Raw genomic sequence first — 144,179 nt, 5'->3', positions numbered from 1 at the left:
CTCAACAATTATGAACCCATTTGCCAAGTTAATAGGTCTCCGTCAAGGGGACAGACCCATTGAGAACTATGTCATGGACTTTATTGAACTGGCACCGTCACACCGTCAACGTCACGCCTTCGCTGATCGCCCAGAGCAACGTCACGCCTTCGCTGATCGCCCAGAGCAACGGCACGCCTTCGCTGATCGCCCAGAGCAACGGCACGCCTTCGCTGATCGCCCAGAGCTGATCGCCCAGAGCAACGGCACGCCTTCGCTGATCGCCCAGAGCAACGGCACGCCTTCGCTGATCGCCCAGAGCAACGGCACGTCTCCGCTGATCGCCCAGAGCAACGTCACGCCTTCGCTGATCGCCCAGAGCAACGTCACGCCTTCGCTGATCGCCCAGAGCAACGGCACGCCTTCGCTGATCGCCCAGAGCAACGGCACGCCTTCGCTGATCGCCCAGAGCAACGGCACGCCTTCGCTGATCGCCCAGAGCAACGGCACGCCTTCGCTGATCGCCCAGAGCAACGGCACGCCTTCGCTGATCGCCCAGAGCAACGGCACGCCTTCGCTGATCGCCCAGAGCAACGGCACGCCTTCGCTGATCGCCCAGAGCAACGGCACGCCTTCGCTGATCGCCCAGAGCAACGGCACGCCTTCGCTGATCGCCCAGAGCAACGGCACGCCTTCGCTGATCGCCCAGAGCAACGGCACGCCTTCGCTGATCGCCCAGAGCAACGGCACGCCTTCGCTGATCGCCCAGAGCAACGGCACGCCTTCGCTGATCGCCCAGAGCAACGGCACGCCTTCGCTGATCGCCCAGAGCAACGGCACGCCTTCGCTGATCGCCCAGAGCAACGGCACGCCTTCGCTGATCGCCCAGAGTCACGTCAGGTCTCTAGATCAGTCCGGGAGTGGAGAAGGTTGCGTTCCAGTGTGACTGATCCACCGCTGATTTCAGCACGAGCGGCTGGCATTCCTAAACCTCCGCCGGCTGCTACACTCTCAAGCCAGTCTGCCGCTTCGCTCTCAAGCCAGTCTGCCGCTTCGCTCTCAAGCCTGTCTGCCGCTTCGCTCTCAAGCCAGTCTGCCGCTTCGCTCTCAAGCCAGTCTGCCGCTTCGCTCTCAAGCCAGTCTGCCGCTTCGCTCTCAAGCCAGTCTGCCGCTTCGCTCTCAAGCCAGTCTGCCGCTTCGCTCTCAAGCCAGTCTGCCGCTTCGCTCTCAAGCCAGTCTGCCGCTTCGCTCTCAAGCCAGTCTGCCGCTTCGCTCTCAAGCCAGTCTGCCGCTTCGCTCTCAAGCCTGTCTGCCGCTTCGCTCTCAAGCCTGTCTGCCGCTTCGCTCTCAAGCCTGCCGGTTGCTACGCTCTCAAGCCTGCCGCCCCAAAAAATCTATTTCAGCGCTATTTAAAAACTCGGATGACGAAGACGAAGATTTAAACCATTATTTTATTAAGTCAAGCAAATTCATGGGGAACGTACATGGACAAACAAGCTAAGAACACCTAGGGCCCTATTTTAACGATCTAAACGCAAAGTGTAAAGCGCACGGCGCAGGTGCACTCAGGGCGTGTCCAAATCCACTTTTGCTATTTTAACGACGGAAAAACGGTCCGTGCGCCGGGGCGCATTTTTGAAATGGGTTGTCCCTATTCTCTTAATGAGTAATGGGTGTAACGTTCAATAAACCAATCAGAGTGTTATCTCCCATTCCCTTTAAGAGCGAGATGCGCTCGCGCCATGGCGGATTGCTATTTACATGGCGGAATTTGTTGGCGGAAAAGCTGAACGCTTTTCAAGCGAAGAAACCGATCTGCTCGTGCGCGAAGTTAAACGTTTAGTTAGAAGGTAAACGAAGTTACATTTTTATGTTTATGTAGCCTACACAATAATATTCTTTTACACTGTAATCCTTTTGTTTTTAATATTTGGCATGTTTGTGTGATGCGCATCCCTGTGTGTAATAAGCAAAGTCGACGCGCTCTAACAAAAAAATATTGCGCCATTGACTTTAGACTTTAGACCAGGTTTGAGTTGGTCTATGGCGCAGTCTATTTTCAGCTCCTTAAAATAGCAATGCGCCTGAACACACCTCTTTTTTTAGACCAGCACGCCCATGGGCGCACTAACTGGCGCAAATGCATTTACTAATTTAAGGACGTGGCGCTGAACGGGAAAACACGAACGGCGCCGGACGCAAACTAGCAAACACACTTGCGCTGCGCCTTGCGTCGCATTGCGCCGGGTGTATTATAGAAACAAGAATCCAACACAAAAGAACTGTGTATCTATGACTGTGCCATGAAATGCACAGCTTCAAGTGTAATAGTTAGAAAAGTTTGAAGTGTAATAGCTGTATAACAGAAAAACAGCAAGACTCACTTTTCATGTTGAGGCGTTGTCTTGTGATCCCACATCATAGACAGACCAGAAAGATGACCTAAAAGAAATATCATTTGTTTAGTCTTAAGCAGTGTCATGTCAAAGAACTAGAAGAAGCCGTTTAATTCTCTTTATGATGTATTCGATAATGTTTTCATTAACTCCTGTGAACATGTTTGACCACATTCTGAGAGTAGTCTTTACAAACTGTACAAACATACAAAAACAAAGAAACAAAATGTAAACAACATCATCGACTAGTGGAAAAATGTCATTTAAAAAAAAAAAACTTTCACAATAGACCAGGAGAGAGGATTTCTGTATTCTTTATAGCTAATTGTTTTTTTCCTATATGCCTTACACAAGTTCATAGTAAATTAGTCTCTTGAATGTACTTTTATGAAAATATAATACCTGTATAAAGATTGTTTGATTTTATATATAGGACATGTAACTTTATGGTTCTTAATGTGTTTGCAGCATAGCCCCTCTAACAAATTTGACGGAAGAGCACAAATGTACAAAGACTTCTAGCACATACAATAGCTTTATTTGAGACAGAGAAGATGGTGGTAATAGGCGAAAACATACTATAATCTTTCACTTCAAGCGGGATGTTGAAAGAAATGATTCTGCAGACATTAAACAACTTAGGAAAATCTTATTTGACAAACCAGCATTTCAAACTAAAGTTCAGTCGTGTATTTAAAAGGTTTCATCACACATGCTTTCCCATGTGAGGAAAAGCACTTACACTGGTTTGTCTTCACCTAAAACAAAAACACATCCCAACCAATACAATGTGAATAGGGTCATCTGCTATCTGAACAAGATGACTAAATTTAGTGGAGTAATAAAAACGTCATTTACGTCATTTTAACATCAAACGTCATTTTACCAGAGTGTGAAATGCTGTTGAACAATCTCAAACTTTAATGAATATCCAGCTTTCAGGGCGTTGCTTAGTGTAAGTGTTAGTGTACTTAAGTGTAAAACAGCAAGACTTACTTTTTGTGTTGATGCTTCATGTGATCCCATATCTTAGAAAGCTGGAAAGTTGCACTAAAAGAAACATCAATTTAATCAAACACTCTCAAGCAGAAAGATTATCACTTCTAAAACTAGGAGTGTAATAAAAATTTGCAAAACTACATTTACAAATTTTTACAACTGCTCACGAATGTTTCTGTATTTTTATTATAACTATACTTTTCAATGTGTGCTGTACCCTGTATTAGTGATTTCCTCTTTTTTGGTGTTTTGGAAACACATAATTCTATATAAAGATTACGTTTGAAAATTATCTATAGCTTTTGCAAAAGTGTGGAACTTTGCGTCACAGAGGTGTGACATAGCCCTGATAAAATATGTCCATGTGTAAAAATACACACATAGATTTTAGCACAACTATTTACACACACAGAAAAAATATCTAACTGTATATTGTCACTTTCATTGAACATTCCGTTACCTGTTTATTTGAGGGTCAAAGAAAATGGAAATAGCTGAAACATACTAAGCTACTTTCTTTATTTTGTGCTGGATGTTGAAGTTAAAAAAGGGTTAGTAAAAAACAAACAAACTAAACTTTAAAAGCAACATGAAACCATAATATCCCTATTGAAAATGTTGTATAATTGAGTTATATAATTACATGTTGATGCATACTCTCAGTTTGAAAATGACTTCCATAGTATTTTCTTTTAGTATAAAGACTGGATCACCCAACACAAAGTTTTGTTCCCGACCTCAAAAAGATCACACCTAGATTAGTTTTCTTGAGCCTTGCAAGTTTGTACTATATGCTTAAAACTTAATGATCAACATGATTCCCTTGTGGTTGTTAAACACAGGTAAATAATTTTAAATGTAGTTTTGTCAAAAGAAAAAAGGTTCATCCATACATTTAAAAAAGTTTTCTAAGTGGGAATTATATATTTGTCACAAACAAATTCAAACAGTTTTTACTCGTGTGAGAAACCACTCGGCTACATTAGTTATAAAAATGCTTTTAAAAGAAATTAAAGAATAAAATAAAAGTAAAAAGTTTAAAGAAAATAATGTCAACATGTCTTGCTTTTGTGGCAAACAAATGTGTAAATATTTAAACGTTTAAAATTGTGTCTTATTTTACTGTATTTGTATGTATTTGTTCTTTTGCAACACACACACACACACACACACACACACACACACACACACACACACACACACACACACACTAACTATTAAAACTAAAACACTTCAAATGTATCAAAAGTAAAGACACATTCAGATCTGAAGAAGACTTCAGATGCCTCAACCCCTGTGGAGATATGACCCCAACCCCCTGCGAGGACCCCCAAACTCTGGATCAACATGCAAAATTTTTCTATATATCCTAATTATTTGTTAACATATTCTCATAACTTCAGTGAGCACATTGTTTAAATTAATAAATTGTTAGCTAACTGTATATACATTTCTGAAATTGCACAACTTGCACACTCTGATACCAGATTATTGAAACGTTGACATGCACACCCTGTAAAGCTGCTTTGAAACAATGCATATTGTGAAATGCACTATACAAATAAATGTGAACTGAATTGAATAATGTTATGTAGACTAAATCAGCATAAGATGTTTTTGTGTGAGACCCCAGCGAATCACCAGAAAGGTTTTGATGAAGACATCTAAGCAATGTCGTAAAACCATTAACACAAACACAGAGGATTGACTCAGAATCACCTTTACTGTGAGTTAAATAAATGTTTTTCATTCTTTTGTCTTTTTAACATAGATCATATCGGTGAGTTTGGAAACACAGATACAGATGCTCCAGAAAGAACATCTCCCAAACAACACCTATTCTGGGGTGTGTGGTTAATGAGGACTCTGGCTTGATGAATATTTCTGATTCTTTGTCTTAGGAAACTATCATTAATCTATAGTTTTGGTTAGGGATGAGCGAGTACAGCATTATCTGTATCTGTATCTGTTAACCATATGAATTATCTGTATCTGTACTCGGAGTGGGTGGGGCCTAACCCGGAAGTGGGCGGGGCTGGTCTTGAAATGGGCAGGGCTTTAACCGGTATGTTATTTTGAGCATGCAATTGATATGGGTTGATCAGAAATTCTTAGATTTATTGCTGATTAGAAAAAATATTTACAGGACAGCATCAGGATTGAGCTTCAGATCAATGGTTTTGATCACGATAGCAAACAAACTATATTACAGAACAAGTTTTGCAACAATGAAAACAAAACAATGCAGTGCAATTATGAAGTAAAATGTAATGAACAAAACTTTCTTTTTTAACTTTAAATTTTTTAATGATCAGTGTGATTTTTTTTTTTTTTTGGTTCCACACCAGGTGTGTGTGTGTGAGAGAGTAAGAGGGAGAACGAGAGAGATAGAGAGAGAGAGCGGGCCTCCTAGTGATGTGAAATATGAGCGGGAGTTTACACAGGGTGATTATTTTGACTTTATTTTGTATTTGAGCTGCGTGTCTTGGACGCGGCGTCCGTCGAAAATAGGCGAGGTGCCTATCTTTAGCGAAGCGCTGCGTCGAGCCGCTTCTGGGATGCTTCTCAAACGCGCCGCGTCGCGGCTGGTGTAAACACAAGCATTGACTAGAGTGGCCGTGTATCAGCTCCGGTAGCCGCGTCGCAGCCGTAACGCGCCGCACACGCGTGCAGTGTAAACAAGGCTTCACTGTGAGTGAGCAGAGCGATACACAGCAACAAAATACATCTGTATGTGTGTAGGGGAGTGGCGCTGTGACTAGCCTATCACAGAACGCTGACACAATCAGCTACCCAATGATGATTTTCTTTCAATCCGAGCACAGATATTGACTCGTATTACTCCAGGGTTTCCACGGGGTCTTAAAAAGTCTAAAATTCTGAACTTTAAATTTAAGGCCTTAAAAAGTCTTAAAAACGGCCAGATTTTCATCAGAGGTCTTAAATTTCATTTAGTCACGTCTTAAATTTTTTTACCCATTTCCAGAAACGCTACCTGCTGAAAGTTATTACAAAGTAGCAAAAAAGTAGCGAGTCGTAGTTCTTTCTGGGGTATATTGGTGTTGGTATACGCGGTGATAAAACTACAAATCCCGTGATAAATGCAATACCTGCCCGCGAAATACGTCTGCGTCTCCTCAGAGTTTGTTAAAGTTCGGCTACGTGTGGAAAATGGGAAAGTGTAATTTCAACGAGACATGGCTAGATCACAGCGATTTCTGCTGTTGGTTAACAAGCGGTACCCAGCTCCAGGTACGAGGCTCACTGCAAACTTTGAAAAAATAAAAATAAAAAAATCAGTTAGAGAGTCTGGGTGTGATGCGGTGTAAAGGCGCTGGAGTCACACGCTAGAGCGGAGAAACACAAGCTAGCCGCAAAATCCCTTCAGCGGACTCGGCCAATTAGCCTCACCACTGCCGTCGTCCTCAATGCCTGGTCCCTCCGGTCTCCAGCGCAATATCATCACAGCTCCGTCGAACAACCTTTGGGGTACTTTTGGAGCGACTGACACATCGAAAGCAGAGGTGATTTGTATACTACACACGGTGACTAAACAAACACCACTCATTTAATAGCAACAGTGAGATTAGCGATCTCTTCCAAGTGATGTTCCCTGATTCAGTAATCGCGAAGTCGTTCTCTTGCGGGCCCAACAAGATCGCTTACGGCGAGATTTGGATTGGGGGAGTTTATAAAGAGGGAATTGATTCGTACTCTTACCGGGCCGTATGTCGTAACGTTCAGTGAAAGCCAAAATCAGACCAACAGGACCATTGTTCTGGAACAATGAAATAGTTTAGTCGATGTACCTGGGCTCACAGTTCATGGGACAGTGCGGGACACACACACACACATACACATACACACATACATATATCAGATAATCCATGTTAGATAGATACTCTAATTATCCCGAGGTAAGTATCTATCTATCTAAAATAGATTATCTGGTGTGTGTGTGTGTGTGTGTGTGCTACATTGGTTGTTACATGGGTTGGAGTAGCCTGTTCAATCTTTATTAGGCTATTAATATGCTGTTTTGTAATGTAAATAAATAATGAGATGAAATCTATTCTATTTGAGGGCAAGTTTGTTTTAGCCTATTTTCATTTTGGGCCTAAGGTTTTTAAGGCATTTGGCACATTGATGTGTGTGGAAGGTTACTAATGAGATTGCTTTATCTGTAAATTAAATAAATGCTTTTTCAATGACTGAATTCATTGAAATAAAATGATTTTTTCAGAATTTCTTTGATTTTAATATTTTTTGGTAATGCGTCGTGTAGGTCTTAAATTTCAGTCTTTATGGTCTTAAAATGTCTTAAAAAGGTCTTAAATTTGACTTACTGAAACCTGCATAAACCCTGTACTCGTATAATACTCGTACTCGGCAGAAGTGCTTTATCCGTACCAGATACTCGTTTCAGCCGAGTATCCGGCTCATCTCTAGTTTTGGTATTACTGATCATCCTATGGTGCCAACACACACACACACACACACACACACACACACACACACACACACACAGTTGTTCTATAAAAGAACATGCCCAGTCATGTAATTTTAAATAAATATAGCCGGTGTGGTGTAGGGGTAATACATCCTTAATGTCTTGACTCAGATATTCTGACTCAATTAACATATACCCCATTGACCAAAAAGCACTGATTTTAACAGTGAGGTGTGAAATTTGCTAGGGTGACTTCCACCCCACAATCAAAGGAAAAACATGGCAACCATCAGTTACCAACAGACTGAAAGGCGCCGGATACCCAGGATTCACCAAAATGTCATAAAAATGCCGATCTGGGGTAAGATACAACCTCCATAAATTTACCCATATATCTAACTATAAATCAAACTCACCCTATATCTCATTGACACTCTTGACCTGCCAATCAGGGGACAACAGCCATAAATTCAGCCATAAAAAACAACCATTGACAACCACTGACCTGCCAATCAAGGCTCACAGCCCTCATAAAACATATTTGACATCCACTGTCCAGTCAGCTTGACTGACAACACACAGACATTTGGGTCATAAATCAGGGCCATAAATCATCATTCTGACACAGTGTATATGATACTCTACTCAAAGTGCTTTACATAAAAAAAAAAAAAAAAAATAGAACATAAGGAATAGAAATAACAGTAAAAACAGAGAATTTTGCTATCTGGATGGAAGAGCTAGGAAGTCTCAGGGAGTTTGTTGTTGTTGTTGTCACTTTCTTCCTAATTCTCCCAGCTCTTTCAACCAGCCACAGCAACAGCCACAATAAACATGTGCGTGAGTTTCAGATTAATTTACAGGTTTAAAGGTGCTAAAGAGGTTCTTTTTGTCGACTGAGTTTTTGTAGAAAGTTGTGTTGAGTGTAGAAAGTTGCTGGAGCGTGCAGCCGCGCTCGTCTCTCACATGGAACGTCACGGCAGTGATTGACAAGCCAGAGGGCCAATCGTTTACACGATGAACGCGTAAACGATTGGCTGATGTTTTTAAGGCCCTACCTCGTGCACAGATGACGTATATTAATGTTATTACTTTCAGTGCACCTAATAGTCTTTTATCAGTTAGTAAAGACAGTTTCAAGTAATATTGCAAAAATGTATAAAACAAAACATCCTCTTTACCACCTTTAAATATAAATACTAGGTTTACATATGACTCATAAAGCCCTGACATTCGGTTCTATTTATTTAATGAATCATAATGCGATCGTATTATTCAACACACTATTATTATGTTTGAGATATCAACTACTGGTCGATGACCATAATGTTTGTATAAACTGTAGATAACAACTGGTAAAATGTACACCTAGATCATAAAAACCGTAATGATACCTAAGCTTCAATATTTTCTTCATGTCATCTTTTGTTCTCCTCCCATCCGTTCTCTGATTGGCATTTCGCAAGGATTCCTGGGTAAAGTGTGCGGAGCCTGCATCTATGCGGGCTTCGCGAAAGACCGCTTCAAGGGTACAAAGGGGGCGCTGCTGAGCACACTTCAGAGCATTAAAATGCTGAATGGGACGGCCTACGGACTCGTAGACTCGGCGAGCACGCGCAATTTAAGTCCACGAGACCGAAAGTCCACATGAAGTGCGCCATTTGGGACAGGGCCTACGTGGTGTGTGTGTGTGTGTGTGTGTTGTGGTGCAGGTGTGTGCACAATCAGTCCCAGAAATGAGGGCCAATGGGAAACATAGTCCGAATGATGGTAAGTTCAATATTCAGGTGAAGGCTCCCTCCGGTGGTGCGGAGGAGGAAGTGTGGGAGCCTCATTTGTGACAATATGAGTTTTGGTTTTGCCATTTTGTTTAAAAATTACATTTAAAAAATAAACAAATATACATGCAAATAACAAAACATGTAAATAACATGCATTCAAAATATATGTATTGACTTTAAGACAAATGGATTAATTATATGATGCTTTTTGAAGATTAAAACTCCCGTCCGTATTCTTTGTAACTGCACATGAACAAAAGAACAAACTACAATTGTTTTTCTTTGTTGCTCAGAAGTTTAAAATGTTAATGACTTGAATATCTGTAAGAGTTGTTGCACAACAGCATGAACACGCTTCCTGCCGCGCTGAGAATGCAGTTCTCACAGTTGTATTCTGAGTGTTTCCAGTACAAGCTCGGCTGCAAATGTGTGTACATGTGTGAGTGGCTGGAGACGGGCAGCTGGGTGCTGTGTGGCACGGGTTTAAAGATGGGCGTGTGTGTGCCGAAGTGTTAAAGTGTGTGAGCCTGATGCGGTTGGCCTGATACGAATGTGACCATCATACATCATAGGACTGTGAGTGAGAGAAAGAGCAAAAACAGTATCACAGGATCTGCCGTGTGCTGCACAGTTCAGCGTGGGTACCAGAGGCAGCCCAGAAACCCACACAGGCTTCTGGCCATTTTGAAAATATTGCAGTAGTTGATGGTGCCAGCTTCAAAACCTACCATCTACTATCCTTTGATCATTTTCTGTTTTACAAAAAAGCAAAATGACTATTCATAATAAACACATTCCAATAGGGTCCTCGCACCATCCGTGATATAAATTCAAAAACGTGTGTGTACAATGTGTTTATTTAATATCACTGTTAACACATCTATGCTACATTGATTGCACATGGAGTTAAATGTACAGGCATGCTCTTATTTTTATGATGCTCTTTATGAAATTTGTATTCCTGATTTTTTTTTTTACTTCATTTACAGGACAGTTAGTAAGCATTTTCTGCTTTCAAAAAAAAATAGTATAATTAATTCCATTAAATTAAATATACTATTCATTATGTGTGTAATGGTACATGATGGTTCGAAACGTACCTCTGTATTGAAGTCACAGTTCCATACGGATTTTTTTTTAAATATTGAACAGTGGTTTATTGAACAAATTGTGTCTCTCTCTTAAAATAAATTCAATTATAATGAATATTTTCTTAAGGATAAAAAATCTACCTCAGCTAATGCTGTAAAAAAATAAATAAAAAAATATCAGTTTTAGATATAATAATCAACACTCAAATAAAAAAAAAAAAAACATGTTAACTGCACATAAAACAAAAAAATATAATAATAAAAATTATTTTCCAAATTATTTTTCTACTCCAGGCCAGAGTTTTTAAATATACTAATTTATGCAGTTGCTGTCATAAATTGCTTTCATGACAAATTTAAGCACATTTAAATAATTAAGACATTACTAACAGGTAAATATAATGAATATATAAGCTAATATAGTGCATGTGTATGTTAAATTGGTGTGGTCTGACTGAGGCATCATTGATTGGGTGAGAACAGTTCAAACTTACTGGTTGTTGAAATCAGCAGGTGTGGCTCATCATACTTCAAGGAAAATGCCATTAAAAACACACTCTTGTGTACCATTAAGAGTTTTTTACGTGCATTTTTGTGGCAAGCCAAACAAGTAAAAAACTGTGCTTTTCACAAGTTTTTACACCGTTGGGTGTAAACGCAAATCAGCTATAGCGTAATTCTGAACCTTTGGGCTTGCCATATGAAACAGGCTTTAGATACACAGTCGCTGCCGCCCTGCTGTGCTCTTATACACGCAGTCGTATCCGTGTCTCAGAGCGGGTCACAGTAAATGCTGCTGCTCCATACGAAAAAAAAACGCAACTGGTGTCGCGTCAGTTAATCTTTTTCCGTAAGTTGATTATGGAGGGCGGTCTGGCGGAAGCTAAATTATTTTACTTCATAATAAAGCTGTAACGATTCCTAGATTAAATTCGATTACTCGTTTTTCAGAAATCCTCCATTTCAATTTGTCCATGTCGAGTAACTAGCAAAATACCAGAAGTGGTGCTCTCCATGGACGGATCCATGAAACACATTATTAAACTGTTTTCTAAGGCTGCACGATATTAAAAAATCATAATAAAGCATAAAGCTATTGTGAATTTGCAAAGGCTATGACTGTATGTGCTGCAGATTTAATATAATTATCTACATGCGTGTAGGTTATCTATGTGTGTCTCAGAGCGGCTCGTTCACAGTAAATGCAGCTTCACATGAACTGATATCATTCAGATGAGTGGTGCGTCTCAAACTCCATCTCTGCACATGCTGTGAGTTTGGATTGCTTTTAACGTTCATCTGGAAACGCAATGTGTGACATTTAATGATTTGTAAGGTAAGTCATCAATAAACCTTAGCAAACGCAGGATAATAAATTATACAGTATGTTTCTATGTTTAAAGGATTAGTCCACTTTTAAATAAACTTTTGCTGATAATTTACTCTCCCCCATGTCATCCAAGATGTTCATGTCTTTCTTTCTTCAGTGGAAAAGAAATTAAGGTTTTTGAGGAAAACATTCCAGGATTATTATTCTTATAGTGGACTTCAATGGCCTCCAAACGGTTGAATGCGGAAAGCGGAAGTATGTTCAAGGCGATATTTTGTGTTTATAAAACATATACAGTTGTATTTTCAAGAAAATGAATGATGGTTTCTCTAGATCAGACTCTTATTCCTCGTCTGGTATCATTTAAAGCTCTTTGAAGCTGCACTGAAACTGTAACTTTGACCTTCAACCGTCTGGAGGCCATTGTAGTCCACTATAAGGAGAAAAATCCTGGAATGTTTTCATCAAAAACCTTCATTTCTTTTCCACTGAAGAAAGAAAGACATGAACATCTTCACAAAAATTCACAAATCCCATCAATTTTATTTGTTTGCTGTGCTCCAAATCTTTAGAATCCATATGTTTGCAAGGAACAGATCCATATTTAGCCCTTTATCCGGCGATCTTTGTCTTCATGCTCAGCCCGCACTCGTTATGATTCAAATTTGAAAGTTGTGCCCGTCCTCGAGAAGCGTTACGACAGGAGAAGGTTTACGGCACTGCAACTTCAACTCAACATCATTTGCACTACTTTTACTACCACTTTTGACATTTTCTCAATAAATTATTGTGATTTACGCTTGTTTGTTATTCTTTTATTTGTTTTAGTTTAAGAAATGGTTACGGGTAGGTTTGGGGGTAGGTGTAGGATTAGCGGCTCAAAATATAATTTTTAATGCTATATTGTTACTAAAATAGTCATGTTCCTACACATTTCTGTCCATTATGTTTTATTCTTTTAATATTCTGTATAAAAATGGTATGTTTAGGTTCGGGTGGGGTTTAGCACGGTGGCCAGTGTTTCCCATACATTGACTAGACTCTGGCGGCCCGCCACATTCTAATTTGTCCCGCCACAGTCTCAGAATGAAACGGAAATTAGGTTTGTCGCGATATATAAATTACCGTCTGATAATTGCGCTCTTTTATATGGCAAAAGTGGGAGACAGAGCAAAATAAGTAGACTAGCACCAATTAAGTTTTCGTGCACTATATTCAAAGTCATCTGAAGCCATTCCATGCCTTCATGTGAGGGACAGAAGAAATATACATCGATAAGTTCATGGTCAGAAACTCCTCTTCCCTCCTCTAACGTTACAGCTGTCAATCATTCAGCATTTAAACAGCGCGTCGCGTTCGGTAACGACAGTCAGCACGGTAAAACTCTCCAATATGATATATTCCCATTATAATACTTGAGATGTAGATAAAGAGCTGTAGATTTGCATAAAATGACTTTATCTTGCTGGAGTTTATTGCTGTTTCTGAACGATGTCATCATTCTGGCTACAGGATGTCTGTTAGATCGCACAACACAAGGACTATGAATTCGTGTCACACGCACAATAACTGGAATTTAAAAATGAAAGAAACATAAGATTAATAAACTGTTAGATGCAGTCAGATGTACACAGGGATTCTCTTTGTACCGTGAACTTTTCAATGCGCAGCACAACTGCGCGCTCTGACTCGATATTGCTTCAAGCGCATCATTCTGCACCCGGGATGCGCATTAGCGTTTTGCTGCTGTTTTGAAGCGTTTCAAATTATCATGGTTTTGCACACTGAAAGATTATTAATAGCCTATTTTGTTCTGTCGTATCTATAGCTTGTTGCCCCATTAAAAAGCTGCACAATACATTTAAAATAAGAGTCTTTTAATGTTACATTAATATAAATACATTTAATTATTTACATATAAATCTAATATAAATCGTTTTTTCATTTCAGAATACAAATAGTAATTTTTAGCTATTTTACAAATAGTTTTTTTAATAACATTTGGATTTATAAAATTACTGTGCAAAGCTTTTAGGCTAAAATATTTTTTGCTGCTGAATTATATACTCGCCTAGTTTACTTATTTATTTATTGGTCAGCTTATGAATATTTTTATTCATTTGTTATTTTTCTCTATAATGAGATGGTGTGTTTAGTGCATTCTGGATTGGTTAACAAATCAAAGATACAGGCTCCCACTAATAAATTAATTCAACAAAGGTAACCTCTTTTGCTACAAATTTTTTTAATGGTTTAAATGTGTACTCTACATGTTTGACCACTTATGAACTATCATTTAGCCTACTATATGTTGTGTACATGACTAATGTGCCCCACCATCACCAATAAATAAATTACTTTTAGAGCACAAAATTGTTTACAAGAGAACAAATTTCTTTATTGATCTAGTCACGTAATTTTGCTCTCAGAATACACCAGATTTATGCATTAAAATGTACAAAATTTTCCTCCGGGGGCATGCCCCCGGACCCCCCTAGAGGAACCGATGTCCACCCACCAGTCTCACAAAATCCTGTGGGAAACACTGGTGGACCAGTAGTGCACAGCACAACGAAATTAAAAAAGCAAGCATAAGTTCACAACACGACACAGCGAAAATCACCACGACACAGCGAAATCAAATCACGACACAGCGGAAACCACCACGACACAGCGGAAATCACCACGACACAGCGGAAATCACCACGACACAGCGAAATCACCACGACACAGTGAAAATCACCACGACACAGCGAAATCAAATCACGACACAGCGGAAACCACCACGACACAGCGAAAATCACCACGACACAGCGGAAACCACCACGACACAGCGGAAACCACCACGACACAGCGGAAACCACCACGACACAGCGGAAACCACCACGACACAGCGGAAATCACCACGACACAGCGGAAATCACCACGACACAGCGGAAATCAAATCACGACACAGCGGAAACCACCACGACACAGCGGAAATCACCACGACACAGCGGAAATCACCACGACACAGCGAAATCACCACGACACAGCGAAAATCACCACGACACAGCGAAATCAAATCACGACACAGCGGAAACCACCACGACACAGCGAAAATCACCACGACACAGCGGAAACCACCACGACACAGCGGAAATCACCACGACACAGCGGAAACCACCACGACACAGCGGAAATCACCACGACACAGCGGAAATCACCACGACACAGCGAAATCACCACGACACAGCGGAAATCACCACGACACAGCGGAAATCACCACGACACAGCGGAAATCACCACGACACAGCGAAATCACGACACAGCGGAAATCACCACGACACAGCGGAAATCAAATCACGACACAGCGGAAATCACCACGACACAGCGGAAACCACCACGACACAGCGGAAATCACCACGACACAGCGGAAATCACCACGACACAGCGGAAATCACCACGACACAGCGAAAATCACCACGACACAGCGAAATCACCACGACACAGTGAAAATCACCACGACACAGCGGAAACCACCACGACACAGCGAAATCACCACGACACAGCGAAATCACCACGACACAGCTGTAGCGTATGCACACGTATCAGGATAATCAATAAACTTTGGAGTTTTCAGAACGCTTTTAACCTGATGAACTTTGTTTCTTAATCACTAAATCGGATCCAAACAGTCTGCTAAAGATGAGCCACTTGACACCTTTGTTGCCCTCCGAGGAAACACAGCAGGCCCAATTTCCTTGCTCTTAGGACTTCAAAGGGGCCCCTCATGTGGACTACGGGCCAGATCCACATTCCAGCACCCACACACACTGGCACACACAAAAACACACACACAGACACACATACAGAAACACACAAACATACACTTTTAACTGTATATATATATAAACTACCACTATGCTGAAATATATATTTCATATATTTTAGGGCCTATGCATGTTTCCTAGTGTTTAAATGAGTGTATTTGTGCTAGTGTGCATTTTAAACTATATAATTTTGTCTGTAAACCATAACTTCTTGTCTATGCCTTTCTGATCTGTCGAGTTTGATCTCTCCGTAAAGCTCCGGACTCGAGCTATTTACTGAGGTGGGTCACATGGCTGACATATGCATTTTTCTATGTGTTTAATGATACTGTGAAGAAAGCACTCGATCTCGAAATCCGGTCTGATGGCCAAATTCATCTAGGAGACCAAACCAAGGAACTTTGCCCGCCAAATAGTGCTGCGCATCTATTGGCCGCTAAAATTCAGGAGGTGTGTTAGTTTGGGTTTCCATAAAAACAACGACACACACCTTTTCTTTGTTCTCCCGGTGACCTCCCGATCGTCTCGTGCACGTCTCTCCGGACGCCTCAGGTGACCGCGCTTCTCAACCACGCGCGCAGCTCGGGAGGACCACTTCCTCTCTCTCTCTCTCTCTTCGGTTAAGTTACTTAAGTTTAAACCTCTTTTGAAAACCCCGCCGGAGAAACCCTCTCGGAAAGGACCAAGCCAAGCGCGTTGAAACTGCTACTCACGGACTCGAACCAATAAGCAAGTATTATCATTTATCTGAATTTGTCTAAACTGATTTCTGTGCTGGCTCTCCCAAAAAAGTTTAACTGTGTAATTTGCCATTCTTCGATCATCTTTCTTTCCATGTCTTTTCTTCATTTTCACTCTTGTGTATATGTGTATATAATTTAGACGTATAATCTCTGTATTCATAGTTTGCATATATTAAAACGTTATTCATGCTCGATTGTTCTGTTTGTTCTTTCAGCTGAAAACCAAGTCACTTTAACGTTTTTCGATCGCTTTATGCTTTGATGTTATAATAGCAGGTTATTTTCATGGCCAGATAATAACTCTGTTTATAATATTCTGTGAGGGACTTAGTTTGCTGGACAAACGAACAGTTTCTCTAAATAATTATTAGACCAGAACTAATCATATATGTAATTGATTATAATTCGTTGTAATTGATTCACGATATATGTTTAATTCCCCGTTGGGTCGGTATATGAATCATAATTTATTCATTACCTTATGAATTATTATATTCATATTCCATCCATAAATTGATTAATAACCGCTACATTGTTACACAGCGAAATCACCACGACACAGCGAAATCACCACGACACAGCGAAAATCACCAACATTAGCATTTAATTTAATTTATATGACTAAATTAAATGATTCAGGATTGCTCTAAACAATTCAATTATATTTTTACAATATACCCTTCAACAAAATATTATGTTCAGTAACCCAAAAGAAATATAATTAGACCTTCAGTTTGACTCAAAGCACTGAATGATTCAGAATTGCTCTAAACCAGCACTTCTCAAAGTCCGGACTCCGGTCCGGATCCGGACCCGGAGGGAATTCAATCCGGTCCCGCCTCCATTTCGTATTTCAACAGCAGTAATTGTGTGTAAGGGATTAAAAATCTGGATTTCCTACTTTGATAAACGCATGTCAAAATCATTTGTTTAGTGTTGTATGCCTTTTTGGAGATGGTCCGAAATTAAAGCGAAGGCGAGATATTTAAAGTTTTCCTCCGTGATTCAGTTGCCATGACATCCAGTGAGCATACTTTTGATGTAATTGGACACGGGTCGCGCGACGCAGCGTTTGACTGGGTGTGGAGCAGTGGTTCTCAACCTGCGGCCCGTCACAATGCGGCCTGCGATATGCCGACCACAATAATAATAATAATTTATTTTTGTTTTAAAATTTAAATTAAAGTGAATTAAATAAATATAAATGAGCTATAATGCTTTATTTGTCATATAAAATCATTTTGGTGAGCATTTATTATTTTCAGACATCAGGCAATGTAGGCTAATGACGCAATCACTCAGTTAACGAAACAAACAGTGCGCGCTTAGGAAGAATTCAAACAGTAGCCATTAATTTTATACATTTAAGCCTCAAAATGGTCAAATTTGTTATTAAAGGAGAAAAGCTAAATGTGGAAGATAAAATGAAGGAACACATGCAAACAAGAAGAGTCGCAGAATCAGCAGCAAAGGTAAGAAGAATGGAAGAATCAGTTTGCTGTTAGGCCTAATGAGCGAGATGGGCAGCCTTCCTGTTTGCTTTGTAGGTTTTGCTTGTCAAGTACTTTACTACAATTTCAGAAGACTGAACTGTGAATTCGATGTGTTTGTTTGATGTAGGCCTATTTTAAATCAGTAAAAATAACCGCATCAGCGCACCTTGGCTGGAATGAGCCCAACTCTGCGCGCGCTCGCGGATCCGATCATGCTGCGCGAGGGATTGCGACATGACAGAAAGCTTGATATCGTCAGAGATTGTAATTAGCCTACAGTGCGCTCAATGTTGTTTGTAAAAAGAGCTGAGTAACATTTGCTTATTAAGGCGTTTATGTGATTGTTTGGTGACTATTGCGATGCTGTTGAAGAGAGTCATACTGTGTGCAACATATTGGTATAATAATAGTATTATCTGCTAATACCATAACATTAAATCTGATTGGTTTGCATTGGTGACGTCATATGTAAATTATATGCGGACCGTGAGACTTGCAATTGGACCACTGTGCGGCCCACTGGGAAAAGAAGTTTGAGAACCACTGCTCTAAACAATTCACTTTCCCTTTCAAAATCAACTGTATATCAACAATCAGAGTTGAAAATTCACAAATCCATTAAATGATTCGTTCAAACAAAGTTCATGAATCAAACGACTCAGTTGATCAAAGTTCATGAATCAAGTGATTCAGTTCAAAGAGTTGTTGAACTCTTTCGATCAGTTTCTCCTTTTTTGAAGCAAAAATATCAAACGAGTTTGACGGATAAAAGTCTTTTGTGTCCAAAAACAAGGGAAAAATGGAATTCTCCTACCAGTTGATGAATTCAAAGCACAGTTGAAAGTGGGAAAAGGTCCGTGGGTAGCTCGCCATTGCGCACATTTAATCACGTCCGATGCACAGACGATTCCTCTCCAAAAGGAATAATTATGGCACAAAACAGGAAACTCTCGCAGATCACGCAGAAAGAAACATAGAAATAAAAAAAACAGCCTTGCATAAACAAGGCAGAACAACAATTATTATGAAATTCAAACATTCATCAACAACAAATATCATGTAACTTACACACTTCAAATAACACATTAACTCATTTCAACACTTATTGAACTCATTGAGACTTAAACGCCATACTTTGACACTTCGTTAACTCATTAATATTTTTGCATGTGCGTTAGCTTTAGCCCATGTGCTATTACTACTGCGCACGCTGTACTCGCGCGGCCTATATATAGTCACTTCTCATGTCAATGTACTTATTAAATTAGCGACTTTTCTCATATAATATGATATAACATAAAATATGACTCACCAAGGTGATAACTTCAGATATATTCAAAGTATTTATTTTATTCGATCTATTTTCTCACAGCTGCTTCTCTGACTCACGCTGGCAGTGCAGCAGCGCCGGCGCAGCCTGTGGGCGGGACTTATGGGAGTGCTGCTATCACTGGCTCTTAGGAGAGTCAGTCACAGAAATGAGAGCCGCTATTGGACAAAGCAGCTTTCCTTCTGGAACTTTCCTCTCTTCTTCATTTTCTTAGCTTACAACTTTATCTTTAAATCATTTTTAATCTTTTAACTGGTAACCTGCCCTTTACAGTATTCAAAATATGATGTCTAATAGAGAAGATTTAATGCTAGAAATCCACCAAAGTTTATTTAGATTGTGGAGGCTTCAGATAGATGTGAGATTCTGCTGGGTACCTGCTCATGTAAATATTAAAGGGAATGAGGAAGCAGACAAAATAGCAAAGAAATCAACCAGGATAAATGATATTATAAATATTCCATTTGGCAAAGGAGAAGCTAAATCAATAATTAAAAGAGAAATGATGAAGAAATGGCAGGACATATGGGACATGGATAATAGTGGAAGAAAATATTATAGTATACAGAAATGTATTAACGCACAAGGTATTAACAGAAGGAAACGAAGGGAGGAGTCTGTTTTAACCAGACTGAGGTTTGACCATACAGGGTTAAATAAAACATTGTTTTTATTAGGTAAATGTAAATCAGATGAAATCACAGAAAATGCAGAACATATACTATTACATTGCAGAAAATATAGGGAAGAGAGGAATAGATTAAAGCAAAAGATAATTCAGATTGGAAGGAAATGGAACCTTGAAGGTGTATTGGGAACAACAGGAGAAGGGGTTAACAAAACGCAGGATGCTGTTGTGGAATACTTAAAGGATATATGGTTGTATGATAGGATTTAATTTTATTTTTACTTGTTAATTTGTTTTTTTTTTTTTAATTATTTTGTAAAGTAGATTCATATCCATGCTACATACTCCGATACAGTAGGTGGCGGTATGCACCTGATAAGCCATGGTTGCAATCTGCCATAAAACTAAGAAGAAGAAGAACTGGTAACCTGATTACCCGGGTTACACCTGTCTGTGAAACCAGGCCCGAATGTCTAAAAGGGATGTTAATATTGTTGGATTATTTACACAGGTCTCAGTTCTGGATGGATCTTCTAAATGACTTGAAAGAGAAACAACTCTTTAACGGCAGTCATGAGCATATATGCTTGGTGCGTTTTGTGTTTTTAAGTGTGCTGCAGATGGACCTTGATGAATGCATAGAAATGTGGAACACTCACACCATTAGGGCAGTTAAACAGTCTCGCTGTCCTTCTGGTGAACCAGATGCAATGTATGCTCTTCCACACAGGTTGGTATATGACTATATTAAATGTTAAACTTACTTGCATTTTACAATGGAATTGTTAAAATGATAGTTGACACAAAACCTCAAAATCTGCCATCATGTACTCACCCTAATGTTGTTCAAAAGCCATGAGGCTTGCTTTCTTCCATGTAACACAAAATAGAAATAATATACATATTGTTAGTCTCACTCACTATTTACTTTCATTCAATGCTCTTTCGTAAAGTTAAAGTGAAAAGAGATTGGGGCTAATGTTCTATTCCACAGAAGAAAGTCATTCAACTTTGGATTGACATGAGGTTTAGTACAGTGTTATTTTGAGCCAAAAATAAAATTCAGAATTTAATACAATTTAACCTTTTATTGCTCTCAATACTGTGCCTTGAATTTTCACACCAAACAATATAATGGTAGACACATTTTCCTCTTTTTCTCAAAGGTTTAATGGGAGAGAATGCGGATTTCGTGCCTCACAGGAAGACTTGGACCAAGTAAGGAGGTTAGTAGATATGGGAAGAAGGAGGCGAGAACGGGCGAACGTTCAAACAAACTTTAATGTAAAATAAACAAAGAACACAACCTTGCGGACGTCTGCCGGCCACACAAACATAATAAAACATAAAATAAAGTCCAGGCCTGGTCCTCTCTCGTCCTTCATTGTAGTCGCTCCTCCTTTTATGCCTCCGGAGCTCCTCCGTGAGAGACTCGAGGCCGGCACGCCTCGCAGGTGACGCTCATTATCACTCGCGTCACCGGCCTCGCGCCGTTCCCTCACGGCTCTCGCCCGCCCTGCTCGTCACAGACCACTTTTTCAATGAAGCGACTATTAGTACTTGTGGAGATGAACAGCTTCAGGCAAACTTTGAAGAACTACATGCTCAAAGAAATCTGACTGCACCTCATACTTGCGAAACTGGTGTGGAGAACTATATAACTTTAAAGAACATGGCCCGCATTCAAACTCTGGTTAGTTCAGAAACGTTTGTTATTTGGAACAAACTGTTAAAGGGATCGATATCCCTTAACATTTACATTTCTCTGCTCAGTGCAATCCAAAACCAGGTGAGTTTTGGATACCAAAGTCCATTGCATTTTTGAACTCTTCATAGTTTTTGGACTTTGGCAGTTTGATTGTGTTGGCACAGGTGCTGGCAATGGGAAATTTAGAAACTCAGTCGGGGCTGAGGCAGAATTGTTGAATCCAGTCCTGTAGCAAACATCAGGATGTCCTGGAGGAAGACTCCAGTTTCTTGCTCTGAAAAAAAGAAAAGAAAAATGGAATATTATGAAATATGTACACAACAACAATAAAAAGTGATGTTCAATCCTTTACCTCCAGTGTCAAGCAGATAGTCTCTCCAGTATCCTAGAATCCTTGTTTCTTCTTGTCGCCTGGTGCTACCATCTTCACTGAGCTGAGCCTTGAAGACAGCCTCCAATGATTCAGGTGTAACGTCTGGACCAATCAGCCACACAATTATTCATTGTATTTAATGAATTACCCATAAACTCACTCTCCCTATCAAAGTTCTCTGAACTCATCCCCCTAAAACTGTAACCAGCATCCCAATGTTGCTAGCACACAGGCCAACCTAGGTGTCCTGTTACAGTTATATGGTACTTTTATGATCCAGAAGAATTCTGGAGAGACTAGTGACTCATTCTTCCTGAGAAGGACAAATAAACTCTCTTAATCCTATGTATTCTCTATATAACCACTTGGGAAATGTATAAACATGTATCCAAGTTTCCCATCTCATGACTTTCCTTTTATAGGCTTTATTCTATGTATTAATTCTCTCTTTTGAACTATTTTGGTATTAATGTTCCATAGTTGCAAATGTATAGTTAACTGAGATCACATTGGCAGCATGCTTGGTATCTACGGACTCCAACTTTCATTTCCTATTTGGTAATTTATGTCACATGTTACTAACTCTGTGACACATTAGTATTATAAGAATCTAGAAGGTTATTCTCTCATTCATCCAATCCAGTGTCTTATGCTAATATCTTGCTACAGAACAAAGACTCGTAAAACTTCCCTCTGAAAGGGGAACTCCTTATTGGCTCAGACACCTCAAGAGGGTGTGACATCTTCACCCCTTATATTCACTGATCACAAGGAACCCCCTCTCTTCCTGCTCTTCCTCCTCTTCTTCTCTTTCACTGACAAATGCTGACGTCAAGATGATGCTTTAAGAAGCTAGAAGCTTCTAAGGAACCCCAAGCTTGTGCCGGGCCTCGGCCTAGACCTTCCATTCACCAAAGATCCTCTGAATCCAACTGGTTCTCTTTCATCAAGACAATATCAGCAAAGATTCAACGGGAGCCTCCACAAATTGCATCAGGACACTTTAATTCAACTTGGAGAGACATGCAAGTATCAAACTTAGTCTCATTATCGGATACATTGAGTATCCTTACCCCTTTTAAAGAAGGGCCGGTTAAAATTAAAACTGCTTGTTTGCTCAAGGCTGTTGATCTGCTGAATGTCCAACAATGCTGTAACCTCTTGCTTCCTGTACTCTGCGTTAGCTCTCTCTCTCTCTTGGTAAACTGTATGCATGTATGTGTGTGAATGTTAGAGTAGTTTAAGTGTTTAGTCTAGTTAATAAAGTCTTGTTCATGTCACACGTAAGGTTGTCCGTGTTTTGCGCTCATATACGGGAGTCCCTATTCATGTCGGTCCTGACTACAGGCTTTTAGTAGAATAAGATTGTTATTTCCCATAACCTGGAAATGAACATTTCTTAGTTAATAAACAATTAACACTGTGTGTTCATTGAACAACAGGTTAATTGATTGTAATATTAATTTTATTACATTAAGTTAATTTTATTAACTGATTAAAATATTAATAATTAATTATAACTAGTTATGATTAATTATTCCTATTTATTTTTGAGCTAATTTGCTACAAATGGCGGAGAATGCGGGCATGAATAAACAAAGGTTATGAGCTTAAACCACTGTCAATTTAAAAGTGTGCATTTGATAATTCCAGTCAGAATATGTCAGACGATGCGCATTTTGGTCACTAATTGCTGGCTTGTTAGATGCTGATAAAGTGATGGCTTGAATTGACATCTCTACTGTAACTGAAAGAGTCTACTCTTGACACATTTTAGCATATGTTCAAATGGTATCAGTGTAAAGTTAATCTGATTTTAGCGAAGAAATCCTAATCTCAGTATTAGAGCGTAAGCCTGTGTTGACGAAGGAATCTCAGCTCAGCGGCATGTAAACTGTACCAGAATTGATTATTCTGCTTTGGTTGGAGAAATACCAATTGCAGTATTGCTTAACCTGTTTCTGATGAATGAATCTCAGTACAGTGTTATATAAATGTAGATTTGGGTAATGCTCCCCTGTTATAGTTAAGATTGATGTCATTCATCTAAACTTTGCCTGCACCTACAAGCATAGCTACCTTTTGACCAAAACTGTGTTTCACTCGCTGAAAGGAATATCAGTATTCATGCACAAGACGGACTTAACTATATATGCTTAAACAAGCTTTGACTTACAGCAAACTGTGTAATTACCCTTTAAACAAGTACAAGACGTTGTTTAAAGTAGAGAGAAGAGTTTACATGAGTAAAATTTGCAAATGCCAAAACATATTTGCATTTTACTGAATGTAATATCAAGTTTTTGAAAATCTGAAAGTATAAGCGTCACATTTTAACTCTATACGTAACTTGTTTGAAATGAGCAGACAGTCTCAATAAACTGTTTGAATTGCCCAAATGTGCATTGGTTCCCATGACAACGACTTGTCACAGGAAGTGCTAACTCATCACCCTGTGATGCCATATTGTAAACAAACCAGGCTAGGTGGCTAAGCTAACCTCACCTAGCAGCCCTGCACCTCAGGCTAAGCTAACTAATAGCTTCTACAGTTAGTGGTTAGCATCATTTACGTGAAGCCTTTAACTATAGCTTGTGTGTATGCAGTGTGAACTGATCTAAACCAATTTCCCTTAACCACATTCCTGGTTTTCTGATTTCTTTCTTTCCTTACCTTTAATTCTTCTCAGCTAATTTCACCTGCACTTAGGTGCATTTCTCCCTGAACACTGTTCAGCTAAATCTGCAGTTACTAGGGTGATTAAATCTAAATTTAATTACATGTAAACTGTTTAACTAAAGAAGAATTCTAGGATTTATTGAGATATTTCTATAACACGTTGACTAAACTTCTGGGAGGGACACACACATGGTGTGGTCCTGAACACGCTGCAGCTGTGACCAACTATAGAGTGATTTCCAAAGCTAATCTAATTGTTAATCACTAGTGCTATTGACTATTCCCAATACCAGGTCATTCTGCTGTTTTAATCACTTCTTTAAATATTTTATTGATTTTAATTATAATAGCAGTCAGCTATTTGTTTTTACTAGTATTTCTTTCATCTATGTGATTTATTTACATTTTCCTGTTTAGTCTTGTGTGGTTTAATTTCCCAATATAACCACAAGCAACTAGACATACTCTTCTTCTTGATTTTGTTTATTTACAACAGTTGCTTCAATTTTATGAGCCAGTTACAAAGGAATCCGAATGATTGCTATGGCATAATTTTGAGCACCACTAATAAGCACAATCTAATAGGAAAGCTCTCCTCTTCCTCTCTCTTTCTCTTTTCCATTTGTTCGGAGGTCAAGCCTGTTGTGAGCCATCAGTAAGAAATACTAAGAAATAATCTGACCACAAGAACCATCTTAAGTCATTTATTAAAGCTAGCTGTATTTTATACACCTGGCTGCTCACTGTGCCTTTAGCCCTAAATTCTGTTTGATCTTACAGTAGTCTCTTGCCCTTACTCTCACCACAAGCGTGCCTAAATGTTGCAGATGCTCAGCCTAACTGCCCAGATGGCAGACCAAAAGGACTGGCTATGTGTCGTGAGGAACACCCTCCTAACCAGTGCTGCTGAGCAATTACGGCACCAGAGCCAAAAGCAACTGGACAAAGATGGAAGAGAAGTAAAGGCAGACGACTCAAACCAGAGGTGTGATCACAATGATCTGACTGAAGTCAACTTCTTCCTGGCCCACATCCTCGCTGTTTTGAAACAGGAGGTGAACAACCTCAAACTCCAGATCACAGAGACTCACAAGGAGCTGATGCATGCTAAAAGCCACATAGACCAGCTAGAGATGGAGGCTTGGGACAGACGCAAGGACCCTGACAAAATAGAGACACAGAAGAAAAGAGAACTGAGACTCTCTTACCTGCAGCAAACAGAACCATTGCAGGAGAAACGGCTCACTTCACCGCATGGAGTCAGCAGAAGAACCTCCCCCAGCCAAGCACAGAGGTACAGAGGGGGAGGCCAAAGCCTTCTGCTTGACACCTTATCAGCCATTTTCCTGAAATCCTCTGCAGCTGCAGAAGGAGAAGGATTAATTCAGACAGACCCAGGTACCAGACCTACCACAGGGAGAAGCCAGGGATGGGAGCATCCTCTCCCTGCAGACACAGCAGGATCTCCAACAGCAGGCAGCCCAAGGACGACTGGACACGCCTGCATCGGACCTGCAGGAGCTTCTAACGCTAGTAAGATAGCTCCTTGAACAGTTCTTACCTGAGGAGTACTCAGCAGTACAAGCTTCTGACCACTCACACAACACCAGCTCAGAGACCTGAGCTTGTCTACTGTCTACATCAACCGCAATGGAACGACCACCACTCCAGGAGACACATACAACCAGAGCCCATCACAGCCTGCCAGCCTTGTGTGCCAGTGGTGTGTCTGATCTTTCTACACCTTCAACGTCGCTCGCTGGTGTCCATAGAAAGAACAACAACGACCGAAAGGGGGATGTAACGTCTGGACCAATCAGCCACACAATTATTCATTGTATTTAATGAATTACCCATAAACTCACTCTCCCTATCAAAGTTCTCTGAACTCATCCCCCTAAAACTGTAACCAGCATCCCAATGTTGCTAGCACACAGGCCAACCTAGGTGTCCTGTTACAGTTATATGGTACTTTTATGATCCAGAAGAATTCTGGAGAGACTAGTGACTCATTCTTCCTGAGAAGGACAAATAAACTCTCTTAATCCTATGTATTCTCTATATAACCACTTGGGAAATGTATAAACATGTATCCAAGTTTCCCATCTCATGACTTTCCTTTTATAGGCTTTATTCTATGTATTAATTCTCTCTTTTGAACTATTTTGGTATTAATGTTCCATAGTTGCAAATGTATAGTTAACTGAGATCACATTGGCAGCATGCTTGGTATCTACGGACTCCAACTTTCATTTCCTATTTGGTAATTTATGTCACATGTTACTAACTCTGTGACACATTAGTATTATAAGAATCTAGAAGGTTATTCTCTCATTCATCCAATCCAGTGTCTTATGCTAATATCTTGCTACAGAACAAAGACTCGTAAAACTTCCCTCTGAAAGGGGAACTCCTTATTGGCTCAGACACCTCAAGAGGGTGTGACATCTTCACCCCTTATATTCACTGATCACAAGGAACCCCCTCTCTTCCTGCTCTTCCTCCTCTTCTTTTCTTTTACTGACAAATGCTGACGTCAAGATGATGCTTTAAGAAGCTAGAAGCTTCTAAGGAACCCCAAGCTTGTGCCGGGCCTCGGCCTAGACCTTCCATTCACCAAAGATCCTCTGAATCCAACTGGTTCTCTTTCATCAGGACAATATCAGCAAAGATTCAACGGGAGCCTCCACAAATTGCATCAGGACACTTTAATTCAACTTGGAGAGACATGCAAGTATCAAACTTAGTCTCATTATCGGATACATTGAGTATCCTTACCCCTTTTAAAGAAGGGCCGGTTAAAATTAAAACTGATGGTTTGCTCAAGGCTGTTGATCTGCTGAATGTCCAACAATGCTGTAACCTCTTGCTTCCTGTACTCTGCTTTCTCTCTCTCTCTTGGTAAACTGTATGCATGTATGTGTGTGAATGTTAGAGTAGTTTAAGTGTTTAGTCTAGTTAATAAAGTCTTGTTCATGTCACACGTAAGGTTGTCCGTGTTTTGCGCTCATATACGGGAGTCCCTATTCATGTCGGTCCTGACTACAGGCTTTTAGTAGAATAAGATTGTTATTTCCCATAACCTGGAAATGAACATTTCTTAGTTAATAAACAATTAACACTGTGTGTTCATTGAACAACAGGTTAATTGATTGTAATATTAATTTTATTACATTAAGTTAATTTTATTAACTGATTAAAATATTAATAATTAATTATAACTAGTTATGATTAATTATTCCTATTTATTTTTGAGCTAATTTGCTACACAGGTTTTAGTTTCTCAACACAATTAATAATAATAATAATAATAATAAATTTTATTTGTATTGCGCCTTTCTAACACTCAAGGCGCAATTGTTCCAGGGCATGGATGACATCCAAGGTGGAAAGCCCATTCCTAAATCTGGAAGCCAAACAAGATCAGAAAGTAATGATAATTACATGGAACATAATTAAATGCAACAATTAATATGCAAATTAGACATCAACTTACCTTTGTATGGAGTACTGGTTCCTGTATAATATGTATTGTATGAAATCCTTCACAATGTTGTCTTTGCCTTCTACACTTCGTGGGTAATCAAAACAGCCAGCAGTCTGCAGCAAGCTGGCATACTTGTCAATGAGCATGTGTAATTCATTCAATGAAGCTGCACTGGATATCTGGTAAATAGGATACATAAAAACGTTCAAAAGGGACAAATTAAATTCTAATTTTTCATTTGTTCTAACAAAGTAACTGCATGGTACGAACATAAATTATAAACTTACTTTGTCCAAAAAAAGGCAGAGAGAGATTAGAAGGTCTGAAAAATAACAACAATAAATTAATTTAAACTACTCCTAACCTCCAAAGAATGCCCTGTTAACTATGCTAAAATAATACCTGTCTGATGTGCTTCTTGCCTTTGGTGTGCTTGCTTCATCTGGATCATCGCACATCTGCATAAAAAAACACAAGCCACATGTTAAAATGAGTTACAATTAAATGTTATATTTATGTTAGGAGACATGCAATTAATGCACCCACCAAAGTGTCACTCTCATAATGTGGACTGTGTGAGGTAGATTTTACTTGCACTTCACTGTCTTCGCTGGAAGAATCTCCACTACAGTCTTCAAACCAATATGAACGTATTTTATACATATGTCTTTGTAAGATTTACTTTAAATTAAAGGCTGATTAATCTTGACCTGTGCAGACGAACAGTGTTATTCTTTGGTAAGCCTTTCCAAGTGCCTCTTTGTACAGCTGTAGTTTGAATGGGGTGTTTGTTCCTGGAATGTTTTTCACCTCTGAACCGTCTGGGTACAGCAAAACACAGGGACCCTCTTCCATGTCCTGATTAAAATCTTTGACTTTCTTTTCAGCAGCTGTTAACAGTGGCTCAGATGACCAACTAGGCTGAACTTCAAGAGGCAGGGTCTTCCCTCTCATAGGCTTTTGAACACCATTATGTCTCCACATAACTCCAACATGAATCTAGACATGAAAAGATTACATAAAAAATGTGTCACAAACTGAAAATTAAAATAGGCTTTAACAGGGGTCATGTGGCTATTTAACAAATATTTATTAAAAACTTTATTTTATGAAAATAATACTGAAAGATTAAATGAATAATCATGTTTTGAAACTAGTTGATACCTAGCAACAGCACTGAATCCCATAGGAAACATATGAAATTAGAAATTTTACGTTTTTACCACATGCACTGCAAAAAGCAGGACAGCTTTCCAGTGTAGCGCCACAAAATGGACAATACATTGGGATCTGTAAAAAATCACTAACTTCAGGGAAGAACCAGAAACTGCATTCAGACTAACAATATTCTTCTGGAATAAAATTTAACAACACAAAATTGCAGTGACTTACTTCTTGGCATGTAGACAGTATTATATCATATGGTAATGCACAGGACAAATATAGTTGTGTTAAAGTGATTAACAGCGCTAAAATTAAACATACAATTTGATATTTTTTCTACATGATGCAAAAACTTGTGAAAATGAGATCCAGGCAGTAGCTAAAGTTGATGAAAAATTTATTCATTACAATTAAATTTAGCCTCACACGCAAACTTTAATCGATAATGAAAATACTTAATAAAACCAAAAGGTAAAATAACCATCATAAAGTATTAGTCAATAGTTAATAATAAAATTTAGAGTATTGTATCTAATAGATGAAGATCGAAAAGAGCAATAATTAAGACATTTGCAGATAAGAGACAAGAAGTAGAAGCCAAGGAGAGCAAAGGAGGGAAAAAAAGCTGAATTATCAATGACTTAGTCAGCTTTATACCATGAGCATATAGGGAAATTTACATCCCACACAAATTGATGTTTTTGTTCTAAAAGAAAAGGTTAATTTCACCCATTACGTCATCTACTGGTCCAGTGTCAAAAATAGTTGTTTTATCCCCTTTGGGGAATTTTGCAAATCTTACCCTTTTAAATGTCATCAGGAAAAATAACAGACATATTTTGAGCAGATTCAAATTCAAATGGTTAATTCTGCTGGCGTCCAATGTCTAACCACAAACGTGTCGGCGTGACCTATCACACTGGAGCACTTGAAGAACAATTGAACAATCATACTCTTAAATATAAAATAACCATAAGGGTACAATAACAAGTAAATACTTGAAAATATGATAAGAATTAATATATAAAGTATTAGTACATAAATATATGAAAGCAAAATTAAAACTGATAAATCATAAGTCATAAATGATTCAAAATGAATATTAATAAAAATGCATGAATATGAATATTGACCTTTTCGGATCCATCACTACATATTCACAGTCTCTTCGTATCCTCGTTAAAAGCATCCAGACCCATGAAAACGCATACGAGCAATTGCCCGTTTCCGGAAACTAACTGCCCCCTAGTGGTCGGGAGCATTTCCGTTGTGTTGTGGCTCGTTTCCGTTGTGTTGTGGCGATTTCGTTGTGTTGTGGTGATTTCGTTGTGTTGTGGCTCGTTTCCGTTGTGTTGTGGCGATTTCGTTGTGTTTCGTAAGAGCAATGACAGCAGCGGCCCTGTGCGAGCACAATCGAACCAGACGGTAATGTAGATGGAGAGATGGACGGAGAGCGCGGCTTGCTTGCGTGACGTCACTGGAACGACAAAGATTTTGCAATATCTAAAGAATAGATATTCATAAAACATTCATAAGATAACATATCACCATTTGAGTTGAATAGATCAGCAACAAAAATTATGTTCTTATTAAACCATTTATCAAAAAAAGACTGACCAATTTATAATTTACAATGGTTCTTTTTACGGCACAAATCGAGTACAAACGAACGATGCCAGTTTTGGAGTGATTTAGATGACATAGTGTTTTTCATTATTATTTTTAAAAAAGGTAATCACTTACATGGATTCTTTTAACGGCCCTAACCAGCACAAACGAGCGACACCGGTTTGGAGCAATTTGAATGACATGAGGTGCAGAGTTAAATAACTGTTCATAAAACATTTTTGCGTTATATTTAAGAAGAGATCTTAGTTATAATTTTTAACGGCACAAATCGAGCACAGACCAACGATGCGGGTTTTGTGCGATTTAGACGAAGTGGGGTGGAGAGTGACATCACAGCTCCCAAATGATGATTTATTAACAAAGTTCGGGAGGAGCAAGTTCAGATAATTAACCTAATTAGTACAGGTGGAGAGCATTCAGTTAATCAACTTGACCAACGTCACGAGGTATAAATTCAGCAGACTTCATCTGAGAGTTTATCAGCATCCCTCCTCCACCCCATCTCCTCACTTCTAGTTCTATCTACTTTCACCACACCGGGGGGAGTACTCTGGGTTCGGGACAATATTCTGAGCTCGGAGCCCTCTCCCTGGAGAGCACACCAAATACACATAACTTTACTCTAATTATATGGAAATGTGAACTCGTGAAATTATATTTGTTATATCTGTGCAAGGAAAACAGTTAAAGTGTGTGTTTTTCTGTTATTATCATCTTGTTATTTCTGACTTTTAATGCATTTTAAGTCTTGCTGTCTGGTTGAAAGAGCTGGGAGAATGAGATGAAGGAAGCATTTGAGATTAGGTTAAAATTTGGTAAATTTGGAAAAGGGGACAAAGCATGATGTTTGGGCTATCTGACTCTGTGGGACGTGGAAGGGCTTTCTAAGGGGAATTGAAATCACTTGCAAAGGCAACATGATTAACACATTCTGGAAATCAAAACACGTTGGTTGGGGCACTTTCTAAAGGGGAAATTTGAACTGCGTTGCATTGAGAAGATATCTCCGGAAGGGGGATTGGGGCTGTGTGGCGCAGTTTGAGGTGTCTTGGCAAAAGGGGAGATTGAAACTGTGTGTATCAGTTTGAAGAGCCTTAACAGGTAGAGCTAGACTCTGGGAGAAGTAAATGTGAGGAAGATCCTTTTAGATCCACTCTGACAGACAACAAAAAACTCCCTGAAACTTCATAGCTCTTCCATCCAGATATTCTCAGTTTTTACTGTTATTTCTACTTCTTATGTGTTCCATTTTTATTATGTATTTGGTTCTTCTTTATGTAAAGCACTTTGAATTACCATTGTGCATGAAATGTGCTGCTATACAAATAAAATTGCCTTGCTTTGCCTTTTAACGACACAAATCGAGCACAAACAAATGGCTGCGGTTTGAAGCGATTTGAACGATATAGGGTGGAGAATGACGTCACACGACCAAAAAAATAATGCTCAATATCTAAAACACCAAACTAGCACAAATGTTCGTTTATGTGGCACAAATCAGCACAAACGCATGGCATAGATTTGGGGATTATTCCATTTTATGGGGTGCCAACTTCACAGAGGTTGCAGAAAACATCAGCAAATCATCAGTTTGTCGCTCTGTGCGAATGGTGTACCTGTCAGTTTAGGACCGTTCTACTTCCTCCAGTTTTGGATTTCCAGCTCCAGCTTTCTCATTTTCAACTTCTTATATTGGATGTCTATATCCAAAACATCTATTTGTTTGAGGAGGTAGCGCTTATACACGCTCTTTACATTCTCTTCATTCTGTAGAAAACAAATTTGATTATTTCCTGAAATGCTTTTGACAGTTTGTTGTAATTACTTAATCCTTACTTTGTCTCCTGCAGTCCCAGTCTGAGTGGGTTCTGGAAGGATCTCGGTGTCCTGCAGCCAATCATTTTTGGAAAATAGTCAAGTCAAGTCAAGTCAAATTTATTTATATAGCGCTTTTTACAATTGGTAATTGTTCAAAGCAGCTTTACATATTAGAAGCACAGAAAAAGGGAAGTGGTTAAAAATAAGCTGTACAACCAAGCGTGGTAATATGTAACATATACAAGATGGAGCTACATTAAGCCAATGTCGGCTGACTCCCAGGGGTGGAAAAAAAACCCTAGGAGAAAAACCCAGCGTGCCAGCACTGGGAAAAAAGTCCTAGGAGGGAAAAAACCCCTTGGAAGATATATATAATATATGTAAATGGATATGGAGATCAAAATCTGAATTATACATTTTTATTATAGAGATTAAAAATAGATTATATATAAATATATGTAAGCGGATACGGGGATTAAAAATCTGAATTATAGATGCAGCCAGAATTGGGTCTGTAGGCCCATTGTCTCCTGGGCTACGTTGTAGTCAGGTCCAGACACAGGTTCTCCATCTGATCTGGATACGGCCTGAATCCAGCACCCGGCAAACCTCAGGATAAGCAGAGAGACAGATATTAGCGGAGATGCCATTCTTATTCTGATGTACAGGTATATCTAGTGTTATAGGAAATGTTCTCGGTTCCGGCCGACCTAATTATTGCAGCGTAACAATTCTTTAACGGATTTGAAAAATGTTAATGTATTGATAATGTGTTATGTGTATGCAAGAGCAAAGAGATGTGTTTTTAGTCTAGATTTAAACTGACAGAGTGTGTCTGCTTCCCGAACAATGCTAGGAAGATTGTTCCAGAGTTTAGGTGCTAAATAGGAAAAGGATCTGCCGCCTTCAATTGATTTTGATATTCTGGGTATTATCAACTGGCCTGAATTCTGAGATCGCAATAAACGTGAAGGACTATAATGCATTAAGAGCTCACTTAGGTACTGGGGAGCTAAACCATTTAGAGCTTTATAAGTAAGTAGCAAGATTTTTAAATCTATACGATGTTTAATAGGGAGCCAATGTAATGTTGACAGAACTGGGCTAATATGGTCATACTTTCTGGTTCTAGTAAGAACTCTAGCTGCCGCATTTTGGACCAACTGTAGTTTGTTTAAAAGCCGAGCAGAACAACCACCAGAGCGTTACAATAATCTAGTCTTGAGGTCATGAATGCATGAACCAACTGTTCCGCATTTGTCATTGAGAGCATATGCCGTAATTTAGATATATTTTTTAGATGGAAGAAGGCGGTTTTACAGATACTAGAAACATGACTTTCAAATGAAAGATTGGTATCAAAGAGCACACCCAGGTTCCTAACTGAGGACGAAGATTTAATGGAGCACCCATCAAGTGTTAGAGAGTATTCAAGGTTTTTTCGTGAGGAAGTTTTTGGTCCAAAGATTAGGATATCAGTTTTTTCTGAATTTAATAAGAAATTTCTTGTCATCCAGTTTTTAATGTCAGCTATGCATTCTGTTAGTTTTGGGAATTTGTAGGTTTCGTCAGGGCGCGAAGAAATATAGAGCTGAGTATCGTCAGCGTAGCAGTGAAAACTAACACCATGCTTCCTAATTATCTCTCCTAAGGGCAGCATGTACAGAGTGAAACGCAACGGTCCTAATACTGAGCCTTGTGGTACCCCATATTTAACCTGTGATCGATACGACATCTCTTCATTAACTACCACAGACTGATAACGGTCAGATAAGTACGATTTGAACCATGCCAAAGCAATTCCACTAATGCCAATATTTTCAAGTCTTTTTAGAAGAATGTTGTGATCGATAGTGTCAAAAGCAGCACTGAGATCTAATAACACTAATAGAGAAATACAGCCACGATCGGATGATAAGAGTAGATCGTTTGTAACTCTAACGAGAGCAGTCTCAGTACTATGGTTTGGTCTAAATCCTGACTGGAAATCCTCACAGATTCCATTTCTTTCTAAAAAGGAACACAGTTGTGTTGAAACTGCTTTTTCTAGTATCTTTGACAGAAAAGGTAGATTCGAGATTGGCCTGTAGTTTACTAAATCTCTCGGATCTAGTTGAGGTTTTTTAATAAGAGGTTTAATAATAGCCTGCTTAAAGGTTTTTGGCACGTATCCTAGTGTTAAGGATGAATTAATTATATCAAGAAGTGGACCTACGACCTCTGGAAGCATTTCTTTCAGTAGTTTAGTCGGCATTGGGTCTAACATACATGATGTTGATTTTGATGATTTGATAAGTTTAGATAATTCTTCCTCTCCTATAGCGGCGAATGATTCTAGTTTTACCTCAGGGACACTACAGTGCACTGTCTGAAGCGAAACTGTAGACGGTTGCATGTTTATAATTTTCTCTCTAATATTATCAATCTTGCAAGTAAAGAAGTTCATAAAGTCATTACTGCTGTGCTCTTTGGAAACGTCAGCAGTTGAATCTCTGTTTCTAGTTAATTTAGCCACTGTGTCAAATAAATACCTAGGATTATGTTTGTTTTCTATTAAGAGATTTGAAAAATAAGTAGATCTAGCATTTCTTATGGCTGTTCTGTACTCAATCATTTTTTCTTTCCACGAAAGGCGAAAAACTTCTAGTTTTGTTTTCTTCCAACTACGTTCAGCTTTTCTAACAGCTCGTTTTAGAGCCCGAGTGTGCTCATCATACCACGGCGTTGGATTAGTTTCCTTAATCTTCTTTAGACGTAAAGGAGCGACTGCATCTAATGTGCTGTAAAAGAGAGAGCCAATAGTTTCTGTTGCAGCATCGAGTTCTTCTAAGTTGTCAGGTATACTAAGGCGATGAAACTGCTCGGGGAGATTATTTATAAAGCAATCTTTAGTGGTAGACGTGATGGTTCTACAATATGTAGAATTTCAACAGCATCAATATCTATTCCATGCGACAGTATTAGATCTAGGGTATGATTACGACAATGAGTGGGTCCTGACACGTGTTTTCTAACTCCAATAGAGTTTAAAATGTCTGCAAATGCCAATCCAAATGCGTCTTTATTATTATCTACATGGATATTAAAATCACCAACAACAAGGACTTTATCCGCAGCCAGTACTAACTCTGATAGAAACTCAGCAAATTCTTTGATAAAGTCAGTATGGTGCCCTGGTGGCCTGTATACAGTAGCCAGCACAAATGTCAACTTACATAGTGTTACATAAAGCACCATCACTTCAAAGGAATTATATTTGAAATTCTTTTGAGTGATTCTGAATATATTACTATAAATTACAGCAACACCTCCCCCTTTGCCTTTCTGTCGAGGATTGTGTTGATAGTCATAACCTTGAGGACTAGATTCATTTAAAGTAATGTAATCGTCTGGTTTTAGCCAGGTTTCTGTCAAACACAGCAAGTCTAGTTTATTGTCTGTGATAATTTCATTTACAATAAGTGCTTTTGAAGAAATAGATCTAATATTCAGTAACCCAAGCTTTATCATTTGTTTATCTGATTTATCTGTGATTTTCATTTTTTGAACATCAATTAAATTTTTACCCTTAAAAGGTTTCGGAAGTTTTTTGTATTTACTAGTTCGAGGTACAGACACAGTCTCTATGTGATAATATCTAGGTGAAAGTGTTTCTATGTGCTGTGAATTATCTGAGTTCTGTGACGTGAGGCGGCTAGCAGACGGTCGGTTTAGCCAGTTTGTCTGCGTCCTGATCTGGGCCCTGGTTTGTCATGTTTCAGCTCTAAGACTATTTGCCAAATTTCTAGATAGAAGAGCAGCACCATCCCGGGAGGGATGAATACCATCTCTTTTCAACAGATCAGGTCTGCCCCAAAAGCTTTTCCAATTGTCTATGAAACCTATATTATTCTGCGCACACCACTTAGACAGCCAGCCATTGAGTGATGATAACCTGCTAACTATCTCATCACTCCGACGAACAGGAAGAGGGCCAGAACAAATTACTTTTGCTGACATTGAATTTGCGAGTTCACACACCTCTTTAATGTTAATTTTAGTGATCTCCGACTGGCGAAGTCGAACATCATTTGTGCCGACGTGGATAATGATTTTAGAATATTTACGTTTAGCATTAGCCAGCACTTTTAAATTTGCTTTGATGTCAGGTGCTCTGGCTCCCGGCAAACATGTGACTATGGTGGCTGGTGTCTCTATTTTCACGTTCCGTGTAATAGAATCGCCAATTACTAGGGCACTTTCAACAGGATTCTCAGTGGGTGCGTCACTGAGTGGGGAGAACCTGTTTGATGTTCTAATCGGAACGGAAGAGTGGTGTTTGTTCTTGCCATTATGCCGCCTCACAGTCACCCAGTTAGCCTGCTGCGTGGCTTCTACAACCGGAACCGAATGTGCAGTGTTTACTAGGCTAGTCGCATCCAAAGCAGTATCTAAGGCCCTTTCATTCTCACTATCCTCAATTAAAGTTTGGATGCGTGTCTCTAATTCTGAGATTCTCTCTGTCAGCCTGACAATAACCCTGCATTTATCACATGTGTAAGTCTCACTGCTGACAGAAAGAGCTAAGCTGTACATGTTGCATTTAATACACATGATAATCGTCGGACATGACTGACCGTGTGTTTGATGAACGCCGTCCGAAAAACTGCAACGCACACGGGACTCGCTGGCTGGATGTCTCGGTCGCTTGCCGGTGCCTGGGGCGAGGGTGATGTGCGGGACGCTGTGCCTCACGGTGGATCGATGAATGCCGGGCAGCAACGTCTCCACAGCTTCCCGATCTGGCGAGGACAGATCAGAATAACATACATCGGATAAATCCACCATTCAATCGACAAGGAAGGTTGGTTTAGAGGAAAAAATAGACGGTAGCTAGCAGGCTAGCGGGCTATGGCTAACACTAGGTGATTACGCTGGTGGATTGCTAGTAATAAATTGTTCCGTTTAGTAATACTATGCAATAGGTTAAGTAATCTAGTGAAAATAAAAAAGTTATATTATGTGAATAGGAATAAAGAGAAGGATTTAGGATAAACTCCACGAAGCTCAGAGTGTAGATCAGACAGCAGACAGGCAGCAGCGTTGAGGAGCGTTGAACCGGAAATCCGTTCAACAGTCTGTCAACAGTCTGTCAAAACTAGTAGCCATATAGACAATATAAAAAAAAATCAGAAATCTTTGTGAGATATCACTGAACATTTATTTAACAACAGCAAAAGTTCATTTATTTAAACACAAAAAATATAGATGAAAAATAAGCTTATGTAAAATGAGACTAATCTGATATTATTTTCATCTCTTTAATGCTTCAGTAACTATCAGAAGACACTGACCAGGTTTATAATCCAGATTGGGTTCGTTCTGTGTTACAATGTGTCCCGCTATACTATACAGTTACGATACAACTGGCGTAATCAACTTTTATTAATTTCTGCTGAGAAACCATGGAAAAAGATGAATAAAGACTGAGAGGAAGAACCTGAACATCCAGAAAACATTATTTCAAGACATTTACAGCATCTCGTCTATTTATCTCGTCTGTTCACTGTCAAACACACAATTATTTACTTTTGAATTTCTAAAAAAAAAAAAAAATTATTTTATATGAAAAAAATAATTGTCTTTTAATGACAATATTTTAGTTTGTCATGTATATTTTTTAATTAAATCAGATAACAGTTTTAGCTGTCATATGGGGCATGTTGTCACATTTCACTTCCCTTCTTTTGGAGTAAATAAAGAAGAAAGTATACACTGTATTAATGAAACAAAGCCACATATTTGTACCACACATGTGTGAAATTAATGTGGAACAAAATAAATTCCCTGAACCCTCAGTAGATTTACACAAACTGAGAAAGTCAAAAAGTGTTAGGTTGTGCCCCGCCGCTCAGAGATCATGCTAAAAATTGTGATTCAGTTCCTCTAAGTGCGTGAACAGGAAAGAGACAGTCGATCAGTCAATTTGGACGGCATTAGTTCGTTCCCACCAATGCAATAATTGATTCAATAATGTTATGCGGACAGACTGGTGAAATACAGTGCCAGGCTTTGATCAAACTTCATTAAAGCTGTTTTGATCCTCCATTTGAATCTGGAGCGTTTCTTCACAGCAGCTGCTCTTGGTAAAAGACCTGAGAGTCGATCACCGAACTGATGGAGGCTTTAAGATTCACAACTAGAGACCAGAAGATCCTCAATCAAGTTCCTACATGAACTCCTCAGATTCTGGGATAGATCCAGACCAGAGCAAAGCATGCTGGGAACTGCCCAGTTTCAGTTCCTTCACTACACCAATAATGATGAAGTCAACTTCAGTTTGACGTGTTTAAGTGGATTTACTCCATTAAATCAGGACAGAATGTGCAGTAATTGTGTGCTTTAACACTAGAAGTCCCAGAGATTTGTAACCCTCCTTTAGCCAAGTGGATGCTAACTGGCTAGTCTTTTGGCTATCATTAGCATCAATTCATGTGTAAATATGGTCATTACCTGAGCAATCTGCAGGGGGGTTGGGGGTGTGTGTGTGAATGGTTGCTGGTGGCTTGTTTGTATGTGTGGGGGAGGGAGGGCTGCTAAAAGCGGAGAACTTGATTGACTATGGGCCGGTTTCAGAAAGGAGGTTAAGTGAAAACTCTGAGTATGTTAACCCTGAAATGAGGGAGTGCAAGTGATGTTTAAAAAGTTAACTCACTCATTCACACTGCAAAAATGCTTTTCATACTAAGTATTTTTTTTACCCTATTTCAAGTTAATTTAAAAAAAAAAAAATCTTAAATCAAGATGGATTTTCTATATGAGAAAATTATATATGATATTTAGTCTTGTCTCCTGGGGGATCTAAATTAAGTACATTTTACTTAAGTAAAATGATCAATATCTGCCAGCGTGGTAATAGAAATAATCTTAATGCAAACGGAAAGTGTTGGAGTGTCTACCCAGGTGAAAAAAAGTGCAGTAAAATACACTTTATTTTAGTACACTTTTACACTAATGTACAGTGCTCTATTTCCATGCACTTATTTTGTACTTAATATACTAAAAGCTCTTCTTTAGTACTTCTTAAGATAATCTTAAGAACATCTAAGTGTACTCAACTGTGCTATTTTGAGACACCATGAATTTGAACTAAAATGTGCTTTTAACATACTATCTCTGTATAGAAAAATGTATTTAGTTACCACTTGTAGTACACTTGAACCCATCTTTCAAACACTTTTAAAAATGGACTTATGATGTATTTCAAATATAAGATTAATATATAATGAATATATACAAAATGTATTTATAATATATTGCCAGGCAGTGCCAGGATTGTGAGTGATTGCTGGAATGTACTCACTCACTTTTTAATATTATTTGTAAATATGTGTATAAATGGTTGGTTTCTTTATTTTATTTTGTACTATTTTTATCAATAGATCTCAGCAACAAAGGAAAAAAAAAAAAACATGTGTGTTGATTTCTCCCTAAGATGGCAAAGTGAAACACAAGTTTCCTTGAAGTGGCTCAGCATGGCCCCACATTGTTTACATAACAAAAGCAACTGTTCACAGCTGATTAAGGATATTAGCCTAAAGACTTCCAGCCCATCGGCTGTCCTGCGGGTTTTATAGGTAGAAAAGCCAAATGGCTGCTCTCTGGGACTTCTAGTGTTAATTCATTTTAATGAAATTCATTTAACAATCATGTTTACAGTGTAGATTAAAAGATGGACAGATTGATGATTCCTGATTGTGATGTGTTTATCTCCATCAGATTCCCATCGGATCACTCTGGATCTGAACACAGTGAGTGAATCCTTCCGTCTGTCTGAGAGGAACACAGTGATTACTGTCACTGACACACCACAGTCGTATCCTGATCATCCAGACAGATTTGATGGTCTGTTGAATCCTCAGGTGTTGTGTAGAGAGAGTGTGAGTGATCAACGCTGTTACTGGGAGATTGAGTGGAGTGGGAGTATGTTAATAACAGATGGTGTGTCTATATCAGTGTCATATAAGAGCATCAGCAGGAAGGGAGATGGTCATGAGTTGATGTTTGGATGGAATGATCAGTCCTGGAGTTTAAACTGCTCTACTGTCTTTGGTTACTCATTCATACACAATAAGATACGGACTGACCTCCCTGTAGAGCCCATCATCATCAGTAGAACAGAAGAGTATGTGAATCACTATAGAACAGGAGTGTATGTGGATCACAGTGCAGGAACTCTGTCCTTCTACAGCGTCTCTGGAGACACAATGATCCTCATCCACACAGTCCAGACCACATTCACTCAACCGCTCTATCCTGGGTTTTTATCCTGGGAATCAGAACAGAGACTCTACCCATAATGCTTTGAGCTGAAGATGAATCAGAACAGAGACTCTACCCATAATGCTTTGAGCCGATGATGAATCAGAACAGAGACTCTACCCATAATGCTTTGAGCTGAAGATGAATCAGAACAGAGACTCTACCCATAATGCTTTGAGCTGATGATGAATCAGAACAGAGACTCTACCCATAATGCTTTGAGCTGATGATGAATCAGAACAGAGACTCTACCCATAATGCTTTGAGCTGATGATGAGTCAATGTTATAGAGTCAATGTTATAGAGTCTCTTCATTACATTAATACTGAAATATCATGACACATTAAATTGATGAAGAACATGTGACTGTCATCAGTCATGTGATGTTCCTCTAGTGTTTGTGCTCCAATTATAAGTCAGATATGAATTGATGATGAATGTGTGAAATGTCTGAATGCTGTATGAATCATCTGCTGCCTGTGAAATATGATCATTCTGTATATGATCATCATCAAATATGACATTCATCATCTCACTTCGTTAAATATATTTACTGTAACTACTGTTGAATTATTATGGATCATAATGGATCAGACTTTTCTGAAGTGATTTGAACAGGTATTAACTGAGATATAATGCAAATATGACTGTAGCTGAAGTATTTGTGTCAATACTGCAGAGGTGGGACAAAGTCATTGTTATGCAAGTCACAAGTAAGTCTCAAGTCTTTGCCCTCAAGTCCCGAGTCAAGTCGAGTCAAAGATGAGGCAAGTCCCAAGTCGAGTCAAAAGTCAAAGCCATCAAGTCTCAAGTCGAGTCCAAAGTCCTACCATTTTAGTTTCGAGTCATTTCAAGTCCTCTTACCACAGAAATAAAATTTATACAAATCATGTATGTCTGTAAGATTTGTATTTATTTAAACCTCTTTTTATACAATGACAATCAAATACAGTAAAAAACAGAAAATTTAAATTTTCACAAAAAATGCTTGTATTTCAACAGCATATTGCACTAGAACAATGCACAGCAGCTTCAGCCCTAACTTTCAAATAGACATGGGTCCTTTTAGCCTAAACTTAGGGCTAACTTAAACATGTCATCAATAAAATCCTCACTCCTCAAAATTATCAGAGAGAGAGAAAGAGAGAAGAGAGAGAGAAAATATGCAACAGCATATTGCACTAGAACAATGCACAGCAGCTTCAGTCCTAGGGCTGGGCGATATATCTCAAGCCGGTTCCCTGATTACCTCTAAATCGCCATCACCTGCTTTCAAATGGAGCGGCATTTAATAGACAGAGCCGTAGTTCACTGACAAGCCACGCAATATCGCGTTCATTATCGAAGGCGATTCATCTGTGATATGAACGCGATATTGCGTAGCTTGTCAGTGATCTACGGCTCTGTCTATTAAATGCCGCTCCATTTGAAAGCAGGTGATGGCGATTTAGCGGTAATCAGGGAACCGGCTTTACTGACGAAATGCGCGTGAGAATCGCATGCGATATATCGCCCAGCCCTATTCAGTCCTGTATTGTATTGACCTCATATTGCAAAACAGTTTAACTTTCAAATAGACATGGGTCCTTTTAAACTTAGGGCTAACTTAAACAAAACTTAAGTCTTAACTTAAACATCTCATCAATAAAATCCTCACTCCTCAAAATTATGACTTCTGAAAAACTGGACCAACCTGATAATATGAGAGAGAGAGAGAGAGAGAGAGAGATGCGTGGACAGGTGATGAGCAGAGAGTGAGTGTGTGTGTGCATGCGTGCTGTGGACAGGTGGAGGGAGGCCCCTATACTGCATTGCATTTGCAAAAGATCAAATTGGCCAAAAGTCTGTCAGTCATTTGTGCGCGATGGGGACGCAGAATGATGCCACCATGGCTGAAAACTCGCTCCACTGGAGCACTAGAAGCAGGCACTGCCAAGACTCGGATGGCTACTTGAAAGAGTGAAGGAAGAGTCTTACTGTTCAATGCCCAGAACAAAAGGGCATTCTGTCCTTCTGCCATGTCAATGTAATGACTTAGCTGTACTGCTGGTGGGGTCCCAACATCCCTTTTCAGCCTCTTATGGTATGCAGCAAACAGCCCTTCTCCTTCCATGTCCTCTAGTTCTTCTTCAGCAGGCACCGGCACAGGCACAGGTTGCTCCGTCTCTGCAGCATTTTGCAGGATCAATTCTAAAAAAACAAAAGAGCCCTTATTACCATTACTGATGTTGATGATACCGTGCAAGACTGAAAATTGTTATTATTGTTAAAGTCAGATTAATATCACATTAGATCCTAGATCAGATTAAGATCAAATTATTTTACGTTGCATTTAAGTTGCATTGCAAGTCAATAATATTTACCTTTAACTCGTTGTGCCACCTCTGCCTTGATGTCACGGTTGACCAGCACATGGGGCTCAATCCACAGCAGACAAAAGGCTGGATCCAAGGCAGCTGCTTTCAGATAGACTGTGTCTGAAAAGGGGGCAGTGATCCCTTCTTGAGACTGGGCCATTTTCACATTAATGAAGATCCCAAGAAATCTTTTTTTCAGGGATGCCTGCAGACCTCTGACCAGGCCGCTCAGGAAACGAACTTGAGGCTTCAGCTTCTCAAGATGGTGATTGAGGGACAAGACAGATGGAACAACTGCACTTTTTAATAATGTAACTGCACCTGCAGTGTGGAATTCCACCTCGTGCTCACTGCAGCAGGGATGCCTCTGTGCTCCCCAAATTCACCATCGAAGATGTCTTTAAACGTTGTGCTTGTGTGGAGCAGGGAGCTAAGTTTTGATAACTTGGAGAGAGAAGGACATGCCGCTTTTGTTTCTTTCAAACCGTCTCCCACAACCAGCTGCAATGTGTGTGCAAAACACTGCAGGCGCTGTTTCTTTGCCATAGCAGCATCGACGGTTTGCTGGTCTTCTAGGGTTAAGTCATGCCATAGCTCAGGATCATCAAGATTATCTCCAGCATCATCATCTTCCTCCTGTTCGCTGGGGAAGCAGACCGTAAATGCCTTGCGCATGTTAGCAGCATTGTCACTAATGATATAGTCCAATTTAGCTTTGATGTTGTATTCATCACATATTGCCTCAAATTGGTCACAGATGCGTTCCGCTGTGTGAGAGCCTTTGAAGCGGTTGCAGGCCAAGAGATTAGTCTTTAGCTGTACCCTCTCTGCATCTCTCTCCATCCAGTGCACAGTGACACCAAGGAATCCCCTCATCTTTCGATCAGACCAAATGTCCACAGTGACTGAAACATGGTCAGTGTTGCTCAATTGAGTTTTTAACTTTGAACGTCTCTCCTCAGCAAGGCTCTCTGTTTTTGTGGTCAGCGTTCGGCGACAGACTGGGGTATACTTGCTGTCCAGCACAGCCAGAAAGTGACGAAAGCTCTTATTTTCCACAATTGACAGAGGAAAATTGCAGTCAATAATCAAGTCAGACAGTATCGCATTGGAGATGGCCTTCTGCTGTGGGTGGCTCATGCTGTAACGCCCGACACGAGTGTCCAGGAATTGTGAGATTGAAGGCTGTTGTGGTTCTTCTACAATGCTTTTGTTCATCTGGTATTCTTCATACCTGTAACAGAGAAGAATATGAAACAGATGTCAGAAAATCCCTTATAGCCACACGTTGTATTTGAAACTACTCTTTACTCATATCAATGTTGTTGTGTTAATATTCATTGTCTATTGTACACTACGGTATACGTTAATACATTTCAGTTTCAGTGTATGCAATATTAAGAATATTTTCACTGCTTCAAAAGTCATAAGAAAGCCCTTTCCCTCAAGAAACTGAAGTCATATGCTTTATAGCAGTGGTTTTCAAAGTGGGGACGGGGACCCCTGCGTGCCGCGAGGGGGTGCTAGGGAGGCCATGGCAAGTTGGCATGAAAAGTATAGCAAAACAAAATAATTGAATAAATTAAATAACTAAAGTAAACCAAATTAAACAAAAAATAAGCTAAATAATATTCCCATTAGTTAATATTATTATTCAAATTAGTTTTGCACTGGGTGGGGGCGAGGCCAACTTCACGCAGTGATTGACAGGGCGGGACGGGCATATTATTGGCTCAGAATGCATTTTCAAATTGCACATTGAATTTTGCTATATTCATTGCGGGACACTTAATGGAAATGCAATCGCAAGTGTGTCTTACCTGTGACTGAGTGTAAATGCAATTAAGAAAAAAATAACATTTAAATTACAATTTTGCTACAGTTTTTGCTTGAACATGTTAAACATATATGATAATTTCTGTAATACATTTTAATTTTGCAACTTATAAAGCGTTAAAATTATTATTCAATTTACATATTAAACTAGTGTATAGTGATAAGGTGCTTAGCATTCGTTCAAAACTTACCTTGCTTTGTGCAATTTCAGGTGTCGAACAAAGTTGGACGTTGTGGCAGCTCCGTCGGTAATCTTCGACCCGCATGTTTTGCAAATTGCAACTCGTTTTTTGTCGACTACCTCGTAATTTTTATATCCAAACGAAATTATCTTTGGTATCATGTTGCTTGTTGCGCTCATAGGTTGCGCTTCAGTGGTTGTCTTGCAATGTGCCTGCTTAGATGCTGTCGAATCAAACCAACGTGGGACTACAGTGATTGGATGTCGTGCAGGCAGCGCGCGCGCCCTCTGCATGCAGGTGGTGCACATTTTTTTCACAGATGCAGATACTGAAAGCGGCGCGGCCGTGTGAACATTTTTTTTCCCCAGGTTTTCATGGGAAGTAGCAAGTCTTCTCGAGTCAAATGGCGCAAGTCCAAGTTAAGTCACGAGTCATTGATGTTAAAGTCCAAGTCGAGTTGCAAGTCTTTGTACATTTTGTCGAGTCGAGTCTGAAGTCATCAAATTCATGACTCGAGTCAGTTTAGGGTAACACTTTATAATAACGTTCAGTAATAAGTCATTTGTGACTTATTAGTTAATGATTAACAAATAATTTACAAAACATGAATATACATTTATAAATGATTTATACGTTATATACTAATACTTTATTAATGTTTTATTCATTCAGTTACAAGTCATTTATAAATTATTTGTAATACGTTCATAATGATTAATAAGTGATATGTTAACATTTTATGAATGTTTTATTAATTCAGTTATGAGACATTTATAAGTTATTAGTTAATGACGAACAAATCATTTACAAAACATTACAATATACGTTCATAAATCATTAATACATGTTATGCTAACAATTTACAAATTTGTTGTAAGTTATCTTGTTAAATAAATCAAACAGATCATTAGTAGTAGTTTATAAGTTATTAGTTAAGACATTATTTATCACATAATAATTGAAGTATTTATGACAAAATCGTTTTAGTATCATTATCTCAATAAACAATTGTTAATCATAAACAAATGTTGAACAAACCATTAGTAAATGATCAGTATGATTTATTGATGAAGTTGTAAGCTGGTCTGTGTTCAAAAGCACAAACATGCAGGTATGCTAAAGCACAACTTTTAAGAAGAGTAATTTATTTGTTTTGAAGTGGATAAACATTTATAAATGCCTTACAGTCAGGTGATTCCAGTGGATTATATTAAATCCTTTCACTCATCAGCACAGACTTGTGTTCTGTGTGTGGGATCTAGTGATGAAGTCAACCTCTGAATCGGTTTTACCTTCCACTGAAGCTCACATCAGGTGCACAGAGTTAAACACTCCATGTGTGTCAGAGAAGACAGCTGTCTATACCCTCACCAGTCAGCACTTACACTGCATTACACACTACAAAGTGTTCAACACCTGTTATAGATGATGTGTAAACGCATGAATAAATCATTTACAAAGCTTTCTGCATCCCCTATTCTAAAGTGTAAACTATTCTTCACTTATAATTTATAAATGACTTATAACTGAATTAATAAAGTATTAGTATATAACTTATAAATCATTTATAAATGTATATTCATGTTTTGTAAATGATTTGTTAATCATTAATTAACAAGTCACAAATGACTTATAACTGAACGTTATTATAAAGTGTTACCCTCGAAACAGCGTGCGGAAGAACACTCTCATAGAGAAAGAGAATCGTGAGAGAAAAAGCACGGCATTCGCATTGGAAAGTTTTATTTAGGGATGCTCGTAATTGACTAGTTAAAGGTGCTCTAAGCGAAGTCACGCGTTTTTAAGGCCAAAACATTTTTTGTCACATACAGCAAACATCAACTATCCGCTAGCTGCCTGTCCCCTGAACACACTGTAAAAAAACGCGGTCTCTGTAGTCGCCACAAGCTCCGAAAATGGCAACAAAAACAAACTGATGCAGCCTGGACCACTTAGCATAATAAACATGCTCCAGCCAATAACCGACAAGCAGCTACTTACATTTTAAATGCGTGTTCATGACTGTTTCAGGAAGCACGGAGGGGAGGGCCAGGAGGAGTAGGAGGAGGAGGGAGGGTCTAGCTAGCCTCTGTTTTGTTTGACAACACTTCGAACGTCCACAGGAAGTTACTCCACCCAGGATCGCTTGGAGAGCCTTTAACTGTTAACCAAGAAGTTGGACCAATTAATACTATCGGTTAGACGGTTTAAACAGAACATATAGCTATAGACAACATATCCTATAAACGGTAGCCTATTCAGAACAGAACTATAACGAAAAATAAAAGAACATGTCGCCTACCTCTCCATTTCGGCACAAATCCAAATGTTTCCATATTCGTGATTTGAATGCTAAACTATTATTTATTATGTAAATTATAGGCTTTGTACTTTACTTGCGTTCCAACAATACATCCTTCACATGTGCTATTTAAGTGAGTCGATCAGGTGAGTTACCGAGCAAGCTCTGTTACATCAAAAAAGCGAAACATATGGAGCTGGTTAAGTGATGCAAAGTCCAAAATATATTCGTTTACAAATCGTGCACTTTGGTAAAAAAGCGTTTTGAAGTCATAACATAATATTGTGCAAGGAGACGTGAAAACGAGTCTTTATTAATGCATAATCTGACCCCGTGATCGTAACAGTGTATGAAAACGATTAAAAGTTCATTTCTGTTGGAAACTGCAGTGATATGTACGTATTGGCACGTATTTTGACGACTCGCTAAAATGTTCCAACAGGTACGTCTTTCCTATGAGACTAGGTTGCAACCGCTGTTTTCTTAGGGTCTGTTTCCATGGTGAATCATCGATTCGTCGCTCTGTTGAGAATGTCTTGTGTGTTAACCGGGAACATACTCTGGGTTGGCTGAACTTACTCCTGGACGAGTTTTTGGAACCAGCATACCTCGAGTAAGCAAGGTTTGGGTTAATCAACCGAGAATTCAGGGTATATGTGACGTTAAGATAACCTTGCTTTCTGGAATACCCCCCTGGGCCATTTGGGGGTTTTCAGTTATTATAGTGATTTTAAAAGGAGCAAAACAACTGTGATAACGTCTCCATGTGACCTCTATCCATTTATTTATTTTTACTTTTTAAGGGTTATTTCCAAATATATGCCAATATTTAACTATTTGTCACAGACACGCCAGGCTCTACACTCTCCCAATCACAACGCACTCCCTCTCCTGAGTATTAACAAGCCACACCTGACACTCATTAGCACTCATCACCACCGCAGCATATAAGACACTTCAGAGCATTCAGGCACTGTCCGGTCTCGTTAACGCATACCTACCTGTTATGCTCACCTCAAGGACTCTGCTAACCTCTACTTACCTGTAAAAACTGCTTCGTAAAATATTGACCTATGGAGATTTAAATGAACTGATTCCAGACCTTCAGCATCAGTAAGTGACAATTAAACATGTCAAATAAGGCAATTATTTGATCTTTTCAAGTAATTATAGCTGTTTAACACAAATCAGATGACTTTCTGTGTCTTCTTGTCCTGCAGACGTGAATCAGTGAAGACGGATGGAGTCTGTTTTATGTGAAAATCTTCTGGATGCTCTGAATGATCTAGAGTAAAGATAAACTGAAGAGGTTTAAATGGCACTTAGAGAAACATTACTGTATTAAAAAGACTGATCTGGAGAAGGCAGACGCTCTTGACACAGTGGACCTGATAAAACAGAACCATCTGGCTGATAAGTTGGAGAAGCAACACAAGCAAGGTAACAGGTTAATGTTAAAATGAAATCTGTTTAAAGAATAAAAGTGAAACTGAAGAATTGATTTTTCTGAACACACTTCAGTTTTCCTGCACAGACACACGCCTCTCTGTACGTCTCTGACGAGCAGCAGCGGTGCGCTGTGTGAGAAAACAGCTTTCTCTCTGAGAGCCCGTCCACACAGAGACGCGAATAGATGTATCCGTAAAGATTTTGTACTGTATCGGTGTTTCGTCCAGACAGATCCAGTGTTTTGGGAGCCTGGAGCCACTATTTTTTTAAAACCGGGTCCCAGAATGGATAAATCTGAACACTACATACAATACAATAATACAATACAATGTTTATTTATATAGCACATTTAAAACAACCGAAGTCAACCAAAGTGCTGCACAGAGTATGCAAAAAAGAACAGTCAACAGGGTTACAAACAATAAGACAATTTATAGAACAAACAATGTAAAATGGATGAGGTGTATTAAAATATGCGATCATTGCACAGCAAGTCAGGGGATGTTGAATGCCAAGGAGAAATAATAAGTTTTAAGAGTAGACTTAAAAATAGACAGAGTGGTAGCAGCTCGAATTTGAATTGGGAGACTATTCCACAACTTGGGGCCGATAACAGAAAAAGCACGATCACCTCTGTTTTTGAGACGTGCCCTGGGAACTCGCAATAATCCAGAATCAGCTGATCTGAGTGCTCTTGATTGAGTGTACGGGTGTAGCAAATCCGATAGGTACTGTGGAGCCTTATTGTGAAGAGATTTATAGACAAACAATAAAATTTTAAAATCAATTCTATATTTGACTGGCAGCCAATGCAATGAAATCAAGACTGGTGTAATAGACTCATGTTTACGCTTCCCACAAAGAAGCCGAGCCGCTGCATTCTGGACCAACTGTAGACGTGAAACACATGATTGAGGAGCACCAATATACAAAGAGTTGCAGTAATCTAATCGAGATGTTATAAAAGCATAACCATTTCAAGCTTCTTTAGAGACAAAAATGGCTTCACCTTTGTCAGAAGACGAAGATGATAAAAACAGGACTTAACGACAGCACTTATCTGTTTATCAAATTTAAGATTATTATCAAACCAGACACCTAAGTTTCTTACACATGTATTGTATTGTATTGTATTGTATTACAGAGAGTTTAAATGGGCATTTTCAGTGAACATGCAGTAAAAGGTTTTATATTGGCATTGTTGAAAAATGTAGGTATAGCTATAAGCCTGTACATAGCAGTGTAAGCTTTGCACCAAAGTACAAAAGTGTAGTGAATGCTGCTGAGATGGTGGTTGTAATACTGCAGCTATGATAGTGATGGTAAAAAAAAAATATGTTTTTGTCTTGCGAGTGTTGTTAAGTTTTCGGTATTTTTTGAAAGTAGGTAAATCACAATAGTAGAGTTGATTTTTTTTTCGCATTTGAGCAAATGGAAGTTAACAGAAAGAAACAAGGGGGAAAAAACATGTAATCTATTGTTTCATGCAGTGCTACAGAACCAACTACTATGATTTGTGTTACTGAAGAACGTAGAATTGTGAAAAAGGTGTATAGATTCGTAAAAGTGGCGAAGCATCCCATAGCAGTGTTTTAAAATCGCACAGTTCTAGATGTTGTTAAATATTTGGCAATATTGTTGTTGTTCTATAAAAAGGTGTCACATTTGTAGAATAGAAAAGTTTAATTAATGTAGTTACATTAACTATTTTAAATACGTTTTAGTGACTTGCCTGGGTATTGGAGAAGGAAATGATGTTGGTGGTAAAGCAGGCCTTGCTGAGTTATGATACAGACCAGCAGTATTCATGCATAGACTTTCTATGTACGTTAGACATATGTCTAAATGTTAGACACATTTAGATGATCGGATAGTTTTTCTGTTTAACTCTGATAATCATAAACTTCTAGTGATCGTATAGTGATTTTGTTCTTCTTTTTCTTAACCTAGTCTTAATCAACTTGACACCTATAGACCAGTAAGGTGGGGATAAAGTACTGAGATGGGGAAACCTATGAGGAAGTCTTCACCACAGGGTTGGTGCCCAAGCCCTGTTGCACTTTGGTTCTTCCCTGGGCTCCTCACTGGTCTGTGTGTCCTATTCTCTCCCTGTAGTTAATTTGCAAACTTTACTGTGCTACATCTCCATCTTCCATTGAAACATCAGTCATAGCAGACAACATAACCCATTGAGGATGGATAAGTGAATGGAGTGTGTTGTAGCATAACATTTAAGGCTGTGAGTGTACTTAACCAGTGTCTCCCAAATGGTGGAAGTGACAGTCAACTTTTTTGTGTTCAGAATGAATCTTTCAGCTTTCTTGTAAATTTACGCACTCACAGCCCAAATGGTTAGCATGTCAGCAAGCTGTTGCTCCAAGAGTTTGGAGAAGAGGGGAGGGGCAGTTTCAATGTAGCAAGTAGACTGAGTAGGAGCTGAGTAAATCTGTTCATTTCTTTAAATGTCTTTTTGTTTTTCCAACACTCTTTCATCCAATGTCCAGGTTTACCACAGTAATGATAACTGCCTTCTCTCTTAGGACATTTATGTTTCTGCCGGTTCTCTGTGTTGACCTTAACACTCTGAGGTCTGAGGTAGGGATGCTCGCATTGACCGTTTAACCGTTAACCGAAAGTAAGAATTTTAACCGATTAATACTATCAGTTAAACGATTTTTTTGTTTTTTTTGCTGCATGGTTAAAGAAAAATATGCTATATATATACATATATGCTTATTTGTTAACTCACCGGGCGTTTCACACGTGCCAGACATATTTCGCTAAGCAACAAGCAAAATGAAGCGAGCGAAAAGAAGTACTGACCATTTCCAAGCAATCGATCACAGCGTGCTAACGTTTTAGGACAGGTCGATGGTATATAAATCGTGGCCGAACGTTAGCGTTTGTCAATCAAGCAAAACCGTCCATTCAGAAACCGAGAAATTTGACACTTTAAGGTAAGAGGCTGATCTCTCAGATTGACGCGCGAGCTGGCTTGACTGAAGGATTTGTAGTTTATGGACTGTTTTGAGTTAAAAGCATTGATGGCATCAATAAAAGAGATATCTAAAAGCGAAACGAAAATTATTGCCTCGACCGGCGACACAGTGGGGAGGACGCACGAGAGGAGACCTGCGCGTTTAATTGGTATGTGTATAGCTACTGTAATACTGCATTTACAAAGCTTATCAAGTGGCATGCACTTTGATCACGAAAGTGAAAGTGCCTTTTGCGGTCGCATAGCGGTGCCCCCGCGTTCCCATTTCTCTCGATGTGAACCGTGAGCTCCAGTCCATTACAATTCAGGGCCATGGTATACTTCATTTCCCGCATTCCGCTTAGTCTCGTGCGCGAGCCTTTCAAAGAAACTCCTTTGCCCATGAGCGCGGAAAGACGCGTTCGGTGTGCACACGTGCACCGTCCGTGGTCATAACAATAACAATCCTTGAGGTAGGCCTGCTATTTTTATTTGACGGAAAAAATGTCTAAAATACCGGTTGTTAAAAGCTTCAATGGATTCACCGTGTTTTTGTTTTGTCATCTTAATTTGTTAAACATTTAAGTGAAAAATATTTAGTGTAACAGTTAGGCCTATTTATTTTATGCCTTTTATTTAAATTATTTTTTTCTGCTGTCAGAAACGCTGCAGGTGCGTGACAATTTGACAATTTGATTTTGGTGCGTGACTTCTTTCATTTGTGTACACTCAGAGTAAAAACAAAATGCTGTGCTTTTTGTAAAATAAAGAAAACTAACATGATGCATGATCTCTGGTCTCCCTATGAACAAAGTCCAATCTGATAGTTCTCAGAAAATGAACTGTAACTTAGTGAATACGAATGACAAAAAAATTAAACTTATGTCTAAAGAAACGTTGAAATGTCAGGTTTTAAATCGTGCAAGTCAAATCGAAAACAAACATTTTGTGTTTATGTAATCTGTATGAAACGAGAGCCATGTCAGAAGTCAGTGATTCAGCTCATTATCTGCTAATGCGGCCACGCCCACGGAGCCAGCGCTATTCAGACGCAAATTCTGAGGCAATACATGCATTCATCGTCTCAATCATGTATTTATTGTCTTGAAAAGTGTTTATCTGGATGTTAAAGCCATGGTTAGCGAACTCTAGAAGACATGCAGTTAGTTCCTGGTTCTTCTTCTTCTTTATATGGATTTGTGGCCTAAAGGTGTACAGAGTGCCCTCTGGCTGCAAGTATGAATTGTATCCAGAACTCATAGTGATGATATATAGAATAAATATAGAATAAATATTACTCCTCTGTATATTTGACATAAACATATAAGAATCCATCAATATTTCTCCAAATGTGCATGCTTTTAAGCTAAAAGCCTATATGAAATGCCATAGAGGTAACATAATTGTTCAGACACTTTGCATCACAGAAATACATTATATTTTAAAGAATATAATAGAATACCATTATTTTAAATTGAGCTGAGACATGATTACAGAGGGTTTTTTCACACCCTACCTGACTCAAAGGCCTCATTAATATGCAAGTCATTTCAGGTCATTATTATTTGATTCTTTTGTCTTCTCAGGTGTAAATGGCCCATTATTCATGATCATTCACGCCTCCATGCATACTGTGTTTCTTGACAAAAAGTGACTTACAAAAACTAAATCAATATATTGTTTTATATGAAGGAGTAGGCAGCATAATTTTTACATAATTCTGAAGCAAAAACTCTAGTCTACAACCTCCAATACCCAGAAGTCTTGTGAACAAAGATTTAATATACTTTTTTTGGCCTTATTTCAGTGACTTAAGTTTTTTGTTTTTTCAATAACCATGCATAAACGTTATTCCTTCAAAAACACAAACATGTACATACATGTTCCTCACATATTATGGTAGCCTAGTTTGTGCTGAATACAGTGTAATGACACTTGTGTCATTAATGTGTTTATGAACAAATGAAAAAAGCACAAATGTCAGGGCATGTCCAAACTTCTCCAGGCCCCAAATCAGCCTCAGACTCCAGAGGGTTAAAGGATGCTGATGCAATCTTTACTCTTGTCTTGACATCGGAGTCTCTTTCCCAAATAGCTAACCTATCCAAGTTGTTTTGCAGGGTTCCACTGGACCATGTGATGTCTAAGAAAGGCAATGCATTTCTGTATTCTGATAAAAGCCCATCAAACCACATGCGGACCATTGGTCCATTATCCTGTAGCACCTTCTCTGGAGTGTCAACTAGGGCTGCACGATTAATCGCATGCTATTCTCACGCGCATTTCGTCAGTAAAGCCGGTTCCCTGATTACCGTTAAATCGCCATCACCTGCTTTTAAACGGAGCGCCTTTTAATAGACAGAGCCGTAGTTCACAGACAAGCCACGCAATATCGCGTTCATTATCGCAGGCGATTCATCTGCGATATGAACGCGATATTGCGTGGCTTTTCAGTGATCTACGGCTCTGTCTATTAAATGCCGCTTCATTTGAAAGCAGGTGATGGCGATTTAGCGGTAATCAGGGAACCGGCTTTACTGACGAGATGCGCGTGAGAATAGCATGCGATTAATCGTGCAGCCCTAGTGTCAACTATTCCACTGTATGCTGCCGCTGACTGACAAAATCTTTCAGTGTACTCACTTACAGTTCCATCCTTCTTCTGTACACAACTAGTGATCTTTGGCCAGTCTACCTTTGGTCCAACAAGGTTCTGTAACACTCTCAGAACTCCTCTCAATTCACCTTTGCTGGAATGCTGAAACTCAGAACTATTTACAGCACTTTCAAAATCAGTGAATTCTGACTCTTTCAGGATTTGTGACATTAGCTGTGTGACTTCAGCTAGGGACATATCATAGAGCTTCATTTTTATGGACAACTCTGTCCTAAACTCAGAAAAATTTCTCTGCACTGATGGCAAACTCTCAGCAAGTCTTTCTATGTCTTCAGGACCTAGAGTGGTACTGACTGCTTGTAACTGCAGTATGGGGGTTACAGATGGAACTGTGTCAACCCCTTTTGCCCTACTCTGAGCCTTTTGTCTCGCTCCACACACTTCAACTGGATTTACATCTTTATCCGTGAATCCAGTATTGCTATTGCCCTCTAGTCTACAGAAAGACTGTAAGTCAGGATAGCTTTCATCTGACTGTTGGTCTTTTGAGTCACATTTGGTTGAGGCTTTGTTAAGGCCCAACTTCTGAGTGAGACGAGACACTCGAGTGTGCAACTGTTTGTTCTGCTCTTCTAACTTAAGGCTGGTTCACACTGTGCGATTTTAGCCACGATTTGGTCGTCTGAGACAAATTTTGCAAATCCTAAAAGATTCCTATAATCCTAGCCTAAAATCTGTTGTCTTTGATCGCTAGTTTGACATGTTCACTGACAGCCGGTTAATCACCGTTGCGATCAAATTTTTCCTCCGACAAAGTTCTGGCAGTGTCAGAAGATTTGGCGCACAATCCTCCAGTGTGACTTCTCCTACGTCAAATTGTCTTCATTTTTCAAGACAAGCCGTGATCAAAATTAATGATAGAGATGTCTTTGTTAGCCACCATTTCAGTCCCGAATGTAATGCAGCTCACAGTCATCAAATGTGTATGTTTTGATGATGTATAACTCCGGACAAGTTTTTATTGGCGTGTCCGTGTTTAACGCGTCTTGACTGTCGTGCAGTCTGACATTAATGCCAGCTGAGATCCCACAATGTGACATGAGGATCATGTTCGTGCAGTCTGACAAACAACCATCGTAAAGGACTATTATAAATCGCACAGTGTGAACCCGGCTTTAGCAATACGTCGGATTTGTTCTTGTGCAATGGATAGAGTAAATTCTCTGTGGCAGCAGATAATGCCCTCCATATTTTTCTTCCGAATACAAGCACCAAGTACCTTTTTGCATTCTTCAATAGACCAAACTTTTTCTGGATGAATCCCAAATTTCTTTGTCAAATCCAATCTGACTGACTCAGTCACTATTGAGTCCATGTGCTTTCCTAACAATGATTTGAACTCACTATCTGTCCATAAAGGAGTAGCTAGTCACCTTTCTCAGTTGTTGGAATTAGTCTAGCATTCTTTCTCAGCATTTTGTAATGTCTTTCTGGCACAACAATACACTTCAACACTTCCCTGACAGAGCAGAGGTTAACCTAGTTAATACACATCGTAATGTATTCAACCTTCTGTAACAGTTGTAACCTTCCCTGAATTAACAGAGGATGAACCTTCTTCTCTAGCAAAGTAGAGGATGACTGTTCTGTTAACACACCACCTTCCCTGATTAAACAGAAAACACCACAAATTATTAGCACTTTACACAGTAATTCTTCCCTGCCTGAACAGAAGATACCCAATTATTATCACGTGATACTAATCTTCCCTGCCTAAACAGAGGATAAACTTCATCTCTAAAAGAACATTTTTAGAGGATAACTTAGTTAACCAAACCCTACAGCTGTCTGATAACTCTTCTCTGACGGCGCAGAGGATAAAACATTTGTACTGGTCTTAAAGGTTCTTTTGGATAGAGTACCACTCACCAACCCTTGGGTGTACAGGAAAATTCAGCTTGGATCTTCTTTTGGATCAGATCTTTGTTGTGCTTGAAGTTTCAATCTGGATTGAGGTGAGGAGCTCTATCCGGGTCACGGCACCAAAACTGTTGGAAACTTTTCCCCTCGTCGAAGCAGAGACCAGGAGACGTTGGGATATCTTTCAAGCAGAAGTTACTCTTTATTAAGAAACCCGCTGTGCATCGCTGTAGTCATCCAAGTCTAACTAAGGCATTGTACTTGGTAGTTCATATACATTCAAGGGGGAAGGATACATAGAGTAGGGGTGGAGACAATCTAAACAAAGCATACAAATGCAGTGCAGGAATCAGCCCATTCTCTACATTTCCCAGCCATGATCTAATCAGCATAACTGTGTCATTCAAACACATAGGTGCTAATCCAATCAGTCTGACAGTATCGCCCATACCTTTACATTATCATAGAGACAAAAGCACCACTGTATCTTGAGCTTGTCCTGCCAAATGGTCAGGAAGTGCATGAAGACAAAAGGTTTATGTCACACACACCTGAGCTGCCTGCCTTGATCTCCTTAGAATGTCATTATCTTTACCTTAACATGCTAAATATACTTCACCTTAGTAATTCATGTGAGGTGATGTCAGGATGTAGGATCAACAGATCTTAAACATTATTTAATTTGTAATCCCACAACAGCCTCTTCAAGGTTGACGTCTACCTGGCTCCAACTATAAACAGGAAGGTTTCTCAAAACATAAGATAACATGTTCTAGTTCTGAAGAGAATTACGTATAATATTCATCTTTATTCTTAGATGAAGTACATAGAGACAGGATAACACTGTGGAATGAGAAAGAGTCATGGGTGACTCTAGGGTGACCCTATACCCTAGGGTGACCTTTGTGACCTAGCTGTCCAGGGTGTTAGAGGAACATGGATCTATGGCTGGACACATGATGAGAGTGTCTCCAAATGAACAAAGACAAAGATATCAGCAGATCTCCTGAAAAGGACATTTCAACAGCCACATAATCATTCTATGGTTGTATATGAAATAAATCACTCAAATAATAAAAAAGGTTACATATTGATTATCACTCTTATTATAATCACTCATGTTAATCATTCAAAAAGGATATATTTTATATATATATATATATATATATATATATATATATATATATATATATATATATATATATATATATATATATATATATATATTAGTTAAGAGGCAATGGAATTTTGATTATCACCCTTCAGTTCTCCAAGGCTTTTTCGTGTTTTTAAATGGCTAAATGGTTATGTCATACTTTATTTTGCTGTAGCCTACAGACAAAGTTAATACACTAAACAAGTCCAGTTATGGATGACAAGAACAAACAAATGTCAAACAAATTTTTTAACTTCAAATCTCTTGTCTTCAATTTCTGGCCTCCTAGTGATGTGAAATAAAGAGCGAGAGTTAAATCAGGGTGATTATTTTGACTTTATTTTGCATTTGATCTTCAGTAGCCGTGTGCAGTGTAAACGAGGCTTACGGCTTTTCTCCAGTGTGAATTCTCATGTGGTCTTTAAGGTGTCCTTAAAATGATCACATGTAAATAGCTTCTCTCCAGTGTGAATTTTCATGTGGTGATAAAGGCTCATTTTATGTGTGAAACTCTTTCCACACTGATCACATTTAAAAGGCTTCTCTCCAGTGTGAATATTCATGTGTTGCCTGAGGCTTCGTTCCTGTGTGAAGCCATTCCCGCACAGAGTACAGGTGTAAGGCTTTTCTCCAGTGTGAGTGCTCATGTGGGCTATAAGACCTTCTTTTCGAATGAAACTCTTTCCACACTGTTGGCAGGTGCACGGCTTTTCTCCAGTGTGAATTCTCATGTGGGCTTTAAGGCTTCCTTTTACACTGAAACTCTTTCCACACTGTTGGCAGGTGTAAGGCTTTTCGCCAGTGTGAATTCTCATGTGGATTTCAAGGTGTACTTCGTGACTGAAACTCTTTCCACACTCTTGACAGGTGTAAGCCTTTTCTCCAGTGTGATAACTCATGTGGACTGTAAGGTTTTCTTTTCGACTGAAACTCTTTCCACACTCTTGACAGGTATAAGGCTTTTCTCCAGTGTGAGTTCTCATGTGGGCTATAAGGCTTCCTTTTCGACTGAAACTCTTTCCACACTCTTGACAGGTATGAGGCTTTTCTCCAGTGTGAGTTCTCATGTGGGCTGTAAGGTTTCCTTTGTCACGGAAACTATTTCCACACTGTTGGCAGGTGAATGGGCTCTCTCCAGTGTGAACTCTCATGTGGGCTATAAGGCTTCCTTTATGACTGAAACTCTTTCCACACTGTTGGCAGGTGTAAGGCTTTTCTCCAGTGTGAACTCGCATGTGAACTTTAAGGTGTTTCTTATGTTTGAAACTCTTTCCACACTGTTGGCAGGTGAAAGAACCAAGTTCATGGCTAGCCTCTCTCAGTGCCATTAGGTCTAGGGCAAAAATAGACATAAAACAATTTAGACATTTAAAGCATCAAACATCAACAACATGTATGATCTATACCCTATCCTATCTTATGGATCAGGGATGGGCAGCTTTGGTACTGGAGGACCACTGTTTTGCAGAGTTAAGTTTCAATTTTCAAGCATTCCTGAAGACTTAAGGCTGATTTATACTTCTGTGTAGCCTGTACAATGCAGCCTGACGCGCACCTCTTCGAAAATGTTACGCGTCTATTCTACGCGGACCGCAAGCGCTATAATTGGTTTGCGGTTACCTATTTGCTGCCACCTCTATTTGTATGCTTTTCTGACAAAGTACATGACAAGCTGCTTCTTCTTTGGCCTTGATGCTCAACATGACCGTGGACACTGCCTACCAGTGGTCTGGATGCATGTCGACGCGGACAATGACGCAGAAGTATAAATGAAAACAGACGCATAGCCTACAGTGCAAAGGCTCCAGCATAGGTCTGACACAGAAAATCAGCCTTTATGATTAAATAATGAGGTTGGGTTAAATTTTGGAGGTGTGTTTGACCAGGGATGGAGCTAAACTCTGCAGAATAATGTCCATCCAGGACCAGAGTTGCCCATTCCGTCTATAGATCTTATACTCAATACACCAGTGGTTTTCAAACCTGGTCCAAAGGGACCCACCACTGCACATTTTGTATGTATCCTTTATTTTTCACATCTGGTTAAGATCATCAGCTTGTTAGAAGAGAGCTGACATTGATGGAGGAATTTGCAAACTACAATTCTCCTACAAAGAGATCACACTAGTGACATTAGACGGAAAGAATGAATGCTTATGAAATGTGTTTCCCTCAGCAAAAAACTTACCTGTATAGACAGGTAGACACACCTTGGAACTTCCGGTTCAACGCTCCTCAACGCTGCTGCCTGCTGTCTGACCTACGCTCGGAGCTTCGTGGAGTTTATCCTAAATCCTTCTCTTTATTCCTATTCACATAATATAACTTTCTTGTTTTTCACTAGATTACTTAACCTATTGCATAGTATTACTAAACGGAACGATTTATTACTAGTAATCTACCAGCGTAATCACCTAGTGTCAGCCATAGCCCGCTAGCCTGCTAGCTACCGTCTATTTTTTTCCCTCTAAACTAACCTTATTTGTCGATCTAATGGCGGATTTATCCAATGTATGTTATTCTGATCTGTCCTCGCCAGATCGGGAAGCTGTGGAGACTTTGCTGCCCGGCATTCATAGATCCACCGTGAGGTACAGCGTCCCGCACATCACCCTTGCCCCAGGCACCGGCAAGCGACCGAGACATCCAGCTAGCGAGTCCCGTGTGCGATGCAGTTTTTCGGACGGCGAGGGGAGTCAGACTACTCTACAAAAACACGGTCAGTCATGTCCGACGATTATCATGTGTATTAAATGCAACATGTACAGCTTAGCTCTTTCTGTCAGCAGTGAGACTTACACATGTGATAAATGCAGGGATATTGTCAGGCTGACAGAGAGAATCTCAGAATTAGAGACACGCATCCAAACTTTAATTGAGGATAGTGAGAATGAAAGGGCCTTAGATACTGCTTTGGATGCGACTAGCCTAGTAAACACTGCACATTCGGTTCCAGTTGTAGAAGCCACGCAGCAGGCTAACTGGGTGACTGTGAGGCGGCATAATGGCAAGAACAAACGCCACTCTTCCGTTCCGATTAGAACATCAAACAGGTTCTCCCCACTCAGTGACGCACCCACTGAGAATCCTGTTGAAAGTGCCCTAGTTATTGGCGATTCTATTACACGGAACGTGAAAATAGAGACACCAGCCACCATAGTCACATGTTTGCCGGGGGCCAGAGCACCTGACATCAAAGCAAATTTAAAAGTGCTGGCTAATGCTAAACGTAAATATTCTAAAATCATTATCCACGTCGGCACAAATGATGTTCGACTTCGCCAGTCGGAGATCACTAAAATTAACATTAAAGAGGTGTGTGAACTCGCAAATTCAATGTCAGCAGAAGTAATTTGTTCTGGCCCTCTTCCTGTTTGTCGGAGTGATGAGATAGTTAGCAGGTTATCATCACTCAATGGCTGGCTGTCTAAGTGGTGTCCGCAGAATAATATAGGTTTCATAGACAATTGGAAAAGCTTTTGGGGCAGACCTGATCTGTTGAAAAGAGATGGTATTCATCCCTCCCGGGATGGTGCTGCTCTTCTATCTAGAAATTTGGCAAATAGTCTTAGAGCTGAAACATGACAAACCAGGGCCCAGATCAGGATGCAGACAAACTGGCTAAACCGACCGTCTGCTAGCTGCCTCACGTCACAGAACTCAGATAATTCACAGCACATAGAAACTCTTTCACCTAGATATTATCACATAGAGACTGTGTCTGTACCTCGAACTAGTAAATACAAAAAACTTCCGAAACCTTTTAAGGGTAAAAATTTTATTGATGTTCAAAAAATGAAAATCACAGATAAATCAGATAAACAAATGATAAAGCTTGGGCTACTGAATATTAGATCTATTTCTTCAAAAGCACTTATTGTAAATGAAATGATCACAGAAAATAAACTAGACTTGCTGTGTTTGACAGAAACCTGGCTAAAACCAGACGATTACATTATTTTAAATGAGTCTAGTCCTCAAGGTTATGACTATCGACACAATCCTCGACAGAAAGGCAAAGGGGGAGGTGTTGCTGTAATTTATAGTAATATATTCAGAATCATTCAAAAGAATTTCAAATATAATTCCTTTGAAGTGATGGTGCTTTATGTAACATTATGTAAATTGACATTTGTGCTGGCTACTGTATACAGGCCACCAGGGCACCATACTGACTTTATCAAAGAATTTGCTGATTTTCTATCAGAGTTAGTACTGGCTGCGGATAAAGTCCTTGTTGTTGGTGATTTTAATATCCATGTAGATAATAATAAAGACGCATTTGGATTGGCATTTGCAGACATTTTAAACTCTATTGGAGTTAGACAACACGTGTCAGGACCCACTCATTGTCGTAATCATACCTTAGATCTAATACTGTCGCATGGAATTGATATTGATACTGTTGAAATTCTGCAGCAGAGCGATGATATATCAGATCATTATTTAGTCTCGTGTATAATACAGTTAGCCAAGGCTACAAAACCACCACCCAGCCATAAATATGGTAGAACCATCACTTCTACCACTAAAGATTGCTTTATAAATAATCTCCCCGAGCAGTTTCATCGCCTTAGTATACCTGACAACTTAGAAGAACTCGATGCTGCAACAGAAACTATTGGCTCTCTCTTTTCCAGCACATTAGATGCAGTCGCTCCTTTACGTCTAAAGAAGATTAAGGAAACTAATCCAACGCTGTGGTATGATGAGCACACTCGGGCTCTAAAACGAGCTGTGAGAAAAGCTGAACGTAGTTGGAAGAAAACAAAACTAGAAGTTTTTCGCCTTTCGTGGAAAGAAAAAATGATTGAGTACAGAACGGCTATAAGAAATGCTAGATCTACTTATTTTTCAAATCTCTTAATAGAAAACAAACATAATCCTAGGTATTTATTTGACACAGTGGCTAAATTAACTAGAAACAGAGATTCAACTGCTGACGTTTCCAAAGAGCACAGCAGTAATGACTTTATGAACTTCTTTACTTGCAAGATGATAATATTAGAGAGAAAATTATAAACATGCAACCGTCTACAGTTTCGCTTCAGACAGTGCACTGTAGTGTCCCTGAGGTAAAACTAGAATCAGTCGCCGCTATAGGAGAGGAAGAATTATCTAAACTTATCAAATCATCAAAATCAACAACATGTATGTTAGACCCAATGCCGACTAAACTACTGAAAGAAATGCTTCCAGAGGTCGTAGGTCCACTTCTTGATATAATTAATTCATCCTTAACACTAGGATACGTGCCAAAAACCTTTAAGCAGGCTATTATTAAACCTCTTATTAAAAAACCTCAACTAGATCCGAGAGATTTAGTAAATTACAGGCCAATCTCGAATCTACCTTTTCTGTCAAAGATACTAGAAAAGGCAGTTTCAACACAACTGTGCTCCTTTTTAGAAAGAAATGGAATCTGTGAGGATTTCCAGTCAGGATTTAGACCATACCATAGTACTGAGACTGCTCTCGTTAGAGTTACAAACGATCTACTCTTATTATCCGATCGTGGCTGCATTTCTCTATTAGTGTTATTAGATCTCAGTGCTGCTTTTGACACTATCGATCACAACATTCTTTTATAAAGACTTGAAAACTATATTGGCATTAGTGGAATTGCTTTGGCATGGTTCAAATCTTACTTATCTGACCGTTATCAGTCTGTAGTAGTTAATGAAGAGATGTCGTATCGATCACAGGTTAAATATGGAGTACCACAAGGCTCAGTACTAGGACCGTTGCTTTTCACTCTGTACATGCTGCCCTTAGGAGAGATAATTAGGAAGCATGGTGTTAGTTTTCACTGCTACGCTGACGATACTCAGCTCTATATTTCCTTGCGCCCTGACGAAACCTACAAATTCACAAAACTAACAGAATGCATAGCTGACATTAAAAACTGGATGACAAGAAATTTCTTATTATTAAATTCAGAAAAAACTGATATCCTAATCTTTGGACCAAAAACTTCCTCACGAAAAAACCTTGAATACTCTCTAACACTTGACGGGTGCTCCATTAAATCTTCGTCCTCAGTTAGGAACCTGGGTGTGCTCTTTGATACCAATCTTTCATTTGAAAGTCATGTTTCTAGTATCTGTAAAACCGCCTTCTTCCATCTAAAAAATATATCTAAATTACGACATATGCTCTCAATGACAAATGCGGAACAGTTGGTTCATGCATTCATGACCTCAAGACTAGATTACTGTAACGCTCTACTGGGTGGTTGTTCTGCTCGGCTTTTAAACAGACTACAGTTGGTCCAAAATGCGGCAGCTAGAGTTCTTACTAGAACCAGAAAGTATGACCATATTAGCCCAGTTCTGTCAACATTACATTGGCTCCCTATTAAACATCGTATAGATTTTAAAATCTTGCTACTTACTTATAAAGCTCTAAATGGTTTAGCTCCCCAATATCTAAGCGAGCTCTTGGTGCATTATAGTCCTTCACGTCTATTGCGATCTCAGAATTCAGGCCAGTTGATAATACACAGAATATCAAAATCAACTGAAGGCGGCAGATCCTTTTCCTATTTAGCACCTAAACTCTGGAACAATCTTCCTAGCATTGTTCGGGAAGCAGACACACTCTGTCAGTTTAAGTCTAGACTAAAAACACATCTCTTTGCTCTTGCATACACATAACACATTATCAATACATTAACATTTTTCAAATCCGTTAAAGAATTGTTACGCTGCAATAATTAGGTCGGCCGGAACCGAGAACATTTCCTATAACACTAGATATACCTGTACATCAGAATAAGAATGGCATCTACGCTAATATCAGTCTCTCTGCTTATCCTGAGGTTTGCCGGGTGCTGGATCCAGGCCGTATCCAGATCAGATGGAGAACCTGTGTCTGGACCTGACTACAATGTAGCCCAGGAGACAATGGGCCTACAGATCCAGTTCTGGCTGCATCTATAATTCAGATTTTTAAATCTCCGTAGCCGCTTACATATATTTATATATAATCTATTTTTAATCTCTATAATAAAAATGTATAATTCAGATTTTGATCTCCATATCCATTTACATATATTATATATATCTTCCAAGGGTTTTTTTTCCCTCCTAGGACTTTTTTCCCAGTGTTAGCACGCTGGGTTTTTCTCCTAGGGGTTTTTTTCCACCCCTGGGAGTCAGCTGACATTGGCTTAATGTAGCACCATCTTACATATGTTACATATTACCACGCTTGCTTGTACAGCTTATTTTTAACCACTTCTCTTTTTTCTGTGCTCCTAATATGTAAAGCTGCTTTGAAACAATTACCAATTGTAAAAAGCACTATATAAATAAATTTGACTTGACTTGACTTGTATGAGTGTAATGCAAATTTGCATTTTCTGACAACAGGCTCCATTAAACTTCACAGACTTCAGTGAACGAATACCAGTATGAACATGTACAACAAACAGACAGAGCGCAGTTGAATAGAAATTAAACACTAGACAACCTGTTTCTGGAGATCTACCAGAGATTGTATATTATAGGGAGATGAGAGGATCTGTAGCTCTTACCATTGGAGAAAGCGTAACGCTAACTTAATCACGTGCGGCACCTCTCAGCCTATCGTGTAATGGCAGTGACATCAGTCACAACATTCTCTAGTCTGGCTTTTCTTGAAAAAATACATTTTAATCAAGCTAAAATCTACATATAGTTCCCAACGAAAGTTCTGTTTAGTGTAAAACATGCTGAAGATTAGCAAACAGGCTGTGGATTAATTAAATGATTAGCTATTTCCCCACAAAAGCTGTTTAATCAGCACAGTGAAGCCTCTCATCCATTGACTTCCATTCAAAAAACAGCCTCTGGTCCCATTCACTGCGTACCTCGGGGGGCGGAGCGTTTGCGTTAGCCATTACGCATTTTTGGCTAAAGGTTGCAGGCTTGCCTTCCAGTAGCTTTGGATCTACATTTCCTGCAAAGTTCAGCTCCAACCCTGATCAAACACACCTGAAGCTGTGAACCCAAGATCTTCATGGGCAGGTGTGTTCTATCAGGGTTGGATCTGAACTCTGCATGTATGTAGATCTCCAAGAGCAGGATTGGGCATACCTGCTCTAGGTTCAAATCTGAGACTGATGAATATTTCAAATTCATCTACAAAGTGTCCTGTTGAGGTACACCAGGGCTGCGCTCAAGTTCGGATTTTTATGCCCTTAACTTCCCTCCATCTTAGATGTACATCATTGTTTACACTGAACCAACACTGGCAGAATCTGTCTAGCTACTTTATTAACGAGAACTAAAACTTGGTAACCATGAATGCATATTTGTCATTTTAACTAAGCAGAACTGGTGGTGGTGCTTAAGATATTGTTTGTCATTCAGTGTATCCAGATAATAGTAATTATTATTAAAAGAAGATAATACTCCTACTACTACAAACCCGATTCCAAAAAAGTTGGGACACTGTACAAATTGTGAATAAAAAAGGAATGCAATAATTTACAAATCTCATGAACTTATATTTTATTCACAATAGAATATACATAACATATCAAATGTTGAAAGTGAGACATTTTGAAATTTCATGCCAAATATTGGCTCATTTTGGATTTCATGAGAGCTACACATTCCAAAAAAGTTGGGACAGGTAGCAATAAGAGGCCGGAAAAGTTAAATGTACATATAAGGAACAGCTGGAGGACCAATTTGCAACTTATTAGGTCAATTGGCAACATGATTGGGTATAAAAAGAGCCTCTCAGAGTGGCAGTGTCTCTCAGAAGTCAAGATAGGCAGAGGATCACCAATTCCCCCAATGCTGCGGCGAAAAATAGTAGAGCAATATCAGAAAGGAGTTTCTCAGAGAAAAATTGCAAAGAGTTTGAAGTTATCATCATCTACAGTGCATAATATCATCCAAAGATTCAGAGAATCTGGAACAATCTCTGTGCGTAAGGGTCAAGGCCGGAAAACCATACTGGATGCCCGTGATTTTCGGGCCCTTAGACGGCACTGCATCACATACAGGAATGCTACTGTAATGGAAATCACAACATGGGCTCAGGAATACTTCCAGAAAACATTGTCGCTGAACACAATCCACCGTGCCATTCGCCGTTGCCGGCTAAAACTCTATAGGTCAAAAAAGAAGCCATATCTAAACATGATCCAGAAGCGCAGGCATTTTCTCTGGGCCAAGGCTCATTTAAAATGGACTGTGGCAAAGTGAAAACTGTTCTGTGGTCAGACAAATTAAAAACTTGAAGTTCTTTTTGGAAAACTGGGACGCCATGTCATCCGGACTAAAGAGGACAAGGACAACCCAAGTTGTTATCAGCGCTCAGTTCAGAAGCCTGCATCTCTGATGGTATGGGGTTGCATGAGTGCGTGTGGCATGGGCAGCTTACACATCTGGAAAGGCACCATCAATGCTGAAAGGTATATCCAAGTTCTAGAACAGGGCTGGGCAAACTTGGTCCTGGAGGGCCACTGTCCTGCAGAGTTTAGCTGCAACCATGATAAAACTCACCTGTGTGTAATCCTGAAGACCTTGATTAGCTGGTTCAGGTGTGTTTGATTAGGGTTGGAGCAAAACTCTGCAGGGACGGCGGCCCTCCAGGACCGAGTTTGCCCAGCCCTGTTCTAGAACAACATATGCTCCCATCCAGACGTCGTCTCTTTCAGGGAAGACCTTGCATTTTCCAACATGACAATGCCAGGCCACATACTGCATCAATTACAACATCATGGCTGCGTAGAAGGAGGATCCGGGTACTGAAATGGCCAGCCTGCAGTCCAGATCTTTCACCCATAGAAAACATTTGGCGCATCATAAAGAGAAAGCAACTAGAAGCCTGTATTAGACAAGAATGGGACAACATTCCTATTCCTAAACTTGAGCAACTTGTCTCCTCAGTCCCCAGACGTTTGCAGACTGTTATAAAAAGAAGAGGGGATGCCACACAGTGGTAAACATGGCCTTGTCCCAACTTTTTTGAGATGTGTTGATGCCATGAAATTTAAAATCAACTTATTTTTCCCTTAAAATGATACATTTTCTCAGTTTAAACATTTGATATGTCATATATGTTGTATTCTGAATAAAATATTGAAATTTGAAACTTCCACATCATTGCATTCTGTTTTTATTCACAATTTGTACAGTGTCCCAACTTTTTTGGAATCGGGTTTGTAATTCTACCACTAATGACAACAACACACTAAAGATTGATGAGCTGCTTGTTTCATGAATATCAATCATGTTGTAAGAGCTGCGATCATCTTATCATTAATTGACAAGATTATATTAAATTAGAATTAAACAAAATTAGAATTGATAAGTGTCTGTGAATCATTAAAAAATCCCAGGGGTTTAATTTTAGCCTACATGAACAAATAGCAAAAAAAAAAAAAAAACAACAGAACATGAGGGTTCATCATCATCACGCTCCTGTGAATTTAAAGTAATTATGTGGTTTTTTTTTTTTTAAAAAATGCCCCTCTCTAGATTATTTACATATACATATATATATATATATATATATATATATATATATATATATATATATATATATATATATATATATATATATATATATATATACACACACACACACACACTAACTATCGAGTTTATAGTCATTGAAAGGCTTTCCTGAGGTAAATGTTACATTTTGTGTGATATATTTGTTTGCAAGTTTTATTGACTTCTTTCTGCGGTTAAAACTCAGATTAAGTGATTACATTACAAATGGATTCATTTCAGTAAGTACGTTTTGATGTTCATTCACGTTTATTTCGCGCTGTAATAGCAGAGAGGAATAGGTTCACATGCCGCTTGACCTGAGGTGTTACAGCGGTCTGGCACTCAACGTTAAACAGCGTCACAACCACAAGTATTGTTTGAATCCCGTAGTAATATTGACTGAATTTAAAAGCTTAGACTTAGTTTTATATCAAAAGTAACCTGATCTGTCGGCGCGTTGTCTGTGTCCTCTTTGCTCTGCGATGCATCTTTCACTGTGTGAGAAAATGAACGTGTGGCGTGAGAACAGTGAGTTTGAATGAGAGTTGGTGGCCCTGCATGACAGTATTCTGTAGTTATGCTAAACGTTATGTTTGTTATGTTTATGCTATGTTAATCTCCCACATTTCACAGGTTCGACTTCGTTCGCACTATGCACTCCAAAGCGCTGACTTCTTTTATTGGATTGGATCCGGGAGGGCTGCATTACAGTATTGCGCTACAGCGCCCCACTGGTTACACCGCGTTATTGTAGGCCCTTCAAATAGGTCGTATGAGATCAAGAGACTATTCGACAAAAAAAATATTTGTCGACAATTTTTTATTGTCGACTTTGTCGATAATGTTGACTAATCGTTTCAGCCCCATTAGACTTAAGAATAAGTGTGATTCATAAAGCTTAACATTCATAACATCATTGGTAGTGCATTCGCCTCACATGACAGCAGCGATTGGGTTCGAGACCGACTCAGAGCAGGGTGGCAACTCAGAGGTTAGGATTGGAGTCTGAGTTTTGAAGGCGGTACAATGAAGAGAGGGGTGTGTTTGTTTGGGTTTATTTCAAATATCAACAGTGTTCAACAACGAATCTGAGAAATCATATACAGCACCTTTAAATGTGTTAAAATGCATTAAACATAATTATTGTTTAAGTAATATTTATTACATTTATTTGAAGTTATTCCATTAATTAATTAGGTCAGTTACAAAAAGAATGGACAATCAAGTTTATATAATTTTATCAACTCCATGTCATCATATAACTCCAATACAGCATATCTTCATTGGAAAGCGTGCATCTCTTCTTCTTTGCTGCCATCTTGTTACTCTTAAAGGATCAGTTCACTTTTCAATTAAAATTTCCTGATAATTTACTCACCCCCATGTCATCCAAGATGTTCATATCTTTCTTTCTTCAGTTAAAAAGAAATTAGAAGAAGATCTTTTTAATTTAATCTTTTTGAACTTTTTTGGATCTACGCACCACCAGAAATATACGTATTGTTGTTTGGACTGATCTGGCACTACGCTTCTCCGTCTTTTCTTATACTTGTTTATTTTACGATCAATGTTTTGTTTAAATTGTGAGTGTACAAAAATAATAGGCCTATTTAACCCTTCACAGATTCGACTGGTGTTACATCTATGTGACCATAAATGACTGAGTGGCCTATTTTAGAGTTGTTTCCACTTTTAAAAGAAAATTCAAGCGATCGCGCCGGCGCCTCGCATACACACAACATATATCAGTTTTAGTAACTTGACATCGCAGCCTGTTAATTGTAAAAATAACATACATTTAACCAAATATATAAAAAGCTATAGTAGTCCGTGTACAATAAAAGTGTTTAAATAATATAGTTTAGCCTCCAAATCGTGAATATGGAAACATTTGGATTTGTGCCAAATTATAACAGCGGTTTCTGTTCCAGTTTAGCTTTAAATTAATTAGTTTTTGCTTAACGTTTATATATAATTTTTTTTCATAATTAAAATAGTGGTGCCCCCCAAATATACAAATATATCCGTGTGACTTACAACTGGTTTTGTGGTCCAGGATCAGATTTAATGGAAACACTGAATTTTAAAGTGATGTAGTTACATGTACTCACTAGAGTAATGGGTTAATAATTAATAATGCTTAATTACAAGTAACCAAACCCTAACTCTAGCTCTTAAAATGTCCAGTTCTAATAATGATCAAATGACTGAGTTCAGCTGTGAGAATAAAACCAACCTGTTTGTTCCTCAGTATCTTCATGTTTCACTCTGAATGTGTCTTCAATCCTTATGTCTTCAGTCTCTTCCTCTTTAATAAACACGTCTTCAGTCTCCTCTTTAATAAACACCATCTTTATATCTTCATTCTCCTCCTCTTTAATAAACTCAATATTCATGTCTTCAGTCTCCTCTTTAATAAACGCCATCTTTAAGAAGAGAATAATTTAACAGTTATTGGTCTAATGACCCGGTTAGACAAAAAGATCTCTAAAAAACTAATGCTGCAAATGAATAAACTTCATATTTAGGCATTTATGACTGATGAAAACAATGTTTAGTTTATTAGTGTTTGTTGTTCTCGTTCATGTTTGAGTAGCACGTTCACTGCAGTTAGATAAAGCATTACAATGTTACATTATAGTAAATAAACTCATTTCACATCGCTTGTTTAAAACAAAACTGTTTCTATCGATTAAAACAGCTTAAATTCTTAAAACAAACCTTTCTTCAGCAGAATCACAGCAGATGCAGGAGCGCAGTCTTATGACGTCAAGTCGTCACTCCAAAATAAAAGTCCCGTTCAGACGCTGCATTGACTGTTTTACCAGATAATATTTCTATTAAAATTAAAACAGTGACAAATATGATACAAACAATCATGGTAAAAAGGTTGTATGTGTTCATAAAGCAGATTTCATTCATGTGTCTTGGAGATATATATATATATATATATATATATATATATATATATATATATATATATATATATATATATATATATATATATATATATATATATATCCAAGACACATGAATGAACTCTGCTTTATGAACTCTCTCTATATATATGAAATTTGAACATTAATTAGTTAATTTGAGTCTAAAAATGGGTATAAAATGTGAAAGAAAAGTTCTCTTTCAAGTCTTTAAAGGGGACCTATTATGCAAAATTCAAAACTATACCTGTTCTACCTCCATGCAGTATATATTTCAGTTTCTGACATTACAGAGAATACAAATCTGACGTCATTTATCCGCCATATCGACAGGATGACTAGCCCACTGCGTTTCAAATTACGGGTTGCACTTCCGGTTTGGGGAACTTCCATTTAAAAAGACTGAAACGAATCATTTCAAATCATAAGGTTTCCCTACAAATAAAGCTTATCCATCAGTTTGACTGAATGAGCTGTCAATGTTTCTTTCATGTTTTATTTTCAGACATCACGAGGATAACGTAACACTTGGTATCCCATTAATAATTCACTGGAATGCACGAAAAATCTCTCGTTTTTCTCCTCAAAGCCTCATGTCTCTTTCCAGGTTTGTTTTCACAGGTAAATACAATTTATCATCTGTAAAAATGACAGAAATCACTTTGAAATAGTATCACTTAATGCTGAAGTTCATGACAATTTATTATTAAGGAACATATTGTTAACCGTTCCTGCTATGTCCCTGATCGTGGTCGGGGATGACAGGGGAGACTTTCACTGCTCCAGGGCCGAAGTAGCTTTCCTATTTAAACTTCGGGGTTAACTCCCTTTCCCTTTGTTCAGCGGCTATAGTGAGTAAACAAATTACAACTTGATTTGGTCCGAAGATTTTATTGTTTTCAAAGTTGAACGGCGATCAACAATACAGCCTCAACATGACAGCGCTCCGGTCGCAACAACACGTTCTTTTTTCCCCTTTCCCTCTTCTCTCCAAAACAAAACCGAAAACTGCTATTAAAGGGCCCGCACCATTTTACAACACTACCCCCACTCTGGATGGCAATTGTTTAACTTAATGCCACTCCAGCATTTGTTTTAACATGCACATTTTACATTAAAAGTCCATGCATGGGGTTAAGGCAGTCCCTCTTGTACAGTCCAAGTCTCTAGTCAGTCATTTACACCACCTAGGCGACCGGAGCCTATAAGAACAATTCAAAACAAAATATCCATGTTTACAGAAACTTTTTTTTTCTATGAAATAACTCTTTAACTTCAATCACTAACATAAACAGTGTACTATAAGCATTTCTGACAACCTTTATCTCTGGAACGGTCTATAAACCTGATCAACTCAGTGAGCTACCCATTCACCAAACCTGTCAGGAGGTCTCAGTCTGCGTTTCGGCCTATGATGCCGTTGGGGAAGTGGTTCTGTTGTACCACCCCCACTGTCCTGAGCATCCTCGGTGGAAGAAGAGTCCATGTCGAGAGAAAATTCGTTGGCAGTAGCGCTCCCTGCTGGATCTAGAGTGTTGCTGGATGATCTTTCCTCTTCTGCGTTGGAAAATAGGCCAGACAGCTCCAGGTCTGCAGTATCCATGTCAATGACTGGGGGTGGCACCTCCACCGGTGCCCAGGTCCCGGCCAGCTCCATCGCCCAAGTGTTGTCCAGTGGTTCGCGACTATGATAGGGTTTCAATTGATCATGATGAACTACCTTTGCTTTAGTGTTTGGCCCCTTTTGTATGCGATACACCAGATCATCCAGCTGACCCAGGATGAAGAATGGCCCCTCGTATGATGGAAGGAATTTTCTGACTTTGTTCTTGGCCCTCCGTGTGCCCTTAATGAGGTACCACACAGCATCTCCGACTTCAAACCGTGTGCGGCAGCAACTCTTGTCATACTGTCTCTTTGCACGTTCCACTGACTCACCAAGCACATCTCTGGCAACCTGATGTGCCAGCTCAAGGCGTTGTCGGAGGTGTAGGACATACTCAGGGGCAGTAGAAACTACGTCAGAGTGAGGGGGTAAACCGGCTACCAGGTCCACTGGTTCACTCACCTCCCGTCCGAAAATCATATAATTAGGGGTGAGGTGAGTAGCACTGTGCTTTGTTGCTCTGTAGGCCATAACTGCATAAGGAATCATAAGGTCCCAATCCCAGTGGCAGCGTTCAGCTGTTGTTGCCAAGATCTGTTTTAGAGTGGAATTGAATCGTTCCACCTGGCCATCTGACTGTGGCCGAAATGGTGCGGTGTGTGTCTTTTCAATGCCAAACAGCGAGCACATTTTCTGGAACACTTCAGACTCAAAATTTCGCCCTTGGTCGCTGTGCAATACCTGTGGCGCCCCATAACGACACACCCACTCTGAAGCAAGAACTTCAGCCACGGTTTCAGCTTTATCATTAGCCAGGGGAAAGGCTTCCACCCATTTCGTGAAGTAGTCCTGTATCACTAGTACATAAGACTTCTGTCGCTCCGTCTCATTCAGTGGCCCCATAATGTCCAGTGCAACACGTTCCATAGGGGCTCCTACTCTGACGCTTCCCATAGGAGCCTGTGGTGTCTTACGGGGCCTAGCCATGGACGAACAACTTAAACAGGTTTGACACCAGAGGGCGACATCCTCTCTCATCCGATACCAGTAGTATCGAGTCTGGAGCCGTGCCACTGTGCGCTCGACTCCAAAATGTCCGCCAATCGGTCCGTCATGCATCTGCTTCATGACTGCAGGCTGGTAAACACGGGGTAACACTATTTGTGGGTAAAACTGGACATCATCCAAGCAATAGAACCGCCTGACCAAAACGCCATCTCGGATGTAGAGCCGCCTCCACTGGCTCCAATATGTTTTTGTGGCTGGACTGTAAGGCGCGATAGTAGCCCATGTTGGCCGCTCTCCACTAGTCTCTATCCACGCCCTGATAGGCGCAATGTCTGGATCAGTCTTTTGAGCCTCCTGTAACTCCTCTGGGGACCAGCCACAAAAGAATATGTCCTCATTAGTCTTAGTCACACAGATTTTTTCACAGGTTACCCCCACTGGACTCTTCATTATTGGGGCTAGTTGCCCCTCTACCTCCACTGGACTCTGCAGCTCCTTGCTGACAACAGAGTCCAAACTACACTGCACAGCGTGGTGACAAAAGCGCTTGGGTTGAGAAGCGAGGCCTGGAAACTTACAAGGGCAGAACTGACGGCACGACTGTCTAGAGAGGCTATCTGCATTACTGTGGAACTGACCAGGGCGGTGAATGATCTCAAAATCATACTCCCCAAGCCTTTCCAACCACCTGGCAAGCTGACCTTCAGGTTCCCTCATCTTGGTGAGCCAACGAAGACTGCTGTGATCAGAACGTACAGTAAAATGACGTCCCAGGAGGTACTGTCGGAAATGTGAGACGAATTCCACCACAGCCAGTAGCTCCCGTCGTGTAGTACAATAATTCTGTTCGGTTTTGGACAACTTACGGCTTCCGTATGCCAATACACACTCCCTCCCTTGCTGTACTTGTGATAGGACGGCGCCAATGCCGACATTGCTGGCATCAGTGTCCAGCATCATTTCTCCCTCATCCAATGGGTAACTCAGGACTGGTGTGGTAGTTAGTAGTTGTTTAAGCTTATCAAAAGCCTTTTGACATTCTTCAGTCCACTGGAAACGGGCATATTTCCTGGTCAGGGCATGGAGTGGCTCCGCTATCGTGGCGAAATCTTTCACAAATCTTCGATAATAGGACGCTAGACCAAGGAATTGACGAACCTCCTGGACAGATGTGGGTGTAGGCCACTCCTGTACTTTTTGTATCTTAGCAGGGTCTGTAGTTACTCCCTGTTCAGAGACAATGTGACCCAGGTAAGCTACCTGGCGGCGAAAGAGACAGCATTTTGCAGGCTTCAGTTTTAAATTAGCATACTGCAACCTATCAAAAACTTGACCCAGACGATGCAGCATCTCCGGCACATCACGACCCAGCACAATTATGTCATCCAAGTACACGAGGCATGTCTCCCACTGAAGGCCAGCTAACACCCGGTCCATTAGCCTCTGGAAGGTTGCAGGAGCGTTACACAATCCAAAAGGCATGACGTTCCATTCAAACAGCCCATTCCTGGTACAGAAGGCTGCAGCTCGACGGGCGCGTGGTGTCAGCTCAACCTGCCAATAACCTGAGGCGAGATCTAATGTACTAAACCATTTAGCAGTGGAGAGGGTGTCAAGTGTGTCCTGGATCCGGGGCAATGGGTACGCATCCTTGATGGTACAGTCATTTAAAGCACGATAATCCACACAGAGACGGTAAGTGCCATCCTTTTTACGTACCATCACTATGGGTGAGGCCCAGCTGCTATGGCTGCGACGGGCCAAACCAACCTCCAGGCTCTGCTTTACTTGTTTGTCAGCATCCTGCTGCTTTTCTCGTGCCATCCGACGTGGAGGTTGCTTGACAGCAGCTCCTGACTGAGTCATGATATCATGTTGCACCAGGCTTGTTCGGCCCAAATCACCGGGTCCAGTCGAAAATAGACTGCCATAGGAGCGCAACAATTGGGACAGCTGGAGCTGTTCGTCTGGGTTAAGTTCAATTGCACTCTGTTCATACAGCTCTTGCAAATGCTGGGGAATGGTAGGTTGGCCCGACATTTGGGCACTGGCTGTGGTATTGGCAGGTTCCAAGGCCTCAGCCGGTTGGAGGAAACCCGCGATAGCTCCCCTCCTAATAGTTACAGCTGTATTTCCAGGATTAAAAATGCGAAGAGGAACACCTTTGAAGGGCTGGGCTTCCACCAGCACACGAGCAACCAGTACCTTATATTTTTCCACGAAGCCCCTAGTAGGGCTCAACATCACTTCTCCTCTTATGTGGTCCTTAAGATGGGTGTTGCCTCTGACTACATATTCCAATCCAGCCTCAACCACTACCGTCCTGGCCACTCTCACTGCCCGTGTCTTTGATGTGCCCATAACTTGGAAGTAGGGTACTTCCTCTCCAAAGAGTGTGATACAGTTATTTCCGAAATCAAGACGAGCTTGAGCTTGAACGAGAAACGGATGACCCAAGAGTGCCTCTTCACTCGCAACGTCAGCCACCAAAAAGTGTACATTTACTTGCCGGTTGTTTATCTGGACTGGAACATAAACTTCACCGATTACTGGAATATCACCAGGTCCAACACCTAGTAGTGTCTTCACTACTGATGGCTGAAGTGGGGTCCTTGCGTCGGGGTGGATGGCATCGTAAAGTTGTAAGGGCAACACACTTTTTCGTGCTCCGCTGTCTAAAACGGCACAGATATCTAGTCCATGGATGGTCAGATGAATACTCATTTCCTGACTGTGAGTTTTAAAATGAATCGCAGTGGGCTCTGAGCTGTTGTGGGCAACAGCCGAAGATTGACCCCTGGTTGCTTTCCTAGGTGAAGGGCAATTTCTCTTCATATGGCCGATCCCTGTACAGTTATGACAACGAATTTCTTCCCACCTAATGTCCTTATAGCCTCTCCGTGAGGCTAACATGCGCTGGCGTTCAGGTACAGTTGGTTTAAAACCCACTGCTGGGGTGGTCCCTACAACCTCTGCTTCCCCTCTTTCAACTCCTTCTCTCACCACAGCAGTACGGGGCTTCCGTTCAGACAGGCCATGTACACCTGCATGCGTGAGGCTGGTGACGTGTGACGCTGCTCGCTTGGTGGTTTCATAACGGCGGGCAATGTCATAGGCTTGGGCTAGTGTGAGTGGTCGCTTCTCTAATAACTTCTGTACGATCTCCGTATCCCCAATAGCATGAGTGAAAACTTCTACACCTATGCCGTCTTGCTCTCTTTCAGTCCTATCACTATAGGCCACTGACACCTTCTCATATATGTCATCCCTTAATAAATGGAGAGATTCCCCTGGTTTACGAACACGTTGTCTCAACTCAATGGCTACTGCAGCAGCATGCTCTGAAGAGGGACCATAGGCAATTTCGACTTCCTCTACCAAACGGCTGTAGTTCCACTGAGCCGACCGTGGATTCCTATGGACTATTGCCCCAGCTGCACCCATCAAGCAGAACTTTAACTGAATGGCCTTGGTCTCTTCAGTCCAATGGTTCGCCTTGGCACAGCTCTCAAACCGGTGAAGGAACTCCCTCCACGGGGTGGTACCATCGTATTGGCCAGGGCGCAGAGTGGGGACTCTCTCTCTAGAGTCATAGTCATCCTCACTCTCAGAGGAAGCCTGATAGTATATGGAACGTGGTCGCCGCACGTGTGATTTATGTGGCTCATAAATGGGGAGAGAATGTTCTACTGGCTTGGTGGCACTATCACATCGCTGCAATGGATGAGCATATTTAATATGCTTAAGTGAATTACAGCACGGGGTGTGCAACTGTGAGCTGGGCATAGGAGTGCTATGAATGAAATCCCCTACATAAGCAGAAGTAAAGGGGTTTGTACTTGGAGTTGCCACAGTGGCAGTAAATGGCTTTGCCAACGTGCAGCTGCCAGGATGATATATGTGGGAGCATGGTTCTTTACATCGCACATCTGCCCAACAGCCTCTTTCAACATCAACTTTAAATGGATTAGTGTCTGATAATTTCAATGGCTGAATGGGTATGTAACAGGTTTCACTTGCATTTGCATCCATCTGTCTATCACACGAAAAAGGGTTATAATGCCCCTCATTTTCGTTTCTTATTTGCAAACAGTCAGTTTTTATTTCAGTTTCATTTACTGCAGTGAATGACATTGGATGGATAGAACGGCTGGTAACTTTTTCGAGCAAATTTTCTTTACATTCAGTGACTAGATGCGAACGGGAGGCCGCCATTTTGGCTAGCTCTTTAGCGCTGTATAGTACAGCGCTGCTATGGTTACTGCTCACGCTCCGTCTTAATCCACCGGTTATTCCGCTGTGCGTTCACCACTGCCGCTGCTACCGTTGTATCTGCGTCAGGGTCCCTTCGTGGTCGCCAGTGTTAACCGTTCCTGCTATGTCCCTGATCGTGGTCGGGGATGACAGGGAAGACTTTCACTGCTCCAGGGCCGAAGTAGCTTTCCTATTTAAACTTCGGGGTTAACTCCCTTTCCCTTTGTTCAGCGGCTATAGTGAGTAAACAAATTACAACTTGATTTGGTCCGAAGATTTTATTGTTTTCAAAGTTGAACGGCGATCAACAATACAGCCTCAACATGACAGCGCTCCGGTCGCAACAACACGTTCTTTTTTCCCCTTTCCCTCTTCTCTCCAAAACAAAACCGAAAACTGCTATTAAAGGGCCCGCACCATTTTACAACAATATATTACATAATGCACATATATATCACTATAGTTACGTTTAACCCGTCTGTTATTGCTATGGAAAGAATCACGCTTTTTCATGGCCTGTCGAAAGTACCTTGTTGATGCTTTCACACTTTTAAATGTCCTTTTAATGTTCTATGGTTGAAGGGTGAGTAGAATAATGTCATCTCATTGTACCCAGTTTAAAAATAAAACCCATTATTGCGTTCATAGAGTGAGTCTTTCACTGACTGTTTACAGCTTAGCGGAACTAACACCCATAATTCGCGCAAAGTGTCATGGGGGGTAGGAATAAGGTGGATAGTGCGTCCTGACTGACTCCTGAATTTTTTTTTTTTATGACAACTTTTATGTAGTTCTTTTTTATTCTTCAATATATTTCTCGTGTTAAGAATTTGACTTTTGTTCTCATATTCACGTTTTAATATGTATACTGAATAAAAATTATGTTATAATAAAAGAAAAAATTAAATTAAGCAACTGGTTAAGGTAAATTATAAATTATAGAATTATATATAACAAAGCACAGCATAAAAATGAACAATAAATGAATGTCAACATGAAGTAACATACTATTGCCAGTAGTTCACTGAAAAATTAAGTTTTGTGTGTCACCATTGTGCTGAAGAGTAGAGCCTGTGCTTAATTTCAGGAGAAGATCATGAAATGTGATATGCTGTGTGCTGTTTTGGTGACTGTAGTTTTTTTTTATTTTTTTTATTTGAAATGTTTTTAGTGTACTCTAATGAAATAAGTTCATAGTAATAATATGCTCTCGTTATTAGCATATTTTAAATATTGGTTTATAAATTTAAAGGTGCCCTAGATTGTTTTTTTACAAGATGTAATATAAGTCCTAGGTGTCCCCTGAATGTGTCTGTGAAGTTTCAGCTCAAAATACCCCATAGATTTTTTTTTTTATTGATTTTTTTAGCTGCCTATTTTGGGGCATCATTAACTATGCACTGATTTTTTCAGCACGGCCCCTTTAAGAGATGCGCTCTCTCTGCCCCACGAGCTCTCGACTATATTACAGTGCATAAACAAAGTTCACACAGCTAATATAACCCTCAAATGGATCTTTACAAGATGTTCGTCATGCATGCTGTATGCATGCTTCGAATTATGTGAGTAAAGTGTTTATTTAGATGGTTACGTTTGATTCTGTGTGAGTTTGAGGCTATGCTGTGTGGCTAAAGCTAACATTACACACTGTTGGAGAGATTTATAAAGAATGAAGTTGTTTATGAATTATACAGACTGCAAGTGTTTAATGATGAAAATAGCGACGGCTCTTGTCTCCGTGAATACAGTAAGAAACGATGGTAACTTTAACCACATTTAACAGTATATTAGCAACATGCTAACGAAACATTTAGAAAGACAATTTACAAATATCACTAAAAATATCATGATATCATGGATCATGTCAGTTATTATTGCTCCATCTGCCATTTTTCGCTGTTGTTCTTGCTTGCTTACCTTGTCTGTGCACAGATCCAGCCGTTAATACTGCCTTTCCTTGTCTAATGCGTCGAATGGGCTGGCATTATGCAAATATTGGGGTCATACATATTAATGATCCCGACTGTTACGTAACAGTCGGTGTTATGTTGAGATCCGAGTGTTTTCCGGAAGTCTTTCAAACAAATGAGATTTACATAAGAAGGAGGAAACAATGGAGTTTGAAACTCAATGTATGTCTTTTCCATGTACTGAACTCTTGTTATTCAACTATGCCGAGGTAAATTCAAATTCTGATTCTAGGGCACCTTTAAATGGCAGTCAGACAATTTGAGGCTGTCAGTTTCTATAAATGAAATGAGTTGAAGCTGCTGTCCGTAAATTTATTGGTTAAAAATGAACAATTTGAGAACAAAGTATAACAGTAATAATCATTTGTAGTTCAGTAATAATAATTAATCATCATTGACAGCACAATTTATTGTAGGCCTAATGGTTTTTCCCTCAGTTGGTCAGAACAAAAGTGGCAGACATGTTACTTACTTGTTCAGATGATATTTTCCAGTGAAAATTCTTATATTGGTCAAACTTTCAAGACGTAGAATCTGTGATTCTGAAGTTCAGTATCCACACCGGTGCGGTGATTGACAGCAAGCATTAGATTCATCCGCGCTGACGAGCCGTGCCGACGCACAACGCACATAACTATAACTGTTCCGCATATGACTGCAATCGCAGGTTTCAAACAGAGATGGCGACAAAGAGGAAAAATGTTTTAATTTAGTTTGTGGTAACTTTACAGTAACATACTGTACAATAAACAGCAAATTATTATTAGAGTAAAAAAGCCTGGTAAGGTCTAACAGTGTGAAATACCATGCAATATCAGATTTTAAAAAAATACAAATAAAATCTTACTATTTTGTGTGATATTTTTGCAGACCTTTAGGTTGAGAACAATTTATTAAAATAAAAATGGAAATTTGTGTTGTGCAAAAATGGCAGCAAGAAGTTAAATGAATATTTTGCTCTTTACATTGCATGATCAGTACATCCTGCAGAGTTCATTATACATTTTGCAATAAGAGATAAACCATATTTTGTATCAGGATATATATTTGCATATTTGATAGAGAAAACCATAACATTCTTTTCAATTCATGGTGTTAGTTCTCTTTGAATTAGGAAGTTGCAGTAATGTCCAGATGCTGCTGCCATTTCAGACACTCCAAACGTTTCTTTTGGTCTCTCAGATTATCTCTGCTTCAGAACAAGCTATAAGCGTTTGTGCACGTGGAGGAGGGTTCCGCAGTTTGGGCAGGTGTGCTCTACGTCCTTGCAGGAATTCGAGAAGAATGGAATCAAACAACACGGCCAGATCCTGGATTAAATAAAATAGTGGGTTTTTTTCTCATATCAATTTGATCAATTTGAAATCTGATGAATGCGGTTCTTTACCCTAAAACGCCGAGACTTCCACAGACGACCCACACCATCATACCCTGGACAAATGTTATCTCCGTGACAACCTGCTTGTGGCAGTGAGGACATTTCATCTGCCCAGGGAGATCAGTCAGACGTGGCCGAATAACTACTTCTTCTTCAAATGCATAGAAAAAGAAGTAATGCTGATTAAAATGAATAATAATGCAATCATAAAACTCAAACATACTGTTCTATTCAGATGCATGTTGTGCTTGCTGAAACTTTGTAGTATTTGAATGCAGAATCTGGTCAATCTAGGGCTTTGCTGCTCACCTGGGGCAGATGCAGTAGGCTGGACAGTAGGCTGGACAGTGATGGCGCACATGACTGGCGCTTGTGTGTTCACTGGAGCTGGAAAACAGAAAACCATGATCTCCAAATGGCAGCACAACATGAGGTGTTTTTTTTTTTTTTTTTTCTTCCCAATTTCTGCCATATAAGAAAATAAAATCATGGGCTTCCATACAGATAACATCCAAATGTACGGAAGAGGATTAGGGCCAAGCAATAATAAAAAAAATAAAAACCATCTCGAGATTAAAGTTGTTAAATTTCGAGAAAAATGTCGTTAAATTTAGAGAAAAAAGTAGAGATAAAATGTTGAGAATAAAGTCATTAAATTACGAGAAAAAAGTCGTTAAATTTCGAGATAAAATGTTGAGAATAAAGTCATTAAATTACGAGAAAAACGTCGTTAAATTATGAGAAAAATGTTGTTAAATTTCGAGAAAAAAGTCGAGATAAAATGTTGAGAATAAAGTCATTAAATTACGAGAAAAAAGTTGTTAAATTATGAGAAAAATGTCGTTAAATTTCGAGAAAAAAGTCGATAAAATGTTGAGAATAAACTCATTAAATTACGAGAAAAAAGTCGTTAAATTACGAGAAAAATGTCGTTAAATTTCGAGAAAAAAGTCGAGATAAAATGTTGAGAATAAACTCATTAAAATACGAGAAAAAAGTCGTTAAATTTCGAGATAAAATGTTGAGAATAAAGTAATTAAATTGCGAGAAAAACGTCGTTAAATTATGAGAAAAATGTCGTTAAATTTCGAGAAAAAAGTCGAGATAAAATGTTGAGAATAAAGTCATTAAATTAACGAATTTATTCTCGTAATTTAACGACTTTTTTTTCGTAATTTAATGACTTTATTCTCAACATTTTATCTCGACTTTTTTCTCGAAATTTAACGACATTTTTCTCGTAATTTAATGACTTTATTCTCATAATTTAATGAGTTTATTCTCGTAATTTAATGACTTTATTCTCGTTATTTAATGACTTTATTCTCAACATTTTATCTCGACTTTTTTCTCGTAATTTAATGAGTTTTTTCTGGTAATTTAACTAGTTTATTCTCAACATTTTATCTCGACTTTTTTCTCGAAATTTAACGAGTTTTTTCTCGCAATTTAACAACTTTAATCTCGAGATGGTTTATTTTTTTATTATTGCTTGGCCCTAATCCTCTTCTGTACAAATGTGACATTTCAGTTTCTTTTTAATCTTACATCTTCTAAATGTTTTCTAAGGATACCTATCAATTTATGAGTGTATCTTATTTATCAAATCTATTTATATTTATAAATAAAGCATAAACAGTGTTTCCACACTCTAAATAATACAATTCTAAAAAATTCATTCACTCAACTTTTTTAATTTATCTTTTGAACTGACTCAGTTGAGTTGTCTTTACATACAATATTAAGTATGTTCAAGTTGCCAAATGTAATGTTGTGTGAACTTACTTTTTTTACGTTTTCAGAACAAACGTTCCCTGTAAAATACGTTTGTTTGTTTTTTTGTTCACTCAAATGAACTTTTTGAGGTACTAATTTCCACTGACTTAGAATATTAAGTACTTTCAACTTTATTCAACAAATTTAGTTATTTAAACTTAGAGTTCAATAGTTTTCAATACCAAAGTTAATATTCATGTTACATAATGTGGCTTATTATATTAATTCAACCAAATAAATAATTTTATTTAAATTGTTCTTTCATGTCAATTGTAAATAATTATTCTATTTGAAATGTTTCAGCAATGTTTCGGGTGAGAACTTAATTCACATTTCAATTCATTTCTACTGCAAATAGTAATCGATCTGATTTCAACACTGAAACATCAACTGCAAATCAAATCATTGACATTTCTCAAGATCTGAGCAGAGGATGAACTCCAAAATCAGCTTCACCAGCTACACTTATTACAGACCAGTTTGTTGTTTCTGACAATTAACAGAGGTTTAGCTCTAATTAATGTTGATTTTTGTATTAAAAAGCATTTGCTTTAGTTGAGCACTTGACCCTTGAAAACATTGAAATGCTTGTTATGCAATGATTTAAATGACTGTTTCAAAGCAAGCAAAGTAATAATAATTTCAAGGCTCTCTTGAACTATGGAAATATTTTCTTAAACTAATATTTAGCTGGAAGCACTAGTTCATTAACACTGACACAGCTGAGAATATCCAAAACATCTTTTATGCCATACTGGGCATTTAGACACTCTTTTGACATCAACACTCATCACACAAACCTCGACAACTATTACAAAACAAACTACTAAAATTCATGCCGCAATGCATTCTGGGAGCCATGGATGAGTTTTGTTTTGATTGGTGCACCCAGAATGCATTGCAGCATGAAGCTTTTTGTTGATTGTCATGATTAGTTTAAAACGTCCTGTCCATGATGTTTTTTTATACTTCAAATATGCAGTATCAGATCAGTAGGAAGTTTATGTGATCTGTTAAATGAACGCATTTAAATATTGTGTGTGCATATTTATATTTCATTTTAAAAGGCAAATACTGCTGTCAGACAGAAAAAGTGTCATGTCATAATCAGTTATTTATTGCCTCCTCTAGAAAGTGGTGACAGTGTTTTGGAATGCTGCAGAACTTCTGTGTCTTTAAAGGAACAATGTGGAATATCCGGAAACATTCCTGTAACGTTGAGAATTCCAGTAATCTGTGGATTGAAAATCAGAGTGGGGGTCCACAGACTGATTTGGCCATGTGACCAATGTTCCCTCTAAGCTGCATCAAATCCATATGATTTTAATCTTAACCGGACGAATTCTACTGCCGCTGCCTGAGCAGCCTCCTCGTGGCTACATCCACACTCTGGAAGTTTCGTGTCCGGGTCGGTACACACAGCCCCGCCCATCCCCTGCCAAAGGACGAGTGCGACCTGCTTTACGGCATACGTCACATATTTTACTCATAGCCAGGGGCGGATTAGGGTGGTCAGGGGCCCCTAGGCTGCTCTTTGTGCTGCTCTTGACGTGCCTGACACTACCTCGAAATAAACCAACATCCCGGAGTTATTCAGTTACACCGTAACTATGTCTTTGTAATTTCATGCGCTCTTTAAATATAGAGAAGTGATATTGAGTGCTTGAGTGTGTGCCGCGTCCACAGTATAAGGTCTGAAAGGAAAAGAAAGTTTGTTTTCTGAGAGATTTTTATTTCTTTAGTTACGAAGTTAGAATAATGACACTGACATATCCTGACAGCAGATCAGGACAACACGTTTTTTCAGGCACTCTTTACTTTAATTACTGCATGTCTAACAGAAGTCAAAAGCTTTCAATATAAAAAGTTTTGCATCAGAATAACATGTACAAATACCTTTTTTTTGTTTCTTTTTTGGGCCGTGATCGACCGGTTGAGAAACACTGACATCCTGCGGCGTCTTGTTGGGGATGTTGGTCTGGACCAATGAGGCATCAGTCAGATGTGGTTGACTAACTACTGCTGCTACAAATACATAGAAAAAGAGGTAATACTGATGAAAATTAATAATGTCTTTCTTTCTTCAGTCAAAAAGAAATTAAGGTTTCTGATGAAAACATTCCAGGATTTTTCTCCTTATAGTGGACTTCAATGGGCACCAAATGGTTGAAGGTCAAAATGACAGTTTCAGTGCAGCTTCAAAGAGCTTTAAACGATACCAGACGAGGAATAAGAGTCTTATCTAGCGAAACGATCGGTCATTTAAAAAAAAAAAAAAAGTTTGTTTTATAAGCACAAATGTTCACCTTGCTCCGTTCTGCGATGCGTGTTCGTGACGTCACGTAATACGCAATTACCTTGAGGTAGGAGGAAGTACCGAGTCAGTGTTTACAAGTTGAACGCCGTTTACAAAAAAGGTAAAACAACTAATGGTTCTTCCATCCTGTGTTGTCAGTGCCATCAGACTGTCATACCCTTCTCCATCAGAACAAAAACACCTCTAAAGGGGGTTGCACACCGGACGCAAAGCTCCGCGCCGCGCAGCGTCACGTCTCTGACAACTCACAGGTATCGCACACCGGCCGCGCACATTATATTCACGCAAGCTCAATTTTGACAAGACTCCTGATAGAAGAGCTGCACAATGGGAGTGTTTTACGTCTACAGGGAAACGTTACATGTGCCTATGCTTTAATATTTCGCACTGAGGTTAGTGTACATGGAAAATGGCACAACAGATCAAGATGAAAGAAAAGGCTACGTTTATTATACATTTTTAGACTTTATTCAAGCTGTTAAATTAAGAATGTAAAACTGATGTATTTTGCAGCACAGGGTGAAGTCAGTATGTACATTAACGACGATTTGAGAGAAACACAATGTAAAACAATGTACATGGCGCTCTGTAGCGCGGCGGACAGGCGCCGAATGTTATCGCCGGTGTGCGTACACTCATAGAAAACAATGTGTTCAGATTTTAAAGATGTGGCGCTGCGCTGAGCTTCGCGTCCGGTGTACGACCCCCTTAAAATGCTGTTGCTCAGTAACGGTGGAAATCCATTTTGTCCGGTAATGCAGCGAGATGGAAACAGGGACTCACCGACTGATTGAAATGGTCCAGTCGTGGCAGCATTGAGATTCTTCCTCTGTTGGCAATGGTTGGCATTTGCCACATGTGCACCACCACGTCTCGTTTCATCTGCCCGATGCTTGAGAGGTGCGTGTCGGCACAGCAGTCTCTTCCATCTGCCTAATTTCGTCCTCTGTGTATTCCGGTTCAAAAAAGTTGGGCAGGGCGAAAATCTCATCTTCTCCTCGAAGTTCAAAATCGTCCGACATTGTTGTTTTACCTTTTTTTGTAAATGCCGTTTGACTTATTTGCACGTTCAGCTCGTAAACACTGACTCGGTACTTCCGCCTACGGCAAGCGCGACCTTTTCAACGTAATTGCGTATTACGTGACGTCACGAACGCACATCGCAGAACAGAGCAAGGCCAGCATTTGTGCTTTTAAAACAAACTTTTTTATTTATTTTTTTAAATCCCTGATCGTTTCGCTAGATAAGACCCTTATTCATCGTCTGGTATCGTTTAAAGCCCTTTGAAGCTGCACTGAAACTGTCATTTGGACCTTGAACCCTTTGGTGCCCATTGAAGTCCACTATAAGGAGAATAATCCTGGAATGTTTTCATCAAAAACTTTAATTTCTTTTTCGACTGAAGAAAGAAAGACATGGACATCTTGGATGACATGGGGGTAGGGCTGGCCGATATATCGCATCCGATTGTCACGCGCATTTCGTCAGTAAAGCCGGTTCCCTTATTACCGCTAAATCGCCATCACCTGCTTTCAAATGGAGCGGCATTTAATAAAGAGAGCCGTAGTTCACTGATAAGCTACGCAATATCGCGTTCATTATCGAAGGCGATTCATCTGCGATAATGAATGCGATATTGCGTAGCTTATCAGTGAACTACGGCTCTGTCTATTAAATGCCGCTCCATTTGAAAGCAGGTGATGGCGATTTAGCGGTAATCAGGGAACCGGCTTTACTGACGAAATGCGCGTGACAATCGGATGCGATATATCGCCCAGCCCTACATAAGGGTGAGTAAATTATCAGCAAAAGTTTATTTAAAAGTGAACTAATCTTTTAAACAGTTGAGTTTTACTGTTTCTGAATCCATTCAGCCGATCTCCGGGTCTGGCGGTACCACTTTTAGCATAGCTTAGCATAGTTCATTGAATCTGATTAGGCTGTTAGTATCTCGCTCAAAAATGACCAAAGAGTTTTGATATTTTTCCTATTTAAAACTTGACTCTTCTGTAGTTACATTGTGTACTAAGACCGACGGAAAATGAAAAATTGCGATTTTCTAGGCCAATATGGCTAGGGACTACACTCTCATTCCGGCGTAATAATCAAGAAACTTTGGTGCCGTACCATGGGTGCAGCAGGAGCAATGATATTAAACAGCACCTGTGACCCCCTGCTTGCACAGGGAGTGTGCCTTGCAACCATGGAAACGTTTGTGAGAGACGCTGCATAATATCAGTGATATTCAGTGATCACTTCCGCTTTTGTGCAAACAATTAAAGAGTGTGTGCCGCGTCCACAGAATAATGTCTGAAAGGACAGAAAAGTTTGTTTTCTGAGGTGAGACTTTTTATTTCTTTAGTTATGAAGTTAGAATAATGACACTGACATATCCTGACAGCAGATCAGGACAACACGTTTTTTCAGGCACTCTTTACTTTAAGTACTGCATGTCTACCAGAAGTCAAAAGCTTTCAATATAAAAAGTTTTGCATCAGAATAACATGTACAATTACCTTTTTTCTTTTTCTTTTTTGGGCCGTGATCGACCGGTTGAGAAACACTGACATCCTGCGGCGTCTTGTTGGGGATGTTGGTCTGGACCAATGAGGCATCAGTCAGATGTGGTTGACTAACTACTGCTGCTACAAATACATTGAAAAAGAGGTAATACTGATGAAAATTAATAATAATATAATCATAAACCTCTAACGTACTGTTCTATACAGATGTATATTGTGCTTGCTGAAACTTTCTAGTATTTTACTGCTCACCCGGGGCAGGGGCAGTCGGAGTGATGGTGGACATGGCCAGCTCTTGTGTGTCCACTGGAGCTGGAAAACAGAAAACCATGATCTCAGAATGGCAGCACAACATGAGGTTCTCAATGTTTTTTAAGGTAATATCAGAAGCCAATTTCTGCCATAAGAAAATACATCAAACTTTGGTGAATCATAATTATGAGATTTGAAAGTTGCAATTATGAGATTACGTCAAAATAATGACATAAAAAGTCATAATTATGACAAAAGTTACAATTTTGTTATACTTTTGAAGTATGTCATAATTGTCTTCTTATATCATGATGATGACATTTTATCTTATAATTGTGACTTACCATGTTGTAACTTTGACTTTTTATGTCATAAGTATGCCATTTTTGTTATAATTTCAACTTTTATACGACTTTGTCAAAATTATTTGTCAATCCATGAATATTTTGGTTTTGTGGCGAAATGGGCTTCCATACATAACAGAGAACATCTGAATGTGACATTTCAGTTTTAATCTTACATCTGTTAATATGTCATTTAGTTAGTATGATTAGTATGATCAGTGTTGGGGTAGTTACTCAAAAAATGTAATTAGTTACTAGTTACTAGTTACTTCTGTAAATTGTAATGAGATTACTTTACTAGTTACTGCATTTGAAAAGTAACTTCACTACTTATTACTTTACTTTTTCTTAATTTACCGTGTAGATACATGGACAAACATCATAACCCTATCATCACTTAACCTTTCTGCATAGAGTTTATTGTATAAATATTGAACCATATGAAAGAACAATATCCCCGTCTGCACAAAGAAATATGCATCACCGTAAAATCCAGAAACAACAGGACAAAGAAGGCATTTTAAAATGGTGTCAACACAAGTTTCAAAACACAGGCTTTAGGAAACATGAGAACAAAACTCTTCTCCTGAGAACAAAACCAGCTTTTTATTAAATCCATGGCAACAACAAAAAAAGAAGTGGTCAATGAAAAATATAAAAATAAAGGTCACTTTATCCTATAAAAAAAAAAACAATCTTAATTTAAAATGCACTTAAGCCATAAAAAGGAAATAGAAAATGAAATTAATTAATTAAACAGAAAATTCAAGTCATCCCAAAAACCCTCACCCCGTTTTCCCCTTAGCTCGCTCTCCTCTGCCACCTGGAGATGTGGCTTCTAGAGGCGGTAACATACCAAGTCACAAACTCTTGAACCTATTAAGGAATTATTGTTTGTTGCAATTATCACAATGCACAAAACAGAAAGTGCAACAAAAGTGCAACAGTGAAAACAGAAAGTGCAACAAAAAGTTTATCTCATAAACTTTATCCCATTCAATTCATTTTTCTCTCTATTCTTCGAAATAACGATTGTATCGCATAAGTAAAAGTCTTTCAAATCTTTTATCTGACAGCCTGTTCCTCCTTGGGGTCAGAACAATACTGCCCAGACTGAAAAGCCTTTCGACTGGTGCACTTGACGGTATTGGAGTGTTGTACTGCTTTACAATTTCCTTAATCCTGGGGAACCTGGAGAGAACCTCCAAGTCAAATCCAGGCATTTTTAGGTACTCCATGACTTCAGTCTCTGCGGTGTAGGAAAACTCCTCTTCAAATTCAAAAAAGTCATTGTGACTGGAGGTGGCAGGGCTCTGAACTGCTGGTCTCATCAGTGGCTCTTCAGGAATCCGGGCACGACATTCAGAAATTAGCATGTTTTTAACAGCATCTCTTCTCTTCTCATCTTTGAGCCAGCGGACCTTTAATTTGGGCATTGTGGCAGCAGCCATCAGAGCATCCTTGCTGTCTAAGACGGATGCAAATTTGTCTTTGATTGCCTGTGATATGAAATAGTAGGCTACATTAGACAAACATATATAGTTCAATTAACAGCCTCATAAATTTGGGCTACAGAACATCAGCTATATTAAACTGCAGGCCTATAGCCTACACTGCAAGCTATTATTTAAGGCAGCACTGATAAAAATGATTTTGTGGTGAAGTAAATACTACAGAAAAAAACAATGTAATTTACATGAAAAAGTTAGTTCAGGCAAGAATAAAAAAAAAAAAAAACTAAGTAAATTCTTCATTCAGTGTTATATTATTTGAGTGAAATGAACTAAATAGATATTCAACATTTTCCTAGCCAAGTTAAAATTACTTATTTTCTTTGTTACTTTCATTTAACTTAGTTAAGAGTTTACTTAATTCCATATGTGAAATTTACTTAAAACATATGTGCAAAAACTTGCCAAAGTGAATTGATTTTTTTTTCATTCATTTTATTATTCAATATGTGTTTACCTGTACAATAGCACCAGGCATGCCAGCTGTCATCTGGGAAAGGCCATCCTTCAATGCAAGCAACTTTGACATGAGAATCTCTAAGGTTGGCAGGAGGGTGCCGTAGTAGCAATCATTTTCTCCTTGTAGTATATCTAATGCAGCAGCAAGAGGACTTAACACTGCACAATATTCCTTCAGGAACTGATACTCTCGCTCAGTGATGCTCTTTACACTCAGTCTAGAAAAAATGGTGTTCAAATCTCTGATTGGGATTTCTGTGATGAGAGACAAGGCGTCATGAGTTGAGTTCCAGCGTGTAGCAGTGGGTATGATGAGCTTTCTTTTTAGCACATCCTCAACCTGGTCTGAAGCCACAGTAGAGCGACTAGTTTTTGTCCAGAGAGCTGCACACTTGGCAAGAGCACTTCTGTAAACTGCTTTACAGTCATTGTTACTGGTCAGCCATTTCTCCAGGTCATTTTTTGCGATCAGGTTTAGTGTATGAGATGCACAGCGCAGATGTGGCGGCAGTGAAAATGTCTCATTTGATTCTGTGGAGAGTGCTTCGGCAACATCAGTAAAAGTGACCTCCTCCCCCTCCTCATCAGATGGCTCGTCAGAGTCAGACTCATCATCAGGATGGGATTCAAACATTCTAAATGCTTTTACAAAATTGCTCCCATTATCAGTGACACATGCTGTTACTTTATGTGATAGCCCAAAGGATGAATGAACCTGTTCTATTTCGCTAGCTATGACATCGTAAGTGTGTCTTCCTCTCACTCTCCTGCAGGCAAGAGCAGCCTTCTTGTGTTTAAAACTAATGCTGTCTATCCAGTGCACAGTCATTCCTAAATAACTTTTGTTGTTGGCGGACCAAATGTCCGCGGTGGTACACACATGATCCAGGGACTCGAACGTTCTTTTAAGCTTCGATTCCATGTCGGAATAACACTTATCCATGTATTGTGAAAATGTTTTCCTGTCGGACGTTGGCTTGCGAGTCGTGGGTATTTTATCTAGTATTTTTCTAAACCTGGGCGATTCAATGGTCGACAGGGGAAGCATGTCTTCTACAATGAACCCTGCAACTAGCCTGTTCATTTCATTTTGTGTTACCTGCTGCGCTCCAAGACTTGAGAAAAGCTTAGCTTGTTTAGGCGGGGTCGGCGGAAGTTTTGTATTGCCATGCTGGGCTGACAAATGCTTAGACAGGTTGCTCATCGAGTTGGCAGCAGTTGAAAGACACTTGTCACCTGGGCATAGTGTGCATTTCACACGAATATTTTTGTCCTTTTGAGCAATAAACAAAGTAATGTGAATATCGCCAGTGGCCAAAACCCCCTGTCTCCATCTCCGTCTCCATCTCCATCTCAATTTCCCGCTCCTCTTCGCACCAGCAGCAACGTCAAATCGATCTCTATGGCAACAGCACACATACAGGCACACGCATGCACGCACCACTTAAACAGACAGAACTTTACACACAGGCAAACACGGCTTGGGTAACGCAGGAAAGCGCGTTCCTATAGTCTAGTAAAGTAGTGTAGTTACCAATATTATTAGTGTAATGCGTTACTTTACTTCGTTACCCAGAAAAGTAATATCGTTACTGTAATCCGTTACTTTGTAACTCGTTACCCCCAACACTGAGTATGATGTTGATGAACATCTGCTCTTAAGAAACAGAATCACTGAAAAGAGAAACATCAAGAACAAGAAACTACAACTGACTTCCAGCCACAGTTTTAAATTAAATCAACTGAAGACTCTCAAGATCTCAGCAGAGGAGGATTAAACAACAAATCACTTATTAATAACCAGAATTACTGGAGTTTTGTCTACAGAAGTACTTATTGAGAATTAACAGAGGTTTAGATGTTAATGTTTTATGGAAATTCATCTTCTTCAGGCCATCTCCTCCTCAATTCTACCTGCACTCACTCACATTATCAATTCTTCCCTTCACACTGGTACATTTCCCACAGCTTTTAAGCAGGCTAGGATTACCCCACTGCTTAAGAAACCCACTCTGAATCCAGCACTTTTAGAAAACTACAGACCAGTATCCCTTCTTCCTGTCATTACAAAGACAATTGAGAGAGTTGTGTTCAACCAACTGTCTACTTATCTCACACAGGACAACCACCAGTCTGGCTTCAAGAGTGGCCACTCAACTGAGACTGCCTTGCTCTCAGTCACTGAAGCCCTGAGACTGGCATGAGCATCTTCAAAATCATCAGTACTCATCTTGCTGGATCTGTCTGCTGCTTTTGACATGGTTAATCACCAGATCCTCCTGTCAACACTCATGTCGAAGGGCATCTCGGGAACTGCACTCCAGTGGGTCAAGTCTTACCTCTCAGGTAGGTCCTTCAGGGTATCTTGGAGAGGTGAGGTGTCCAAGTCTCATTATCTTGCTACTGGGGTGCCTCAGGGCTCTGTGCTTGGACCACTTCTCTTCTCCATCTACACGTCATCACTAGGATCTGTCATTCAGGATCATGGTTTCTCCTATCACTGTTATGCTGATGACACACAACTCTACCTCTCATTCCAACCAGATGATCCAACGGTTGCTGGTCGTATTGCAGGCTGCCTGACAGCCATTTCTGCCTGGATGAAGGACCACCACCTTCAACTCAACCTTGCAAATACGGAACTGCTTGTGGTCTTTGCCAACCCAACACTTCATCACAACCTTTCAATTCAACTTGGGTTATCAACCATTACTCCTTCCAGGACAGCCAGGAACCTTGGAGTGGTGATGGATGATTGTTTAAGCTTCACAGGTCATGTTGCGACAACGGCCCGGTCCTGCAGATTTGCCTTGTACAACATCAGGAAGATTAGACCCTTCCTATCGGAGCATTCCACACAAATCCTTGTCCAAGCTCTTGTTCTATCCAGACTGGACTATTGTAATGCTCTTTTGGCTGGACTTCCAGCATGCTCTGTCAAGCCTCTTCAACTGATCCAGAATGCTGCAGCAAGACTGGTCTTCAGCGAGCCGAAGAGAGCGCATGTCACTCCTCTCTTCATCAGTCTGCATTGGCTGCCAGTAGCTGCTCGCATCCAATTCAAGGCTCTGATGTTTGCCTACAGAACGACCACTGGCTCTGCACCGCCATACCTTAACTTGCTACTTCAGACTTATGCGCCCTCCAGAAACTTGCGTTCTGCAAGTGAACGGCGCCTTGTGGTGCCATCACAAAGGGGCACAAAATCGCTCTCACGGACCTTCTCCGGGTCTGTTCCTGGCTGGTGGAATGACCTACCACGCTCTATCCAAGCAGCTGAGTCTTTATTTCAAAAAAATATTAAAGACGTATCTTTTTCGTCAACACTTGACCCAGTAATAGCAGCACTTACTTTTGATTTCTATTCTTTTTCCATCTGTGTATTTATTTAAAAAAAAATAAAAATCCTTGCTACAAGCAGTTTACTGATGGAACTGTGACTTCACACAGCACTTATGTACTGTTGTTCTCATGTTGATTTGATTGATTCTACTTGTCACAGAGACGAACTCTGTGATTCCCTCCTCTGACCATCGGAGGGCACCCTCTCCTGAGTACTGACACACACACACACACACTCACACACTACATTTCCCATCAGCCCCGTACATTGGACTAATCACCACACCCAGCTGCAACTCATTTACTGGACTACTTAACACACTCACTACCCCACCATCATCGCAAAGTCTTGTATTGCCACGGTGTACATTTCTGAGCGTTTTCTTGTATTGATTGCCTGCCTGTTACTGAACCTGTTTGCCTCTCGTTTACGACTCTCTGCTGCCTGCCTTTGGACTGTTTACTGTTTCCTGGACTGATTCTCTGCCTGTATCCTGACTACGATTCTGCCTGTCCCTTTCTATTCCTGTTTGACCCTGCCTGTTTGTACTATGCTTTCTATTAATAAAGCCTGCTGATGGATCCCAACTCGAGTGATGAATCATTACACTACTATTCTCATTTGTAAGTCGCTTTGGAGAAAAGCGTCTGCTAAATGACTAAATGTAATGTAAATTAATTTGAAAAATGAATGAATAAAAAAGGTAATAAATTCAACCATAATAATAATAGAAAAATCACTTGTGAAGAGAAAGCACCGCAACCTTTTGAGCAAAAGCTGAGATGAATTTATCACACATCAACTCTCATCACACAAACCTCAACAATGGTGACAATCAAAAAAAATTAAAATATAAATAGCAAAAGAATTCAGCTGCATAATTGATTTATATTCAGTGCATGCTGGGAGCCATGAATGGATTTTGTATGCTGGCATGATGCATGTCACCATTGTTGTGTTTCATATGCTGATTGTTGATGTCTGTGAATGTCTAGCTAACACCATTGTTCGCAACATGTTCATTTTTCAGAATGTCTGATTTTCACAATATCTAAACAAATGATTAATAAAAAAAACTTCTGATCAGTGATTAGACTTCACATGTCAACTGTGAAAAAGTAATTAACAGTTAACATCACTTGATGTTATTCTGTCTTGACTGTTCACTGTTCCAAAAGTGTTTTCTGAACACAGTATTAAAGCAGCCAGAGAAAAACTAAAAAGGGACAGGCTACAAAACTTTACCAAGTTATTTATTTTAAAAGAGCACACTTCATTTGAAGGTAATTTTCATTCTAAATGTTTAAGAATGTTCTCAGAATGCTGTTCAAAGAACAGTGAATGTATAAATAACATTTTTGCATCAGAAAAACATTTACAATTACCTTTTTTTTGTTGTTTTTTTTTTGGGTTGCGACGCACTGGTTGAGAAACACTGACATCCTGCGGCGTCTGGTTGGGGATGTTGGTCTGGACCAATGAGGCATCAGTCAGGTTACTACTGTCAACTACTGGTTGACTAACTACTGCTGCTACAAATACATAGAAAAAGAGGTAATACTGATGAAAATTAATAATAATATGATCATAAACCTCTAACGTACTGTTCTATACAGATGTATATTGTGCTTGCTGAAACCTTCTAGTATTTGAATGCAGAGTCTGGGTAATCTATCTTATTTCTCAAGTTCACTAAAAAGAATGCTTCTAAATTAATTAACTAGAAACATCAATTTAACTCAGTCCTCTTGCAGATAATTGCTAGTTAACAACAGCAAATATGCATGAGTTAACCTCTTAACTGTCACGGTCCTCCCACCCAGCACACCCATGTAGGCCCCACATGGTTTCGCCCAGATGAAATGAACACTGTTCAATGTGAACACTAGGCTGTTAAATGCAACTTAATTAATGAGATAATTAAGTACTTAATTAAGTGAATGATTGAGCGTTATTGAAGATAGCTGCTGTTAATGAGCAGAATCAATGAAGGAAAGAGAAACAACAAGAACAGAAACAATCGAACCACTAGAACTACAACTGACTTCAGCCACAGCCTCAGATAAAAGAAGAAGAAATCTCAGCAGAGGAGGATTAAACAACTCCATATACAGAAGCTCTTACTGAGAATTAAGAAAGAGAGATTTTTGGTGATTTATTGAAATTTGTTTGGATTTTTATCACCATTATGGTGATCAGTGTTTTCTTTAGTTGGGTAGTTTGACTTGTCTTTGTAATGTTAGACTTTCTCTGGCTGCTGAAACTGAGTTTGTTATAGCAAGAGAAAACAATCTGATGCTGTGGCTGCTTCATGATAAGAAGATAATCATTGTGTAGTGGCTTAATTCACTGATCTTATGACTGAGTTCTATATGAGCAATAATCTTGTTAATGTTGTTTTATTGTGATTCACCTAAAGATTCTTCACAGTTTTAATCAGAAAATCTGAAAGAGTTTTAAAACAGATTGTACACTAAGCACTAAGCAACTACGGTGAGATTTACTCACAAACATAAATCAATAATCGGCCAATGAATCTCAACAATGGTGTCATGCACTACTATGTACTAAGCTAGTACCCAGCATGCATTGCAGCATGGCACTTTTGATTGTCACTGTTGTTGAGATTCATACATTGATTGTTGATGTCTGTATGTCATTGTTGAAATTTTTTGCTCATGTTTTTGTAGTTTTCTAACTGATTTTTATATTACTGCTGGGTCTCATGTTGCAGTGACACAGGGTTTGTAACGTAAATATGTTAATGCATCAAAAGTATTCGATTCGATTAGATTCAAATGACATCAGGTTATTCCTGATGATTTTAAAACCATCTACAGGTAACCATCATCACTTGATCTCATTTCACTTTAGCTTCCTTTGTTACTTCAAATGTGTTTAACAAACACACAATCACAGCAGACAAAATGACATAATAATAAGAGTTAAAGAGCCCAACTAATGGAACCACTATTCACTTTTATGCTGACTTCAAATGAATTAGAGTTAATTCTCAATAACAACTTTTGTAGAGGTTTGACATAAATAAAGTCAGTCTGGTTAGTAATAAGTGAAGCTGGTAATGCTGTTTGTGGAGTTGTTTGATCAGATCTTGAAAGATTTAATGTCTTTTATCTTCAGTTGATTTCATCTAAGGCTGTGACTGAAGTCAGTTGTAGTTCTTGTGTTTCTGCTCGTCTCTCTTTCTCTGTTCTCTTCTTTCCTTCAGTGATTCTGCTTCTTAACAGGCTTATTAATGCTTAGATGACTTTATACTTAACATACACAGATTTTGTTGCTCAAATAAGTTCCATTTCCGGTTTATTTCTTTGCTCTTGGCTGACATGTGGCATTGCTGTGGCCTGCTTGTGTCCCAGATCTGGCAAAAGGAGTGGGCCATCATTCCATGCAGCATGTGGGCCAGATCATTGGCTGGATCTGGGCCGAGACATTGTTGCTATCTGGGTATGAATTAGTATGTTGTAGCCTTTTTATGTCATAAATATGCCCCTTTTGTCATAAATTCAACTTAACGATCTTATAATTATGACTTAGCATGCCATAACATAACTTTTATTTCATTTTCAATTATGACTTTTCAAAATTATTTGTCAAAGCATATTTATTAAATTTAGAAATAAAACATAAAAACTGTTTCCAATGCATGCATTATTTTTTAAATAATTAAGTCTACAAAGTGTAGTTTTAGTCATCTCAGACGGCATGTCATAAAATCAACCTCTTCCAGCGAGATTTCTTTATTTGTTATGTAAAAATCTACAGTGGGTACGGAAAGTATTCAGACCCCCTTAAATTTTTCACTCTTTGTTATATTGCAGCCATTTGCTAAAATCATTTAAGTTCATTTTTTTGTTCAGTTCATTTTTTTGTTCCTCATTAATGTACACACAGCACCCCATATTGACAGAAAAACACAGAATTGTTAACATTTTTGCAGATTTATTAAAAAAGAAAAATTGAAATATCACATGGTCCTAAGTATTCAGACCCTTTGCTGTGACACTCATATATTTAACTCAGGTGCTGTCCATTTCTTCTGATCATCCTTGAGATGGTTCTACACCTTCATTTGAGTCCAGCTGTGTTTGATTATACTGATTGGACTTGATTAGGAAAGCCACACACCTGTCTATATAAGACCTTACAGCTCACAGTGCATGTCAGAGCAAATGAGAATCATGAGGTCAAAGGAACTGCCTGAAGAGCTCAGAGACAGAATTGTGGCAAGGCACAGATCTGGCCAAGGTTACAAAAACATTTCTGCTGCACTTAAGGTCCCTAAGAGCACAGTGGCCTCCCTAATCCTTAAATGGAAGATGTTTGGGACGACCAGAACCCTTCCTAGAGCTGGCCGTCCGCCAAACTGAGCTATTGGGGGAGAAGAGCCTTGGTGAGAGAGGTAAAGAAGAACCCGGTTTTGAAGTGTCCCGCTCTGTGCAGCACGCAGCCTCACGTCACGTGTCAAAACAAACTCTACGAGGCATCAGTGATAGTTTTTATTTTGCCTCTAGAGGCAGCTCTCTTACTGTATAATGACAGCGGACTCTTCTCAGCCGCTCCAGCAATGGACGCAACCCAGAAAATGAAATCAACCGCGGTTGTGCGAGCACTTGTTTGCACATGCTTGCTTGCAGTCTGTGTTTTTCCTACTAGTAAGTAGCGAAAATGCTTTGGGAAAAAGTATCGGAGTAAAAGTATACATTTTAATTAGGAAATATAGTGGAGTAAAAGTAAATGTTGACCAAAATCTCCCAAAAAATACTTAAGGACTGTTACTAAGTGTTATTACTTTGTTACATTACACCACTGGTAACAAGATTAAAAATAATAAAGTTAAAATAATGACACTGAAATATAGCCTGATAACATCTAATCTGACAGCAGATAGCTTACTGTACCAAGACAACAAATTTTTTTTCAGGCACTCTTTACTTTAATTACTGTATGTCTAACAGAAGTGTCATCAGCTTTCAATATAAAAGTTTTGCATCAGAATAACATGTACAATTACCTTTTTTCTTTTTCTTTTTTGGGCCGCGATCGACCGGTTGAGAAACACTGACATCCTGCGGCGTCTTGTTGGGGATGTTGGTCTGGACCAATGAGGCATCAGTCAGATGTGGTTGACTAACTACTGCTGCTACAAATACATAGAAAAAGAGGTAATACTGATGAAAATTAATAATAATATGATCATAAACCTCTAACGTACTGTTCTATACAGATGTATATTGTGCTTGCTGAAACTTTCTAGTATTTGAATGCAGAGTCTGGGTAATCTAGTATTTTACTGCTCACCCGCGGCAGGCGCAGTCGGAGTGATGGTGGACATGGCCAGCTCTTGTGTGTTCACCGGTTGATAAACAATGATACTCTGCGGCATCTGGTAGGGAATGTTGGTCTGGACCAATGGCGGTCCAGGATATGGAGGGGGGTCTGGTTCTTTTTCCATTATCAGCAATCTGTGAATGAGAAAAACATAAGTGCTTCAATGGTGTGACAGTTCTACATTCAACACTGACAAAGCAATAATAAAAATAACAAATACACTGATTGCTGCCTTTGATGTCGAAATTTAAGAAAGTTGCAGAAGTGTCATTTATGTATGACTGACAAACATGCATCACATTAAGTTTATTAGATTGTTAAAACTGTGAAAATGTTACATTAAAAATGTATATGGAATTCAAATACATAAATCTTAAATTTAGTCCATCCATCCAATCTGAATGTGAAAGTGGAAACACACAATCCAAAGTAAAGAATGATCCTCATCTATTTCAACCTGAAATGCCTAAACAAATGATATGACGCATACCTGTGTGTTTCTCCAGTCGAAGGAGAGCTGAAATTCTGATGCTCTTTCCTCTAGAAACACTGGGATAGTATAATGAGACTTCGAGAATAAGCACTGATTTGGCAGATTTAAGGGGTGGAGCTGAAATATAGGTATGAGGGCTGATGCTAATGTGTTTTCAAAAGTTCCACATGATTTCATACAAAATAGTTCCTCTTATATCTGTCAGCTTGTCCACTTTTGCTGTCTCAGACTGTCAACTTTTATACTCTTTTAAATGCTTGATATAAACACACAAACAATAGAATTCACAAGACACAATTCTTGTGTTGAATTCAGAAGTAAGAGAGCTTATGCATAATGTATAATGTGGAGACAACAGTGTTTTTGTTGTCTTTGTGGGATTGGTGATTTATTCTGCTATCATACAGGACCATGATCTGAATATGTCAGTCAAAGGGCTGAGATAATGATGCTTCTATGTATAATAAATCTTTTGTGAGTGAAGTACAAAAATTGAGCAACCACTGAGATATTCTTCCTGGCAGTGAGGACAGGTAATGTTGCTGGTTACAAGCTAGTATGCCATCTAATGTTTATTTTATTTATTTTTATTTATTATTATTATTTTTTGGTCAACAAGCAAAATTCCCTTTTGCACAGGAAAACATAAAACTTACAGATACATACAATTATGCATATGCATGTACACATACATAACCTTACAAATCAAAATAATTACAAGATCATTCAAAAAAGGGAAAAAAAAAAAAAAGGGAAAAAAAAGAAAAAAACAAGATGTTTACACTCTTATTGACCAAAAGGTGTAGGCTGAAGCTAAAGCTTATCATGCCTACCCTTAACTCCACACAAGCAGCACTAACATATTAATTGACATCAATATAACAATATAAAATATTCTCAATATATATTTAGAAGAACATACAATATTATTATTATTATTGTTGTTATTATCATCACTGCTACTACTAACATTATCATCACTATTCAGTATATCTTTTCATTACCAATCCTTTATAAAGTATTTTAAACTGTGTTAATGAAATAGCCTTTTTTAACTCATCAGGGAAACTATTCCAAAGCAGAACACCTTTATTTGATGGACAGTTTCTTCTTAAATTGGTTCTACAATATGGTATATTAAACATATATATCCCTCTAAGGTCGTAATTACTGTCTCTCAAGCTAAACATAGCTTGCAAGGACTGAGGGAGGATGTGTTGTCTTGCCTTATACACAAGTTTAGCAGTATACAAATCTACCAAATCATAGAATTTTAATATTTTTAACTGGGTAAACAAAGGATTCGTTGGAGTATTATATGGAGAATGTGTAATTATTCTAATAGCCCTTTTTTGTAGTAGAAAAACTGGAGTAGTTCTAGATTTATATGTATTTCCCCAGATTTCTATTCCATATGTTAAATATGGAGTGATGAGAGAACTGTACAGTATATATAAGGCACTTTTGTTCAAAATATATTGCAATTTATATAAAACTGCAATTATTTTTGATATTTTCTTTTGAACATTCTGTATATGATATGTCCATGCCATTTTATGATCTATAATCACTCCTAAGAACTTAATGTAATTAACTCTTTCTAACATATTATTGTCAATTTTAATTTTAATATCATTTTCTATCAATTTATTATTAAATACCATGAATTTTGTTTTAGATAAGTTCAAAGATAGTTTATTTAAATCGAACCAGCTCTTTAATTTGCACAGTTCTCTCTCCACTACCATTACCAACTCTTCCAAATTTTGGCCTGAGCAATAAACATTGGTGTCGTCTGCAAACAAAATATAATTGAGTACATCAGACACCCTACCAATATCATTAATATAGAGCAAAAATAACTTAGGTCCCAACACCGAGCCTTGCGGGACTCCACAACTTATTTTCTGCAATTTAGAGTCTACACCATTTATATGTACATACTGAAACCTATCTGTTAGATAATTTTCAACCCAAGAATGTGCTATCCCCCTAAAACCATACTTTTGCAATTTATGTAATAAGATATTATGATCTATTGTATCGAAGGCTTTCTGTAAATCTAAAAAAATTCCAACTGTATACTGTTTTTTATTTATTGCTTGTGTAATATTTTCAACTAAATTAATAACTGCCATTGTTGTGGACCTATGTGCTCTAAAACCAAATTGTTGTTCCATTAAAATATTATTCAATTCTATATAATTATCCAGCCTTTTAACAAATAACTTTTCCAATATTTTAGAAAACTGAGAAAGCAACGAAATGGGTCTATAATTAGAAAACAAATGCTTATCACCATCTTTATGTAACGGAAGAACTTTGGCTATTTTCATTTCATTTGGAAAGATACCGGTTTTGAATGACTGATTGCAAATAAAGGTAAAAGGCTGAACAATATTATACATTATTTCCTTAACTATATACATATCCAACCCATCTTTATCTACCGATTGTTTTCCTTTGCAATATCTCACAATTCTTAATATTTCATTTTCATTGGTTGGACTTAAAAAAAATGAATTTGAACTCTTGTGGATAGAATCGATATTTATAGATTTATTATGTGGATGCACTATTTTATTTGCTAAATTATAACCAATTTTGACAAAATAATCATTAAACTCATTCACCATTTCATTAATATTATTTATAGTTCTATTATCTTTAATAAAATGATTTGGATACTCACCCTTATATTTTCTTTTATGTATTACACTATTTAGCACTTTCCATGTTCCTTGTATATTTTGTTTATGTTCTATCAACAATTTTGTATAGTATTCTTTTTTACTGTTTCTAATTATATTTACCAATTTATTCTTATAATCTTTATATTTATTTTCAGCATCTATTGTTCTAGATTTCAGGAATTTTCTGTACAATATATTTTTCTTCTTACATGCTTTTATGATGCCTTTAGTAAACCAAGGTTTCTGTATTTTATTAGTGACTTTGATTGCTTTAAGTGGACAGCATTTATCGTAAATTTTTAATATTTTTTCCAGAAAAACATCATAAGCCTCATTTGGGTTTTCATAACCATAGACCTCATCCCAATTTTGCCGGCCCAATTCCTCTTTAAATACTTCTATTGCTTCTGGTGTTCTGTGTCTCACAATTCTGGACTCATATGTTGACCTGGAATTCACTTTACATACATTTTGGAAAACTGCAAAAACAGGTAGATGGTCACTAATATCTGTTATTAAAAGCCCTGCATCTAATTTATCCATTTCATTAGTAAAAATATTATCTATTAATGTTGCTGTTGTTGTTGTTATCCTACTTGGTTTTACTATTACTGGAAATAATGTAATATTATAGAAGGTGTTAATAAAATCTGTGGTCCCTCTATGTTCTCCCGGATTAAGCAGGTTAACATTAAAGTCCCCACAGACAATATAGGTCCTGTTTCCACTTTGACTTTGATATAAATCTACTATAAATTCATTGAAAGTTTCAAGTGGTGAACCAGGAGTCCTATACATACAACTAACAATTACATTTTTTCTTTTTTCAATTTTAACTTCAACAGTCACACATTCTAAGACATTATCAATTGTTGTTGACATATTATTTACTAAATTAGATTGCAAATTAGAATCCACATAAATAGCAACTCCACCTCCTTTTTTATCTTCCCTATTCATTACAAACAGTTCATATCCATCCAGCTCTACATCTGATACCTTATCCTTATCCAGCCATGTTTCAGAAATAGCCACTATACTAAACTTTGGAAAATTGTTTAAATAATCTTTAATTTTAGCAAAATTTTTCCATAAACTTCTACTATTGAAATGTATTACAGATAAAGATTGTTTCATATTGACTTTACTATTAAATTGTTCTTCTGTATAATACTGACAATTTAGTTCATTATAAAGATGAGTTTCTGGGTCAATCTCTCTCTCAATATCATACTTGTTGGGTCTGATAAATTTAAAATTATACAAGTCAAATAAGTTGTTGGATGTGTCAAATAAGTCTATGTCATCATCTTCATGAATGCCTAAATTAGAAATTAGGTTTATATCATTTTCTGGATCTGTATTACTCATTACTAATATCATATCCTTCCCCATCCCCACAAATGAAATAATAAACAGAAGAAAACAAATAAATAACTATCTACAAACAAAAAATTAAAATAAAAAACAAAACAAAATAAATAAGCATTCTGCTGATAAATATCCAATTCATTTAGGCTAGGATAAGAGTTGATCCTTGGTCTTAGGCCATTAGACAGACAACTTTTAACGAAAATCTTATATCCAAGTTTACAGGTCTTCCTTTTAACACAAAAAGCCTTCTTATTATAGAAAATCAACTTAACATTAATTAAAACACTCATAATATAACAAAATTCGTTCAGCAATGTCCCCATAATAGTCATTTAAACTTTTCCAGATCGATGATTTCCCTTACCACGATCACTCTTGCTTCTTCTGGCGTTCCATTTAATCGAATCATCACACGACCATTTCTACTCCACGTTGCTTGTATCTTGTTTTGCTTCCATAAACTCCGCGCTTGTCTCGCAATATCGGCGTTCTTTTTGGTAAGGTGTTCATTAATGTACACCCCAGTCCCTTTAAGCTTCCGAGCCTGGCGCAGTAGTTCAGCTTTGTTTCTTCTGCTCACAAAACGAACTATTATTGCTGGTTTGGCAGTGCGGTTCTTTCTAGGAAGCACATAACAAGCAGATATATCCTCCGTTTTAACACAGATACTCTTACTTGCAAGGTATGTTATGACCTGCCGTTCGAGTGTTTGTAGCTCGTCCGCCGGTGCGTTCTCGCCCTCATTCATTTCGCCGGTACTAGCGGCAGTTGCTCTCGCATAAGTTTGATGTTTCGTTTCCAATCCATTTATGATTACTTCCTCCGACCGCATATATTGTTCTAAATCATCAACTCTTCTCTCCAGTGCGCAAATAACCTTATCCTTTTCTTTCAGGATTTCCTTCAGCTCCTTGACTTCAGTCAGTAGGCTTACTATTTGAGCTTGCTGTTCACCCACATTGGAAAGCTTTTCCGTTATGGATTCAAGCGATTTTTTAATATCATCCAACTCTTCCTCCACATAATTACTTGCTTTCTTAGGTGGCATGTCTGCTTCGTTTAATAACTCATTTGATGTCCAGTTTTAATTCACTTAATAGTTTTCACTTAATAGTTTTAATTCACTTTGTTCAACCCCGACGTATGCGTGCTGCTATCAAGGCGGCCATCTTGATTTCAATACCCTGTAATGTTTAAGCAAGGTAGCAGATTAATGCTTTCGATATGTTTTATAAGACAAAAAATAGCATTACCTGTAATATTCATAAAGTTTTATCCTTTATTGTGTACATATATTGCACATACATGTTTCCATATAAATGTGATTGTATTGTGACATTTGACTAATCAAATGTTGGGGGGGGGTCTTTTTGAACCTGCATCAGCAAATTATTTGCAGACATTTTAAGCAAACAATTTTGAGTTGTTGTTTATTTACTTTATTAATTTACTTAATTTTATTATCACAGATATGACACGCATGATATGTGAATCAGTGTCCATCATTTTGCAAGCAACTGGTGATAAAGAAAAATGCCACATCGCAATATTGAAAATATTTCCATTTTAAACCATGAAGGTGAGCCAGTTGATATCACACAAACAATGTGCAAACTTTGCGCGAGAGTTATGCAGGTGAAGAAGTCTCAATCTCCAGTCAATTATTCACTACAGAAACTGAAAGTAAAAACTGACTGAGCTTTTGGCATCCGATGCTGCAATAACGGCCCATATTCTCTTAGAGACAATGAGAGATGAATCTAGTTTATTTTCTTAATATTTCTCTTGGGGCCCATAGTTAGAAAAAAAAAAAATTTGTTAAACGGGGAGCATTTTTTGTTAAACAAGGTTTTTTTAATTGAGGATTTTGAGGATTGACCATTTCATTTCTACGGGATGTTCTGTGCAGCTTGTCAGTATAGGTTTTCACAACTGCCTTTAAGAAAAATAAATGCCTGTTTTCAGTAACACACATAAATCAGTTAAATCCTTCAAAAGGAGAGAAAGCGAAAGACATTTTTTCTCAGTACGGCTTAAGAATGCTCTCTGACTTGTTTTCATGTCAAATTCAAACTATTTTCTTTGACAGCTGCTGCCTAATACTACTTTATCTCATATCATTACTCGTTTCTCTCACACACTCACTAAAGTTTTAATCAGACATAACTGTAAGAGATTTTCATTAATTTATTCATCAGCTTTTTTCTTGTTCACAATAATGTTTATGCCAAAAATAGAGACATTTTCTACAGCTGATTTTTTTTAAAAAGAGAAAAACATTCTAAGAAGGTTGAACTGCACTTTTTTTCTGACAAGGAAGTCTCATTCACAGAAATGTTCAAACTTTCAACACGAAAATCTTTGTGTTTGTGAGTCATGAAGCTGATTGAAATATAAATCCTTAGTGATGTAATTAAAGACCCAGCTAACAAAGCTGGCTTTAAAATAGTTTTCCAAACTGTGTTTTGGTTATGGGAAGGTTATTAAGCCTCTACATAATGATTATCTTCTTATCATGAAGCAGCCACATCATCAGATTGTGTTTTCTCTTGCTATAACAAACTCAGTTTCAGCAGCCAGAGAAACTCTAACATTGCAAAGGCAAGTCAAACTACCCAACTAAAAACCCAAGCAAATTTCAATAAATCAACAACAAAACTCTCTCTCTTAATTCTCAATAAGAGCTTCTGTACATGGAGTTGTTTAATCCTCCTCTGCTGAGATCTTGAGAGATTTAATGTCTTCTTTTATCTGAGGCTGTGGCTGAAGTCAGTTGTAGTTCTAGTGTTTCGATTGTTTCTGTTCTTGTTGTTTCTCTTTCCTTCATTGATTCTGCTCATTAACAGCAGCTATCTTCAATAATGCCCAATCATCACTTAAAGGATTAGTCCACTTTTAAATAAACCTTTGCTGATAATTTACTCACCCCCATGTCATTAGCATTGCTTCTCACATCGCTGCAATTAGACATGGACTGGCAGTTCAGATGATCTGCACTCCCCGCATGAAGAAGCGTTTCAAGACAAGATCAAACATCCACGTTACAGCCGGCTATTTCACTCTCCTTCATCTCTGAATGTTTCCACGAAGCTAAGCTAAGTTCTTTTAACGCTCATTTTTATTTTTAATGCTCATTGTTTTAAAGGTCGGGGCGCTTTCATTTGTATAGCAACATACACGCTGGTCGGATCGCCGTGTTTAGCGCTATACATCGCAGATTCAAGCAGCTTTGCAGTAGAGACAGAAAAAACAAAGATTCATGGTTCAAACGGCTTTTCTGTTGTGGTGCAGCACATAGTGAACATCGTTTTTCTTAAAGCTATAGTGCCATTGGAAACGCTCGTTCTTAAAGGTCTAGTTGCTATTTAGAACAAGCTGTTCTTAAGGCTATCTAGGCTATCCTGGGCCGGATACGTGCATCTTTGACTCCAGTCGCTTCCCCGCTTGGCGAACCCTGTCGAGTTCCTCCGCCTCCCCTTTTGGCTCGGACATTGCGGAGTGTCTGGGGCCAGGCCAACATCCGTCTCCGACGTCGGGTTCCGTATGTTGCGACCTCTCTACGTGAGCGGTCCCATACGTGTATTGTCCACAGTCAAACTCCCTATGGTGAGCCCGTGTCTTTCCCTTAGCAGAGCCAGCTCTGCTGTCACCTGTCAGATGTGTCTCCCCCTACCTAGGTGGGGTCATCCCAGGGACTTCATATGCGTTCTGCCCACCTGGCCAGTCCATATGCTATACCCCATGTAATTCCTCCCTACGGGTAGGTAGTGATCTCTGCAGCGTCCCCTACGGGTTCGCTTCCCTAGTGTAGTCTAGTTTACTTAGTGGGTATTTCGGAACAGCAGTAAACTCTCTCGGTGTGAGCTCGCCCCCTTCACCGTCCCTTTGGTGCGACGGGTGGCCAGGGCTTGGGCTGGGCACTGGAAGGGGTTTCGTAACTGTGGCGTTTTATTTGGGATCCCAATTCGTCGGTCACTACTGATGTACGTCGAACATGACCGACTGAAAGGGAACGTCTCGGTTACGTATGTAACCCTCGTTCGAGGGAACGTCGCCACAGTTTCTGTACCCTCGCTGTTGTGCGGAAACCTGTTGCCTCCTCAGCATAAAACAGAGTGCGATTGCATCCGCTTCCTATTTATATCCCCTGTTGGGGGCGGTGCACATTATGCAAATATCGCACGCCAATCTCCATTGGCTTGTTTTAGTTCTCTCGAAGCTGATAGGGCTCTCTAGCGATATCCCAATTCGTCGGTCACTACTGACATACGTCTCCGTTCCCTCCTTCAGGGAACGAGGGTTACATACGTAACAGAGACGTTTTTGTGTTGACTTTTAGTAGTGTTTTGTGATGTTTACAGTTTTTCTGTTTATCATTTTTGTTGATTGTCACCATTGTTGAGATTCATATTATGATTTCTTGATGTCTCTGTGAATGTAAATGCTGCTGTAGTTCAAACATTTTTTTTGTAAGTGATGAGTTTAAAAATTCTTAACTGAATGTTCAGCCCTGCCTCATCCTTTTCTGTAATGCCACAGTGTTGTTGATATATAAAACTAAATTTATTTATAAAAAAACACACATTTCTGATAATTGATTAGAGACTAGATTCAGTATTAATGCATTACAAAATGATCATGTTATAATTAAAACATAACCAACACATTATTAAATCTTCTCTTTACTTCTTCATGCCATAACAAGCATGTCTTTAAAAAAACACTTTTGAGTTTAAAAAAAAACAATATTTATAGCAATCAAAGAGAAACTAACATTACAAGTGTCAAGAGCACAACTAAAGTGAGCACTGATCTCCATCATGGTAATGGTGAACGAAACAATAGAACAACATCTGAAGCTCTGTTAATTCTCAATAAGAGCTTCTGTAGCCGTCTGACAGAAATAAAGTCAATCTGGTTAGTAATAAGTGAAGCAGGTAATATTCTTTTTGTTTTTTTATCATCCTCTACTGAGATATTGGTGCCGCGTTCGTTCTGTAAGTAGAATAGGGAAGGCGTAGGACATACAGCGTAAACTTTTTGAAGAATGCGAAACCAGAAGTACATTCAAGGTGATATTTTGTGTTTATAAAGCATAAACAGTTGTATTTTTTCGAAAATGACTGATCGTTTTGCTAGATAAGACCTTTATTTCTCATCTGGTATCGTTTAAAGCCCTTTGAAGCTGCACTGAAACTGTAATTTTTTTTTTTTATGATTTGTACTTTATTGATTTTCTTATTTGCAGACAGATGTGGTATAAACAATCAAGTACGAAACATATAAACAATCCACAAACACATACATATAACAAAACAAGCGATAAATTGTAACAATATAAAAATAAGTAAATACAACAGTAAGAAGGAAAAAAATAAATAAATAAATAAAAAAAAAAAATTAAAAAAAATTAAAAAAAAGGCAGGGGTATAAACAGCACCATAAGTTTCCACTATAAACTAAATCATATTCACCATGACCATTGTCTCGTCACATGTTTGCTACTACGGATTACAGAAATTCAAAAATTTCCCCCATTTTTCAGAATAAATTTCGATCCTCCCGTGTAGACTATAGGAGAGTTTTTCAAGGGCTGCCACTCGTCCTAAATCCGAAAGCCACTCTAAAATTGGGGGCCTTCCAGAAGATTTCCAGTTTTTTACAATCACACGTCTGCCCAGCATGATGCAGCTCTGTATCCATTCTGATTCATTTTTTTTAACATGACTTAAAGGCTGAGGGTCACCAAGAATATATAAACTAGGACAGAGATCATACTGGGTCTGTGATATCTTTAAAATATAATCGTGCACCTCCCTCCAAAAATACTGGACTTCCGGACATTGCCATAAAACATGAAATAGGTTGCCCTCCTCTCTCTGGCATTGCCAACAATCAGGATTATCCTTAAAACCCGCTCTAAACAGCCTTCTGGGTGTCCAATAGAATCTGTGTAAGATTTTAAATTGTATGAGACGTGTTCTAATATCTCTGGACATCAATTTTAAATTCCCAGTGATCCTCCCCCATTCTTCATCCTCAAATGTGCATCCCAAATCTTTTTCCCAAATTATCTTAACCGCAGAACTAATATTTTGGCCCATCTGACTAATAAGTAAGGAATAATATTTAGACGCCTCATGGCCAGTACCTACAATCTTCTGGATTATCTTGAGAGTGTTTTTACCCCTAGGAGCATATGAGGGGGAGGTAAAGATACTTGTGAGCATATGTCTCATCTGTAGATATCTCCAGAACTGGTCGTTAGACAAGGTGAATTTTTGCTTAAGTCTCTCAAAAGATATTAAAGCATCATCCTCATAAAGATCTTCCAGAATATTTATATTTTTATCTATCCATTTCTTCCATAACACAGGTGTTCCACCTATTAGCAACTTTGGATTGGCCCAAATAGCAGATGAAGGGCTTAAAAAAGGGTCAACCCCTAGAATACGACAAGTCTTCTTCCAAACTGTTTGGAGATGGGAAATAATTGGATGATTACACACTGGTAGTGGTAATTTTGTTATCAATATGGACTCAAAAGGTATAAGCGGACAAGCAAATTTTTCCATAACTAACCATGGGGGAGCTCGTTCTGGAGGTAACATCCATTGTCCCAGGTGTCTCAAACCAAATGCATAATGATACAGAGATAACTTGGGAAGACCTAATCCTCCCCTCTCAACTGGAAGCTGTAATTTCTCTAGCCGCATTCGAGGTTTCTTCCCATTCCACAAAAACTGCTTACATATCCTGTCAAATATACTGAAATATTTTGAATGAACAGAGACCGGCAGAGAACTTAAGACATAATTAATTTTAGGTATGGAGTTCATTTTTAATACATTAACTTTGCCCCAGAGGGAAAGAAAAAGGGGTGCCCATCTAGCTGTGTCAGCTGAAATTTTTTCCAATAAGGGTTCCAGATTGACTTTAACAATATCCTTAAACTGATGGGGAAAGGTAATTCCTAAATATACAATGCCCTTGTCAGGCCATTTAAATGTAAATGTCTGAAACAATGATTTTGGACAGTAAGCAGTCAGGGGTAGAGCCTCTGATTTGGACCAATTGACTTTGTACCCAGACAGTTTTGAGAAGTTATTTATCATACTAAACAGTGCTGGAAGTGAATTAGTTGGATCTGTGACAAAAAGCAAAATATCATCTGAGTTGAGCCCCCCACAACTACCCCAGGGAAGCTGGTATTTCGTCTGATTGCCACAGCTAAGGGTTCCAACGCCAAACAAAAAAGCAAAGGGGAGAGCGGGCAACCCTGACGCGTACCTCGACCCAGTCTAAAGTATGAAGAAATAACACCGTTAGTTTGCACAGCAGCCTCTGGATGTTTATATAACAACTTCACCCACTTTATAAAAATCGGGCCAATTCCAAAAGCTTCTAATGCTGTGAACAAGTAAGGCCACTCAACACAATCGAATGCCTTCTGGGCATCAAGTGACACTGCAGCAATAGGAGAACTATCATTCCTGACTGCCCACATAACGTTAATGAAGCGTCTAATATTATCAGAAGAGTACCTATTTTGAATAAAGCCAACCTGATCAGGATGTATTAGAGCTGAGATTACTTTTTGTAAGCGGTTGGCAAGAATTTTAGAAAGTATTTTGATGTCTAGAGGAATCAATGAAATTGGTCGGTAGCTAGAACAATCAGTTGGGTTCTTCCCCTTCTTTAAAATGACTGAAATCAAGGCCTGGTACAAAGTTGGGGGTAACACTTGCCTTTCGAAAGCCTCCTGATACATATCTTTTAATAGAGGTGTTAATTCTGAGGAGTAACATTTGAAAAATTCAGCCGTGAACCCGTCTGGTCCAGGAGCCTTTCCTGTTGTCAAATTCTTAATTACTTCTGAAATTTCATCTTCTGTTATTGGAGAATCCAAAAGCTCCCGCTGATTCTCACTAAGAGACGGAATATTAAGTCCACTGAGGAAGTCTTTTATTTCTTCCTCAGAGGAGTTACTACAAGAAGTGTACAAATTTAGATAGAAATCCTCAAATGCAGCATTAATATCCATGGCCTTGGTTACAAGGCCTCTCCCAGGGGTTTGGATAGCACATATTGAGGCAGAGGATTCCCTATGTTTAATGTATCTAGCCAATATTTTCCCTGCTTTATCTCCAGATTCAAATGATTTTTGTCTCAGTCTGAACAGGTCAAATTCTACTTTCTGAGTAAGAATATTATTGTATTGATACTTTAGCTGTGTTAAGAGTCTAAGGTTGCCTTGGTTCATTCTCCGTTTAAAATTATTTTCTGCTTCTTTGATTTGCCCTTCTAGTACAGACAACTTATTACGCTCTAACTTTATCCTGGCTGAGGCATACTGTATAATGACCCCTCTAACATATGCTTTTAACGCCTCCCATGCGACTCCTACTGATGGAGCTGAATTTAGATTAGTAGATAAATAAAAATCTATTTGGTCTTTGAGTAAATCTTTAAATGAAGGGAGATGTAACAAAGTGGAATTAAACCTCCATCTATATGATCTTTTAATAGTCTCCAATGGTGTAAGATCCAGAAATACTGGTGCATGGTCTGAAATCAATATGTTGCCAATTTTACAGTTTAGCATAGAGGGAACAACGTTTTTAGAAATAAAAAAATAATCTATACGTGAATATGTGTTGTGTGGAGATGAAAAGAAAGTATAATCTCTTCCAGATGGATTAAGCAACCTCCAAGCATCAACAAGGCCTAGAGAAGTACACACTTTCTTTAACATAATCGCTGATCTAGGGGTCCTTCTGCCAGCCGAATGGCTGCGATCTAAAATAGCATCTACAACCACATTCATGTCTCCTGTCCATATGACCGGATAATCACCCAAATCACACAGAATACCTTCTAGAGTGGTAAAAAAATTAGGGTCATCACTATTTGGAGCATATGTATTGGCCAAAATGTACGGTCTCCCCTGCAACTCTGCCAATATGACTATGATCCTACCCTCCTTGTCACGTTTCTCCTTTATACATTTAAACTGAAGGTTTTTATGCACCAGAGTGATCACACCCCTACTCTGACTCGAGCCAGTGCTGTAAAAAACATGACCAACCCAGTCTTTACATAGTTTCTGTGACTCTTGTTCAGGTAAGTGGGTTTCTTGTAGAAAAACAATATCAAGTTTTCTAGACCTGAGACTGATAAGCACCTTTTTCTTTTTAATAGGATTCCCCAAACCTTTAACATTCCATGTGGCGAGACATAAATTACAACTATTTTGGACTGACTTGGCCAATTAGATAAGTTATGTTAGCAGTTGTCTTAGGAAACTTAACATAAAGATGCAAACAGAACACATTCAATCCCCAAACAAAAAACATTAAGAACAGAAGGTAAAAATAAAAAAAAATAAAAAAACAAAACTGCAAACCAGCACATTTGTCCGTGACTGCTCGTTGAATGTGGTACATAGCTGTCACTGTTCGCAGCACTTACATCACTACAGATAACGGACAACAAAAATCTAAATGTAAAAACAACACATTATTTTTTAGAGAAAAATGAGCATGTAGAAGATTAAATAGGCTACAGAATATAGGCGAATTACGGCAGAACTTTGTAATACAAGAAGGCCCACAAACTTACTGAGCATCTGAACGTAACTTGCTTTGCCCAGTTCAACAAAAGTCTGATAAACTTTGTGCCATTTGTAATAGATAAGGTTAGATCCAAAATAATATTACCTTGGTAGTCCAGGATAAAAACAAACTCCAGCAATTTTGAAGAGCAAAGAAAAAAACAACAACTGGCCATTATAGAACCACAATAAGTCAGTTTAAGCATCGTCTATTCTTGAACAAAGAGAAAGGGGAGAGAAAAGTTTAGTACGTTATTTAAGGCCAGCGTAAAATGGAGCAGAACATTATTAGATCATAAAGCCGATATTTAGATACTACGAATAAAGGCCAGGGCTTTCTTGGGATCGTTAAATCGCTTAGGACCGTCTTTTAAATCGATCTTTAACGTTGCTGGGAAGAGCAGAGCAAATTTGATCTGACGATCGTGTAAGGCTTTCTTGCACTCCTTAAAGGAATTCCGTTTCTCTTGAGTAATCTTCGAGAAATCGGGGAATACCAGAACAGAATTCCCGTTCCACTGAAGCTGCCTCTTCTCTCTGGAAACGCGCAGGATGAGATCCCTCGTCCCGGAACGCATGAATCTCGCAATAACTGCTCGCGGTCTATCGTTCGGCTGAGGTCGAGGGGCAAGTGCTCTGTGGGCGCGAGTAGAGTATCATATACACTGTGTCAGAATGATGATTTATTACTCTAATTTATGGCTTAATTTATGACCCAAATGTCTGTGTGTTGTCAGTCAAGCTGGCTGGACAGTGGATGTCAAATATGTTTTATGAGGGCTGTGAGCCTTGATTGGCAGGTCAGTGGTTGTCAATGGTTGTTTTTTATGGCTGCATTTATAGCTGTTGTCCCCTGATTGGCAGGTCAAGAGTGTCAATGAGATATAGAGTGAGTTGGATTTATAGTTAGATATATGGGTAAATTTATGGTGGTTTTATCTCAGCCCCAGATTTGGCATTTTTTATGACACTTTGGTGAATCCTGGGTATCTGGCTCATTTCAGTCTGTTGGGAACTGATGGTGACCATGTTTTTCCTTTGATTGTGGGGTGGAAGTCACCCTAGCAAATTTCACACCTCAGTGTTAAAATCAGTGCTGTTTGGGGTCAATGGGGTATATGTTAATTGAGACAGAATATCTGAGTCAAGACATTAAGGATGTATTACCCCTACACCACACTGGCTATATTTATTTAAAATGACATGTCTGGGCATGTTCTTTTATAGAACAACTGTGTGTGTGTGTGTGTGTGTGTGTGTGTGTGTGTGTGTGTGTGTGTGTGTGTGTGTGTGTGTGTGTGTGTGTGTGTGTGTGTGTGTGTTGGCACCATAGGATGATCAGTAATACCAAAACTATAGATTAATGTTAGTTCCTAAGACAAAGAATCAGAAATATTCATCAAGCCAGAGTCCTCATTAACCACACACCCCAGAATAGGTGTTGTTTGGGAGATGTTCTTTCCGGAGCATCTGTATCTGTGTTTCCAAACTCACCGATATGATCTATGTTAAAAAGACAAAAGAATGAAAAACATTTATTTAACTCACAGTAAAGGTGATTCTGAGTCAACCCGGTGGGGGGATCCTCTGTGTTTGTGTTAACGGTTTTAGGACATTGCTTAGATGTCTTCATCAAAACCTTTCTGGTAATTCACTGGGCTCTCACACAAAAACATCTTATGCTGATTTAGTCTACATAACATCATTCAATTCAATTCACATTTATTTGTATAGTGCATTTCACAATATGCATTGTTTCAAAGCAGCTTTACAGGGAGTGCATGTCAACGTTTCAATAATCTGGTATCAGAGTGTGCAAGTTGTGCAATTTCAGAAATGTATATACAGTTAGCTAACAATTTATTAATTTAAACAATGTGCTTACTGAAGTTATGAAAATATGTTAACAAATGATTAGGATATATAGAAAAATTTAGCACTGGTGCATGCTGATCCAGAGTTTTGGTCCTTGCAGGGGGTTGGGGTCATATCTCCACAGGAGTTGAGGCATCTGAAGTCTTCTTCAGATCTGAATGTGTCTTTACTTTTGATACATTTGAAAAGTTTTAGTTTTAATAGTTAGTGTGTGTGTGTGTGTGTGTGTGTGTGTGTGTGTGTGTGTGTGTTGCAAAAGAACAAATACATACAAATACAGTAAAATAAGACACACAATTTTAAACGTTTAAATATTTACACATTTGTTTGCCACAAAAGCAAGACATGTTGTCTATTTTCTTTAAACTTTTTACTTTTATTTTATTTTTTAATTTCTTTTAAAACAGTCTGATGACCAGCATTTTTATACCTAATGTAGCTGAGTGGTTTCCTCACACGAGTAAAAACTAATCTAGGTGTTATCTTTGTGAGGGCAGAACACAAAACTTTGTGTTGAGTGATCAAGATTCATACTAAAAGAAAACTGTGAGTATGCTTAAACATGTAATTATACAATATTCTCAATTATACAACACTTTCAATAGGATTATTATGTTTTCATGTTGTCAAGTTTAGCTTGTTTGTTTTTTACTATCAATTTTTTTAACTTCAACATACAGCACAAAATTAAAGAGATGAGTGTAGAATGTTTCAACTATTACCATCGTCTTTGAGCCCAAATAAACAGGTGTTTTTCTCTATATGTGTGTGTGTGTGTGTGTGTGTGTGTGTGTGTATGTGCGTGCGTGTTGCAAAAGAACAAAAACACATTTACTTCAAATTTCTGAGTTAAATAAGTGATTTTAATCATTTAAACATTTAAACATCTGTTTGCCATAGAAAGCAAGGCATGTTTAAACAAAACTTTTACTTTATTTTATTCTTTAATTTCTTTTAAAACAGTCTGATGACCAGCATTTTTTATTACTAATGTAGCCAAGTGGTTTCCTCACACGAGTAAAAACTCTTTAAATTTGTTTGTGACAAATACATAATTCCCACTTAGAAAACTTTTTTAAATGTATGGATGAACCTTTTTTCTTTTGACAAAACTACATTTAAAATTATTTACCTGTGTTTAACAACCACAAGGGAATCATGTTGATCATTAAGTTTTAAGCATATAGTACAAAATTGCAAGGCTCAAGAAAACTCTTCTAGGTGTGATCTTTTTGAGGTCGGAACACAAAACTTTGTGTTGGGTGATCCAGACAAAGCTTTATACTAAAAGAAAATACTATGGAAGTCATTTTCAAACTGAAAGTATGCTTCAACATGTAATTATATAACTCAATTATACAACATTTTCAATAGGGATATTATGGTTTCATGTTGCTTTTAAAGTTTAGTTTGTTTGTTTGTTTTTTACTAACACTTTTTAACTTCAACATCCAGCACAAAATAAAGAAAGTAGCTTAGTATGTTTCAGCTATTTCCATTTTCTTTGACCCTCAAATAAACAGGTAACGGAATGTTCAATGAAAGTGACAATATACAGTTAGATATTTTTCTGTGTGTGTAAATAGTTGTGCTAAAATCTATGTGTGCAACTTTCCAGCTATCTATGATATGGATCTCATGAAGCATCAACACGAAAAGTAAGTCTTGCTGTTTCACACTTAAGTACACTAACACTTACACTAGCAACGCCCTGAAAGCTGCACATTCATTAAAGTTTGAGGTTGTTCAACAGCTTTTCACACTCTGGTAAAACTCAAAGATAAAATTAAAAAAATATATGCACAAATCACCATGTAAATTCAAGTGTCAAATCACTAAGAAAAGGGTACAACATACAAGAGAAGCACCATTTATAATAAATACAGAAAACACAAAAAGACATTCGTGAGCAATTTCTAAGGTTGTTACAAGTTTGTAAATCTGGTTTTGTCAATGACGTTTTTATTATTCCACTAAATTTAGTCATCTTGTTCAGATAGCAGATGACACTATTCGCATTGTATTGGTTGGGATGTGTTTTTGTTTTAGGTGAAGACACACCAGTGTAAGTGCTTTTCCTCACATGGGAAAGCATGTGTGATGAAACTTTTTAAATATATGACTGAACTTTCTTATTTGACAAACCAGCATTTCAAATTATTTTCCTAAGTTCTTTAATGTCTGCAGAATAATTTCTTTCAACATCCCGCTTGAGGTGAAAGATTATAGTATGTTTTCAACTATTATCACCATCTTCTCTGTCTCAAATAAAGCTATTGTATGTGCTAGAAGTCTTTGTACATTTGTGCTCTTCCGTCAAATTTGTTAGAGGGACTATGCTGCAAACACATTAAGAGCTATAAAGTTACATGTCCTTGTAAAGGCTATATATAAAATCAAACAATCTTTCTACAGGTATTATATTTGCATAAAAGTACATTCAAGAGACTAATTTACTATGAACTTGTGTAAGGCATATAGGAAAAAAACAATTAGCTATAAAGAATACAGAAATCCTCTCTCCTGGTCTATTATGAAAGTTTATGTTGTTTTGTAAATGACATTTTTCCACTAGTCGATGATGTTGTTTACATTTTGTTTCTTTGTTTTTGTATGTTTGTACAGTTTATAAAGACTACTCTCAGAATGTGGTCAAACATGTTCACAGGAGTTAATGAAAACATTATCAAATACATCATAAAGAGAATTAAACGGCTTCTTCTAGTTCTTCGACATGACACTGCTTAAGACTAAACAAATGATATTTCTTTTAGGTCATCTTTCTGGTCTGTCTGCAATGTGGGGTCACAAGACACAACGCCCCAACATGAAAAGTGAGTCTTACTGTTTTTCTCTTATACAGCTATTACACTTCAAACTTTTCTAACTATTACACTTAAAGCTGTCAGTTTCATGGCACAGTCATAGATACACAGTTCTTTTGTGTTTGTCTTTAAGTAAATTAATTACACTTGATAAGTAGTAGTTTTAAGTGAAGGGTGGGATAATTCAAGCCCCTTTTTATTCTGTCAACACCAATAATTTGACACCAGTGTTTTTTGGTGTCTGTCCTTTAGATTTGATCCAGAAAACAGACATTGTGTTTTTTGTCTATACCATTTGTTATTCTTTTTATGAAAACGTGATAAGCAGTTTTTGTCCTCAGCACCAAAATACTAAAATGTTCTAACATATCGTAAATGTTAATAGTTATAACCAGTGAAAATGCAAGTGAACTGTTTTTACTGAGATAATTTACAGTTATATGTGAAACAATCTCAGTCTCAGTCAGTTGGATTCTTCTTTCTATTGAACATTGTTATTGTACCGCATGTTTAACAATGCTGGTGTTCTCAGCCTCATCAAACTTCACACAAGTCACAAGGTTTTTCCCAGCAGTCAACTGACTCTGAAACCAGCTCAAATATTAGGATGCAACAGTTTGGATACATTTGTGTTTATTATGCTTCTTCGATTTGTTTGCACTTTTCCTGAAACACAGTGCTTTCGAAATTGTTTACCAATTTTTAATATCAACATTTTCAGCGTATTGCTGTGTGCTTGTATTGTTTGTGTGTGTGTGTGTGTGTGTGTGTTTGTGTGTGTGTCTGCTTTCCTTACACATGGCAAAACAAATTTTTTTTCCTTGAATCTGGTGTAATGTTAGTGAACTCTAGGTGTTCTTGGCTTGTTTGTCCATGTACGTTCCCCATGAATTTGCATGACTTAATAAAATAATGGTTTAAATCTTCGTCTTCGTCATCCGAGTTTTTAAATAGCGCTGAAATAGATTTTTTTTTTGGGGCGGTATGTGGATACTGAATATAGCACAAGGAACTCTGAAATATGTTATCTTGTAAAACACCTAAGTATTGGATGTTTCACATTCCTGAATTTGCCATTTAAATAAGGTTTAAGATAAAGTAAGTAAAACACAGAGACATTCTACAGCTCTAGCATTACAACGGCTACTCCAAAAACTCTTGAAACATCTGTGATGTTTGTAACACCGACAAGAAGTTCTGTTGAAACGGATCAGTTTCATATAGATGTCCCAATCTCTGTGTTCATTGCTATATGTTTGTTTTTGTTTAATAAAACTGTGATCGGATCTAATGTCCCTGACTTCTAAGAATCTCTATGTTATAGAAATAATAATGGTTTATTCAGATTGCAGAATACTGTTTAAAAGTGTTTGTATATTTTGAAAAACACTAAAATTACCAATATGTAGTGTTATATTCAATATGTACGGTGCATTTTAATTTTTCTCAATTTAATATGACAATGTTACTAAAAGTCTTAAACTGAACATCTTACCATTATCTTCAGTATAGATGTTAACTTAAAGTTGCCATAGAATGAAACTCCATCCTATCTACATGTTATGGATCTTATTGTGAACAATTCATAAGCGCTTGTTTTGTTTGTTTTTGTTTTGATCATTTTATTTCGTTTTTTAACAAATATAGAATCAGGATTGCAAGTTTTGTCATACTGTTTTTTTAATGAACTCAGATATGGTCGTAAATAACAACAAGTGATTCAAACTTTTATTTCAACAATGTTGAATATACATTGAAGTTTGAAGAATGACATTACATACACAAGTAAAACAGTAATCATGAAATTACAAGTGGTCTAACCATAAAAGAAAATCTCGGCAGGCTATCATGTTTCGGTCTAGGGTGTAATTGACCAGTGTTTCAACAATTTTGCCGATGATAGTATCAACAGCATTGTTTGAACACAGTGAGACACAAACATCTGTAACAATTGTACACATACAGAGAATCACAGTAACTCCTAACTCTTCAGTACATCCAGACATCACATCCAGAACTTTTCTTATTATTACACAGATCAGATTATTACACAGATCTCTGTGGTGTAAACACACATGCTCAAGACATCAGAATACCATGAAATTTGTCAGGGCTCTTACGACATCCATTAACTTCTTGAGATTTGTTACACGTTTGGTATCCCCCTCACAGTCCTTATTCGAATCAAATGCAGCATTGATGATCTGGTGCATCAAGCTAACCATCTGTCCTCTGAAATAATCTTTAAACATACGGTCCAAGATCCCTTTTAGAGGGCACTCATTGCCCGTGGCGCACTGGCACGTGGGTGTCGGTGCACAGCCTCATCAGAACTCAAAGGTGGGTCGTTCTCCATCAGCTTTTGCGTAGACATTTCAGAAATCTGCTGCGTTGAAGATGGATTTTTCAGAACTCAACTTGGTGGATGGTATAAACTTTGTCCCCTATTCGATGCTGAAACATTCTAATAGTTCCTGGAATCTCCTGTGATTCAGTCCTTAAATGTAGGTCTTCTGCATTTACGGTTTGAAGTTTAGGTTTTTGGGTCTGATCCCCCAAAGTGTGAGTCGAAGAAGCGTCAGGCTCAGACAGACAGGAATGTTGAAATTGATTTTGGCGGTCCATGTGACAATCAGACAATGTTCCCTCAAATTTTGCTCAAAGAGATGTTTGCAGTAGCACAGCAGTCCACGCTGGTACAGTTGTCTATAGGTTGCAGCACCAGCTCCCTCACACAGATTGGTTAGGAAACCCAGATTTCTTGCGATAACTGAGCTCTCTGTAGAACTTATCAGGACAGCCCATTGGGGACCGCCCTTGCCCCCTGTTGTGCAGGGTGTATGGGGGTTTGTAATCAGGAAGTCATAAATAATGATATAAAATTTACGACACAATGTGCAACAGAAATAGCAAAATGTAAAAGTCCTGCATACATCACCAGAGAGAAGTTTACTCACTCATTCAATCTACTTATGATATTTTGATTAAAAAACGAAATAAAATGATCAAAACAAAAACAAACAAAACAAGCGCTTATGAATTGTTCACAATAAGATCCATAACATGTAGATAGGATGGAGTTTCATTCTATGGCAACTTTAAGTTAACATCTATACTGAAGATAATGGTAAGATGTTCAGTTTAAGACTTTTAGTAACATTGTCATATTAAATTGAGAAAAATTAAAATGCACCGTACATATTGAATATAACACTACATATTGGTAATTTTAGTGTTTTTCAAAATATACAAACACTTTTAAACAGTATTCTGCAATCTGAATAAACCATTATTATTTCTATAACATAGAGATTCTTAGAAGTCAGGGACATTAGATCCGATCACAGTTTTATTAAACAAAAACAAACATATAGCAATGAACACAGAGATTGGGACATCTATATGAAACTGATCCGTTTCAACAGAACTTCTTGTCGGTGTTACAGACATCACAGATGTTTCAAGAGTTTTTGGAGTAGCCGTTGTAATGCTAGAGCTGTAGAATGTCTCTGTGTTTTAGTTACTTTATCTTAAACCTTATTTAAATGCCAAATTCAGGAATGTGAAACATCCAATACTTAGGTGTTTTACAAGATAACATATTTCAGAGTTCCTTGTGCTATATTCAGTATCCACATACCGCCCCAAAAAAAAAATCTATTTCAGCACTATTTAAAAACTCGGATGACGAAGACGAAGATTTAAACCATTATTTTATTAAGTCATGCAAATTCATGGGGAACGTACATGGACAAACAAGCCAAGAACACCTAGAGTTCACTAACATTACACCAGATTCAAGGAAAAAAAATTGTTTTGCCATGTGTAAGGAAAGCAGACACACACACAAACACACACACACACACACACACACACACACAAAAAGAAAGAACATCTCCCAAACAACACCTATTCTGGGGTGTGTGGTTAATGAGGACTCTGGCTTGATGAATATTTCTGATTCTTTGTCTTAGGAACTAACATTAATCTATAGTTTTGGTATTACTGATCATCCTATGGTGCCAACACACACACACACACACACACACACACACACACACACACACACACACACACACACACACACACACACACAGTTGTTCTATAAAAGAACATGCCCAGACATGTCATTTTAAATAAATATAGCCAGTGTGGTGTAGGGGTAATACATCCTTAATGTCTTGACTCAGATATTCTGTCTCAATTAACATATACCCCATTGACCCCAAACAGCACTGATTTTAACACTGAGGTGTGAAATTTGCTAGGGTGACTTCCACCCCACAATCAAAGGAAAAACATGGTCACCATCAGTTCCCAACAGACTGAAAGGCGCCAGATACCCAGGATTCACCAAAGTGTCATAAAAAATGCCAAATCTGGGGCTGAGATAAAACCACCATAAATTTACCCATATATCTAACTATAAATCCAACTCACTCTATATCTCATTGACACTCTTGACCTGCCAATCAGGGGACAACAGCTATAAATGCAGCCATAAAAAACAACCATTGACAACCACTGACCTGCCAATCAAGGCTCACAGCCCTCATAAAACATATTTGACATCCACTGTCCAGCCAGCTTGACTGACAACACACAGAAATTTGGGTCATAAATTAAGCCATAAATTAGAGTAATAAATCATCATTCTGACACAGTGTATATGATACTCTACTGGCGCGTTCAATGTCCCAACCGTGTGACGGAGTTGGAATGCCTAGAAGCTGAGGTAGAATCTCTTCGAGAAAGACCTCCATGTCTGTCCCTTCGCTGCCTTCCGGTATTCCTACAAATCTCAGGTTATTCCGTCTGCTTCTATCCTCCATATCCGTGAGCTTATCTCGAAGCACCTCAATTTCGGCCTTACGAGCGGGAGGATTGGATTGCAGATCTCGGTCATTTGCCTCCAAAAATTCCACTCTCGCTTCGACATCGCTAATTCTTTCCATTAGTGCTGACAGTTTCCCTTCCATCGACGTGGTAGCCTTGCGAATCTCCTTCAAGCTTTGCATTTCCTCGGACATTTGTTTTAAAATGTTAAAGATGCTCGCGATGTCCTCGGCTACGTTCCCCTTGTTCGCGGGAAGTTTGTCTGCGTCCGTTGGAGAAACTGCTACACTGTCATCTCCGGCGACATTTGGGGTTGCATCGCCACCTCTCAGGGCCTTTTTTATGCTCGATTGCACTGTTTTCTGCCTACAAGCCATGTTTCTGTAGTTAAAACTCTTCTCTACTTTTTAGAAAAGAGAAGTTGTCGAGTTAGCCGCTTAAAATTATCAGTAAGAATAAGTTTAAACTGTGCCGCTGCAAGCAGTGCTAAACTATGCTGCCATCCGCCTCGACCGCGTCACGTGACCTGAAACTGTAATTTTGACTTTCAACCGTCTGGAGGCCATTGAAGTCCACTATAAGGAGAATAATCCTGGAATGTTTTCATCAAAAACCTTCATTTCTTTTCCACTGAAGAAAGAAAGACATGAACATCTTGGATGACATGGGGGTGAGTAAATTATCAGGAAATTTTTATTTGAAAGTGAACTAATCCTTTAAGCACAGGAGAAGGTCAAGAAATGTTGGTGATAAGTTGTGTGTTGCTTTATTTAAAGGTGCCCTAGAATTGAAAACTGAATTTATCTCGGCATAGTTGAATAACAAGAGTTCAGTACATGGAAATGACATACAGTGAGTCTCAAACTCCATTGTTTCCTCCTTCTTATATAAATCTCATTTATTTAAAAGACCTCCGAAGAACAGGCGAATCTCAACACAACACCGACTGTTACGTAACAGTCGGGATCATTAATATGTACGCCCCCAATATTTGCATATGCCAGCCCATGTTCAAGGCATTAGACAAGGGCAGCCAGTATTAACGTCTGGATCTGTGCACAGCTGAATCATCAGACTAGGTAAGCAAGCAAGAACAACAGCGAAAAATGGCAGATGGAGCAATAATAACTGACATGATCCATGATATCATGATATTTTTAGTGATATTTGTGAATTGTCTTTCTAAATGTTTCGTTAGCATGTTGATAATGTACTGTTAAATGTGGTTAAAGTTACCATCGTTTCTTACTGTATTCACGGTAGGGCTGAACGATATTCTGTTTTAACATCGACATCGCGATGTGTGCGTGAGCGATAGTCACATCGCCGGAGAGAACGGTAGCACCAGGGTAGCACACAGTAAACACCAGTTTGTTGTATGGCTTGTTGCTGGGGTGACATGCACGTTCCGCGTGCCTGCACAGTGATTGGTTCGCTGTGCCGCTGCTCACCGCTCACCGCTCACAGCCAACATTCACTGCTAAAAATGCGCGACGAAGAGGATCCGCCGCAAAAAAAATAATGATTTCGTACCAAAAAGAAAGTCGAAATCATCTATTTGGGACTATTTCGGCTACAAAAAGGAGGATGTTGACCAAAAAGAGGTACTTTGCATGGAGTGTCATAAAGTTGTGGCCACAAAACAAGGAAACACCACCAATTTGTCTGATCACTTAAAACGGCACCACAAAGCTCTTTACGATGAATACAAAGTCAAATCTGGATGTCAACCAAAACAAACAAATATTTGTGATGCCTTTGCCAGTGTGACACCTTACCAGAAAGGCTCTCAACAACAGAAAGAAATAACAGACGCAATAACATTTTGTGATACACCCATGTGTAGTCACAAGGTAATGTGTCTTTGGTATTAATATTTATTTATTATACATTTATTTAATTATTTATGTATTTATTTATTCATTTATTTGACAAAGAGTTTATTGTACACTGAGTCATTAATTATCACTACTTAAGACTGAAGTTTTAAAAGAATACAATTGTTGCCACTAGAGGGAGTCCGTTGTGGGTTGCTATGGTGATGCGCGTGTGTTTACTTCAGACGCTACAAGCTGCGTTTGAGGAAAGCCACTGATCTTTTCTTGTGTTTACTACTTCTGATAATTCAGGTATATATTCATAAAAGAAATGAAAATATGTGCCATTGCCAATATAAGACATGTCAGTTCACATTTCCTGTGTGTTTAAAACTAATAACTTGTTTGTGTTAAATGTGAAAGTAAGGGTAAAACGGTTGATTGTTATGATCGTAGTCAATTCACATGTAAATAATACATTTTATTTCAGTATGCGCTAATTTATTAATATAAAAATGACTCAGAAAGTGTATATTTGTATATTTGTTCAGACTTAAAGTAGTGTGTATGTGTTATGAGCGTGACAGTGATCATTTTGTACAGTAAAACGGTTTAATTTTAAAAGATACTAATATAACAGTAAAGACTACAGATGTGTTAATGTGTATTTTGTGATATTGATAAGTATGATGATATGATGTCAATAAAGAGACGCTACAAGCTGCGTTTGAGGAAAGCCACTGATCTTTTCTTGTGTTTACTACTTCTGATAATTCAGGGGTTTTGTAATCTGTTTACGTGTTCCACCCCCGGGACTCGTAACAATTTCATATCGCTAAAGATATGTTGCCATTAAATACCGTCGCCAAAGAGGGATTTAAGAAAATGATCCGAACGCTTGACAGGCGGTATGTTATACCATCCCGCACATATTTTTCCCAAGTTGCGATAAAAGAGCTGTATGAAAAATGCAAATCTAAGATTGAAGCAGAACTGTCGCACGTGGAATACTATGCAACTACAACAGACTTGTGGTCCAGCAGGACAACGGAGCCCTACATGAGTCTGACGGTCCATTTCATCACAGAGGACTTCGAGCTAAAAAGTCGCTGTTTGCAGACGGCATTTTTCCCGGAAAGTCATACAGCCGAGAATATCGCAGATATTCATTTTAATAAATAAAAAGTAATAGCAGACAATAGATAATCACGACACGGAGGTGTAAGTAATCATTACTTTTGCTGGTTCTTTATGACAGCTTTTAGGTGCCGTTTACATGAACTGCCTCAGCACCGAAAACGTCTCGGTTACAAAGGTAACCCTCGTTCCCTGAAGGAGGGAACGGAGACGTACGTCGGACAGACCGACGAATAGGAATCTCGCTAGAGAGGCCAATCTACTTCGAGTGTAACTAAACGAGCCAATGCACATTGGCATGCAATCATATGCATCAGCTGCTCGCCTCGCAGCGCGGGTATATAATGAGCAGCAGGTGCGTTGCATCTTCAGGTTTTCGCTGAGGAGCCGAACCGGATAGGCGGCAGCATCAGCGGGGTACAGCGACTGTGGCGACGGGACGTACGTCTCCGTTCCCTCCTTCAGGGAACGAGGGTTACCTTTGTAACCGAGACGTTCCCATTCAGTCGGTCACGTTTCGACGTACGTCGGACAGACCGACGAATAGGAATCCCTACCAAAGCGCCACAGGAGCTGCCCCCTTCCAGCGCTCTGTTGCAAGCCACCTGAACCCCCTTGCCTGAGGATGGTGGGACAGGGCTAACACAGAGAGAGTCGATCACTGCTGTTCCCCAAAACCCATTCAGTGAGACTATTGGATAACGCTGGGAAAGCGTACCCTTCGCTGGGAAAGGAACGCTGCGGAAGCCACATCCTTCCCCGAAGGAGTTATGTGGAGAAGTACATATGGACTAACCCTGTAGGGCTGTGCTACATATGGAAGAGCTGGGGTGACTCCAACCCGATGAAGGGTAGGTTCTCCCAGAGGGAAAGACACGGGCTTCGTTTAGGAGCAATCGTGGAACCAACCATATGGGATCCCCGTAGGGTCACACATATGGAACCCAGCCTAAACCCGGTTCTCAAGGATACAACGGAGTATAGGCCTGGCGCCAGACGCTCCGCCACGTCGGCTGCCGAAGGGTAACCGGAGGACTCAACAGGGTCTGCCCGTAGGGACTCTCTGGAGAATAGAATGCGCATGTAGCGCAGCAAGCCGACACTAAGCCGGGGCCTCTCCGTGCCTCTGACCTGAGGCGAGAACACGGGAGGAGACCGGCTCGACACGAAGGCTATAGTATCTAGCGAACGTGTTAGGTGTCGCCCAGCCCGCAGCTCTACAAATGTGTGTTAGCGAGGCGCCACGTGCCAGCGCCCAGGAGGATGCCACACCTCTCGTGGAGTGGGCATGCAACCTGAGCGGGCAGGGCACGCCCTGAGCTTGGTAAGCCAGGGCGATGGCATCCACTATCCAGTGGGCCATCCTCTGCTTGGAGACAGCCTTTCCCTTCTGCTGGCCTCCATAACAGACAAGAGCTGGTCTGAGGTCCTGAGGCTTTAGGTTCTGTCTATGTACAGTCGCAAAGCGCGGACTGGACAGAGTAAAGCCAGGGCTGGGTCTGCCTCCTCCGAGGGCAGCGCTTGCAGGCTCACCACCTGGTCCCTGAAGGGACTGGTAGGAACCTTGGGCACATAGCCAGGCCGGGGTCTTAGTACCACGTGGCTATCACCCGGCCCGAACTCCAGGCACGATTCGTCGACCGAAAATGACTGCAGGTCCCCTACCCTCTTGATGGAGGCCAATGCCACCAGCAGCAAAGTCTTCATAGACAGAATCTTTAAGTCTACTGACAGCAAAGGCTCAAAGGGAGCAATCTGAAGTGCTCTCAGCACCAGAGTGAGGTCCCAAGAGGGTATGGAGAGGGGACGAGAAGGATTTAACCGTCTCGCCCCCTAAGGAACCTGATGACCAGGTCGTGCTGACCAACAGATTTGCCATCTAAGTGGTCGTGGTAAGCGGATATAGCAGCAGTATGGACTTTTGAGGGTGGAGGGGGGACAGCCTACGCTCCAACCCTACTGCAAGAAGGAAAGCACGACTCTGATCGAGCATCTTCGGGGGTCTTCCCGGCGAGAAGAGCACCACTCGACGAACAGGTTCCACTTTGGAGGCGTAAGCACGTCTCGTAGACCGTGCACGTGCCGAAGTGATGGTGTTAAGTACCTCAGGGGGTAAGTCACCTAGAACCTCCGCATCCCGTCCAAGGGACCAGACATGGAGTTTCCAGAGGTCTGGACGCGGGTGCCAAAGAGTGCCCCGTCTCTGAGAAAGAAGGTCTTTCCTCAGAGGGATGGGCCAGGGAGGGGCTGTCGCGAGGAGTGAGAGTTCTGGGAACCAGGTCCGGTTGGGCCAGTAAGGCGCAACTAACAAGACCTGCTCCTCGTCCTCCCTGACTTAGCACAGGGTCTGTGCAAGTAGGCTCACTGGGGGAAACGCATATTTGCGCAGGCCCCGGGGCCAGCTGTGAGCCAGTGCATCTGTCCCGAGTGTCCCCTCGGTCAGAGAGTAAAACAACTGGCAGTGGGAGGTTTCTGGTGAGGCAAACAGGTCTACCTGAGCCTTTCCGAATTCTCTCCAGATCAGCTGAACCACCTGGGGGTGGAGTCGCCACTCTCCTGGCAGCGCAGCTCGTGATAGCTCGTCGGCCACACGGTTGAGCACACCGGAGACATGAATGGCGCGAAGCGACCTCAGATGCTTCCGACTCCACAGGAGGAGATGGCGGGCGAGTTGTGACATGCGACGGGAGCGTAGACCACCTTGACGGTTGATGTACGCAACGGTCGCAGTGTTGTCCATACGGACCAGTACATGCTTGCCCTGAAGCAGGCCTTTGAGGCGGCTCAGAGCAAGGCGTACTGCCAGCAACTCGAGGCAATTGATGTGCCAATGCAGATGGGGTCCCGTCCAAACCCCTGAGACTGCATGCCCGTATTACGTGGCACCCCAGCCGGTGGCAGAAGCATCTGTGAACACCACAGCATGCCGGGACACCTGTTCTAGGGGCACTCCTGCCCGAAGAAACAAGGGGTCCGACCACGGACTGAAGGTTCGGCGGCACTCCTGAGTGATTGGCACCCGGAATGTGCCGCGCTGCCACGCCCATCTCGGGACTCGGCCATGAAGCCAGTGCTGAAGCGGTCTCATATGAAGCAGACCGAGCGGTGTTACAGCCGCAGCAGCCGCCATATGCCCCAGGAGCCTCTGAAAGAACTTCAGTGGGACCGCTGTCCTGCCATTGAATGTATTCAGGCAGTTCAACACTGACCGAGCACGTTCCTCTGTGAGGCGTGCTATCTGCTCGACCGAATCCAACTCCATACCGAGAAAAGAGATCCTCTGCACCGGGGCGAGTTTGCTCTTTTCCCAGTTGACCTGAAGCCCCAACTGGCTGAGGTGTCTGAGCACCAAATCCCTGTGTTTGCACAACTGATCCCGGGACTGTGCTAGAATGAGCCAGTCGTCGAGATAGTTGAGAATGCGAACACCCCGTTCTCTCATGGGAACAAGGGCTCCCTCCACGACTTTCGTGAAGACGCGGGGAGACAGGGCCAGCCCGAAGGGTAGGACTCTGTACTGATATGCTCAACCTTCGAACGCGAATCTCAGGAATGGCCTGTGTCGCGGAAGAATTGAAACATGGAAGTACGCGTCCTTCAGGTCAATCGCTGCAAACCAATCTCGGGGACGGATGCACTCGAAAATGCGTTTCTGCGTGAGCATTTTGAATGGTAGCTTGTGGAGGCTCCGATTCAAAACTCGCAGGTCCAAGATCGGTCGTAACCCGCCGCTTTTCCTGGGTACAATGAAGTAGGGGCTGTAGAACCCCGACCTCAAATCGGCTGGAGGGACCGGCTCTATCGCGTCCTTCGCCAGTAGGACTGCGATCTCCGCACGCAGGACAGGGGCATCGGCATCTTTCACTGTAGTGAAGAGGACGTCCCTGAACTTGGGGGGAGCCGGGCGAACTGAATCGCAAAGCCGACCCTGATGGTCCGAAGGAGCCAGCGAGACGGACTGGGGAGCGCTAACCCGGCTCGCAGAGACCGTACAAGCAGGACCAAAGGGACCACCGGTGTACCCGCAGCAGGGCAGCGAGGTGGAACACAGGGACGCGGCTCGGGGGCTCTCTTTGTGAGGCGGCCCGAAGCGGCGTCACAGTGTGCTAGGCAACACTTACCTGGCTCCACGGATGGACAGAGGGAGCAGTCGAGGCTTTGGCTGCCCGCTGCTCGCTGCTGTCCACTGGCGACAGAAGAGGGGGATGAGAATGGTGAGGTTTTTCTCCTCCCACTGCTCTCCAAACCCTCTTCAGACCTGGAAATGGAGGAACTGCTCTTTAAAGTTTTTAAAGTAAAATTTGGGTACCGCTGCCTCTTGGGTCAGTGGCGGAACAGAAACAAACCCAATAAAGGATTTACCACCTGGCCCTCCTCCAGGGGTGGAAGAGCAGCCCCACCCATCTCTGGGTCGCCCGTCTCAGGGGTGATTCTCACCAACCAGTTAAACAGCTGCAGAGACGGGAGGCGTCATCTCCCCGCAATGGATACAGCAGAGCCTGCTGGGCCGGAGTTTCTTGCAGGGGACGACACCCTTGGCGACGAGCAGACTGAGGGGCGGCCCAAGAGGAACTCAATGGTTTGTCATGGGAAGCTCCCCTATCCGCTACTAACTGAGGAGAACCGCTGGGCTCAGTCCTCGACAGTGTCACCGAAAGGCCACCTCGTAAGATGGGAGCATTGAGAAAGCATTTAGCTTGACAACCTCTCACACCTCACAAGGTAAGCCAGGGGGCACTTCTGGACCACGGAGGTGGACATCGTCTGGCTGAGGGCCTGCGCCGTGACTTTGATCACGGTTAGTCAACAAGCGCAGCTCAACCCCAGCACAGAACTACCCTCATGCAAAAAGAGTGCCTTGGCCTCACATGCAGGGTGGGTGTGGTCTGTGTACAGCCACCCCATCCAAGAGGGTAGTGAGAGAGGAAAAACTTATGCAGATTGGCACCTTTGGCATTCCATATTTATGGCACCAATATACCCCCATACTGCCAAGTTTTCCATGCACATCTGGAAGACCCAGGAAAGCATGGCTGTAAACTCTGAATCTGAGTCAGCATAAGCACACACCATTACAGTGGGCAGCGTCACCCTCATTTCCAGAGCATAACAGCACTCTCTCCGATGCTGCAATCGACGTCTGTCCCTCAGCTGGAGCTCTGAATGAAATGCTAGGTTCCCCTATGAAAAGGACCAGCAATCCAATCCAGAAACTGCACAGCTTGCAATGCGCTAGAGAGGGAGGGGCCCTAGGGGGTTGGTTCCCCGAAGGAACCCCTCAACCTCATGTCACCCAAGCCATATCAGCAAAGTAGACCTCTTCTGGTGCACCAGAGAGGGCGCTACAATGGAGATTACGCAAGGGAACCGCGCATCTAGAGCGCCGAGCGAGCGCTGGGTTGCCGTGACAACCCGCGCTGCAGCCCGGCAGCTCGACGGCACACGACACGCAGAGGAGCGAGAGGTTTGCTCTCGCTGATCTCCGCGGTCTCCCAGAGCGGCTGTGCTTTTACACACAAGCGGCAGCTGGCCAACAACAGAGGGGACTCAAGCTTCCCGGAGAAAGAAGAGTCACGACCGGCGTGTCGACGTGATCATGTTCTCATATGAAAACATGAACACCCACGAACATCATTTCAGCACGCGCCCAGACATGCGAAACGGTGATCGTGGCCGTCAGTGAGGACAGGAACGATCGCATCCAGAAACACAAGTAGGATGTCGTCTTTAAAAAGACGCGAATCTACTTGTGTAAGCTCTTTCAGGGACTTTACTCTTTTAGAAGTGCTGAAGCACGCAGGGGAACGGCCACCGCAACACAGACAGGGATTGTGTGCAGCCTGTCATGTGCTTTCTCTCTCTTTGAAGGCGCTCACTCTTACCAGCCGTAAAAACGGCTTTTCAGCGCTCAAAAGCGCACCGTACCGGCCGTGAGAACAGCCTTCTGACGCTGTCAAACAGCTATTTGCTCAAAAACGGCAAACGAAACAGAAAAAGAGAGGACGTCGACCCCGCTGCTGTGCTGTTCGCCCGCACTCGGAAAAAAAGAGAAGTTCAACCAAAAGCTTGACTCGTCTTCTAGCAGACACTCGCTTGCAGAGAACAGGAACAAACACCGTTCGGCTCCGAAGCGAAAAAGCTGAAGATGCAACGCACCTGCTGCTCATTATATACCCGCGCTGCGAGGCGAGCAGCTGATGCATATGATTGCATGCCAATGTGCATTGGCTCGTTTAGTTACACTCGAAGTAGATTGGCCTCTCTAGCGAGATTCCTATTCGTCGGTCTGTCCGACGTACGTCGAACGTGACCGACTGAATGGGAACTTGGAGAGAGAGAGAGAATAAGATTTTTTTTTTTTTTTAACTTATTTTGAGGAATTATAGCCTAATGAACAAACAAACATCTGTTAAGAGCGCAGCATGTTGGATTGCGTAGAACGTTCATCGAATTCGCGTTTAGGCTAAAAATAAGTTTGACGCTTATTGGGGTTTGGAAAGAAACTGCATCACTGCAGTACATTTTATTATTGGCGTTTATCGCGTTTTGGAAAAGAGCTCTTCATTTATTGTTTAAAATAAAACGGTGTGCTTCAATAATTAAAGTTCACAATGTTTTGTTTGTTTTCTCCGCTTAGAAAATGCAGTGAAAAAGGATGGCCGCATTGATCGTGCTGTAGGAGTCTGCAAGAAGCTGGTGAGCTACTTCTCTCACAGCTGGAAGGCCAGCGATGCCCTGGCAAAAGTCCAGAAGGAACTCAATCTACCATCACATTGTCTCATCTCAGAATGCCAAACAAGATGGGGTTCCAAGCAGATGATGATCAGCAGGATATTAGAGCAGCAGCAGGCTTTAACTCAGGTCCTGTCTGCAGACAAGAAGCTGCGGCATCAAATTCCAACCTGGCAAGATAAAGATGTCCTGGAATCTGTAAGCAAGTCACTGGGCCCAATGCTGGAGTTCACTGATGCACTTTCAGGGGATGAATACGTCAGTGTCTCCTTTGTAAAGCCAGTTCTTCAGCTCTTCAAAACTTCACTACTGGAAATGCGAGAGGAAGACACAGACCTGACCAAGAACATAAAGAAGAAGATGCTGGACTACCTCAACGAGAAATACGAAGATGATGATACTCAGAAGCTGCTAGATATGGCATCTTTTTTGGACCCCCGGTTCAAGATGGACTTCATCAGTGAAGACAAGAAGACCCAAGTCAAGGCCAGAGTGGCATCAGAGATGATGGAATGCCAGGAGAAATCAAGCTGCAGCACTGACGTGGAGCCCAACGTTACCAGTGCACCCCAGGCAAAGAAAGCAAAGAAGTCATTGGGAAGCTTCTTTAAACAGAGTGAAACTGCAGCAAAGGGTGATTCCTCTCTGACCCTAAAGGATGCTTTGGAAGCAGAGTTAAACACCTACCTGCTAACACCTCCAATAAGACAAAGAGGAGGATCCACTTGCATGGTGGAAAGTACACAAACTAAGCTTTCCTCGTCTCGCCAGACTTGCCCACAAATACCTGTGTATTCCTGCGACAAGCTCGCCGTCAGAGAGACTTTTCAGTACTAGTGGCAACATCGTCACTTGCCAACGAACCTGTCTCAAGCCTGCAAAGGTTGATAGACTTGTGTTCTTAGCTAAAAACCTTGAGTAAGCAAAGCATACAGCATACATAAGCATGCATGATCATGATCATGCTAAAGAATACTCAGTTTAGAATTTTTATTTCATTTTGTTTAGCCATGATTATGATGATGACCAACACTGTTTTACTTTGGCACTTTTGCTAAGAAAAATTGACTTAAAAACAAAAGATTGTGAACCAAAATGCTTGTAAGTTGTTTTATAAAAATATATATTTATTTTAAGTTATATTTTTGTAAACCAATCGGGGGTTGGTGTAAAGCTGCTGTTTTATTTAAAATGTGTTCTGCTTTTGTGTTTACAGAAATGTTCTAATTTTGGAATAAAATATTAAGTGAACTTTTTGTCACTTGTAATGAAGCTTGCTTATTAGTGAATTTATTAATATCATGGAATGGTAATTATTGACTTTAGCCTGGATTGATGGCTCTCAATATCGCAATATATATCGTTGGGAAAAAAATATCGCAATGTAATTTTTTTCCAATATCGTGCAGCCCTAATTCACGGAGACAAGAGCCGTCGCTATTTTCATTATTAAACACTTGCAGTCTGTATAATTCATAAACACAACTTCATTCTTTATAAATCTCTCCAACAGTGTGTAATGTTAGCTTTAGCCATGGAGCACTATCAAACTCATTCAGAATCAAATGTAAACATCCAAATAAATACCATACTCACATGACCTGATATGCTGCATGACGAACACTTTGTAAAGATCCATTTTGAGGGTTATATTAGCTGTGTGAACTTTGTTCATGCAATGTATTATAGAGTTTTGAGCTCGGGGGTGGGGAGCGCGAGCATTTAAAGAGGACACGCTCAGAAACAGCGCATTTCTAATTATGCCCCAAAATAGGCAGTTAAAAAAATTAATAATAAAAAATCTATGGGGTATTTTGAGCTGAAACTTCACAGACGCATTCAGGGGACACCTTAGACTTATATTACATCTTGTGAAAAAGGGTTGTAGGGCACCTTTAAGAGATGATGACTATGTTGTTGCTAATGCAGTGAAAATCTCTTTGTTTAAATATTTTCTGTGGGCACTAATGAAATAAGTTCACAGTAATAAAATGCTCACATGATTAAAATATTATAAATATTAGTTTATAAATTTAAATGGCAGTGGGACAATTTAAGGCAGTCGGTTTCTGCAAATGAAATTAGTTAACGAGTTTTACTTTAATTCATGGTATCTTTACAGTCACATACTGTAGTTTACAGTGCAATCAACAGTAAATCAGTAGCCAGTATTTTACTGTAAAAAAGCCCGGCAAGGTCTAACAGTGTACTCTAACACTTTGTAGTATGGATTTTCATTAACTAATGTTAAAAAAGATTAATAAATACAGTAACAAATGTATTGCTCATGGTTAGTTCATGTTAGTTAATACATTAACTAATGAAATGTAAGGAACCCCCACCCCCAATCTTTGGTACTATAACTGCAAAACACACTACATCAAATGAAACATTCGCCAAAGAAAACAAAGCTAAAGTTATTTGTCGAAACCCTCAAAGCTGAAGAATGTTGAGAGACTTCATTTTCTAAAGTCATCTACAGAATTTAACCTCAAGGCATGTTAAGTTCATCTGTGTCTTTCATGCTCCCTTTATAATCAAAAGAATTTAACTCCCTGAGGTCTGAAAACGCGCCGGCGCATTTTGCAGGATTTTTTTCACATTGCAGCAAAACAGACTTAAACTACTCCGTCATTTCTTGTCATAGAGACATAAGTAATATATCAATTGAAACTATAGAATATCTTTTATTTGTGTACACTCAGAGTAAAAACACAATGTTGTGCTTTTTGTAAAATAAAGAAAACTAACATGATGCGTGATCTCTCCTCTCCCTCTGAACGAAGTCCAATCTGATAGTTCTCAGAAAATGAACTGTACCTTATGAATACTAATGACAAAAAATGACACGTCTAAAGAAACGATGAAATGTCAGGTTTTAAATCGTGCAAGTCAAATCGAAAACAAACATTCTGTGTTTATGTAATCTGTATGAAAAGAGAGCCATGTCAGAAGTCTGTGATTCAGCTCATTATCCGCTAATGCGGCCACGCCCACGGAGCCAGCACTATTCAGACGCAAATTCAGAGGCAATACATGCATTCATCGTTTCAATCGTGTATTTATTGTCTTGAAAAGTGTTTATTTGGATGTTAAAGCCATGGTTAGCGATCTCTAGAAGACATGCCGTTAGTTCCTGGTTCCTTTTCTTCTTTATATGAATTTGTGGCCTAAAGGTGTACAGAGAGCGCCCTCTGGCTGCAAGTATGAATTAAAAACACCATTCCTGAAATGTCCTCTTCTTCTTTAGAATAATTTGTGGACTAAAGGTGCACAGAGAGCGCCCTCCGGCTGCAAGTATGAATTGAAAAAACAGTATCCAGCACTCATAGTGATGACAATAAATATTACTTCTCAGTATAGAAAATTGACATAAATATATAAGAATCCATCAATATTTCTCCAAATGTGCATGCTTTTAAGCTAAAAGCCTATATGAAATGCCATAGAGGTAACATAATTGTTCAGACACTTTGCATCACAGAAATACATTTTATTTTAAAGAATATAATAGAATACCATTATTTTAAATTGAAATAATATTTCACAGTATTGCTGTTTATGATGAGCTGAGACATGATTACAGAGGGTTTTTTCACAGCCTACCTGACTGAAAGGCCTCATTAATATGCAAGTCATTTCAGGTCATTATTATGTGATTCTTTTGTCTTCTCAGGTGTAAATGACCCATTATTCATGATGATTCACGCCTCCACGCATACTGTGTTTCTTGGCAAAAAGTGTCTTACAAAAACTAAATCAATATATTGTTTTATATGAAGGAGCAGGCAGCATAATTTTTACATAACTTTGAAGCAAAAACTCTAGTCTAAAACCTCCAATACCCAAAAGTCTTGTGAACACAGATTTAATATACTTTTTTTGGCCTTATTTCAGTGACTTAAGTTTTTTGTTTTTTCAGTAACCACGCATAAACATTATTCCTTCAAAAATACAAACATGTACATACATGTTCCTCACATATTATTGCAGCCTAGTTTGTGCTGAATACAGTGTAATGACACTTTTGTCATTTATATGTTTATGAACAACTGAAAAAAGCACAAATGTCAGGGCATGTCAAAACTTCTCCAAGCCCCAAATCAGCCTCAGACTCCAGAGGGTTAAAGTATATGATCGTTTAATTGAGTTGTTTTTTTAGTTTGTTTTGGTCTTTTTGGATGGATTTGTATTTGTGTGTATATTTCAATTTCTTTATTACATTAAACAACCATTGTTATTTAGTCAATTTTGAGTTTGCATAATGTACATATAATCAATAAGATGTAAGAGTTGTGTGGTAATGAAGAGGAATTTAAAAAAAAAAAAACACAGCGGGTCAGTATCAGTAAAGATGATGAAGGATGAAGCACAATGTTTCTCTTTTCCTAGTGATGACTGACCAGGAGATTTTTTATTTTTTTTGCATTGAACCATTGTTTTACTCAGTGTCCCTTTAGTTGGGCTCTTCTTTAATGGTGACAGTATTTCTGATGAATTCAGCTGAAGTTGGTTATATTATTACACTGAAATAAATATCATTAACTTGTTCAGTTCATTAGTTTCATACTACATAACCCAAGGGGATGCTATAATTTTCTGTATCATTTTGTTCTGTTCTTCTGAAGTTTAGATAAAATGTGTTTGGGTGTGCTAACATTGCCATGAACAAAAAGATACTGCAAGTTACTGCAGGTTAAATATGTGATCAACAGGTGTCTTTATACTATACAGGAGGCATTTCCTCATATTTAGTGTGTGCTAAAACTTAGACACTAAAATACTTGGTTTTCCTACCAAGACAAAAGCTAAGATCAGTTTCAGTTACTCCTACTCAGTTCATGAATTCAGATGCTGAGCGACTCTGAGTGACCGCAAGAGACACAATGGCATCAAGATATACAGGTCAGTCTAAACGAAATAACCTATTATGACACCCACAGACTACAGCTGTACACTCTAAAAAACTTAATCATTTTCATTAATTAAATTGATAATTAAAAATAGTGTGTATATTTTATTAATAAAACTTTGGTTTGGTGTTGTATAGAAAATACTGAGAACATTTCACTAATGAAACCAAGAGTACATTTTCCTAATTTTTTGAAGGAAACTTAAGCAGATAAAACTAATAAAATGAAGAAAAAAACACTCTTAAAACAGATGTGTTAAAAACAACACACCTGTGTGTCTAGTTAAGCACAACACATTTTGTGTTACTTTTACCTCAACCAGTGTGTTATTCTTCTTAACACAGGCATAAAATATTTAACAGTAATGTGAGAGAGAGAATTTTGAATTTGATCCTTTATTACAAATTCTAAAACATTATCCAGTTAATTAACTCACTAATAAACAAAAAACAAAATTAGCTTAAGAGGGGTGCAAAGTACAGATTATCTTCAATAACCTCACACAAAGCCCTTTTGAAACACCAAATCAAAAGAAACATGATCATTCATGGCTTTGAAATAATGAAAATCAATTAAAATTCTGGATTTCACAGAACTGAAGTACACAGCCTTTAAATCACAATTCAAATTGTGTTCAGTTTTGTGTTTTCTAGTATTATAAATGGCCATTTTAGCTTGGCCTAATAAAAAGTTTAAAAGTTGACACTTAAACCGGTGTCTCTGCACATATTTAAAACCATAAATAAAAATCCTGACAGAAAAGATTTCACCAAAACAAACGAATAAATTCTGTAACACAGTGAACAATGGCTTTAACACAATGCATATACGCGTGAAACACAGTTTCTCTTTGTAAACAAAGATGGCAATCATGACCAACACCAGGATTTAATAATGAAAAAAAAAGGATTGCACCATGCAAAATTCTCCACTGTAAATCCCCTATTTTCTTAGCTTATGGTGACTTATAAAGTGCTTTCCATTCTGGTTTTGTACTCATGTGCAAAAAGAAAAACAGAGAGAGAGAAACAACACTGTGTCCAACACAACATGTGTTAGCCATCATCCAATCACATTGCTGCTGCATCACTCCGCAAGCCGTTAAGCAAGTTTGCGCCTCTTTCTTCATCGGTGTGTTAAGATATAACACAGGTTGTGTTGATTTTCTCCTTCTGTGATTCTGCTTTAACACTGGAGTTTTTGCCGTGTGGGTGGAATAAACATATGGCAGGACTTTTACTTTCCGACCCCTGGACTTTAAAACATCCATCAAGAAATCAGTTCAGTGCTGAAAAACTGAAACTGGAAAAAACACTGGGGCTGAATACTGAAATGTTAGACATGCAAATTCAAAACTTTGATACAGCAAGAGAAGTTAACAGCCTTGAAAGGAAACGTCCTCCTGTGCAGAGTTCACATTGCACAATTTTTCAAAGTCGTCAGATCACTGTTCTTGTCACACTGCATGACTGTCTTGGGTAGCGTTCAGTTGCTACTGTATGCACATCGCACGATGGATCGGTGACAGGGGGTTCACACGGCATGACTTTACAATAGGAATAGTCGCCAAAAACTCTGTCTGGTCTGCAAAATATGTTTCATAGCTAAACTCACGCGAGAAGTGATAAAGAAATAAGGCAAGATCACCTGAATAGATATTCTGTTTTGTAAACACATTGTGGGATTCTTTTAGTTTTTTAGGATACACACAGAGACATTAAGAATCAGCATATAAATCTCAACAACAGTGACATGCTTGATGCAGCAATTGTAAGGTCTACCAGACAATGGTATGTGGAACAAAAGTCTTGATAAAACGATAATAAAAAACATCCACTTTTGGCCATTTTACTCTATAGTGTTAAACTATGTCACCCAATTATCCTGGTGGCAAAAATTCTGCAATAATTCATGGAAACCAAAAAATAAGAGTAAAAAAGGTAAAATAATTATATCATAAAACAACCAACACCACCTGATCACATTTTCTCTTGGCTTGTCTGGCTATTATAACTCAGTTTCAGAGAGCCAAACAAAATCCACTATTAAAAAGTAGAAGGTCAATAGCCTGACTAAATTAAACACTGATCTCTAAAACGGTGACTGAAACATTTGAATGTTCTCCTTCGGTGATTCTGCTTTTTAACAATCATTATCATCACTCAATTAATCACTTAATTAACTCTCATTAACTTTAACACTGCTTCAGTGCTCGTTTAACACACTTATTTTAACACTATAACGCTCTTGAGTATGGTCTCACATATACTCCCAGGAGAGTTCATTTAACAAAAAACTGAAAAAAGTGTGCTAATTAGCAAATCCAGGTGATTGGAACAAAATACAGAGGAGGACTTTTACTTTCTGAACCTGGACAGGAATCATGTCAGTTCAGGTATACAGAAAACAATAAGTGATCCTTTTTCAGGTTTTTCATCTGCTATCATTGAAATCTGAAGTTCAGGAAAACATTCTTTCATTTCCCCCTCTCTTTTTTATATATCGCAGCTGATTTCTTTTATACTTTGTATGTAAACAGAAGGAAGAACTGAAAAAAAAATTCCTTCATTATTTTTTCCATAAATCTAACAAGCTTAATGGCTGTCAAACTACACAATTCTTGGGAACTTTTCGAGCTCTCAAGTGGCCAAGACCGCAAGTGTGGGTATTTGGACAAGGCAAAAGTCACACATCACACTGGACTACATTTCCCACAATTCCCCATCTAGGAACCAATCACACACTCACACCTGTTTCCCATCAGTGACACTTTATAAGCTGCACTCAAACACACACACATTGCTGAGTATTGTTTAGCCCTGTATTGCACCTTGTTTTCGACCTTGTCTCCGTGTTTCTTGCCCTGCCTGTAGGGCTGCACAATTTGGAGAAAAAATCTAATTGTAATTTTACTGGTTAAAACTGCGATTTGCGATTTTATAAAACATATGAAAATAAATATATAAACAATACCAGGCTTGTTTTGCTTGTTTGTAGGGCTGCACAATTTGGCCCAAAATTGTGTGCTAATATATTTTTTTGACTAATAATTTTTTATTATCATTATTGCTAAATAAAAATATTAAACCAAATAAGAAATATTACTGTTGTAATAACTTTCATTATTAAAGTATTTAACATTAGTATTTAATTATAAATAACTATAATAATTAGAAAATAATATTTAAAACTTGTATGACAAAATGGGGTTACCTGTTAACATGCAAGCAGTATGTCTATAAATCTTTAGAAAGGTCTAAGGATTTATTATCAAATATTATATTATTATGATAAAATAATATAACAATTTCTTTATTTTTGTCAAGAAATCCCCGAAATGGGAATCATGCTATCGCTGTGACTGAATAAAAAGAAGGTAGAAACGCTTTAATTGATTAAACATGAATAAATGAACAGACGACTACAACAATACATGGGCCATTCCACCGAATGGGTAACATTTGCCTACTGTAACTTTTAAAAATTAAACTACTTTTTTTTTCTTTTTTCTACACTGAATCTAATAGCACTAATATTTAACTCTTCAAAATGTATATTGGTCAATCTCAGGTAACTTTATTTCATTTTTTACAAGGTTTCAAAGTGGGAAATTGATGCATTTTTCTCAGTCCTGTTACCAAAAATCATGTGTCTTTTAAAAAGCAAGTTTAAAAGCAATGTCAACTATTTTTTTTGTTTTCCTATCACAAAAGTGTTTATTTTAGAGAAATGGTTGATTACATGTTTAAATAATTGATATTTGAAAAAAAAAATCAGTAATATATGCACATAATGTGTATTTCTTTTAAAAATGCAAAGCCATCTTTTAATTTCAAAGGAGACCTAAACCTCAAGTTTAATTCATTTTTTATCATGTCATTAATTAAACTATTGGTTAAATGATGGACATAACACAATTGAGAAAAACAGTGGTTTATCTTTATTTTTTAGAGAAAAACAATTTAATAACAGGACTGAACATTGCGTAACAGGAATGAACGCTGAGTAACAGGACTGAGTATCTGTACTCTCTCTCTCTGTGTGTGTGTGTGTGTGTGTGTGTGTGTGAGAGAGAGAGAAAGAGAGTGTGTGAGAGTGAGTGAGAGAGTGAGTGAGTGAGTGAGTGAGTGAGTGAGTGAGTGAGTGAGTGAGTGAGTGAGTGAGTGAGTGAGTGAGTGAGTGTGTCTGTGAGTGTGCATAGCTTGTGTGTGAGAGAGATGTGAAGGAACGTAAAGGAACATGCTTGTAGTTTGTCAGCAAAAACGATGGAAAGATAAAGAAGGAGACAAAGAAGGATTGTGGCGGGTGTATCTCCTTCCTCGTCAGCATGCCATGGTGGGTGTTCCTGGCTCTTGGGTTCTCTCCATCTTCATGTTCAAAACAAAAAATGTTCAGTTGCAGAAAATACACCGAACAGTGTTTTAGCTAGAATGGCACTGAATTCATGAAAACAAACTTGTCTGACCCTTTCTAAAAAGCTGCTTCTAGTTTGGCCCAGACTTCTCTCTCAATTTCCATGTGACGACCTGTGACTGGCCTCGGGGGTGGGATGATACACACAATGTCCTCAAACAAGTACCAAAGAATGTCTTCACGGGCTGGCCAGAAAAACCTGTTGACCCCAATCTTTTGCATACAGCGGACCTCAACTTGCGTTTCACTTATATCTGTGATGACTCCAGGGTATAGATCACCATCGTACTTCAGCACACACCATTTACCAACAACTTCAAGACTTTGCCACTGATCTTCTGTCACTGTGGGAGCCATGGGAGGCGTCTGCTGGTTGCTGAACTTGAAATGCTTTGTATTAAAGCACCCACAGTTCAGATTTTGTGTTGTTGTGCACAAGCAGCTGACGTCCCTGTATATCAGTACTCCATGGGCTAGAGACACAACCTGATGGATCCTCATAATGGACGGAATTGGTGGCACATCATTGGGCATCTCCAAAACTGCTTTATCAACTGCTTCCTCGCTGACAAAAAACAGCTTGATTTTTGTGTTTGTCTTTTGCAACACCTCAAACAGCTCTGCAGCATCAGTAATGTCCCTTCCTTGGCTCACCAGACTATCCGCTCTCCTCTTCAGGGCCCCTCCCACACCATCTGGGGCACCCTTCCCATGGCTCGCCTCGAAAAAGTTCCAAGTACCAGCAGTGAATCCTTGCCTGAAGAGCTCAGTACAAAACAAGAGCAAATTACCCCTTTGTTTGTATTGAGTGCAAGGGCCATCGCTGTAAAAATGGATAGTGGACACCTCCGGATTTACACTATGCACATAGTCTAGCACAGGGGACAGGTGTTGCCAGATTGCTGGCGGGCCCTTTATTCTTGAGGGTGACACTGTGCAGAAGGACATCGGGTGAGGGGCTGCATGCACATAAAGCACACCTGTGTGCAGTGTTGCCTGCTGATGTGATGCTCCGAAGTGGACGGCCTGTATTTCTTTGCTGTACTTGCAGAGGTAATTTTCAGAAAAGTCAACATGAATTAAGCATTCATGTGCTTTTAAGTTTTGTCTCAATGCCCTGTAGTGGGTAAACTGATTGTTAATGTTAAAAGTGTGTCTCTTGAACCTGTGCAGCAGCAGGTTTAGCTGTTCCAGCATTTCTTCTTGAGTGGTATGAAATTCTTTTTTGATTGTGATTTTAGATGTTTTGCCATTGGGATCATTCTTGTGCTGCTTTTCCACAATTACCCACTGGATATAAGACACTTTATTCTCTGGATTGTACTCTGTAGAGACTGGGCAAGAGAGGTCCTTGCACGCAGAACATTCTCCATACATGCACTTCACATTTTCTGTCTCACATGAGATCTCTTTCACAAGGTTATCCAGATTGTTGGTGCTGATTACTTTCAAGTAGTGTAACTTCTGGACAAGAAAACCCAGATTCTCATGCATCTTGCACATGCATGTGTCCCGATCACTCAGAGTCGGATGAACAACCCAAAAAGGTCTGAGCTTACAGAAGAGTGAGTAAGAGATGGAGCTTTGTTCTTCAGCCAAAAACTTCCTGTGTAAATTTTTCATGGTATCCAAAAGGAATCGTTTTTGCTTTTTATTTTTCTTCTGAGTGAGGGTCTGCCTCTTCCCAGTTGTGATGCGACTCACATCATCCCTTGAGTAAAAAGCCCTCACTCTACTTATCAGAACATCCGCAATCCTGTTGTTCCGCTTCCGCTGGTAGGTGTAATTAACCGTATTCTTCTCATTGTTTCTTTTGTTTGAAAAGCCCAATGAATGTTGAGCTAAGCGTTGCATTCTGTACTTTTTCAGAACTTTTCCTGTTATCACTTTTGAAATGATTTGCCTTTCCCTCTCCCCCTGTGCATTTTTGTAATTGTTTCGTATGTCCT

At 39.2% G+C, this 144,179-nt stretch overlaps 6 protein-coding genes across 10 annotated transcripts in view; 1 reads left to right on the top strand and 5 right to left on the bottom strand.

Moving 5' to 3' along the window:
- Window positions 1-27,176: 27,176 nt before the first annotated feature.
- LOC137016404 (G2/M phase-specific E3 ubiquitin-protein ligase-like) lies at window positions 27,177-34,110 on the bottom strand. Of its 4 annotated transcripts, none has more exons than XM_067380789.1 (9): window positions 33,361-34,110; window positions 32,909-32,959; window positions 32,689-32,839; window positions 30,577-30,920; window positions 28,826-29,278; window positions 28,682-28,737; window positions 28,567-28,601; window positions 28,289-28,458; window positions 27,177-28,198 (listed from the first exon to the last, which is right to left on the bottom strand). In XM_067380789.1, exons 6-9 carry the CDS (start codon window positions 28,728-28,730, stop codon window positions 28,132-28,134), a joined length of 321 nt encoding a protein of 106 aa, XP_067236890.1. In that variant the 5' UTR covers window positions 28,731-28,737; window positions 28,826-29,278; window positions 30,577-30,920; window positions 32,689-32,839; window positions 32,909-32,959; window positions 33,361-34,110; the 3' UTR covers window positions 27,177-28,131. The 4 variants fall into 4 exon arrangements, with proteins under 4 accessions (XP_067236890.1, XP_067236892.1, XP_067236891.1 ...); XM_067380791.1 differs by having other exon boundaries at window positions 29,090-29,278; XM_067380790.1 differs by lacking the exon at window positions 30,577-30,920.
- Window positions 34,111-35,288: 1,178 nt separating this feature from the next.
- Window positions 35,289-56,932, bottom strand: LOC137016403 (uncharacterized). 2 transcript variants are annotated; one of them, XM_067380788.1, is made up of 2 exons: window positions 56,841-56,932; window positions 35,289-37,671 (listed from the first exon to the last, which is right to left on the bottom strand). In XM_067380788.1, exon 2 carries the CDS (start codon window positions 37,481-37,483, stop codon window positions 36,641-36,643), a length of 843 nt encoding a protein of 280 aa, XP_067236889.1. In that variant the 5' UTR covers window positions 37,484-37,671; window positions 56,841-56,932; the 3' UTR covers window positions 35,289-36,640. The 2 variants fall into 2 exon arrangements, with proteins under 2 accessions (XP_067236889.1, XP_067236888.1); XM_067380787.1 differs by lacking the exon at window positions 56,841-56,932 and adding an exon at window positions 47,568-47,691.
- A 1,165-nt stretch (window positions 56,933-58,097) lies between these two features.
- LOC137016401 (gastrula zinc finger protein XlCGF57.1-like) lies at window positions 58,098-71,257 on the bottom strand. The gene is made up of 3 exons (XM_067380785.1): window positions 71,205-71,257; window positions 70,720-70,909; window positions 58,098-59,320 (listed from the first exon to the last, which is right to left on the bottom strand). Exons 2-3 carry the CDS (start codon window positions 70,907-70,909, stop codon window positions 58,398-58,400), a joined length of 1,113 nt encoding a protein of 370 aa, XP_067236886.1. The 5' UTR covers window positions 71,205-71,257; the 3' UTR covers window positions 58,098-58,397.
- LOC137016402 (uncharacterized) lies at window positions 59,180-61,576 on the top strand. Its single transcript, XM_067380786.1, has one exon. It carries the CDS (start codon window positions 60,481-60,483, stop codon window positions 61,570-61,572), a length of 1,092 nt encoding a protein of 363 aa, XP_067236887.1. The 5' UTR covers window positions 59,180-60,480; the 3' UTR covers window positions 61,573-61,576.
- Window positions 71,258-72,773: 1,516 nt separating the features above from the next.
- On the bottom strand, window positions 72,774-91,451 carry LOC137016397 (uncharacterized). Its single transcript, XM_067380781.1, has 6 exons — window positions 90,816-91,451; window positions 89,953-90,346; window positions 88,504-88,563; window positions 88,246-88,374; window positions 85,360-85,436; window positions 72,774-77,747 (listed from the first exon to the last, which is right to left on the bottom strand). The coding sequence occupies exons 1-6, from the start codon at window positions 91,449-91,451 to the stop codon at window positions 72,774-72,776; spliced, it is 6,270 nt and encodes a 2,089-aa protein (XP_067236882.1).
- Window positions 91,452-141,562: 50,111 nt separating this feature from the next.
- Window positions 141,563-144,179, bottom strand: part of LOC137016400 (uncharacterized) — a 4,035-nt gene continuing 1,418 nt past the window's right edge. The window contains exon 2 of the mRNA XM_067380784.1: window positions 141,563-144,179. This exon is cut by the window's right edge and continues 236 nt beyond it. Within this exon, the coding sequence (XP_067236885.1) occupies window positions 142,288-144,084 (1,797 nt within the window). The 5' untranslated portion in view covers window positions 144,085-144,179 and the 3' untranslated portion in view covers window positions 141,563-142,287.

This window comes from Chanodichthys erythropterus, unplaced genomic scaffold (genome assembly GCF_024489055.1).
Source record: "Chanodichthys erythropterus isolate Z2021 unplaced genomic scaffold, ASM2448905v1 ctg001550_np12, whole genome shotgun sequence".
NCBI classification, from domain to species: Eukaryota; Metazoa; Chordata; class Actinopteri; order Cypriniformes; family Xenocyprididae; genus Chanodichthys; species Chanodichthys erythropterus.
This window is presented reverse-complemented; position numbering and strand designations above follow the sequence as displayed.

Bases quoted from the DNA above. Each gene is read 5' to 3' on its own strand.
- LOC137016397 (XM_067380781.1), bottom strand. From the start codon at position 91,451: ATGTTTGAATCCCATCCTGATGATGAGTCTGACTCTGACGAGCCATCT. The intron at 88,564-89,952 runs GTATTGTTCTGA...TCTGTTTTCCAG, and splicing joins AAGGCTTTTCAGTCTGGGCA to CTCCAGTGGACACACAAGAG. The intron at 88,375-88,503 runs GTGAGCAGTAAA...ATGTATTTGTAG, and splicing joins TCCGACTGCCCCTGCCCCGG to CAGCAGTAGTTAGTCAACCA.
- LOC137016404 (XM_067380789.1), bottom strand. From the start codon at position 28,730: ATGATCCAGATGAAGCAAGCACACCAAAGGCAAGAAGCACATCAGACA. The intron at 28,602-28,681 runs GTATTATTTTAG...GTTATTTTTCAG, and splicing joins GCAAGAAGCACATCAGACAG to ACCTTCTAATCTCTCTCTGC. The intron at 28,199-28,288 runs GTAAGTTGATGT...TTTGGCTTCCAG, and splicing joins AACCAGTACTCCATACAAAG to ATTTAGGAATGGGCTTTCCA.
- LOC137016402 (XM_067380786.1), top strand. From the start codon at position 60,481: ATGGCGGATTTATCCAATGTATGTTATTCTGATCTGTCCTCGCCAGAT.
- LOC137016401 (XM_067380785.1), bottom strand. From the start codon at position 70,909: ATGGCGTTTATTAAAGAGGAGACTGAAGACATGAATATTGAGTTTATT. The intron at 59,321-70,719 runs GTTGGTTTTATT...TTTTTGCCCTAG, and splicing joins AGATACTGAGGAACAAACAG to ACCTAATGGCACTGAGAGAG.